The 144,179-nt window shown below is 42.6% G+C and overlaps 1 protein-coding gene across 1 annotated transcript; it reads left to right on the top strand.

The window, feature by feature from the left end:
* The first annotated feature begins 46,761 nt into the window (after positions 1 to 46,761).
* Positions 46,762 to 100,281, top strand: LOC126484122 (ras-related protein Rab-2). Its single transcript, XM_050107504.1, has 6 exons — positions 46,762 to 46,910; positions 47,487 to 47,558; positions 74,290 to 74,357; positions 74,432 to 74,607; positions 76,053 to 76,233; positions 99,222 to 100,281. The coding sequence occupies exons 1-6, from the start codon at positions 46,865 to 46,867 to the stop codon at positions 99,315 to 99,317; spliced, it is 639 nt and encodes a 212-aa protein (XP_049963461.1). The 5' UTR covers positions 46,762 to 46,864; the 3' UTR covers positions 99,318 to 100,281.
* The last annotated feature ends 43,898 nt before the right edge of the window (positions 100,282 to 144,179 follow it).

The raw sequence follows: 144,179 nt of genomic DNA on the forward strand, positions 1-144,179 counted from the left end.
AGCAAGTTCCCTTGCCGGTCTAGGAATGGTAGAACGATGGGTTCGATGACGGTTTGCATGTACCGTGCACTATTCAGTGTCCCCTCGACGATCACCAGTGGTGTACGGCCAGTGTAGGAGATCACTCCCCACACCATGATGCCGGGTGTTGGCCCTGTGTGCCTCGGTCGTATGAAGTCCTGATTGTGGCGCTCACCTGCACGGCGCCAAACACGCATACGACCATCATTGGCACCAAGGCAGAAGCGACTCTCATCGCTGAAGACGACACGTCTCCATTCGTCCCTCCATTCACGCCTGTCGCGACACCACTGGAGGCGGGCGGCACGATGTTGGGGCGTGAGCGGAAGACGGCCTAACGGTGTGCGGGACCGTAGCCCAGCTTCATGGAGACGGTTGCGAATGGTCCTCGCCGATACCCCAGGAGCAACAGTGTCCCTAATTTGGTGGGAAGTGGCGGTGCGGTCCCCTACGGCACTGCGTAGGATCCTACGGTCTTGACGTGCATCCGTGCGTCGCTGCGGTCCGGTCCCAGGTCGACGGGCACGTGCACCTTCCGCCGACCACTGGCGACAACATCGATGTACTGTGGAGACCTCACGCCCCATGTGTTGAGCAATTCGGGGGTACGTCCACCCGGCCTCCCGCATGCCCACTATACGCCCTCGCTCAAAGTCCGTCAACTGCACATACGGTTCACGTCCACGCTGTCGCGGCATGCTACCAGTGTTAAAGACTGCGATGGAGCTCCGTATGCCACGGCAAACTGTCTGACACTGACGGCGGCGGTGCACAAATGCTGCGCAGCTAGCGCCATTCGACGGCCAACACCGCCGTTCCTGGTGTGTCCGCTGTGCCGTGCGTGTGATCATTGCTTGTACAGCCCTCTCGCAGTGTCCGGAGCAAGTATGGTGGGTCTGACACACCTGTGTCAATGTGTTCTTTTTTCCATTTCCAGGAGTGTATTTACGAAATTTCAGTCATCAACTTTCTCTTCCGAATGCGAAAATATTTTGTTGAGCCCAACCTACATAGGTAGGAATGATCATCAAAATAAAATAAGAGGAATCAGAGCTCGAACAGAAAGGTTTAGGTGTTCGTTTTTCCCGCGCGCTGTTTGGGAGTGGGATGGTAGAGAGATAGTATGATTGTGGTTCGATGAACGCTCTGCCAAGCACTTAAATGTGAATTGCAGAGTAATCATGTAGATGTAGATGTACTTCGCCAAATCTCGTGTGTTCTAAAGTTTTCGAAGCTACCAGCACACCTCTGTGGTCATTTCTGTATAATGCTTCTCCTGACAAATGCATAAAACAAGCAGCATACACATCAACTCGTCATTCGACCTTGACATGTCATGTCGTACACTCTGACTCTTGTCTTTATTAAGCACAAACTACTTTCCTCCCATAGAACCAAAAAATGGGTCAAATGGCTCTGAGCACTATGGGACTTAACATCTGTGGTCATCAGTCCCCTAGAACTTAGAACTACTTAAACCTAAGTAACCTAAGGACATCACACACAACCATGCCCGAGGCAGGATTCGAACCAGCGACCGTAGCGGTCACGCGGTTCCAGACTGAAGCGCCTAGAACCGCACGGCCACATCGGCCGGCTATAGAACCAAGCATGGGCGAGTGGAATATTTCACTGATTGGTTTGGAAATCTATAACAGCATTCGAAACATCTCCGAAGTGAACAATAAACCTCACCTGGGAGGCAGCAAAATTGAAGAGGTTCCTCCTGGCTCGTGTGACAATGACAATCTAAATACAATTATAAAACGATCTGGAGAAGTCTTTGACATCTGTGCAAACGTTAATATATTTAAAATGGATATAAAAACGGCTAGAGATAAGATATACCTTAGCCAGGAAGGATCAGTAGGATCAATACTCCAATTCTCGAGGAGTCAAGTTTTGACTAATAATACTGAGAGAACTTACTTGTCGGTTAACTTGTGGATATTCCTCCTGTTAGCGCGATCCGTGTCGAGGGTAATATCGTTACCAACTCGTGCATCAACAATCGATTAATGTATACAACATACGGATTCTTTCCCACAGTGGGACCAGGATACAAACTCGTCGAGGTCTCCAGTAGTCCAATATATCTCCCAGTCACTGTTCAGACATTAAATCATCTCGAGTTGAACATTGTTGACCAGGACGGAAAACCGGTTGATTTTCGAGGAGTGGAAACCGTGATAAGTCTTCATTTGAAACAGCGCAACTATGGCATTAACGTATAAAAACACCTCGCATACCAGTCAGTAAGCCACTCTGCAGTGGAAGGACAAGGCGATAACACGTCAGAGTTATGAGTTCCTCAAGTCGACTGGACTGAAATCTCACAGTGGCGTTTCTCGAAGTAACAGCACCAGGTCGACGTGACAAGCGAATCACATGTCAGGTATACGTGTCTCACAACCCTTTTGCATCAACGGCGTTCAGTAATCGACGAGATAAGAACACTGAGTCAGCATCAAGACGAATTAACACTTCCGAGCAGCAGCTTCCTATACTTGGAAGGCACATTATGAAAAATGACCGAAGCACTTCAGCGGAGCTTCGAGACTCGCCTTTCTATTTCAAGAGGTACGATATGAACTTAATAGCGTCGAGGTCGACCGAAGAGAAAGCACTGGAATCACATCAACACTCAAAACTTACGTATCCACATCAAATTCGGACCTGAATGTATTACAAAACGTAGAACAGTTCACTGACAGATCGATAAGTACCTGCTTTAGTATACGCATCCCTCTCAAAATGCTTATGCGGTTATTTGAGGACAATAAGAGAGCCATTTTGCACGCTAAACGGGAAATAAACCTCGTTCGAAGTGTAACAGATAATAATGCATACATTTAAGAAGCGCAAGCGGCAGAAAGTAAAATTCTATTGGATAAATTAGTGAGAAAAGTATCGCACATTTCTGTGTCAAATGAGACCTGCCTGAAATTTTGACGTGTATTGAACTCGGGAGCTCAACTAGCACTAAGTTACCGTTTGTGGGAGCTGTACGAGTACTCGGCTCTACCAACGACTTCAAAACACAGCTGGTCTCTTAAGACGAAGGTACAATTGGAATCGCCACGTTTCGTTATTCTAGGACTGCAGACAGACAGGCAGGGGAACATGACTAAGCATTCGACCATATTAGACAACTGTAAACTAAGCAGTGCAAAAGTGCTCCTGAATTCGTTATAGAACCCATATGAGAGTCTACAACTTGACTAGAACAATAAGAATACCGGCGTACTGTACGATATGTGCTCGAGATTCCGATTTTCTTACTATGAGGGCGACTAGTTGGGATGTTTGCTCGACCCACAGACGTTTGAAGAATTAGCGCCTGTTGTTGTGATTGATTTCTCGAAACAAAACGAAAGCATCATGACTGGTTCCTATAGACATCCGCACTGAATTTGAATCATCAAGTATAAATGTGACATGACTTCCTTCACACCAGAGGCAGTCCACGATGGGTCCTGAAAGTGTGAGCATCGTCTTAGATCCACAGGGCTTCCACAACGAGAGTGGACAATTTGTGTTCAAAGATGTTGCTTTTCTTGCGTTTCAAAACTCTGGACTGGCATTAACAACGTTCTCAACAATCGTCGCTTCACCCAAACCATTTAAAACAGTGCAGAGTGCCAAGATTCGATGGAAAGTAGTGGCCTCCAATCACCATGGGAGGCGGTGGGATGTCGATGGTTTACAGAATGAAGAAGTGGTGAACAACGCTTCGAATCTACAATCATAAAGACAACATTGTTTATATCATAGGTCATGAAAAATTTGTGTGGTTTCGTTATATTTTCAAAAGTGCAACAATAAGGAACCTTGAAGATCTTACCTGCACAGCTCTTTGGAGGCCGAGGAAAAACTGTAGACATATAACTAATTATATTTGTGCTTCAGAAAATGTACAAGTATTTTTAAGCTGAGTAATCAGTAAATGATACAATCTTTTATGGAACATTGTTGTATTTATTCTCATCATCCTCTTGCAGCGCTCAGGCAAGTATTCATAATACGCTGTCTTTGCAGTTCACTAACTACTGGACTTTAATTCTTGAAACGTTCTCAATATTTTTCTGGAAGCGCCACCTGTCAACAGCAACCTGCACCCAGGAACGCACATGAGCCTCTCTCTCTATATAAGGCATGTGCCAGTCGTGTAACATGTCAAATCCTAGAACACCATACACTCCGCCTCGCCTATCGCATCCATCACCCCTCCCCCATGCGGATCTTGTATGATCTCATTCCGTTCCCGCACCTCCTCGTTTCCCTCGAACGGATACAGATCCTCTACACCTCCCGTAAGCTTGATCCCGCTCACCAGCTTGTCTCTCCCATCCTCTCCCACCCCCGTCCGCTGCCGCGCCTGTATTCCCACGTCCCACCTGTTCTCCATCTCCCCACTGTCCATACCCTCGCCCTAGGTGGCTTCCAGCAACTCCCCCTTCCTGATGATGCCCTCATCCCCTCCATCTACCCCTCTTACCAACTTTGATCCTCCCCTACCACACCCTGTGTTTTTTTCCCAAGAGCACCCTCTCTCCCCTCTCTCACTCCTCCCTTCCTCCCTCCCCCCTACCTTCTTTCCTCCCCCTCCCATCTCCTCTGCCACTGGCATCTACATCCTCCCCTCTCCTTCCTCCCCCTCCCCCACCTTCATGTATTTTAATTTTGTGTGTCTACTGTTGTCTATCCACCGTGTTGTTTCGTTTTTCTATGTTTCCACTTGTACTGAATGTATTATCTGCGACCGAAGAGCGGCGCAGTCTTGCCGCTGCGGCCTACCTTGTATGACGTTTCAAAATGACAATAAAGAAAAAAAATGGTCTAACATGCAAACTGAGGCGCATGCCTTTTGTGGAAAACGCACTTTCTTTTTAGACATTGTTGCATGTGAGCGCTCGGCGCCAGGAAGAGCCCACAGCGGCGAGCAGCCACCAGGGTCGTTATCACTCTCTGGTTTCAGATAGCGGACAGCACTGAATGCACAGCGGCCTGCGCACGACCTCACCGACCACCTACGGTGTAATATAACAACGCCGGCGCTAGCGGTGACATGCTGCCGCAATGCCACTGAGGGGAGGTGCTGTCTGGCCAGCGCCTACGCGCACGCAGGAAGTGACTTGAATATGCAGCGATGATAATAATAATAAGTTTATTGCAGCCAAATAGCCATACAAATTCAATGTACAGTGATAATAATAAGATAAATTAGAAATTTCACGTATTGTGATTTGCATAGTCACTTATTGTTCGTGTCCTATTGGTACAGAGCTCTATCTGGTAACGTTTGCAAATTTGGTGACACAGTTTACACTCACACATTTCGTTTGGTTTATGATATGACGTGTTGTTGCAAATAAGGTGTTGTAAACCACGGTCTGCCAATCTGGTGATCACGTGTCTCAGTTCGAAGTTTTCCTTTGTCCGTGTTCGGACAATCATGGCAACTGTGCTGTAAAATTCTGGACTTATGTCTTCCCTTTTTTTTTTCAATGTTTTAAGTAGACTTCCCAAGGCGCTGCTATTGAGTAGCATTAGGATTGTCCGAAGGTCTTCAATGAGGAAGGGTTCCGTCGCCAGCAGGTATACATGTCTCGATCGTGTTGTTTTGGACACTCCTATTGCTTTCTTTATATAGGTCGCCTTCACTCTTTCTAGTTTTGTTAGGTTGTTCACTGTAAGATGTGGTCCAATGATTTCTGTGCCGTACGTCAGTACTGGGAAGATTTTGGCTCTGAATAGTGCCGTTGCTGTCTCTAGGCTAAGAGATCTGATGTATTGTATTTCATGCACTGCCATTATTGCTTGCCATTGCTTTCTCTGTTACATGTTTTGTGAAACATTTTGTAGTTGTTTGTGTTGTGACCCCTAGGTACTTTCTTACTTCGTTCCATTGCAGTATTGCGCTTATAATTCGCGTCCAGGTGTTGTTTTTTCCCAGGGTTTCCTCTAGTTTTTTGATCATTAATTTTCTGTTTATAAAGTCAAAGGCTTTTGTAAAGTATATGAATACTACATAGAACTTTTCTCAGTCTTCAAGGCTTCCCATACGCTCTTTAGCAGGAGATCTATTGCTGTCAGAGTTGATCTTCCCTTTCTGAATCCTATTTGGCTTTCGGGGAGGTGTTCGTCGATTATTTGCTTTATTCTTTCTGTTATCATTCTTGTGAACACTTTGAAAGGGAAGTTTTCTAGGGCTATGCCTCTGTATTTGCTGGGGTCCTTGGGGTCTCCTTTCCCTTTATAAAGCACTTTTACTGTTGACTGTCTCCACTGTTCCGGAATGGAGGCTGTTTCTATACACTTACTGTAGAGTTTTGTCCACATTGGCATTAGTATTTGGGCAGTGTCTTTCAGATATTCGCTATAAAGTCTGTCAGGGCCTGCACCTTTTTTACTCTTGATGCTGTTAATGGCATCTTTGATCTCTTCCTTGGTCAATGGGATCCAATCCACAGTTGTTTGCAGCATTGTATCCTCTCTGCCCTCTGGTTTCCCTCTTAGTCCTTCCTTATTCAGTACGTTCTGGGGTGTAGCACAATATATGGGTCTTTTGAGGCTACCTCCACTAGTTTCTTTCCTTCTTTTGCCCAGAATGATCTCTTCTTTTCCTTTAGAGTTTTCTTATAGATGCTTCGTTTTTCGGCGTAAATCCTGAGGAGTATAGGGTTCTCTGCGCACTGTTTTAGTTGATGTAGGCTTCCTAGTACATCTTTTCTTAGACTGTAACTCTCTGTGTCGAACCATTTTTTCGCTGTTCATTTGTATCTGGGGTTGGCGGTTGTCTTAGGAGCTCTCCTATAGCTTCTGTTGCTTCCTCTAGTCGCGAATTGTCTATTAACATTTGTTTTATATGATAGAATTCTGCTTTTACTTTCCCGACGTCTATTGTTCTCGAGAGTGCTTCTTCCTCCTTTTCTTGCGTTTTTCGCCATGCTCCTTGGATATTTATTTCCAGAGGGATATGTTTCCGAAGTGGTGTGTGGTCTGCAGTCCAGAGAGGTAATATATATCCCCTGATTGGCCCCCTTATGAACGCAATGTCTATTGTACTTTTGCCGCTGTGGGAAATATATGTAGATATGTTGGGATTGTTTAACAGGATAAAGCCTTCTTCTTGCAACTTTTCCACTGTTACTTTTGCTTTGTAATTTTGTACATCCATTCTGCAATTTAAGTCTCCAGCAATAATTAGCGGTTTATTATGTTTACTCTGAGTGATCAGCTAGCCTATTTCATCTATTATATCAATGCATGTTTTGTTCGGTTAGACGTATGCTGATATTATTGTAATGTGTTTCGTTTCTGTCAGGAGTGTATGTAGTTGCAGTTATTGGCGTTAATTCCGGATTTATGAGCACAGTTATTCCTCCACTGGGTCTTCCTCTGTCGCCTTGTTTTGCAGGGAGATGAGTACAGTAAAATTCTGGATGTTGCCAGTCTTCGGTTAAGAATGTTTCTGTTAAGACTGCTATGTCATATCCCTGCAGAAAGTCTGTTGGAGCTGTGTTGGTTGCACTTTTTAGACCTTCTATATTCCACAGGAGGGTCTTTAAGGTTCCTACTGCAGCGATAAGCATTCCTGAAATAGACGGCGCTCGCCTAGGAATTGCTTCCGTGCAGGAGCTCATTCGAGTCTTGTCCACGACAGGCGTAAATTCCTCGCGCTAGTATGTAACGTTAGGCGCGAATTGAGACGCGTATAGCACAAGAGGCGCGGCGCGGAGCAGTGTTGCACTCATTTTTGTAATTTAACGGGTTGAAGTGCGACCGCGCAGATAGGGACGTGACGCGATGGCGACGCGACACTCGCCTGCGCCAGGTCGCGCGGCGTTGTGGTTGAGGCACAGTTCACGCGAGGGAGGGGTGAGGCGGGGAGTGGGAAAGCAGTCCTGCCTTATGCTCCCTTAGGCAACCCGCATGTGGCCGTGGCAGTGTTGGCAGTCCAAAAAATATTGCCTTATTGCTGAACCTTATACTCATTGAGTAGTGTTTCGTTTTTCGCCAGTTAAGCTCTCGATCTTTTTCATTAGTCCATCATATTCTTCAGTTATTCATATGGATATACACTCCTGGAAATTGAAATAAGAACACCGTGAATTCATTGTCCCAGGAAGGGGAAACTTTATTGACACATTCCTGGGGTCAGATGCATCACATGATCACACTGACAGAACCACAGGCACATAGACACAGGCAACAGAGCATGCACAATGTCGGCACTAGTACAGTGTATATCCCACCTTTCGCAGCAATGCAGGCTGCTATTCTCCCATGGAGACGATCGTAGAGATGCTGGATGTAGTCCTGTGGAACGGCTTGCCATGCCATTTCCACCTGGCGCCTCAGTCGGACCAGCGTTCGTGCTGGACGTGCAGACCGCGTGAGACGACGCTTCATCCAGTCCCAAACATGCTCAATGGGGGACAGATCCGGAGATCTTGCTGGCCAGGGTAGTTGACTTACACCTTCTAGAGCACGTTGGGTGGCACGGGATACATGCGGACGTGCATTGTCCTGTTGGAACAGCAAGTTCCCTTGCCGGTCTAGGAATGGTAGAACGATGGGTTCGATGACGGTTTGGATGTACCGTGCACTATTCAGTGTCCCCTCGACGATCACCAGTGGTGTACGGCCAGTGTAGAAGATCGCTCCCCACACCATGATACCGGGTGTTGGCCCTGTGTGCCTCGGTCGTATGCAGTCCTGATTGTGGCGCTCACCTGCACGGCGCCAAACACGCATACGACCATCATTGGCACCAAGGCAGAAGAGACTCTCATCGCTGAAGACGACACGTCTCCATTCGTCCCTCCATTCACGCCTGTCGCGACACCACTGGAGGCGGGCGGCACGATGTTGGGGCGTGAGCGGAAGACGGCCTAACGGTGTGCGGGACCGTAGCCCAGCTTCATGGAGACGGTTGCGAATGGTCCTCGCCGATACCCCAGGAGCAACAGTGTCCCTAATTTGCTGGGAAGTGGCGGTGCGGTCCCCTACGGCACTGCGTAGGATCCTACGGTCTTGGCGTGCATCCGTGCGTCGCTGCGGTCCGGTCCCACGTCGACGGGCACCTGCACCTTCCGACAACTGGCGACAACATCGATGTACTGTGGAGACCTCACGCCCCACGTGTTGAGCAATTCGGCGGTACGTCCACCCGGCCTCCCGCATGCCCACTATACGCCCTCGCTCAAAGTCCGTCAACTGCACATACGGTTCACGTCCACGCTGTCGCGGCATGCTACCAGTGTTAAAGACTGCGATGGAGCTCCGTATGCCACGGCAAACTGGCTGACACTGACGGCGGCGGTGCACAAATGCTGCGCAGCTAGCGCCATTCGACGGCCAACACCGCGGTTCCTGGTGTGTCCGCTGTGCCGTGCGTGTGATCATTGCTTGTACAGCCCTCTCGCAGTGTCCGGAGCAAGTATGGTGGGTCTGACACACCGGTGTCAATGTGTTCTTTTTTCCGTTTCCAGGAGTGTAGTTGTGCTGTCTTATTTCGTTATCGTTTATCTTTAGTCAAGAACAATGCGCAGTCCAGAGACTGGTGAGCCATTAGCCACTGGAATTATATCTTCTGCCTAACAATGTCTTCAAATTGCAAGAAAGGACAGACAATTCATCGCCAGAATGGTGAAATAGGAAGTAATATTATAAAATCATATCATCAAGAAGCATGGTCAGAAATTTTAAATATTATCCAGTAAAACAAGGATGTCTACGTGCTGCCTATGCTGACAGTTCTACATGTACATCATCATACATACTCCGCAATCCACCATACGGTGCGTGGCGGAGGGTACCTCATACCACAACTAGCATCTTCTCCCCCTGTTCCACTCCCAAACAGAACGAGGGAAAAATGACTGCCTATATGCCTCTGAACGAGCCCTAATCTGTCTTATCTTATCTTTGTGGTCTTTCCGCGAAATATAAGTTGGCGGCAGTAAAATTGTACTGCAGTCAGCCTCAAATGCTGGTTCTCTAAATTTCCTCAGTAGCGATTCACGAAAGGAACGCCTCCTTTCCTCTAGAGGCTCCCACCCGAGTTCCTGAAGCATTTCCGTAATACTCGCGTGATGATCAAACCCACCAGTAACAAATCTAGCAGCCCGCCTCTGAATTGCTTCTATGTCCTCCCTCAATCCGACCTGTTAGGGATCCCAAACGCTCGAGCAGTACTCAAGAATAGGTCGTATTAGTGTTTTATAAGCAGTCTCCTTTACAGACGAACCACATCTTCCCAAAATTCTACCAATGAACCGAAGACGACCATCCGCCTTCCCCACAACTGCCATTACATGCTTGTCCCACTTCATATCGCTCAGCAATGTTATGCCCAAATATTTAATCGACGTGACTGTGTCAAGCGCTACACTACTAATGGAGTATCCAAACATTACGGGATTCTTTTTCCTATTCACCTGCATTAATTTACATTTATCTATATTTAGAGTTAGCTGCCATTCTTTACACCAATCACAAATCCTGTCCAAGTCGTCTTGTATCCTCCTACAGTCACTCAACGACGACACCTTCCCGTACACCACAGCATCATCAGTAAACAGGCGCACATTGCTATTCACCACATCCAAAAGATCATTTATGTAGATAGAAAACAACAGCGGACCTACCACACTTCCCTGGGGCACTCCAGATGATACCCTCACCTCCGATGAACACTCACCATCGAGGACAACGTACTGGGTTCTATTTCTTAAGAAGTCTTCGAGCCACTCACATACTTGGGAACCAATCCCATATGATCGTACCTTAGTTAGGAGTCTGCAGTGGGGCACCGAGTCAAACGCTTTTCGGAAGTCAAGGAATATGGCATCCGTCTGATACCCTTCATCCATGGTTCGCAAGATATCATGTGAAAAAAGGGCGAGTTGCGTTTCGCAGGAGCGATGCTTTCCATAGCCGTGCTGATGCATGGACAGCAACTTCTCTGTCTCAAGGAAATTCATTGTATTCGAACAGAGAATATGTTCGAGAATCTTGCAACAAACCGATGTTGAGGATATTGGTCTGTAATTTTGAGGATCCGTCCTTCTACCCTTCTTATGTACAGTCACTCGGGACTTTACGTTGGGTAAGAGATTCGCGATAAATGCAAGCTAAGTAAGGAGCCAATGCAGTAGAGTACTCTCTGTAAAACCGAACTGGAATCCCATCAGACCCTGGCGATTTATTTGTTTTCAACCCATTCAGCTGCTTCACAACCCCAGGGATGTCTATCACTATGTCCTCCATACGGGAATCTGTAGGAGACTCAAACGGCGGTATGTGGCCTTCTTGACCGACTTTTTATCTTTCGTAACCATAGTCGTAATGACAACATCATGATCACTAATCCCTGTCGATGAGGTCTGGTCTGTTCGTGGCTACCAGATCTAAAATATTTCCATTACGCGTTGGCTGTCGATTTAGCTGCTCAAGACAGTTTTCGGATAATGTGTTCAAAAGTAATTCACACGACGGCTTGTCTGTACCACCTATAATGAATCCATAGACATCCCAGTCTATACTAGGTAGGTTGAAGTCGCCTCCGACTAATATAGAATGATCCGGGTACTTCTGCGATACAGATGTAGACTCCCTTTGAATGATTCTAGAACTGTCACGATGGAACCTGGTGGCCGGTAATAACACCCCACAATTAACTTTATTTCCCCTAGCCCTGTTAAACTTGTCCAGATAACTTCACAATCGCACTCTACTTCGAGCTCAGTAGACACAATATTTTTGTCAACTGCGATGAAGACACCACCTCCTACGGTTCTGTAATTTCTGTGTGGTTCGTTACAAAAATTCGGAAAGTGGAAATTTCCATATGTGTATCCCCTTTATGCTCTTGCTAAATAGGGTCCAAGATCTGAAGTATATGAGTTTCAGTGTGATTCCGTGGATATGAATGTAATAAGAGACTTTGTATTACATACATGAAGATATCACATTCTCACTGTAAGCTTGAAACAGTCGAGAAATCCCCCGAATGACAATGTTTTACTTGGTGAGTAGTGTAGAAATAAAGCATTTCAATGGTTGCATACACGGTATCGTCATCGAGAAAATAATTACACAACTAATTACGCTACAAGCTTCACAAATGTAGAATGCAGTCGATATTATTCCGAAAGCATGAATGTCCTGGATGAGTCTGGTGATATTATATATTTAATTTATTGCTGACAAGGCAGGCCTACATTCATGACAATGTTACTCTAACTCTTTCCCACTCAACGCACACCTGCCTAGCTTCCGTATTTCTGTCACGCGCGTTATTCTCAGCTGTTGACAGTAGATAGGCCATTGTGTTGTGTGGAAATCAATTGCTTACTTTTCTCAATTATATTCGCGAATTGTCATTTTGCCAGGTCATAGGTGAGTAACCAGTGTCTGGCTTGCGTATGTCACTCAACCTGAAGGGTTCGCTCGTCATTGTTTTAATATTGCTCAGATGAACAATAGGCATAAAACGCTTTGGCAAGTTTCCATTCCAGTTGTTCAGTATTACAGATATGACGGGTTATGTGGATTCAACCACAGTTGCAACAGAACTGACGATTTATTTTTGTGTTAATTGTTAACCTTTTCTCATTTGAAGAAGCATCACCATTTATGAGTAATGGCTACATTTCTCTTGTTGACAGGTTTAATTGTGCTTCTTTTGTCAAAATACAGTATAATTTGCACAAACTCACCTTGCAGCTGCTATTGAGACAGAATTCTGAAAGAGATTGTCTCACTAAACAAGCAATTGGCGACCAGAAAGATCAATAGCTTACAGAAAAACTGATAATGTCGGTTTGCAGTAACATAAGAGAAGAAATTTCATTTTTATTTTCATACTAGGAAATTCTCGTTTCACTTGCTATCGATGGCTCTAAAAAGATTGAGTAAAAAAAATAAAAACTGTAACTTCTGATATGTCACCACAGGTGAGAAAGTTCCATGTGTTAATAATTTGGCAAAATGCCGAACTCCTTGGTGCTATCATTCGCTGTAATCTCATTACGATGTCTCGAGTGGTTTAGGAGATATGAGGAATGTTCTGAATATTTCATTCTCATGCGCGTGCGATTTGGAGTGAACGTGCTACGTACGATCCTTTTTCTGGTGATCGGTGGCAGATAGAGATTTCCTCCCAAGTGTAAAGAAAAATTTCATACACAGCATGCGCACCAAACCCAAAATCATAGCGACCACTATTTTCCGTTGCAAACTTTTCAAATTTGGCGCACTGTCTTAAATGAGTAAATCATAATAAGTATGACCATTAGCGAGATGATGAGCACTTCACCACGACGATGACATATAACGCTACAAGTAACGCAAAAATCAAATATCTTTACTGAATAGTTTCTGTAAAATCGTTTGAGAAAGATTACAGGGTGGTTCAAATGGTTCAATTGGCTCTAAGCACTATGGGACTTAACGTCTGTGGTCATCAGTCCCCTAGACTTAGAACTACTTAAACCTAACTAACCTAAGGACATCACACACATCCATGCCGAGGCAGGATTCGAACCTGTGACGGTAGCAGTAGCGCGGTTCTGGACAGAAGCGCCTCGAACCGCTCGGTCACAACGGACGGCTATTACAGGGTGGGCACGCAACGAGTCTGTCAGCGCAGAGCGTCGCCAACCGGCGCTTGCAAAGTATGTAAACACATCTCAATATGCACAGGACCAATGCGGAACGCGCGCGTCGTTTGTGCTTAGCCTTAGACTGGCTGTAGTTTACTCTTTAGTGCTTCTGACTGGCATTCCTACCCCTCACTCTCTCCTTAGTAGCCTGCTTCCCAATATCCTTTTTCCAACTGCTGTTACCTCTATCCTTCTTCATCGCCAGACCCCTGCCAGCGCCATGAAGCACCATGTTGCCGCTGCTGACGACGACGATGGTGTGGCTAATAAGTAGCACAGAGTAATGTCTAATGATACAGGTATGTGGAATGATTTTCTGTTGGTTTCTCTCTCTCTCTCTTTCTCTCTCTCTGTGTGCGTGTGTGTGTGTGCGCGCGCGCGCGCGCTTTCGTTTATCTCTTGCAATCTGGTGACTTGGTCTGTTGTAGGCATGAGCAGCCGGTCACCTCTGTTGGTGCCAGTGAAGTTGAGAACTGGCACTCCAGAGGATGGGTTTCTTATATGTCCGGACTCTTGTGAAAGTAAATGCCAGTTACTTTCCCTGTCTCCCCCTCCCTCACCACATGTGCATGCATTTAGTTAATGTTATGCTTTTTAGTTTTGTAAAATTCATCAGGGAGCTTGAGGAGATGGGTTTGGACTAGGTACCACAACAGGATCCCTTACCGTCGGCTCGACACCGTACACCATCGTCGATGATGATGATGATGATGACCTACAGCAGATTCCTGTCTAAATGACCCCATTCTCTGGAACGAGCTCATGTGGAATGGTACCTGCTGTTGCACATGAGCAGCAGTAATTCCAATCATCTTGTAACATGCACACATTCACATGCAGTTGCGTTACTAACATTATGTGTTCTTGTCTGCTTGTAGGTGCCCTCGATAATGAGTCACAAGCGGATGTATTGATCCTTTTCTCCAGTATTAGCTCACGGGGCATGACGCCAGTCATCGACGAGTGAATAAGTGAGTAGCAGTATTCCTCCTCCTTATAGCACTCTTGCGTGCACAGATTACTGATGTGACTTTATTTGCCTGTTTCTAGATGCAGTCGATGCACAGGTCGAGCTAGATTGGCTTTGGCTGGAGTTTGCGGCCAATAAGATTGAATGACTCATTCAGAAGAGAATGATTTTGAACGTTATTAGAAAAGCTATCTAGACCTACAGTTACACTACTAGCCATTAAAACAGTTACAGCAAGAAGAAATGCAGATGATAAACGGGTATTCATAGGTCAAATATATCATACTAAAACTGACATGTGATTACATTTTCACGTAATTTAGATGCATAGATCCTGAGAAATCAGTACCCAGAACAACCAATTCTGGCCGTAATAAAGGCCTTGATGCGCCTAGGCATTGATTCAAACAGAGCTTGGATGGCGTGTACAGGTACAGCTGCCCATGCAGCTTCAACACAATACCACAGTTCATCAAGAGTAGTGACTGGCGTATTGTGACGAGCCAGTTGCTCGGCCACCATTGACCAGACGTTTTCAATTGGTGAGAGATCTGGAGAATGTGCTGGCCAGAGCAGCAGTTGAACATTTTCTGAATCCAGAAAGGCCCGTACAGGACCTGCAACATGCGGTCGTGCATTATCCTGCTGAAATGTAGGGTTTCGCAGGGATCGAATGAAGGGTAGAGCCACGGGTCGTAACACATCTGAAATGTAACGTCCACTATTCAAAGTGCCGTCAATGCGAACAATAGGTAACCGAGACGTGTAACCAATGGAACCCCATACCATCTCGCCGGGTGATACGCCAGTAAGGCGATGACGAATACACGCTTCCAATGTGCGTTCACCGCGATGTCGCCAAACACGGATGCGACCATCATGATGCTGTAAACAGAACCTGGATTCATCCGAAAAAATGACGCTTTGCCATTCGTGCACCCATGTTCGTCGTCGAGTACACCATCGCAGGCGCTCCTGTCTGTGATGCAGCTTCAAGGGTAACCGCAGCCATGGTCTCCGAGCTGATAGTCCATGCTACTGCAAACGTCGTCGAACTGGGCATGCAGATGGTTGGTTTCTTGCAAACGTCCCCATCTGTTGACTCAGGGATCGAGACGTGGCTGCACGGTCCGTTACAGCCATGCGGATAAGATGCCTGTCATCTCGACTGCTAGTGATACGAGGCCTTTGGGATCCAGCACGGCGTTCCGTATTGCCCTCCTGAACCCACTGATTCCATATTCTGCTAACGGTCGTTGGATCTCGACCAACGCGAGCAGCAATGTCACGATACGATAAACCGCAATCGCGATAGGCTACAATCCGACCGTTATCAAAGTCGGAAACGTGATGGTACGCATTTCTCCTTCTTGCACGAGGCACCACAACAACGTTTCACCAGGCAACGCCGGTCAACTGCTGTTTGTGTATGAGAAATCGGTTGGAAACTTTCCTCATGTCAGCACGTTGTAGGTGTAGCCACCGGCGCCAACCTTGTGTGAATGCTCTGAAAAGCTTATCATTTGCATATCACAGCATCTTCTTCCTGTCGGTTAAATTTCGCGTCTGTAGCACCTCATCTTCATGGTGTAGCAATTTTAATGGCCAGTAGTGTATATCCGAACTCTTGTGAAAGTAAATGCCAGTTACTTTCCCTCTCTCTGTCTCCCCCTCCCTCACCACATGTGCATGCATTTAGTTAATGTTATGCTTTTTAGTTTTGTAGAATTCATCAGGGAGCTTGAGGAGATGGGTTTGGACTAGGTACCACAACAGGATCCCTTACCGTCGGCTCGACACCGTACACCATCGTCGATGATGATGATGATGATGACCTACAGCAGATTCCTGTCTAAATGACCCCATTCTCTGGAACGAGCTCATGTGGAATGGTACCTGCTGTTGCACATGAGCAGCAGTAATTCCAATCATCTTGTAACATGCACACATTCACATGCAGTTGCGTTACTAACATTATGTGTTCTTGTCTGCTTGTAGGTGCTCTCGATAATGGGTCACAAGCGGATGTATTGATCCTTTTCTCCAGTATTAGCTCACGGGGCATGACGCCAGTCATCGACGAGTGAATAAGTGAGTAATAGTATTCCTCCTCCTTATAGCACTGTTGCATGCACATATTACTAATGTGACTTTATTTGCCTGTTTCTAGATGCAGTCGATGCGCAGGTCTAGCTTGGGTTTTGCTGGAGTCTGTGGCCAATAAGATTGAATGACTCATTCAGAAGAGAATGATTTTGAACGTTATTAGAAACGCTATCTATACCTACAGTTACGTTCTTTTATTATGCGTGGTACTTAATATTACTTCTCCTTCTGTCTGTGCAGGTGATATACAGGGTGGTCCATTGATCTTGACCGGTCCTGATATCTCACGAAATAAGCGTCAAACGAAAAATACTACAAAGAACGAAACTCGTCTAGCTTGAAGGGGGAAACTAGATGGCGCTATGGTTGGCACGCTAGATGGCGCTGCCATATGTCAAACGGATATCAACTGCGTTTTTTAAAAATATGAACCCCCATTTTTTATTACATATTCGTGTAGTACGTAAAGAAATATGAATGTTTTAGTTGGACCACTTTTCTAGCTTTGTGATAGATGGCGCTGTAATAGTCACAAACATAGGGCTTACAATTTTAGACGAACAGTTGGTAACAGGTAGGTTTTTTAAATTAAAATACAGAACGTAGGTACGTTTGAACATTTTATTTCGGTTGTTCCAATGTGATACATGTACCTTTGTGAACTTATCATTTCTGAGAACGCATGCAGTTACAGCGTGATTACCCGTAAATACCACATTAATGCAATAAATGCTCAAAATGATGTCCGGCAACCTCAATGCATTGAGCAGTACGTGTAACGACATTCCTCTCAACAGCGAGTAGTTCGCCTTCCGTAATGTTCGCAGATGCATTGACAATGCGGTGACGCATGTTGTCAGGCGTTGTCGGTGGATCACGATAGCAAATATCCTTCAACTTTCCCCACAGAAAGAAATCCGGGGACGTCAGATCCGGTGAACGTACGGGCCATAGTATGGTGCTCCGACGACCAATCCACCTGTCATGAAATATGCTATTCAGTACCGCTTCAACTGCACGCGAGCTATGTGCCGGAAGTGGAAGTACATCGCCATTCTGTCATGCAGTGAAACATCTTGTAGTAACATCGGTAGAACATTACGTAGAAAATCAGCATACATTGCACCATTTAGATTGCCATCCATAAAATGGGGGCCAATTATCCTTCATCCCATAATGCCGCACCATACATTAATCCGCCAAGATCGCTGACGTTCCACTTGTCGCAGCCATCGTGGATTTTCGGTTGCCCAATAGTGCATATTACGCCGGTTTACGTTACCGTTTTTGGTGAATGACGCTTCGTCGCTAAATAGAACGCGTGCAAAAAATCTGTCATCGTCCCGTAATTCCTCTTGTGCCCATTGGCAGAACTGTACACAATGTTCAAAGTCGTCGCCATGCAGAGATTCCCGATTCTCGCGCAATTTGTCTGCTCTTGACGTGCGGATTAGCAGCTAAAACACCTACTTGGGCATCATCATTTGTTGCAGGTTGTGGTCGAAGTTTCAGATGTGGCTGAACACTTCCCGTTTCCTTAAATAACGTAACTATCCAGCGAACGGTCCGGACACTTGGATGATGTCCAGGATACCGAGCAGCATACGTAGCACACGCTCGTTGGGCATTTTGATCACAATAGCCATACATCAACATGATTTCGACCTTTTCCGCAATTGGTAAACGGTCCATTTTAACATGGGTAATGTATCACGAAGCAAATACCGTCCGCACTGGCGGAATGTTAGGTGATACCACGTACTAATACGTTTGTGACTATTGCAGCGCCATCTACCACAAAGCGAAAAAAGTGGTCCAACTAAAACAATCATATTTCTTTACGTATTACACGAATATATAATAAAAAATGGGGGTTCCTATTTTAAAAAACGCAGTTGATATCCGTTTGACCTATGGAAACGCCATCTAGCGGGCCAACCATAGCACCATATGGTTTCCCCCTCAAGCTAGACGAGTTTGGTTCTGTGTAGTTTTTTCGCTTGATGCTTATTTCGTGAGATATTTGGCCCGGTCTCTACCAATGGACCATCCTGTAGAGGCGATGCTGGGTGGCAACCCTGTGCACCACCAGTGTTCCTGCAGCTGGCTCAGCCAACCACGTTGCAGCTCTGCTCGATATCCGCGCACCTACAGCCTGCTCCGCCGTCCACGATGATGCAGCTCAATCTGTTGACTAATTTTGAAAATAGCTAGTGAAGCTACAGATCTCTACATACATATCTATTTAATCATGCATGCAACTAAATTTTTTTTCCCGCTCCTGTCTATAAAGGTGAGGCGATTCTGAGCAGCGGACTTGCGCCTCCAGCAACAGACAAACCACCCATAATGTTTCCACTGCCGATGTACCTGCAGCAGCAGCAGCAGCCAGCTAGCCCCGCTGAAGTCTGCGCCAGTGCACCCACGGCAGCAGCAGCAGCCCACTCCATCAACATTGGCGATGCAGCACAGACTGTCGACATCCCAGGCCAGCCTGCCGCAGAGCATTACAACTCTGGCCCATTTTCTGTGGGCTGGGCAGCACTCTCCGTGCTCTGGCCCATCTCGCGAGTGCCGTGTCAGCAGCAGCAGCAGCACCACCACCACCACCCACTCTGTTAAAAATCATCATGTGAAACCTGCAACTGCGTTTGGGGACCGAATTTCACTTGCACGAGTTGATAACATGAATACAGGATACCGAGATCCTGCCACCTTTCTCAGTGCTTGTGAAGCTGTTTTAGAAAGGGGGCTGTCTGGATACGTCAGTGACCTGTGGTATCCCGCCATTAAGTGCAAGGAAGTTCTATAATGAGAACTGACACACCTCCCAAAAGAGGACGCTGGAGTGGAGTAGAGGAGCATCGTCCAAATTTGGTCGAGAACTAGTGTGATATCGCGGGGCGAGTCGATCGCTGAGTGGTTCGGAACTTTTAATGAGAGTGATATACTGGGCCATTTTTCCGAGATGCAGGAAAGGGGGTCCGGTAAGGCTCTCAACCGTGTGCTCTACCTTGACGTTTACCCTCACGTTTATGATAGACTTAATGGAGAGCCATCTACATCGCACTTGCGAAAGATATTGCCAATGTACATGCAAGCATTAATGTCCAGAACCTTTAGGATAAATATTGCTTTACATGGTCGCTTCTGGCTAGCGATACGAATTACCCCAAGAATGCAGTTGATCCAAGAACATATGAAACTGCAGGTATATAATTTCCAGGGCATCTAATTCCCAATAAAACTCCAGGATATTCCAAAAGTCGAGAGGCAAACCCCAATTATTCAATTCGTGTACACACCCAGGCAGGTGATGAGCCAGAAGATCATGCTGACGCCCGTGAGCACACAGTTCAGAAGAACAAAGAAGTCAAGCATAAAGTAGTCGGACACCTCGTCTTATCCAAGTTAGCCAGTAAACGTCCCGAACAGGTAGATGTGTTGCTAATCTCTGAGGGCGAGGTGCAACACTACCTTTGGATTAAAAACATATCCTGCCTCCTTCCCTGCCAGTTGAGTAAAAAAGAACATAAACAACAGTTTTGCTGTAGATGTCTCAGTTCTTTTGCCACGAGAGAGTACCTTGAAAGGCGCCTTATTGACTGCTCAAACCAGGAACCAGTATCCGTGGAAATAACTTCAGAGAATAAAAAATTCTTAAAATTTAAGAATGGCCACCACCAGGAGCGATATTCCTTCATCGTGTATGCACATTTCGATTGCCTCCTCGTTCCTGCAGCTCGTTGTGAATGCGACCCCAGTGCTTCCCATACCACCTTCACAGAACCACACGTACTGTAAGCAACTGCCTATCAGGTTATGTGCACATTTTATTCTAGTCAGACCAGATTTGCATCTTATGTTGAGGATGATGCTGAGAGATAGTTGCTCACTGAGCTTGAAAAACTTGCGAGGGAAGTTGACTGCATTTATCGTGGCAGCACCCGTACGACCGACTCGAAAGAGGATGATTCACTGTAAAAGCAGGCAGTAGATTGTCATACTTGTGGGCTACTGTTGGACAGAGATACGGAAACACCCTGTGGGACTATTGTCACGTAACAGGAAATTCTGTGGTGCAGCCACAACGCATGCAACTTGAACTACCAACTACCACGGCACATACCCATCCTCTTCCACAATTTGATCGGGTATGATGCCCACTTGGGGGATTTGGGGCTGAAGGATGATAAGGTCTGTGTCATTCCTGATACCATTGATAAGAACATCTCATTCTCAAAAAGAATCACGCCAAGAATAACGCTCCATTTCCTTTATTCGCTTTGCTTCGTGTATGCATCTCTTCAGAAGCTTGCTGAGACAATGCGTCTAGAGGATATGCATATCGCCACAGACACGTATCCTGACGACACAAAGCTCCAGCTTGTGATGAAGAAGGGGGGTGGGGGTGGGGAAGGGGGAGGATTTTTGTATATGAATAACTGGATTCAGTGAAGAGATCCAACGAAACCACAATGCCTGACATATCAACATTTTGCGCTAAACTAGCAGGCACTGCCACAATGAATGTGAATTATGAACACATAACAGCAACTTAGACGAATATTCCGGATTACACACCTGAACACTGACATCCACCTGCTCGTGGATGTCTTCAAGGAGTTCCAGAGTGTATGCTTGGCCACACACTTTCTGGATACTGCCTTCTATTTTACCATGTCCGGACTTTCGTGGAACACAGTGCTAAGGAAGATGTGTTGTCACCATTAAAATTTCGACCAGTGTTGACATGCTGCTCTTCTTCAAACACATCATTCATGAGTGAGTGAGGAGGAGTACAAGTCTTCCAATGATTTTTGTTACATCTTCTACTAAAACACCTCTATGCGCAAGCCATGTAACAAAGTCTATCATTTGGAGTGTTCCAATGGCTGTCCAAAAAGGAGCTCGATAGACTGAAGAAAGGTGACATCTTTAATACAGCTGAGGATGCTGGTGGGGGATATATTGTGCAGGTACAGCTGAAATATCCCACCCATTTGCATGAGAGGACAGTGACTTGCCTCTACAGAGTAATTTTTCCACCGTGCACAAACTCTAGGGATTGATTGATGAGAGGATACGGAGCGAAAAAGCTCTAATGAACTTATGTCTCGAAATGCATGGTTTTCGTGGCACAGTTGATTTATTCAGTCATACATTGTTACAGAGATTACAGCCTGATACGAGCTGTACCATGCAGCCACAGTTACAGCATGCATGGTTTCTTCTTACAAGGGAACCTCCCCATCGCACCCCCCTCAGGTTTAGTTATAAGTTGGCACAGTGGATAGGCCTTGAAAAACTGAACACAGGTCAATCGAGAAAACATTAAGAAGGTGTGTGGAACTATGAAAAAATAAGCAAAATATACAAACTGGGTCGTCCATGAGTAACATAGGCAATATTAAGGCAGTATGAGACGAGGAGCGCCGTGGTCACGTGGTTAGTGTGTACAGCTGCGGAACGAGAGGTCTTTAGTTCAAATCTTTCCCCGACGGCTAATTTTAACTTTTTATTTTCAGTTTATGTGACAAACTCTTATGTTTTCATCACTTTTTTTGAAGTGATTATTACATCCACAAGAAAACCAAAATCGGGCAAGGTAGAAGAATCTTTTTACCCATTCGCCAAGTGTACAAGTTAGGTGGGTCGACAACATATTCCTGTCATGTGACGCACATGCTGTCACCAGTGTCGTATAGAATATATCAAACGTGTTTTCCTGTGGAGGAATCGGTTGACCTATGACCTTGGGATCAAATGTTTTCGGTTCCCATTGGAGAGGCACGTCCTTTCGTCAACTAATCGCACGGTTTTGCGGTGCGGTCGCAAAACACAGACACTAAACTTATTACAGTGAACAGAGACGTCAATGAACGAACGGACAGATCATAACTTTGCGAAAATAAAGAAAGCAAAATTTTCAGTCGAGGGCAGATTTGAACTAAAGACCTCTCGGTCCGCAGCTGTTCACGCTAACCACGGGACCACGGCGCTCCTCGCCTCATATTGCCCTTAATATTGCCTATCTTACATATGGACGACCCAGTTCGCATATTTTGCTTATTGTTTCATAGTTCCACACAACTTCTTCCTGTTTTCTCGATTCATCTGTGTTCAGTTTTTCAAGGCCTATCCATTGTGCCAACTTATAACTAAATCTGAGGGGGGTGCGATGGGGATGTTCCCTTGTTAGAAGGTGGTACTGTTTCTCATATGTCATGTTCTAGCACCCTCTCCTGCCATAGTAAGTGGTAATGTTCTGTCCGATTCACTTCTATTGATGACTCACTTTGTAGTGGATGTGATACAGCATTCAACACAATGGTCCCATATTCGAACCAAGAGCTTACCGACATGGTGTTTACTTACAGAAAAGCAAAGGACAACGGGCGGCGTGCAGCAAAGTTGTATCAGGTGGCGTATCGATCAATCCCTAGAGTTTGTACGTGGTGGAAGAAAGTCACCCTGTGTATCTGGAGCGCCTAGTCCTACGAAACGGTTCCATCCCGAAGCTGCTGCCAACGCTTGGGTACGAACGTTGCTGTATTATCCACTATAGGAACCTCCAGCATTGTCTCAGGGTGAGGGTGAAACTTGTTAGTATCACCTGCAGAACCTCCTTCAAGTAGTGTCGCTTGTCGAAGGAGTGCATTGATTTGAATACGAAACAGAGGGCTCTCGCGACCTATTATTTAGAAAATGACTTTCACGACTTGTTGAATAATTCAGTTTTCGAAAAAGCGTGGAGAACGTTAGAGAATACTGCGAAGTTCATTTAGTTTATCGGTGGGATTGGTGTTATGGCGCAAGAGATTTCGTCGCCTGGCCAAATTTCAAGCGGACCACCATATTTAATGAAGGACTAGTCACTACGCAGATGAGTAAGGTTTCAGTGCAGTTCACGATACCTTTCTATACCAGTATGTGTGTTCTCGACCTCTGCAAACTCCACATGTACCGCTTTCACTGTGGCTTCACTGAGCCAAAATTCTCCAATCTCAATTTACTTTATGTGGATATAGACAGTTTCATCTACTGGGTGGAAGGCTGTGTATTCATACAAAGTAATTATCTACACTCACAAAGAATTTGACATGTCCGATTACGCAGCCGAAATACTTTTTGGATGCCATCTCAGAACAAAAAGTTTATCACCATGTTGAAAGCCGAAACAAATGGTTCGTAGATTGTGGAGTTTATGGGGCTGAGATCCAAGATGTATGCCTACCCGATAGATGCATGGGCCACCTAAAGGCAACATGCTGCCTCAAAGGCTCTCATGATCGAAGATTACAAGAGGTGTCTTCTCGAAAGTGTTGGTTCGGCTCCCCATATGATGCACCAGGTTATCTTCATTTCACAAGGTCATGCGGTCCATACTGCACAGCACACTGAAAATAGGACTCTCCCATCATGATGACAAGTGGTTCATTTATGGGGACGGGACTGGAACCCGCCCGTACTCACACTAGTCCCTGGAGTGCTTGAGTGTGTGGCTGTGCGAAAATAGTTGGTGTGTATATATGAAATAGCTTGATGAGCCGTTTGCCATAGTTTTGTATATATGAGACAAAGTATGAATGCTTCATTGCACACTGTACATGTATATATACTGTCTGCACACTGTGTGTGCTCATACAAAATCATGTATGTATTCGTGTGTGTGTGTGTGTGTGTGTGTGTGTGTGTGTGTGTGTGTGTGTGTGTGTGTGCCTGTGTGTATGGTTTTTTCTTCACCTGCTGCTGATAGTCCCCATTCCCCATATATATAGATAAGAAACCACTGATATAAATTGAGAGAATTGCATGTATTGTAAATGAAATAATCAAGAAAGTGAAAATATTGTATAAAAGAGCATATAGAAAGAAACTGGGAAATGTAGTATTTACTTTCTTGTACCTGCTAGTCATAAGTCCTCAGAAAAATATACTTTGTAACTGAACGTTCTTGCATATAAGAAAAAAAATAGCTTTGTATAAGAAAACCCCACTATATATATACTAAATAGGAAATAAATTGTTGAAAAAATGACTGTAATTTAAAAAATGCGCTGTGTGTATAACACATAGGTTTGAAAATAAAAATTTTTATAAGAAATGACTGTAAGGAAACAGTTGTAAATAAAAGATAAAATTGTTAACAAAAATTGTCAATAAACCACAAGTTACTTTTCTGTGTCATTGTTATTGTTTACAAACCCTTTCGCTACAGTTTACAACTGATCTGTATAGAGAAAATTATTGCTGTCGTTTATAACAAACATTCATCTCACCCAATGAAGTTCAGATCTCGAATGAAGAGGCCCATGCACAGCTGAGCTAGTTATAAATGGCAATAAGGGGTAGGAGGAAGAGAGAGAATCGGTGCTCCAACCACTTTTATGTCACAAGACACAATTGCCTGTGTGATTCCCCTGGGGGATCTTGATCAATTCCCAGTGGTATCCCAGGTGAGAGGGAGTGGGGGAAGAAAGGAGCCCAAGTGTGTAGCCCAACACTGGATGTGTAATATGACATTCAATCCTATAATATCGTTATTTTAGCCAAAACCGGCCCTGTATTCTTGCTATTGTATCTTCAGCGTTGCGTTATGAGGCTCAGCGACCAATATGCAATAAAAGAAACCAGCTTCCAGCAGCGTCCCGTTACCTCAGGGGTTCCAGACATTTCCTGTGATGCAAGGGCGGTGTGAGTTCTCATTTCTAATCGCGGTATAGACCAGTACACTCCACGTTATTATTTTCCGTTTTATTTGACACAGCCGAAAATTGCTAAAAGAAATTCTTTAACAAAATCTCGAGAAAACCTTTACACATGAAGTCTTCTTACAAGCTCGACTCAGTAAGTTATGTTAATGGTCATAGATGTCTGCTTTATGAATGGCAAGCTCCTTCACTATGCAAACGTCTCTGAAGAACTTCAACTTGATCATGAACTACACGAATTTGCGTTTTACTTATCACGTAGGACCCATATATCAGGGGAATAGTCACGAAATGAATAAAGGTCTTCAGTACCAAATCTGTGAAATACCAATTAGGCATCCATGTAGACGTCTGCTGACACTGACATTAGTAACTTCCTTCCACTCTGGGTAGCTTCAAAAATGGGCAACTTTGTTTGTTTAACCTCCTCAGTCTGTGGGTCCACATGCGTGGACTTCGTGTTTTTTTTTCGTAAAGCTTGTGAACACTTTCTATCGACTAAATACCTCTAGCACACGTTTGTGAAATCTTCGTAGTTTCAGTCCATGTCACTAGATTGCACCACAATCTGCTTGCAGTGCCCTCTGTGATGTTTTGAAGATACGGGTCGGCGAAATGCCTACACACGGCATACGCTTGAACGTAATTCAAAGTAATACCTTATTCTATACGCTAACTTTACTTTATTTTTTACTTTACATATATAAAATACTCACAAATGTGATTGATATTATGTTTTTTTTCCAAATTATCTCTTATTATGAATACAGTGAACATCGAAAGTCGAATTACACGTATGTGTGCTTCAGGTCTCAACCTCAAAGTTTTCATGCTTACCTTATTCGTTGTGAAGTTTTAGTTGTTATGGTATTGTGTGAATATATCCTCATAATTATCCAATTGTTGTGGCAAAATGTTATATAATGTTTACGATCTCGATTATTTAAACATCAAAAATTAATTTATGGCATTATTTTCAGTAATCAACGATGAAGATGTACTTCGGATGCTGGTAGAGAGTGACTTCAGTTCACTTTCAGACGATGCGAGTCAACAATTGTTGGATGAGGAGGCTGTCCCTCAATCTACAGTCACTTCTGAACAAGCAGACATCGAAACAGAAGACCCTACGCCTGGTTCGTCGCAGGACAGTGGACGTAAACGTACGTTAAAAGGAAAGTGCTCAAAAATGGAAAACAAGGAACCAGGTGAAGATAATTTCGAAGATACGACAGATGGTGTGTTAAGGGATCTTGCTGATTACTTTTTCGAATATTATGATAACAATTTTTGGAATGTTGTTGCAGAACAGACAAATCTATATAATGTGCAAAGTAATAGTAAGAATTTCAACACAAATATGAACGAAATTCTTTACTTTGTTGGGATTGAAATTCTAATGGGTATGCTCAAGCTAGCACAAGCCAAGATGTACTGGAGTAGGCTACTTGATCTGCCTCTCATCAGTGATACTCTGACTCGGGACAGATACTTCAAGTTACGCAATCATATACATTTTGTAAATAATTTACATGACCAAGATAGGAGTGACAAACTTTGAAAATTGAGGCCTGTGATTAATGTTTTCAGGAATAAGTGTCTCACTTTGCCACGATGTAAGCACCTATCAATTGATGAGCAGATGATTCCATTCTCTGGAAGATGTGCAATGAGAACTTATGTGCCATCGGAACCCAATCCTCTTGGGTTGAAAAACTTTATTTTGGCATCTTCAGATGGTTTAGTTCTTGACTTCATGATATATACTGGCAAAGGAACAGTGCCTGACACTGAATTAAAAGAAATAGGTTTAGGTACAAGTGTAATTAAGCTGTTGACTGTGACAGTTCCAAACAATGGGCAGCATGTGATATATAGTGACAGATTTTTTACAGGCATTAAGTCAATTGAGCTTCCCTTAAGCAACAACATATATCAAACAGGTACTGTAATGAAAATCAGAATTTCTGATGTGGCTTCAAAATTCAAAACTGATTGTGATCTAAACAGAGGTAAATGGGATGAATGTGTGAGGGAAGACAAAAAGGTGTGTGCACTTAAATGGAAAGATAACAAGGCTGTCATTTAGGTATCATCTTGTGTTGGGAGTGAGCCGCAAGTTACTTGTAAGCGATGGCCAAAGGCGCAGAACAGAAGTATTGATGTACCACAACAAGCTATTGTGAAGAGTTACAATTGTAACATGGGTGGTATTGACCTATGTGGCAGATTCTTGGCCTACTACAGGTCAAATACCAGAACAAGAAAATCGACAATCAGACTATTTATTGATTTAGCTATTATTAATTGCTGGATTATGTACAAAAGAACCTGCGCAAAAGAAGAAGTACCAAAGTGTAACAGACCATCCGTAATAAACTTCAGACTAATGCGGTCACTGTACTAATAAAGGGTTCTCATATCAGAGGGTCCTCACAACTCTCCAAAGAAATAACCTTCGATGAACAGGAGATCACTGACAGCTCAGGAGAAGATGAGAAGAAAAGTTGTTTCCAAGCCAAGGAATCCAACTCGATATGACCGGATCGATCATCTTCCCCAATATGTAGAGGCAAAGAATGCTTCTAAATGTCATTTTGAAGATTGCAAATCCCACATAAGAACCTTGTGCAAGAATTGCAATGTTTATTTATGTGTGACTAAAAACAATTGTTTTGTAAAATGTCATCAACAAAAACTTTAATCTGTTTTTCAATGTATTATTTATTTACCAGTTAAAACCTGAAGTCCACATATGTGTATGTAAAATATTTTGGACTGTACAAAAAATAAAAATACAAATACAAATAATGTAATCCTGAATGTGATTATGTGTAAGACAAATAAAAATAACACTAAAAGCAATTTTCCTCACTTATTTTATCTTCGGGACTCAAGAGGTTAAATCTAACTGAATAACTTAAACGTCACTTCTGACTAGGGGTAAGTTCTCCATAGGTTCATATCTGGACCTCAAAATAAGCAGTGTGTCTGTATCGCTATAGAGCATGCACTGCATGATATTCACATAGTTTATGGCATACATTTACTGCAAGAAATCAAACAACAACAGTAAAACTCATTATGCCACAGTTACTGACATGCGAGTTTATGGTGAATAAATTGGACGAAGAATCGCTTCTAAAATGGAAAAAAACGATCTATATATATCACTACGAATAACATTAAACGACTTTGGAAGGTAGTCAGACTGCATCATAAAATGTAAAATTAATTATGAGCCATATTCATGTGTTGCATATTAGTGTAATGTAATACTCATCATATGAAAACAGAACTCTGCCTCCATTGCTATGGAACGTGAAATGTAAAATGTAGACATTTTTATGGAGCATCACTCAACAACAGTGAAGCATTTCATACTCTCCAGAGTGATGGGCGGTAGCTGATGCTTTTGGCAAAGTACATGGCAGTGTAGCACTGCTGTGTAGCCACTGCAACAAGTGGGGTCCAAAGAGCTCTGATGCAAGTGGCGTTCAGTATTACCATTACAGTAAGGGCTTCTGCATTCAGACGAAAGGCGCTATAGAAATTTAGGAAACGACAGGGTTTCTAACACTAGAGGTTACATTCAGACGATGCATCGTTTACTGCTAGATCATAGGTGCAGATGCAGCATCATAATACCTGCAGCAGACAGACTTTCTACAGGAAATGCCACAGCCTACAGCGTTATCATATCCTGCAGACAATCAGACTTAGAGAACTACCAGCGTGGCCAATTTATTTGAGCCATGTTGCGATTGGCACGCACTTGACACTCTGTTAGGTTTGATATCAAAGAGTATACATATGTATGAGGTGGGCAGAATTATGCAAAAAGTTTAGTTGCAAGAAGCTGAACAAAGAGCGCTTGATATGTCAAGGAGCATGCTGACTGGTACCCCTAAGAATCTCCAGTGTGCCATTAGCTTGTAAATGGAAATTGACGAGACTGATATGTCAATGGGTGTGCGTGTCAGGCGCAGGGTATTCTCCACGAATGTGAATTTTTATGGATGTAGGCATACAGGATGTATGTAGAGGCAATGTCATCAGCCTGGTTGGGGTAGAGGTAACGGTAATAGGGATGGACAACGAAGAAGTAAGCTACCATTAAATGCAAGAGTGAACGCAAAGTTCACCAGAAGGCGTTTCTCTTAGACTTAGATGCAACGAGTATATAAACGGAGTTGGAATGTGAAATTGTAAGTGTTGTAAGGTGTATGAAGTCTGTTCTTTTTGGAGCCAGGCACACATGAGTCAGTAGCCAGTAGAGAACTATTGGGTTGTAGGCGATGGAGCCCACCAAGCTACATGTTGCATGATGTGGGAGACAATAATGTAAGGCCATTCGGATCAGTGGAGATACATTTTCAACTAGAGGCTGTTCTGTTTAAGCAGTGTGTAAAGATAGTGCTTCATTTAAGTGACGATTGCCATTAGATCCTGAGGTTGGGCATTCTGCATCAACATCTTCCCTCAGTTCACCTTTGGTAATGTGTAACGGAATTTAGTTTGAAGACATTCCAGCTAGGGAAAGTCGTCGCCAGTGTAGGTCTGTCCCGTCTTCCACATTGTGCAATCTGATTAAACCACGTAAAAATACATGACTGTGTACCAGGTGTTATTGGAAAGTCACTTTGGGTGCATGTGAAGCCAGACTAATCTGTCAATTTGTTGCGTATAGTAGAGCCACTGGAAGGACACTATGTTTTGGATCCAACGAGATATTTTGCTAAAAGGAGCATTGTATGCACACTGCAAAAGATGACAGGAAGGTAGAAACCATGAGTTTAGATAACTTTGGCGCTGAAGAAGTGAAGTTGACCTAGGAGATGCTAATATCGAGTTTTTACATTCTGGAAGAGGAAAATTGATGCACAGAAAGTGTAAACCCTGTGCAACAGCAGGCTGCCACAAAGACTGTCCTATAGAAAAAGGAGCAGCATCTAAAGAGAGTCGAGCAAGTGCGCCAGGAGGAGTTGTTGTAGTTAGAGTTTGAAGATGTGTTTGTTCCTTGGGATCCATTGTCAGTGATGACCATTACACAATACTTAATTCTGACAGGAAATGCATTGGTGTACCAGAAAACTTATCGGGTATCCCAATATTTACAACTGATTCTGGAAAATACTGCTTCAGTTATAAGGCTTCTTTTTATTTTGCAATGCTTGAACCAGTACTGATTTAGGGCCATGACATGCTCAGCATTAGGTGTGATAACTTTGTGCTGTGACCCCAAGTGCCTTAATGGAGAATATAAGACATGGTGTACCACCAGATCACTGGTGGTAGACTGCATCCTATACTCTTCACTGTGGTATTTGGGGTCACAACACAAGGTTATCACAACGGATGTTGGGCATAGAGTAGCCCAAAACCGGTGGTGGTTAAAGCATTGCAAAATAAAAAAATACTTTACAACTAAAATAGTATTTTCAATTCTTATTCAGTTATGAATATTCCTCTGGCAGGATTATTTGTGATTCTGCAGGAGCTCATCAACCAGCAATTCGCTGATGGGATAATAGAAGAAAGCAATAGTCCATGGGGAGCAGGAATTGTGCTTGTACCTAAGACTACAGCTGGTTCTAAGAAGTACAGGTTCTGCTGTGATTACTGCCATGTTAATAGTAAGTCAGAAACAGATGCTTACCCCATACCCAACACCACGGAGACTGTTGATAACTTCAGGCAGTGCCAGTACTTCTCTGCCACGGATTTGAGAAGTGTAAACCACAAGTTGGAAGTGGTTCTGGAGGACCAACCAAAGACAACTTTCTCATCGCCATGGAACCATTATCAGAGGATGCCATTCACGCTAAATAATGCTCCTGCAAAGTTTCACCAATTGTTGGACGGTGTACTGGGGGGGGGGGGGGGGGAGGCTGGACGATATAACTGTCTTCTTGTTCTTGAAGGACGTGGAGGAACATAGGTAATGGTTGACAAAAGTGTTTAAGAGGTTTCAAGCCACGTATCTTGTGTTAAGCAGAGAAAAATTGTAAGCAGGCTGTTTTGGTTTTTATGTTGGTAATGCCACGTACTGCTCTGTATGAAAATCACTGACTGTGCTGTGTGCAGTCTGTGGCTGGTTGGCATTGTTGGAATATTCACTATTGTAGTGTTGGGCAGTTGGATGTGAACAGTGCGTAGCGTTGTGCAGTTGGAGGTGTTCGCCAGCAGTGGTGGATGTGGCGAGAGAGATAGCAGAGTTTTGAGAGCGGACGATCTGGACGTGTCTCTGTCAAAAAAAGAAAATTTGTAAGACTGGATGTCATGAACTGATATATATATATGATCACTTTTGAACATTATTAAGGTAAATACATTATTTGTTCTCTATCAAAACCTTTCATTTGCTAACTATGCCTACCAGTAGTTAGTGCCTTCAGTAGTTATAATCTTTTATTTAGCTGGCAGTATTGGCGCTCGCTGTATTGCAGTAGTTCGAGTAACGAAGATTTTTGTGAGGTAAGTATTCATGAAAGGTATAGGTTATTGTTAGTCCAGGCCATTCTTTTGTGGGGATTATTGAAAGTCAGATTGCGTTGCGCTAAAAATTTTGTGTGTCAGTTTAGTGGTGATCAGAATAAGTAAAGAGAGAAATGTCTGAGTACGTTCAGTTTTGCTCAGCAGTTTGAATATCAAATAACGTAAGAGGTTTACTAGCACAGTCATTTATAATTTTTCTAAAGTGGATGTTTCAAAATGTCATTTTGTATTTGAGAAAGAAGGTTACTTGGGGAATGTTTTAGCTAAGATGGGGAGAACGGATCTAAAACTGGCATAGGTGGTATAACACTTAACAATTCGGAAATTATTATAGGAAACATGTGAGGAGATACATTGATATCATGTGACTATTCACACAGCTGCTGAAAAAAGGTGCGAAATTCATATGGATAGATGAATGTAAGGGGAAATTCGAAAATTAGAAAAGAATGTTAAAGTCGAGTCCAATTTTATTCCTTCTTGATTTTCTAAAGGAATTTATATTACTGTATACACATCTAACCATACTTTGGAATGTGACCTAAGTCAAGAGATCAATGGCGAGAAGCATCCTTTGGCTTTCACATCGAGGCAAAAGTGCAGAAAAAGTTATTCTACCACACAGAAAGAAATCCATAGTCTCATATATGGAGTCACATATTTTTGGTGTAACTTTTATGGGAAGAAATTTAAAGTGGTGATTGACTATTCCTCTCTGAAATGGTTGTTAGGGTTGAAAGTCCCATCCAGCAGAGAAACAAGATGGGCATTAAGACTCAGTGAGTTTGATTAGAAAGTGGTACACAAGCTAGGAAAGAAATATGGAAATGTAGATTCTTTGGGCATGAAGGTAGTGATAAAACAAGTACTGTGTCATGATCTTGCCAAATGGAAAGCATTATTGATTGCTGACAGTGACTGCAAGCTATACAAGGTGCAACAGCAGTTCAGGATTTGTGACAGTCTGTTGCATAAGATAAACTATGTTAAGGACAGAGTGATGGTGTCAGCTAAAATAAAGGAAGAAGTGCTGAGACAGGCACATGATCAGGTCAAGAAGGGTGCAGAGCAACAAACTGAAGGGTGGCTGAGAGATATTAATGGAAAGGAAGTAAGGAAGATGTGGATCAGTATATGAAAAAGTGTGTGCAGCATGTGGACTCGAATTGTGAGCATATACCATTACATAGACTACCAGAAGCGTCAAAGCCATGTGAAATTATTGGAATGGATGTGTTAGGACTATTTAATTGGACTCCAGCACGAAACCGTTTTGTGTTGACAATAACAGATCACTTTTCTTGGTATGTGGGGATGGTTGCTATGACGAACTAGCAAGCAGTTACAGTCACACAAGCAATAGTCAACAGTTGTATACTTAAGTTTGGGGCCCAGAGACGATGATTAAAGATCAAGGGACAAATTTTATGTCAGACTTCATAAAGGAATAATGTCGCTTGTTACATGTGAAGAAACTGAGAACTGGTCCAGTCCACCCATAGTCAAATTGTAGAATGGAACAGGTGTATCGTACTATCAGAAGAAGGTTGAAGGATGTCAAGCTACTATATGGCCTTTTTGTGGTGACCACTAATACAGGGTTGTCTCCATACCAGGTGGAATATGTTAGAAAAATATCGTAGCCATTTCATGATATTACGGCAAATAGAAGCAAGGGTGGAAGAGTGGGTCAGTGAATTCGTGAGAACAGTGAGAGAAATATGAAAGTGGGTGCAGAAAGCGCACACAAATGCACTGGAGAGACAGGAGGAAGCTATGAAACGCTCAAGTAGCTTACCACATTGTAGAGTAGAGCAGTGAGTGCTGTTATCCATCCTGTACACACCAAAGGGAAAGACTAAGAAATTCACCACAACGTATCAAAGAGCCTACAGAGTGACTGAAACAACGTCACCAGTCAATGTTAGGCTACAGTTGTCGATGACGTCGACAGTAGTGCTTGTCATATGCATGCAACCATTCAGAGGTGCTCCACAGTCGATCTGATGAATGGTATGAGTGGGGCTAGAGAAAGAAGCAAAAAAGGAAGCAGTGGATGGGTGGACCTGTTTGAGAGGCACTGTATGCATGAAGGTCAAGGAACTCACAAAGGTATTTTTATTGTGTTGTTGGTAATTATTTGGGTAATATATGTGAGGTATCAGGTTGTAATGTACTGAGGGTAAACGAATAAATCTTGCCTTAGAGTAAAGATTTTCTTTAGTTTCTTTGTTTCTGATGGCTGACTATTGACAATACCTTTCCGGGGGGGGGGGGGAGGGGGGGAGAAGGGAGGATCATGGTGGTTTCTGCCTGTAACGCTGTACACTAGGGGTGAGAATGGGAAGGATGCAAGAGTCACTGTGACAAGGCTATTACACTCGCTGTACGAGATGCGAGAGTGGTAATGGCGAGATTACAGGAAGCTATTCATTACGCATTCTGCAGACAGTGCAGTTCCATCCTTTTTATAGCCAAAGCATTACTTGTTGGATTGTTGGAGAGTGCCGGGGGAGCACCTTCAGAGCTGAGGCTAATAGCAGGGCGCAGTTGGTAGAGTTTACCTTTTTACTACCATAAGGCATTGAGGTGAGTGGCTGACAAGTATAGTTGTATGTAATGTTTAGGATTCCAGTAGTGGGCAACTAACTTAAATTTACTCTGTTCGCCATATCCAGTGAAATGGGGAGCTTAGCGAAGTTTGTGCAGGTGAGGACAGCCGGTGTGCTGACGATCTCTGAAAATGGGGACAAACACGTAGTGCTGACAGAGGAGGAATTGCACCATTGTTCGTGGGTGAAGATTACGGTGTGCTCCACTGCGGTGATTCAAACTGGTGCAGATGTATCTGCATTACAGCTATTTATAGGTAGAAAGGGGAACAAGATAGTTGGGGGATCTTTTGTAAGCCAGTAAGTGGGACTCCACTTGATGTATTGCGTGTGCAGCAGTGGGTAGAGGTGATGATTTGCTGCAAACAGGGGAGGCACACGGAAGAAAGACAATCACAGTTGAGAGGGAGTGAGTTGTTCATTAAAGGAACAGCATGTGACATAATAGGGCCAACCTGCCATCTGCTAGCCATGGTTACAGTAATTAGTCAAATGAATGTAATAAAGCCACAGCTGCACTGGCCAGGTAAACCAATTGGGGATACTCCAAAAGCAGAATATAAGCTTCCTGGACACTTTGTTGAGATTGGGCCTGATCCATTTCCTGAAGCAATTAATAGCTGCACGAGAGGGGCGAATTAAGGCAGCAATAATGAGAAGGGCAACGACGAGTAACCTGAGACTATGGGAACTGCAGTACCTAGCGCCTTGGTGGCTCTAGTTCTGCTGTGAATAGTTTTCATCTGTTTCAGACAGAGAGCCGCCAAACAAACTGATCTTCCAGTAGTACATGTCCCAGTAGAGCTTGTAAGTGAGCAAATATGGAATACTGTATTGTGAATGTTGAAGAGAAACGCATTTCCTAGGGCTCAAAAGATATGAGCCCATGGAATAAACTATGAACATTTGCAAAGAGAATTACTAAGGGTACATGACTGACGGTACATTGAGAAGTGTGAAGGCAAGATGCAATGTCTGTTCCACAGGAACTAACAGGCTGTTAAGTGGGGTAGTAGCAAGCAACTTAATAGCGTTAGAAGAAATCTAACTCATAAGGATTGTAAGTTACATGATGTCTTTGAATTTCATGGATTGAACCACTGGACATTCACGTAGTAGAAGCTTGTGCTAACATTTGATATGCTGTGGTAGACAAGTCTTATGTGGGACCCAAAGAGTCAGGTCTTGGGGAGGGGAGGAGCATAGAGAGAGAATATGTGGTGGAATGCTGTATCAACTGCTGGCAAGACCAGGTTTTTGTCATTTCAGGTATTCAACTAAGCTGTAGCATTATTGCAAGACAGGATCAGGCCTGCTCGGTGAAAACTGCCAGAGCAGTGGTACTGTGATTCTTGCAATCCTGGCAAGAGGATTACTCCACCAGTGGGTTTCAGTAGTATTGCCGATTATGTGACTAGAAGTGGCACATTGGCATAACACATGCACTGCTATCTTATACAAACAGCTATCAATTTTGTAGCAGATTCATTTGCAGCCCAGCAGTTCCAGGATACAGATGCAATGCCAGATAAGGACACCACATGACACCAACACCAGCAGTCCCAAGTTTTGTCTCTGCTACAGTACCAATTTCCATCACTAAGTCCACTCTCCAAACTTAGTACATCGCAGGGAGCCTCCCTGGGCCACACCAGCAGCATCGAGACTCCTGCCCTAGGTACAGCAGATTGCAGCCCATACGCACCAGCCACCTTCCATCACCATGATTGATGCACCTTCATGCTGCACATGTCAGCCGCCTGGGTGCACATATTCATTATGGAGTTGACTACCCCTGTAAGATTCCTGGTTGCCTTCATGTGCCATGGATGCCATTTGTTTCCATCTCACAAAATAGAGTCGTGTGCTACATAGCAGGCACAGGTGTTAAGAAAGCTGGGTGTGTGCCTGTTGCAGCCAGCTGGTCAGTTGGTTGCTGTCATCCTGCCAGCCACCTCCCCTCTTCCCATGGAGTGGGGCATAGTTATCTTCCCAAATCAATGTAGTGCTCCTGTAACAGTACAAAAGAAATCAGTAACTTCGATGACCACTTCTCTCTGGGCCTTCACAGGCCTGCTTCCCACCTCATACCTCCACTGTCTGTCATCCCAACATTGTAGCCACCCTCAGGTCGGCTATACAGCGAAAGACAGCCCCCAGCAGTGGTTACTGCCACTGGGAGTGGTAGCATACAGCAACAGTTTAACTGCTAAGTCACACATGGAGCAGCAGCTGCTCCACCCCAGACACAAGCAACTGCCCTCTAGGGCTGTGGCTGAAGAGAGCCCCATTGGCCCTTCACCAAGTGTGAACTTAACACCAGAAGATGGCTTGTCATTGGTGAAGCCCAAGTGTCACAGTGGCAGCTTGCAGAACCGTCACCTTGTTGCCTGGCATGGAACTCCCATGATAGCAGATGCTACCAGACTGTAAATACATCTACTGAAATTGATGGGTACTTTTACAGGTCTGGTGGCTACTTCTTCTGCTGAGGCATCACTTCTAACAACAAACATTAAAAAAGGGCAGCAGCCAATAGGTGCAGGCAATGGACAGGTCGCTGCTGCGTTGTCAGAACTACAAATGATGGCCCCAGCCCTCAACGTAGCAAATGGCTGGCGAAATTGCTGTGTCTGATACAATGGCGTTATAGTCTGCTCCACACCCAAAGTACATGGCCCAGTTCCTACAGCTGCAGTAGTGTGTGGTGTAACGTGGTGATTGTACAGAATAACATGTTCCAATTTTAACCTGATGAAAGATGTCCGTGGCAACTGAAAATGTAATTTAGGTATCTGTTAAGAGTGGAAGAGCCTAATATGCGTGCCCTGATTTGATGTATGCCTACGCCCTTGCCACAGTGGTACTATCGGTTCCCATCAGATCACTGAAGTTAAGTGCTGTTGGGCTGGGCTAATACTTGGATGGGTGAGTATCTGGTTTGCCGAGTGCTGTTGGTAAGTGTTGGTGCACTCAGCCCTTGTGAGGCAAACTGGGGAGCTACCTGATTGAGAAAATGGCGGCTCCAGTCTTGGAAACTAACGTACAGCCAGGAGAGCAGTGTGGTGACCACATGCCCCTCCATACCCGCATGCAGTGACACCTATGGGCTGAGGATGACACTGCGGCCGGTCAGTACCGTTGGGCATTCATGGCCTGTTCAGTAGGAGTTTAGTTTAGTTTTTTGACTTGATATATGTGTAGATGGATGGAAAAGGAAGTGAATCTGAATACATGTCTCCACTTACAAAACAAATAAGAATTGCTTCTTTCATCTAATTTTTTGAACAGACTGACGGTGTCACCATGAGTAGTTCATTGTCGCCCTTGGAGGCCATATAGTTTTTGGAGTACTTTGCGAAAAATGTGCTGTAATCTCCTTAAATTCCATCCACAGAAAAAATTACATTTCAGTGGAAATCGAAAAGGAATCATTTGACCATTTCTGGGTGTTGTGCTTCATCGCAAAGATGATGGCACCTTGGAACATGCAGATTGTCAGAAGCTGACTCATACAGACATATTTTTACAAGCAAATAGTTGCCATCATCCTTCCCAGACGATGTGTGTTCCTAGAACTTCAGTTCACACTCCACATAGCATTCCTGACAAGTCTACAGGATGAGCTTCAAGACTGTAAGGGAGTTTTTGAAGCAAATGGATATTCTCTACAACAGATATGTAAAGTGCTACAAATAAAACATAAGGTGGACATAAGGCAAGAGAAAGAAGACGTAGAGAATTTTCAATCCATGGGTTTCCTATCTTATGTAGGAAGCCTGTCGTTAAGACCAAGATCCTCCACAAGTGCGGCTTTTTGTACATTGGACCGATGACTTGTACAGTCAGTTAAAGATGCATGGAACACAGTAAGTACACTCGACTTTTACAGTCCATTAAATCGGCTGTGGCAGAGCACTGCATTGATACCGGTCCCTCTATGCGATATGAAAATGTCGAAATTATAGCACTGACTTCATCTTTTTGAGACTCGGTGCTGAAAGAAGCAGTGAAGAATTTAAAAAATAGAGATAGCGTTTTCTACATCTACATAGGTACTCCGCAAGCCACGTATGGTGTGTGGCGGAGGGTACACTGTATGACTAATAGTCATTTCCCCTCCTGTTCCACTCGCAAATAGAGCGAGGGGAAAACGAGTATCTATACACCTCCGTATGAGCCCTAATTTCTCGATTTCTCGTATCTTATCTTTGTGGTCCTTATGCGCAATGTATGTTGGCGGCAGTAGAATCGTTCGGCATACAGCTTCAAATGCCGGTTCTCTAAATTTTCTCGATAATGTTTTTCGAAAAGAACTTCGCCTTCCCTCCAGGGATTTCTATTTGAGTTCCCAAAGCATCTTCGTAACACTTACTTGTGGTTCGAACCCACCTGTAACAAATCCAGCAACCCGCCTCTGAGTGCTTTGTTGTCTTCCTTCAATCTGACCCTGTACAAATCCCAAATACTCGAACAGTATTCAAAAATAGGTCGCATCAGGTCCTATATGTGGTCTCCTTTACAAGCAAACAACTCTTTACTGAAATTCTCCCAATAAACCAAAGTGAACAATTCGCCTTCCCTACACCACAGTTCTCACATGCTCATTCCATCTCGTATCGCTTTGAAACGTTATGCCCAGATATTTAAAACGACTTGAATGTTTCGAGCAGGACGCTAGTAATGCTGTATCCGAACATTACAGGTTTGATCTTCCTACTCATCCGCATTAACTTACATTTTTCCACATTCAGGGCTAGCTCCCATTCATCACACCAACTGGAAATTTAGTCCAAGTCATCTTGCTTTTTCCTACAGTCACTCAACTTCAACAACTTACCGTACACCACAGCATCATCAGCAAACATCCGCAGACTGCTGCCCACCCTGTCTGCCAAATCATTTATGTATATAAAAAGCAACGGCGGTCCTATCACACTTCCCCGGGGCACTCCTGACGACACTGTTGTCTCTGAGGAACACTCGCCGTCGAGAGCAACATACTGGTTTCTTTATTTAAGAAGACTTCGAGCCACTCACATGTCTGTGAACTTATCCATATGCTCATACTTTTGTTAACAGCCTGCAGTGGGACACTATGTCAAATGTTTTTCGGAAATCTATAAATATGGAACTGCCTGTTGCCCTTCATCCATGCCACACAGTATATCACATGAGAAAAGGGCAAGCGAGTTTCGCACAAGCGATGATTTCTAAAACCATGCTGATTCGTGGACATAAGCTTCTCAGACTCAAGGAAATTTATTATAAGAGAACTGAGAATATGTGCAAGGATTCTGCAGTAAATAGAAGTTAGGAACATAGGTTTGTAATTTTGTGTGTCCATTCTTTTACCATTCTTATATACTGGAGTCACCTGTGCCTTTCCCATTCGCTTAGGACTTTGTGCTGGGCGAGAGGTTTACGATAAATGCAGGCTAGGTAAGGGATAGTTCTGTAGAGTACTCTTTGTAAAACCGAACTGGGGATCCATCTGGACCTGGTGATTTACTTACTTCCAATTTTTTCAGTTGTTACTGATTTGATCGATTTATTGTGTCCGATACTTGTACTGCGACCACACATGCATTTGATATGGGCAGACAAATTCTTTAGATAAACTATATTCCATACACCACCTTGTATCCTATAAATTGTTTAAATAAATAGTATTCCATACACTGCAGTCAATTTCCTGACAAATTCTATAACAATGTAAATAAACTAAATTCCAAAACCTCCTTGTATTTCATAAATTATTTAAATAAACAATACTCTGCACAGTGTATAAATTGTTTAAATAATATTCCATACACTGCAACAGATTTCCCACCAAATTCTGTAAATAAATAAATATATATTATATTCCACACACTGCCTTGTATCCCATAAATTGTTTGAATAAACAATATTCCACACATTGTCTAAATTGTTTAAGCAATATTACACACCCTGCAATCGATTTCTCGCTAAATGACTAATAAACTGAGTTTTTTATCCCCCAGTTTCCAGGTAGAGCACGATTTGGGTCCCCTTGGGGGTTTCTCAGGGGGAGGGATCAATTAATTTATAGATTTAATTAATTAGTTAATCAAATGGGTATCAAAAGTGTTCTTGTATTGGCGAGGGGTGTTCTCAGAGAGGTGGGATAGTAGAAGGAGGTGGAGGAGGGGGAGGTGAAGGGCTTTCTTGGGGAACCACTTAACCAAACAATAGATTATGGACCTGTCAATCAAAAGGACAGATTATCACCAGGGAGTCATAATCCTAGTAGAACAATAAGTCAAGAGCCTGTCAATCAGAAAAGAACAATAACCAAACAATAGATTATGGACCTGTCAATCAAGAGGACAGATTATCACCAGGGAGTCATAATCCTAGTAGAACAATAAGTCAAGAGCCTGTCAATCAGAAGAGAACAATAAGTTTGCCGCTGAATGTATACTTGCTCCTGATGTAGACAACCCACAATGTAGGGTGATGCTTACTTTGTTCCTCTACTTGCACCATTTTAACACAGATTTTTCCACAAATTGTGCTTTTCATAACACTAAACAATGAACATGTGTTGTTTTATCATGAGCACCATTTTGTGTTGTGTTCAACTGGTCCCTAAACATGTCTGCTACTCTCACTCACTCAAGCATAATAAAACAGTGAAGAACTAGGGACTGAGCAAAGGGGAGATGTGCAAGTATGAACTTGTGACAGCAGCCGATCAGTCGATCAAGTTCACAGATTCCAGGATTTTCTGTGATTGGCAGCTCTCCTAATCATTAACAAGGTTGATTTCCATGTCATTCTTACGAATATTTTCTGGGCCTGTCTTACTTCGCCCGTCTTATGTATGAGAACATCGAATGAATAATTCAATATGTAAAGAGAGATGACAATGTAATAATCATAGGTGACTGGAACGCTTCAGCGAGGGAAGGTATAGATGGCAGAGTTACTGGAGAATATGGGATCCATTTTAGAAGTGAGAGATGAGAAAGTCTCTTTGAATACTGCATCCTATTTCGTCTAGTAATACACTATTCCTAAATCACATGAGGAAGAGGTATACTTGGAAAAAGTAAGATACCAACTACATTACATCACAGTGAGACAGAGATTCTGGAATTCGATATTAGACTGTAAGCCATACCCAGGAGCATATATAGACTCAAATCACTATTTAGTAATGATGAAGAGTAGACTGAAGATTAAGAGAGTCATCTAGAAGAATCAGTTTGGAAAGATGTGTTCAGTTGTAGAGGAACAGCATCTCTAAAAAGGGCAATCGCAGAAGCTGGTCTCTGGGTAACAGAAGCAATATTTCAGCTGATTGATGAAAGAAGGAAGAGCAGAAATGTTCAAGAAAAGACAGAAACACAACAGTACAAGTCACTTTTACTGCAGTGACTAAACAACAGAGCATATAACGTTGTGGTGGACAACATAAATGGCGATGAGGAACAGAACCACCATCCGAGATCAGTATAGTTATTTATTTCAATCCATTGTGTGGATGATAATCTGTCTCTGGTTGGCTCCAGATCAACATACGCCAAGAATAACTATCTAAAGTAAGTCAGAATTCATCTGTGAATAGAATTAAAGAGAATTAAGAGGGAGAGTAAAGTACCTCAGTGACAAATTAAGAAATGATGACATTATTTCAAAATCATCGATAAAGTGATTACTAGGGTTGACAAAACAATAAATAAATGTGCACTGGCCAAATCAGAACCAGCCAAAGCTGTTGTATATTTCGAAGTATGCTGCTTAATCAATACAGCAGTCTCAGAAAATATCGTCGTTCATTCTTTTATATAACTGCCTCACACTGAACAACGAACTTTGTCTCTCATTTCATAGTATACACTTCGTTTGCATATGTAATTTATTTGCCGAAAATGTTCTTGTTGGGAATATGCCACTCTCAAGTAACTAGCTACCATATTCCGTGCACAAAACTACCCTGAAGATGTGCCTCCAACAAAAACTGCATTAGAATTTGAGAAGTCTGTTTTTATGCTTTTAAGCTTCCTAAATTTGTGAATCAGTTATTTCTTTAGTAGCGTGGTAGGCTTCATAGGTTGAGAAAGTGTTCGTGCATGAGGAGTTTCATTCCGTGGAGGACGTGTATGTTTCCACGTACACATGTGTAGTTATCCGCTTGACACCAGTGCGTTCAGCTAAAGGGTGGGGATAGTGAATCATCTCCTACTAACTTTTCTATGGACTATAATCTTCAGTGAAACACATTCATGTTGCACCTACATATTTTTAATACCATCTACCCACTTTCTATTAGGTCGCCATTTCAGTCTTTTCTCAACTCTTACAATCCAGGGAAGTATTTCCTGGGTCCATTAACTACCAGTTTGCTTATCTTATATGTCTCTCCATCCCCAATTCATTTTCATTGCAATTGTATTCTTGTTTTGTGCTTCTGTCTGTTCACTGATTCATTTGTTTATTTTCCTGTGTATGGAAGCAAATCCTAGCATACCAATCGCTGGGCACCCCTTACTTTCTAGATGGTTTTCGCATTTAATCCATAACTCACTGCCACAAAGCAGAACCCATAATACACACTATAGTGACATGTACATTCGAGATGCGTCAAAAATGTCGTTTATCAGCCTAGCAATATTATGAAAAGGAAAGTTGCCACTCACCATATAGTGGAGATGCTGAGTGGCAGATAGGCACAATAAAGAGAATGTCACAAATAAGCTTTCGGCCAATATGGTCTTCGTCAAAACTAGACAACACACACACACACACACACACACACACACACACACACACACATATATATCTCAAAGCAACTCATACATTCATGCCGGCAGTCTCTGGCAACAGAAGCCACAGATAACTACAGCCACAGATTACAGTTGCGTTTGTGTGAGTTCCATTTGCGTGAGTGCTTTTGTGTACATGTGACTGTCTATTTTTGATTAAGGCCATATCGGCCGAAAGCTTATTTGTGTCAGTCTTTTCATTGCGCCTATCTGTGACTCAGCATCTCCACTATATGGTGAGTGGCAACTTTCTTTTCATAATATTGTTAAATTACTTCCTGGATTTTCCATTGTTTGGTTTATCAGACTAGTTAATTTAGCGAAAGGCGCTTTGTTTGTTTCCTTTTACTACCATCCAGTCAGTGCTTCACACTCACTTGTCCTCAAAATCTACAACTTCAATGTTAATTTGTAGAATTTTATTTTACCTGTATTCATCTTGCATTATTTTAGCCTTCTTGTAATTTATTTCTATGCCAACATTCGAACATTCTCTAATTGTTACAATTTTTCTTTAAAGGAGACAAACAGTTAATGTCCAAAAGAAAGGGAAGTGCTTAAAATCTTCACAGAAAAATATTCTTATTTTCAAATGTGAAGAAAATGGAAGAAAATTTCCTTCGATTCTTGACAGTGTGTCTTCTGATTCTAAAATTTCTTGGCATACAACGTTTTCATTGCCTTTTGTATGATAACACTGAAATTTTATGCACATTATTCTTGAGGATTTGTTTTACACCAGCTAAGTTCCCATCTATATTGGCAACATATTTTTGTAACTGGTACAATATCATTGAAATTACCATTCTCAATATGTTTTGTTGACAGCTCTATATAATGCTTTTTTGTATGTTGTGGAAAATGCCAATATAATGAAACAATATGATAATTTTGACTTACAGTAAAATTGTAGCACCCGATGAGACACAGTTTTACAAGGAATATTTCATCACATTAATATGTTGTGCTTGTAAATGAACATGGAATCACTAGCTAACGTCAAACCATGAGGAGCATCACCAGCAAAAAGAGTAAGTTTACAATATTATTCTACTGAGCAACTGTTGGTTGTTCACGACCTTGCAATATGATCAGATACGTTTGGCCAGTAACTGATGTCTGGCAGAGGAAGGAACAACAATGACAGACACCATAATAATGCACCACGCTGGTAATTTCCGACAGTTTTGAGACTTTTGAGTATAAAATGCGTAAATTCTCTCTCTTCATTTATGACAGTTGTGTGTATGAATACAAATCCATCAACGTCAAAACAGTCACATCTAACAACACTCTCTGAAAGAGTCCACAACGTTCATCATTCCAGCCAAAAGCTATTTCGTTGGTTTCAATACTGCATTCGGTTTCTGGAGGAAGCAGTTGTCAGACATCGTATGACTTCCATTTCCTAAAGGAGTCTTTTTCAACATAGCTCTGCCTATGAGACTGTTATACCGCTCTTGTGGGATACTTGTATCAAAGATTTATATGAACTTCTGGGAAATTAATTATGGGTCCCATCATTGGTACATGTGTTCCACGTTTATAGCAATCTGATTTCCTCATGTAGGTGACAATCTAATTGTTGATCTGATAACTGTCAGAAATAGGTGATATAAAAATGAAAGAAACTGGCATATTTCGTTTACTGTCATACTATAATGCTATATGAGAACTTCCTGGGGCAACTCATCAAACAAAGCTAACGTTTTATAAGTGCAAATGTATGTAATGCGAATTATTTGTTGTGTGAACGCAAGAACATCATGCAGACAGCTCTTCAATGAACTAGGTACCAAATACTGCTTCTCAGTATATTTATTCCTTTATGAAATGTATAATAAATAATATATCTCTTTTTCAGACCAATAGTTCCCATCATGAAATCACTATTAGGAATGATAATAATCTACCTAATGATTAAAGCAAGTTAATTTGGTCCAGAAAAGTATCCCCTCAAGAGCACATATTTTAAATAACTTGCCAGTTGCCCTAAAACGTTTAACTACTAATAAAGTTTAACTACAAATTTTCGAGTGCCTATACCACTTATTGGTGTCTAACTCACTTTATTCTGTTGACGATCTTTTTAGTAGAACCCAATGATGTATGTATTATTAACAATGTCAAATAATGTGAGTAGTACACCTAAAATTTGCCTTAGTTCTGCATATTTTCAGTGCTGCAACGTGAACAAATGTAGGCACTGTACTGCTGTCTGTCTGATGATGCATGGCTACAATAGCCTAATGATTCTCTTCTGTACTTCAGTGTACAGGCCTATACTTTTAAATGTTTGACACAAGTTTCTTATTACCTCTTTAATGAAAATAAGCATCAAATTTATCTGCATCTATGAGATCCATTTATTATAGCATCTGTGGCAGGAACATTAAAATATCTTTTTTCTTGTAAGTATATCATGTAGGCCCTTTCTTGTTTTATGATACGCTCTACATCCTTGAGACTGTCCTTACTATGGATACATGGACCGGAAAGTTTATCTAATCTAATCTAAACTACTATAATGCCTCGCACTGTGCCTGCATCACCATGCAGATTGCCAACTTAATTGAGACTTGTGTTTGGGGTTCACACAGTCAACACGAACCGAATATCCGTTCCCGTACTGAGAACTTATTTCATTCAGAAATGCATAATTGTTCCGATTAATCTATTCGACACATTTCTTGATGCCATACGCTGCTTATCCTGGAATTTGCAGTTACAGGATCACAATCATTATTCTCTTTCAGAAGGACTTAATTTCTACATCTACGGGCCTACTCTGTAAAGCATTACGAACTTTATGACAGTCTTGATTTTTGTTTTACCTTCCTAATTTCTCGCCAATGAGGACAAGGCAGGATATCGCAGAACAGGAATCTTTATAACATAATCGCAGCAAACTAGGAGCAGAGCAAAACTGGTTGGGAATATTTATGAAAAGATTTCCAGCTCCGGCATTCGCTTGGTGACCGAGAGAAGCGTCCGGGAAACCTCGTTCGGAACTGACGATAGGACTATTTTTAAATCAATATCGTACATTGTGCGAGGGCCAAAGCGCTCTAAATAGCGGTCAAAGGATGAATAAATAAATAAAGATTACAATTAAAATGTGTGTATGTGTTTTAATTCCATAATGACAAAATTATATTCTCATCAGTCAGCATACATCACGAGAACAGAAGCATGAATAATAAGTAACTCATTTATAGTCTTCTTATTATTTGACATTATTACAAGAAGGATATGATTGAAATTATTGCTCAGTAATGATCTGTGTTACTCGTATCTCGGCCTGTATAAAATGTTGTTATTTACCGGTGTAACTGTAAATATTGAAGCAATATTTACTTTGTTGGCAGTGACAAAGACTGGGAACATCTCTGTCTTCTGCGTATTTATTTCGTGACGTAGAGGCTGTGAGGGTGTTGAGGCTTTCGTTGTGTCAGAAGTATAAAGAAGTGAAGAAAATATGTCTTACGCGTATTTGTTTAAATATATTATTATAGGAGATACAGGTAAGAATTTGTACGACGTATTACGAGAACAAAATCGTTAAATACTGAAGATTTAATACGTTTTTGACTGTTGACATGTCATTTACTTGTAGTCGTATCTTTGTGTTTCACTACATAATGGAGTTGTTTTGCTCGAGAAATAGACGGAAGTGATCGTTTACATATAGTGAGCTGATTGGAATTATTTCTGTATACAGTTACCTCCTGTTATTTTTCATTTATGTTATTGATTTTTTTCGAAAACACCATGATCAAACGTTGTATTCAAGGTTTTAGATGACAGTTATTACTTACACGCGTCATCTAAAATGCGAGCGATACAGGGCAGATTTGGTTGTTATAAATTTTAAAATGTCACATCATAATGAACGAAACGGCTCCTTTTCCGAAGAATTCGACGGTAATACAATCAACGCTTATTTGCTTCCAAACAAGTCCGATGATTTTGACGATAACATTTGATACTTTTTCATTAGTCTCGTAGTCGATAAGTATTAGCGAATTTGTTGTAAATCTCCATATAATTGGCAATGGCTGTGAACTTTATGTAACATATTTTCCTTCTTTCTGTTCCAGGCGTTGGCAAATCGTGCCTGCTTCTGCAGTTTACTGATAAACGGTTTCAGCCTGTTCATGACCTGACTATTGGTATGTCAGTGCGAAGGAGATATACTTAAAAATAAATATAATATATGTATTCTCTCTTATGTGCATGCCAAAGGAATGGCTTTTTAGTGGAAACAATTATAGACTAACATTTTTAGATATAACTTTTATGAAACAAGCTATTTGGAGGGTTCAAAATATTAATTTTTTGTGGAGTGGCAGGGTAATCTGTTGTCACAACTCTGTTGCCAGACTTGTGTGTTGATGCTATAAACCGGTGTAATTATACATTGGTAAAGGGGTAATGAGTTTACATGTTACATGTGAAGTGTGGGCCTATATTCAGTTGAGTTGTCGGAAATTTTCAGGCAAATTTTTGTTAAGTGTTAAAGTGTAATTACCATGATAAATGGTAATGAAGTTTTCAGTTAACACTTTAACCCCACTGGGTGCTGTTGGTTAATAATTGGCTTTTGTTATTGTTTCCTTGAGAGGTGGGAAAAACATGATACGAAATTTTGTGTTTGACTTAGTTTGCTGGAAATGTTCAAAAGGAGCAGAAGGTGGTAAAATAAATTAGTAGCTTATTATTGTATAAATAATTTAAAAGCCATTCATCACAGTATATTTAATTGTTTATTGTGCAGCACCTTCACGAATTTAATCTCTTCTAAACATAAATAGTTGATGTATTATGTTAATGGTAACGCATTATTAATTGGAATATTGTTTAAGTGTTGGGTGATGTTCAGACTGGCAGAAGAGTATGCAAAGTACCGCTTGTTATGAAATATAATATTGTTTAGAGTAAGAGTGTTTAAATATGTACATTTCAGATGAGTAATTGGGAGGATTGGCAGTGGGACAGCAAGAGGATTCTGGTAGAGCAAGTTGATAAAGTGTTATAGAGCATGGAAATGAAACTGAAGTGGCGAAAAATGGAAACAGGAAACTTTGACGGTGTATGAAATGGAACCACTTTTGTTTTTAGGAAGGGACCTGGGTAGTGAGAGGGAGCATTGAAGAGGTGGAAAGAGAATATTAGGTAAAGGAAGTCGAATTGATGGATGAAACAGAAATAGAAAGGATGAGAAATATGAATATGTGGCTGAGAGTGACTAGTAGGAAGAGGTCATTTGAATAAGTGACTCTAGAGTGATGTGCTCTTGAAAAGGTAGGTGTTCCTCACAGAGAACCACAGCATAATAATACTTTGTCACCAGATGGCTCTCTAGCAAAAAATGCTTCACCCATTTCCACTCTTGGCAACACTGGAACAATTTCAGCATGAGTATGCTGATTCTGGTACTCAGGCTCTCAGAATACTTTAAAACATGGAATACTACTGCCCTCTCTCGTTCAAGTAATATTTGTTGCTTAGTGAGTCCTGCAATGATAAAACGAGTGGCATCATTCATGCAGAAACTAGAAAAGGAATGCTAAATGTTTAACCTGCTTTCCCAAAGAACAGAGCAGCAGAATAGCATTATTACCTGGTGCTTCATTGGGTATACTGTCACTACAGTAAATTATCACACTGTCAGCCTTGTAATACACAAACCACTTCAGTATGTCAGTCCGGGAGGTTATACAACTGGCGTGCAGTGGAGGGAAGCTTCCTATCTGTGAAGTTCAGAGGTTCTGACATTGTGAGACCAAGTGAGGTGCATAGTCATAGAGATGCTGGATTTGTGTGCAGGATGACAGGGGTTGAAATTCTCATCCAGCCATCCATTGAAGCTAAATCCTGAGATGGCTCCTTTGAAAACCATATGGCTAATTTTCTTCCATATCCTTCACCCATCCAAACTTGGATTCCACCTCTAATGACCTCTGTCTTTGAAGCCTTAAACATGGCCTAGTGTGGTCAAAACCTCAGGCTGCACTATATATTCCAAGAAATGCCAGAGGATAAGGAACAAACTCCAAGCAATATTGAAAGTCCTAATTTAATTCTCGTACCACTGCAAAGATAAATTAAATAGGCTGATTGAGGCTTTTTAAGTGCAGAGAATACAGTATGTTATCTTAGATGGAGAGCAAACAGTTGAAGTAACTTCAGGTGTTCCCCAGGGAATTGTGTTGGAACCCTTGCTGTTCAAGTTGAATAATAATGACTTTGCAGACAATAATAGTAATCTCAGAGTTTTCAAACACTAAAGTCAGGCATATCTATAATGAACAGCTATCTGAAAAGAAAAGCTACACATATAGTCAGATCTTATGAAATTTTCAAAGTGGTGGAAAAATTGATAACTTGCTTTAAATGTTCAGGAATCTAAAAATTTGCGAATGAAATGAAATTCTTAGTACACTATGACTAGAATATCACTCAGTCACAGTTTGAATACAAATACCCGAGCGTAAAAATTTAGAGGTACGAAATGGAACAATGAAATACGCTCAGTTGTCAGTAAAAATGAAATATGCTCAGTTGTAGGTAAAGCAAGTGTCAAATTTCAGACCATTAGCAAAATATTAGGGAAATGCAATTACTTAACAAAAGCAGGTTGCTTCCAAAACACTCATGTATGTAGCAGGTCCAGTTGCTGCCAAGATTCTTTTGACTATGCTGCAGAAGTTTTGCGGGGAGGCCTTACACCTCCGTGCATTCCTGATTTCCTCCCATGTCGTTTTAAAGTTTCAGGATCCATCAAGAATGAAATTCGTAGTTATCGATTTTCTTCGGGCAAAGAGGTGAACGCTTGGGTACAATTGTGGTTTTTTAGGCACCTGCAAACATTTTTCCATGAAGACGTAGACCATCTTGTCTCACAGTGGTATATACATATTAACAGTTATAGCAAATACTTTCAAAATGATAAACAGTTTACTTTTCTTCCCATACATCTCATTTTCATTTGATTGCCGCTTATATCTGTGTTTTTAACACTTAAGAGGTAACCTCTGGTACTGTTTCCTGTGATCAGACTCCTTTGTTGGTCATGATAGGTTGCATATATAGCATCATATTCTGCAAACACTTTGGCTCATGCTAAGAAAGCAGAGTATAAGATGCCACCACTGCTGATAGGCATGTAACTGATACTAGTCCAACAATACATAAATAAAATTAATCTGTTGAATGGCTCTGTGTGTGATATGTGATGTGACTTACCAAACGAAAGCGCTGGCATGCTGATAGATACACAAACATACACACAAAATTCAAGCTTTCGCAACCAATGGTTGCTTCGTCAGGAAAGAGGGAAGGAGAGGGAAAGACGAAAGAATGTGGGTTTTAAGGGAGAGGGTAAGGAGTCATTCCAATCCCGGGAGCGGAAAGACTTACCTTAGGAGGAAAAAAGGACAGGTATACAATCTCTCTCTCTCTCTCTCTCTCTCTCTCTCTCTCTCTCTCTTTCTCTCTTCCCCCCCCCCCCCCTCACACACACACACACACACACACACACACACACACACACACACACACACACACCTGTGAGAGTGTGCGTGCATGCGCGCGCGCGTATACCTGTCCATTTTTTTCCCCTAAGGTAAGTCTTTCCGCTCCCGGGATTGGAATGACTCCTTACCCTCTCCCTTAAAACCCACATCCTTTCGTCTTTCCCTCTCCTTCCCTCTTTCCTGATGAAGCAACCGTTGGTTGCGAAAGCTTGAATTTTGTGTGTATGTTTGTGTATCTATCAGCATGCCAGCGCTTTCGTTTGGTAAGTCGCATCATCTTTGTTTTTAGATATATTTTTCTCACGTGGAATGTTTCCTTCTATTATATTCATATATATAATCTCCCAAGCCTTTCAGATACTGAACAGTTTTTGAAATGTGTGACAAAGGCGATCATGATGCAAACATCCTAGTAGTAATGACCTTTTACAGGACACCAGCAGGAAATATATTGAGCTTCAAAAAGTTGCTAGAGGCAGTTTTAATTGGGTTATGAATACTTATTGGGAGAATCAGTATTTGTGGCAACTATTAATTTTGATTTTCCATTGTATAGTAGTTATTTAGGACAACCAGAGTTATTGATGTTTGGGTTTGGATTATTTACAACAGTACAGTATCCAGTGAGGATTACAGAACACAGGGCAGCAGCCATTGACAATTCATTTTTTTACACAACAGGCTACAGTGAGCTGTGAAATGAGTAGTTAGTAAGTTATCTGACAACAAGAGCTAAATGCAGGGCATCCATAAAGTCTGGGAACACTTTCGATTATTTACTGCACAAGAACTAAACATTGTACAGATATCATCCATACGTCGTTTTGGAGAGAAACCGTGAAAGTTTTTTTTCCATACATACCGCCACACCGTCGTTCGGTAATTTGCTGATAGTCAGCACTAGTTACAAACATGGCGAGTTCAGGTGCAGAGTGAGCTGTTTCATGAAATGGCCTACCCGATCACCAGATCTAACTCTGTGTGACTTTTTTTTTCTTTGGGGACACATTAAAGTCTGGTGTATGTACTGCCTCTACCATGTGATGTAGCAGAGTTCTGGGAGAGAATACAGGAAGTGACTACCACATTCGATGATGCCGTGCTGGGGCGGGTATGGCAAGAATTCAATTACCGTATTGACGTCTGCCGGGTCACTCATGGTTCACATATCGAATGTTTGTAAAAAAAAAAAAAAAAAAAAAAAATCACGAGTTTCTCTTCAAAATGCAATATGTGTGACATCTGTACAATGTTTAGTTCTTGTGCAATAAATAATTCAGTGTTCCCAGACTTTATGTACACCCTATATTAACAAAGAATACACTAATCAGCCAGAACATTATGACCACCTGCATAATAGCCAGTATGTCCACCTTTGCCACAGATAAGTGACGATCCTTCATGGCGTGGAAGCAGTGAGGCCTCAGTATGTCACCAAAACCCTGTAAGTTCCGGGAAAGGGGGCGGGGGGTGACAAGCTGTGATATCAGGTTCAAACACATCCCAGATGTGTTCTATGGGGTTCAGATTTGGTGAGGTGGTGGGCCAGCACATCAATTGGAACTTGCCACTATGTTCCTCACCTTCACATTCATGCCTTGTGACATGGTGCATTTATCTGTTGGATAAGTGCCACTGCCGCCTGGAAACATAATTAATCATGAAGGGCTGTATGTGGTGTGCAACCAGTGTGCAGTACTCCTTGGCCATCATGGTGCCTTGCACAAGCATCCACTGGACCCATGGATGCCCCCATCAATGTTCCCCAGAGTATAATTGAGCCATTGCCAGCTTTTCTCTGTCCCATAGTACAGGCGTCAAGGAGCTGTTCCCCTGGAATACAATGGATTCACGCCCTCCCATCAGCATGATGATGTAGTTATCGGGATTCATCAGACCATGGAATGTAATGCCACTGCACCTATGTCCAGTGCCAATGGTCTTGTGCCCATTTGTCTTAGTTGCCGGCATCGTGGTATTAACATTGGTGTATGCTTGGGTTGTTGGCTGCGGAGGCCCATTGTTAGGAGTGTTTGATGCACCGTGTGTTCACACACGCTTTTTCTCTGCTCAGCAAGCTGAAGTAGTGACACATTTGAAGAAGAAGGCATCCACTTAAATTTTACACTGGAGGGACTATTGTATAGAAAACTTATTTTAGTGTCACCCGCTATAATTATATGCTCATCTCTCTATTTGAGACACGGAGCAGTTTAAAAGCGGGCAATCCCTCCTACTTTAGGTGGTAGTAGAGAACACACATCAGCCACTTTCCATTAAGGGATTTGATCTCTATGAACATATATTCAACTTGTTTATCTCCATTATTGTTGGATGTGTGTAGCAGAGTAAGTGATAAGAATCTGTGTGTACACCCCTCCTTCCACTCGTTGTGTCTTAGAAAGGTGTAGCTGTCTAGATTTACCGAACTGGTGGGAATACTTTGTTTGAGCCAGGACTCCAACCGAAGTATTACATGGATTTCTGTGTTGTGAAAGATGACAGGACTTGTCAACATGAGCTGATAGATTGCACATTTGTGTTTGCAGTATGTAGCGTAGTCTGTTCAGGCGCAAACGTCACAAGGGTATGGCTAGTGAATGGTGGCAATACAGGAGCCGTGAGGGTGGGTAAATGATGCATTCTGGAGCAACACTTTGGGGAGGCAAGGAAGCAGGGTTCCTGGAAGTGGAGAGCAGCAGGTGCCGTAGGGAGAGGGAGGAACTATGGTCAAGGCCATCCACTTGGTGAATGGCTGACTGGAGACACAGGAAGGGATTCAGTAAACAGAGTTAGAATAATCTCTGTGCAACAGTATTGAAAGCAAAATAAATGGAATAAAATAAATACGCACATAAGACAGTAGATTAATCATCTGAAATTAGTGCCCTGTGAGAATATTGAAATAATGATGAAAATAATGCGCTAAATTAGTATTGGAGGTATGAGAGTTGAGCAGAAAATTTGTAATTAGTACTAAAAGTAGACTTAACCAAACAAAAACAAATAACAACATGAAGCTGCTTTAGTGGAATATTGGCATTGAAAGCAATAGAATCGAACAGAAAATTTATGATTAGTGTTAAAAGTAAACCTAAACAAACAAATGATAATTCAAAACTGTGTCAAGGAAAGTATTACAAAAAAGTTTCTTTACAAAATAGATAAAAATAAACACACACTCTAGGCAGCAAGAGTTCACATGTTTTTTTTAGCTTCTCAAGCACAGGCATTAAAGTTCATTTGTATTGCAGCCTTCTCGTTTCCCGTTTTTGGTCTTCACTATTATCCTGCTGCTGTTTGTCCACACGTTTTGTAGCACTAACCTCAAGATTGCACAGTTCAAAATCTTTTGTCTCTCAGAAGTGAGATCCTCACGTATTGTCAGACTTGAATTTGCGAGTTTCTTCTTCACTCTGAAGTTTTCAGATCTTTTCCTGTTCAACGCAAACTTCTGAATTACCAGTGTAGGTTTTACACCCCATTCTGTGGCTTTTGTCTGTCATTCAGTGTCACCTGCGGGCCTAGGTTATCCGGGCAAGGCTGATCACTAATTCATTTGTATTCTCACTGTTGTTTTCAGGAATCCCAAACAGGCTGAGATTATTGTGTCTCTAGTATTGTTCAAGTTTGTCAAATTTTGAGATCAGCTTCTGTTTGAGTAGTCGCGCCCTATCCTCAGTTTCTTTCAAAGATGTGTTTAGAGCTCAGATCTCGCTCGCATTTATCTCCAGAGTTTATTGTTAAGTCATTTGCCACTTTACACACCATACAGATGTCTTGTTTAAATCATTTTGGTGATGTTACTATATGGTAAAAGACAGTATTATCTGTGTGTAATCAAAGAGGCCTGCCCAGATTGTCTTTTAAATCATTTATATAGATTAGGAAGAGCAGAGCGCTTATAATACTCCATGTTGTTGTTGTTGTTGTGGTCTTCAGTCCTGAGACTGGTTTGATGCAGCTCTCCATGCTACTCTATCCTGTGCAAGCTTCTTCATCTCCCAGTACCTACTGCAACCTACATCCTTCTGAATCTGCTTAGTGTATTCATCTCTTGGTCTCCCCCTACGATTTTTACCCTCCACACTGCCCTCCAATACTAAATTGGTGATCCCTTGATGCCTCAGAACATGTCCTACCAACCGATCCCTTCTACTGGTCAAGTTGTACCACAAGCTTCTCTTCTCCCCAATCCTATTCAATACTTCCTCATTAGTTATGTGATCTACCCACCTTATCTTCAGCATTCTTCTGTAGCACCATATTTCGAAAGCTTCTATTGTCTTCTTGTCCAAACTATTTACCGTCCATGTTTCACTTCCATACATGGCTACACTCCATACGAATGCTTTCAGAAATGACTTCCTGACACTTAAATCTATACTCGATGTTAACAAATTTCTCTTCTTCAGAAACGATTTCCATGCCATTGCCAGTCTACATTTTATATCCTCTCTACTTCAACCATCATCAGTTATTTTGCTCCCCAAATAGCAAAACTCCTTTACTATTTTAAGTGTCTTATTTCCTAATCTAATATTCTCAACATCACCCGACTTAATTCGACTACATTCCATTATACTCGTTTTGCTTTTGTTGATGTTCATCTTGTATCCTCCCTTCAAGACACTGTCCATTCCGTTCAACTGCTCTTCCAAGTCCTTTGCTGTCTCTGACAGAATTACAATGTCATCGGCGAACCTCAAAGTTTTTATTTCTTCTCCATGAATTTTAATACCTACTCCGAATTTTTCTTTTGTTTCTTTTACTGCTTGCTCAATATACAGATTGAATAACACTGGGGAGAGGCTACAACCCTGTCTCACTCCCTTCCCAACCACTGCTTCCCTTTCATGTCCCTCGACTCTTATAACTGCCTTCTGGTTTCTGTACAAATTGTAAATAACCTTTCGCTCCCTGTATTTTACCCCTGCCACCTTTAGAATTTGAAAGAGAGTATTCCAATCAACATTGTCAAAAGCTTTCTCTAAGTCTACAAATGCTAGAAACGTAGGTTTGCCTTTCCTTAATCTTTCTTCTAAGATAAGTCGTAAGGTCAGTATTGCCTCATGTGTTCCAGTATTTCTACGGAATCCAAACTGATCTTCCCCGAGGTCGGCTTCTACTAGTTTTTCCATTCGTCTGTAAAGAATTCGTGTTGGTATTTTGCAGCTGTGGCTTATTAAACTGATTGTTCGGTAATTTTCACATCTGTCAACACCTGCTTTCTTTGGGATTGGTATTATTATATTCTTCTTGAAGTCTGAGGGTACTTCACCTGTTTCATACATCTTGCTCACCAGCTGGTAGAGTTTTGTCAGGACTGGCTCTCCCAAGACTGTCTATAGTTCTAATGGAATGTTGTCTACTCCCGGGGCCTTGTTTCGACTCAGGTCTTTCAGTGCTCTGTCAAACTCTTCACGCCCCCCCTGCGGGTTCGGGGGTAAGAATAGGCCCGCGGTATTCCTGCCTGTCGTAAGAGGCGACTAAAAGGAGTCTCAAATGTTTTGGCCTTAATGTGATGGTCCCCCTTGGGGTTTGACCTCCATTTTTCAAAATTCTACAGAAGTACGAGCCTTTTGGGGAAGGACACCTTACATGGTGTACCACTGGTCCTAAGTGCACTAAGACCTTGGCACTCAGAATTGCACCGGCGTTGTCACCATACCCATTATTCCTCAAATTGGGCCTAAACGCCTGATGGGTTGTCCAAGTTACGCCCATAGTGCATCTCCATCTGCACCAGCGATCATGATGGACTTTCCATGGCACCAGAAATCCAGCACGGTAGCCAGCCCGTTGTGGTGGGGTCGTCATGTACCCTCTAGGTTGTAGCCCCCTGACAACACAGGGATCGTACTGCCGATACCTGAGCTGCACCCTCCCCACGTTGGCCAAGGAGTAGATGCCCGTCTCCTTGGGGCATCAGGACTCCCGGCAATGGTCATCCTGCCAGGTGGCCCTTGCTGCGGCTGGGTGGCGCCCGTGGGGAGAGCCCCTGGTCGGAGTGGGTGGTATCGGGGCGGACGTTTCGCACATGAAACGTCAACACGTATCAGGTCGCTCTGCGGCCGAGTCTTCCAAAGGAAAGGGTACCGTTTCTAGTTCTGGTTCTCCTGCCCTTTCCCCCTTGGCCACTCCATGGGAGGAGGGACAGGCCCGCCGGCTTGGGGCGAAGTACTTCCCCCGCTATTTGGTCTGTTCTCGAACAGATGGGGGGACGTTCGCCACCTCCAAGCCCATGTTCTTTGTTCAGCACATTGAGGACGTCTTCGGGGAAATCGAGGCTCTCAGCAAGATGCGATCAGGGTCCGTTCTTATCAAGACCACCTCTGCCACACAATCGGCGGCACTCCAGGCGTGCGACCGCCTAGGGGACATCCCAGTCTCCATTGTCCCACATCTGGCACTAAATAGGACGCAGGGGGTTATTTTTCATCGTGACCTCCTGCTACAATCTGATGAGGAGCTCAGGGCCAACCTGGAGTGCCGCGGCGTGCATTTCTTTCGGCGAGTCCAGCGCGGCCCCAAAGACCGTCGCATCGACACCGGGGCCTTTATCCTCGCCTTCGAGGGGGACGTTCTCCCGGAGAAGGTAAAGGTGATGTGCTACCGGTGCGACGTGCGACCTTACGTCCCGCCTCCTATGCGCTGTTTTAGGTGTTTGCGCTTTGGGCACATGTCGTCACGGTGTGAGGCTGAGCCCCTTTGTGGTGACTGTGGACGTCCTCTTCGTGAGGAACATACTTGCACCCCACCACCTCGGTGCCCTAATTGTCCTGGCGTCCACTCGCCTAGGTCCCCAGACTGCCCCGCCTATCAGAAGGAGAAAAAGATACAAGAAATCAAAACTTTGGATCGGCTCTCTTATTCTGAGGCCAGGAAGAAGTATGACCGCCTTCATCCCGTGTCACTGGCCACTTCGTTTGCCTCAGTTGTGTCCACTCCTTCCGCTGTATCCTCACCTCTATCCTGTCCCCCCTCCGCCTCCTCTGCCCATCAGGGGGCTCTGCCTCCGCCTCCCAAATCCCTCCCTTCCAACTCCTCCTCCCCCGTGGCCCCCACCCCCCCCTGCCCCAGGGGCCACCCTTCCTCCTCCTCCTCCTCCCCCCACGCCACCTGAGAAGCGATCCTCTTCTCAGGCGTCCATCGGGGAAACGTTCCAGACCCCAGCTTCCGAGGTCCGGCGTTCCAAAACGGACCCCGCGCGTGAGGACCTTCTTCGGGTCCAGCCCACCATCCCTGTGCCTCCTCGGCCTTCCAAGAAGGCCTCCAAGAAGAAGTCTCTATCCCCCTCTCCACCCCGGCGCGTTTCATCTGACGCTTCATCCGTGAGTCGCTGCTCCCGGCCGTCCTCAGTTTCGCCGGGACGCTCTGCTGCCAGGCGTTCCGCCGGCCTTTTGTCGGCAAATGATGTGGCCCCTCCTACACCATCAGGGACAGCGGCCACAGCTGGCGACGAGTCGATGGACCCGGATCCGCCTGCCGTCAGTTGTAGCGTTGTTGCCTCGCAACCTGGCCCTCCGCGGCCATCGAGGTGACCAGCTCTTCCCCGTCTCGTTCCCCCAACTTTTTGACTAGCAATGGCGTTGTTTCATTGGAACATAAGAGGTATTCGATCTAATTGGGAGGAATTAAACTGCTCCTCCGCCTGCACTGTCCGCTCATCCTTGGTCTCCAGGAAACCAAGTTGCGCCCGACTGACCGTATTGCCTTTTCCCACTATACCTCGGAGCGGTGTGACCTCGCCCCTGTGGACGGTATCCCAGCTCATGGTGGGGTCATGTTGCTCGTTCGGGACGATGTCTATTACCATCCCATCCCATTGACCACCCCACTCCGAGCAATAGCTATCCGCATTACTCTTTCTGCTTTTACTTTTTCAGTTTGTACCGTCTACACTCCACCGTCATCTGCTGTTAGTCGGGCTGACATGATGCACCTGATCGATCAGCTTCCCCCGCCGTTCTTATTGTTTGGCGACTTCAATGCCCATCATCCCCTTTGGGGCTCTCCTGCATCCTGTCAAAGAGGCTCACTCTTGGCGGATGTCTTCAACCATCTCAATCTTGTCTGCCTCAATACCGGCGCCCCGACTTTCCTCTCGGACTCTACTCATACCTACTCCCACTTGGACCTCTCGATCTGTTCTACCACTCTTGCCCGTCGGTTCGAGTGGTATGTCCTTTCTGACACCTATTCGAGCGACCACTTCCCCTGTGTCGTTCGTCTCCTGCACCACACCCCATCCCCACGTCCTTCGCGCTGGAACATACTGAAAGCTGACTGGGGACTTTACTCCTCCCTGGCGACCTTTCCGGACCACGATTTTTCCAGCTGCGACAGTCAGGTCGAATACCTCACGGCTGTTATTATCCATGCTGCCGAACGTTCCATACCTCGTACTACTTCTTCTTCACGTCGCGTTTCCGTCCCCTGGTGGAACGAGGCTTGTAGGGACGCTATCCGTGCTCGACGACGTGCTTTACGCACCTTTCACCGCCATCCTACGTTGGCGAATTGTATTGAATACAAACGACTCCGAGCGCAATGCCGTAGTGTCATCAAAGACAGCAAAAAAGCTTGCTGGGCCTCTTTCACGAGCTCCTTTACCAGTTTTACTCCCCCTTCCGTTGTTTGGGGTAGCCTGCGCCGGCTGTCGGGCATTAAGGCCCACTCCTCAGTACCTGGCCTGACCTCAGGTAATGAGGTCCTTGTTGATCCTGTGGCTGTCTCCAACGCCTTTGGCCGCTTTTTCGCGGAGGTTTCAAGCTCCGCCCATTACCATCCTGCCTTCCTTCCCAGGAAAGAGGCAGACGAGGCTCGGCGACCTTCCTTCCACTCGCTGAATCTGGAAACTTACAATGCCCCCTTTACTATGCGGGAACTCGAACGTGCGCTTGCACTGTCCCGGTCCTCTGCTCCGGGGCCAGATGCCATTCACGTTCAGATGCTGGCACACCTTTCTCCAGCGGGCAAAAGCTTCCTTCTTCGTACCTACAATCGCGTCTGGACCGAAGGTCAGGTCCCCATGCGTTGGCGTGACGCCGTTGTTGTTCCTATACCCAAACCCGGGAAGGATAGACACCTTCCTTCTAGTTACCGCCCCATTTCTCTTACAAGCTGTGTCTGTAAGGTGATGGAGCGCATGGTTAATGCTCGGTTAGTTTGGATTCTTGAATCTCGACGACTACTTACTAATGTCCAATGCGGCTTTCGTCGCCGCCGCTCCGCTGTTGACCACCTTGTGACCTTGTCGACATTCATCATGAACAACTTTTTGCGAAAGCGCCAAACGGTCGCCATGTTCTTCGATTTGGAGAAGGCTTATGATACCTGTTGGAGAGGAGGTATCCTCCGCACTATGCACAAGTGGGGCCTACGCGGTCGTCTGCCCCTTTTTATTGATTCCTTTTTAACGGATCGAAAGTTTAGGGTACGTGTGGGTTCCGTATTGTCCGACGTCTTCCTCCAGGAGAACGGAGTGCCTCAGGGCTCCGTCTTGAGCGTAGCCCTTTTTGCCATCGCGATCAATCCAATTATGGATTGCATTCCACCTAATGTCTCAGGCTCTCTCTTTGTCGATGACTTCGCGATCTACTGCAGTGCCCAGAGAACATGCCTCCTGGAGCGCTGCCTCCAGCGTTGTCTAGACAGCCTCTACTCATGGAGCGTGGCAAATGGCTTCCGGTTCTCTGAAGAGAAGACGGTTTGTATCAACTTTTGGCGATATAAAGCGTTCCTTCCGCCATCCTTACATCTCGGTCCCGTTGTTCTCCCATTCGTGGACACAACTAAGTTTCTAGGGCTCACGTTGGACCGGAAACCGTGTTGGTCTCCACATGTCTCTTATTTGGCGGCCCGTTGTACACGTTCCCTTAATGTCCTCAGAGTTCTTAGCGGTTCATCTTGGGGAGCGGATCGCACTGTCCTGCTTCGCTTGTATCGGTCCATAGTCCGATCGAAGCTGGATTATGGGAGCTTCGTCTACTCGTCCGCTCGGCCATCCCTCTTACGCCGGCTCAACTCCATCCACCATCGGGGGATACGTCTTGCGACCGGAGCCTTCTACACTAGTCCTGTCGAGAGTCTTTACGCTGAAGCTGCCGAGTTACCATTGACCTACCGGCGCGACATACTGCTGTGTCGGTATGCCTGCCGGCTGTTGTCTATGCCCGAACACCCCTCTTACAAGTCCTTCTTCGCCGATTCTCTCGACCGTCAGTACGGGTTGTATGTGTCTGCCCTGCTGCCCCCCGGAGTCCGCTTCCGTCGCCTGCTTCGACAATTGGATTTTGCCCTCCCTACCACCTTCAGAGAGGGTGAGAGCCCGACACCACCTTGGCTCCAGGCTCCGGTTCGTATTTATCTCGACCTCAGCTCACTCCCGAAGGAGGGTACTCCGGCTGCAGTGTATTGCTCACGGTTTGTCGAACTTCGTGCTCGACTTGCTGGTCACACCTTTATTTACACCGATGGCTCCAAAACTGACGATGGTGTCGGCTGTGCCTTTGTCGTCGGGACCGCCACCTTTAAATACCGGCTCCTTGACCAATGTTCCAGCTTTACGGCCGAGCTTTTTGCTCTCCATCAGGCCATTCAGTATGCCCGCCGCCACCGCCATTCATCGTATGTACTTTGCACTGACTCCCTCAGTGCTCTTCAGAGCCTTGGGGCTCCCTATCCGGTCCATCCCTTGATTCAACGAATACAGCAGTCCCTCCGTTCTTTCGCTGATAATGGCGGTTCTGTCAGCTTTCTGTGGGTCCCCGGACATGTAGGAGTGCCTGGGAATGAGGCTGCGGATGCTGCAGCCAAGGCTGCAGTCCTCCAGCCTCGGCCAGCCTCCCATTGTGTCCCGTCATCTGACGTTTGTGGGGATGTATGTAAGAGGCTTGTGTCCTTGTGGTGGGATGCTTGGTCATCCCTCCAAGGAAACAAGCTCCAGGCAGTAAAACCGCTCCCAACTGCTTGGACAACTTCCTCCCGACCATCTCGGCGCGAGGAGGTCCTTCTGACCAGGTTGCGGATTGGGCATTGCCGGTTTAGCCACCGCTACCTGCTCTCTGGTGACCCAGCCCCGCAGTGCCCTTGTGGTCAGGCATTAACGGTGCGCCATGTTTTATTGTCGTGTCCCCGTTTTAGTCAATTTCGTGTTGTCCTGTCCCTGCCATCTACCTTATCGGATGTTTTAGCTGATGTCGCTCGAGCAGCTGCTCGTCTTCTGCGTTTTATAACTTTAACTGGCTTGACCAAAGACATTTAACCTTTTTACTTATTTCATCTGCATCTTTGTCAGGTCCTTTTGATGTCCCCCCATCCCCTTGAGTTTTAGCAGGTTCCTTGTGCTCTAACACCAGTGACTGGGCGCTAATGACCTCAGCAGTTGAGCGCCCTTAAACCCTACCAAAAAAAAAAACTCTTCACGCAGTATCTTATCTCCCATTTCATCTTCATCTACATCCTCTTCCATTTCCATAATATTGTCCTCAAGTACATCGCCCTTGTATAGACGCACTATATACTCCTTCCACCTTTCTGCCTTCCCTTCTTTGCTTAGAACTGGGTTCCATCTGAGCTCTTGATGTTCATACAAGTGGTTCTCTTATCTCCAAAGGTCTCTTTAATTTTCCTGTAGGCAGTATCTATCTTACCCCTAGTGAGATAAGCCTCTACATCCTTACATTTGTCCTCTAGCCATCCCTGCTTAGCCATTTTGCACTTCCTGCCGATCTCGTTTTTGAGACGTTTGTATTCCTTTTTGCCTGCTTCATTTACTGCATTTTTATATTTTCTCCTTTCATCAATTAAATTCAATATTTCTTCTGTTACCCAAGGATTTCTACTAGCCCTCGTCTTTTTACCTACTTGATCCTCTGCTGCCTTCACTATTTCATCCCTCAAAGCTACCCATTCTTCTTCTATTGTATTTCTTTCCCCCGTTCCTGTCAATTGTTCCCTTATGCTCTCCCTGAAACTCTGTACAACCTCTGGTTCTTTCAGTTTATCCAGGTCCCATTTCCTTAAATTCCCACCTTTTTGCAGTTTCTTCAGTTTTAATCTACAGGTCATAACCAATAGATTGTGTTCAGAGTCCACATCTGCCCCTGGAAATGTCTTACAATTTAAAACCTGGTTCCTAAATCTGTCTTACCATTATATAATCTATCTGATACCTTTTAGTATCTCCAGGGTTCTTCCATGTATACAACCTTCTATCATGATTCTTAAACCAAGTGTTAGCTATGATTAAATTGTGCTCTGTGCAAAATTCTACCAGGCGGCTTCCTCTTTCATTTCTTCCCCCCAATCCATATTCACCTACTATGTTTCCTTCTCTCCCTTTTCCTACACTCGAATTCCAGTCACCCATGACTATTAAATTTTCGTCTCCCTTCACTATCTGAATAATTTCTTTTATATCATCATACATTTCTTCAATTTCTTCGTCATCTGCAGAGCTAGTTGGCGTATAAACTTGTACTACTGTAGTAGGTGTGGGCTTCGTATCTATCTTGGCCACAATAATGCGTTCACTATGCTGTTTGTAGTAGCTTACTCGCATTCCTATTTTCCTATTCATTATTAAACCTACTCCTGCATTACCCCTATTTGATTTTGTGTTTATAACCCTGTAGCCACCCGACCAGAAGTCTTGTTCCTCCTGCCACCGAACTTCACTAATTCCCACTATATCTAACTTTAACCTATCCATTTCCCTTTTTAAATTTTCTAACCTACCTGCCTGATTAAGGGATCTGTCATTCCACGCTCCAATCCGTAGAACGCCAGTTTTCTTTCTCCTGATAACGACATCCTCTTGAGTAGTCCCCGCCCGGAGATCCGAATGGGGGACTATTTTTACCACCGGAATGTTTTACCCAAGAGAACGCCATCATCATTTAATCATACAGTAGAGCTGCATGCACTCGGGAAAAATTACGGCCGTAGTTTCCCCTTGCTTTCAGCTGTTCGCAGTACCAGCACAGCAAGGCCGCTTTGGTTAGTGTTACAAGGCCAGATCAGTCAATCATCCAGACTGTTGCCCTTGCAACTACTGAAAAGGCTGCTGCCCCTCTTCAGGAACCACATGTTTGTCTGGCCTCTCAAGAGATACTCCATAGGCAAGCAATATGCCTAGAAGCAGCTTGTGAGGAACAGTGTCAAAAGCTTTCTGGAAGTACGGAATCAATTTGAGATCCCCCGTCGATAGCACTCATTCCTTTGTGTGAAGATACAAAGTTTGTAACTACTGTGGTGACTGAAGATGAATATGGTGGAAATGGCAACTGATTAAGACTGCAAGGGAAAAGCAAATATTATTTTTGTTGCCATCTTTTCTGTTTATCTGTATTAGATGTCAAATTTACATACTACCGATTTCAAACAAATACCTCCAGTTTCAAGCACTTTACAAGGATTCAGGAATAGATCAAAATCTTCAGTTCTTATATATATATATAAAACAAATATGATGTGACTTACCGAACGAAAGTGCTGGCTGGTCGATAGACACACAAACATACACACAAAATTCAAGCTTTCGCAACAAACAGTTCCTTCGTCAGGAAAGAGGGAAGGAGAGGGAAAGACGAAAGGAAGTGGGTTTTAAGGGAGAGGGTAAGGAGTCATTCCATTCGTTCAGTAAGTCACATCATCTTTGTATGAAAGCGCTGGCAGGTCGATAGAAACACAGACACATACATACACACAAAATTCAAGCTTTCGCAACAAACTGTTGCCTCATCAGGAAAGAGGGAAGGAGAGAGAAAGACGAAAGGATTAGATTACGCTCCCATATTCTATTTTCTCAGGCTTGTCTGACATTTGGCATTACCCCCAAAGGCCTCACACTTAAAGTTCCCATCTCTGGCTGCAACCCTTTTGTCCATCAGTCCCTATACCAGTTCCAAACTGAACAATCCATTGCCCTCACCCACCTAATCCTTCACCTACACATCAACTCAGCCAATGAATGCACCCGTCAACTCCTATCCTTAATAAAAGTCCTCAATCTTTCCTCTCCCACATCCACACCGGCTGTTCAGAGCATCCTCCTACAGGCCAACCATAAATTAGAACAGCATGCCACCCTCCACCTCAAAAAACTATCCAATCTCCTGGGTTCCCACCTCCGGAAAGGCAACTCACTCACCCTTCACAGCCTTTCCAGCAAACCTCAACCTCCTCTCATTGCACACAAACCCAGTCTCTCCCATCTACTCAATCTCCCACTTCCAGCTCCACTCCCTCCAAAACCTCAAAATTCCAATCAACACAATCTGGAACCACAACACCCTAATTCAGTAGTTAACCTTTCCTCCAAACCTCCCTCCCAATCCGAAACCTCTGTCCTATCCAAAGGTCTCACCTTCAGCCCCACTCCCAGACTCAACCAAACAGCCCTCGTCAAAGATTTACTGTCCTACACTCGTACTCTCTGCTGGAAATATCACTTTGCCACGAAGAAAAATGATCCTAATCCTACTCGTAATGATCCAACTCCCCAAGACACCATCCAAATTGAACCCTGCCTGGAACAGTTCCGTCCTCCGTCGCAGCGGGACCCACCTCCTCTTCCTCAAAATCACCCTCTCCAAACCTTCCAGGAATTTCTGACTTCCAGCCTTGCATCTCAATCCTTCTTAAAAAACCTTAATCCTACTCCCAACATCACCACTGCTGGAGCCCAGGCTATCCATGATCTGAAGGCTGACCGATCCATCGTCATTCTTCCGGCGGACAAGGGTTCCACAACCGTGGTACTTGATTGTCGGGAGTATGTGGCTGAGGGACTGCGTCAGCTTTCAGACAACACCACATACAAAGTTTGCCAAGGTAACCCCACTCCCGATGTCCAGGCGGAGCTTCAAGGAATCCTCAGAACCTTAGGCCCCCTGCAAAACCTTTCACCTCACTCCATCAACCTCCTGACCCCACCGACACCCCTCCACCCCTACCTTCTACCTTCTTCCTAAAATCCACAAACCCAATCATCCCGGCCGCCCCATTGTACCTGGTTACCAAGCCCCCACAGAACGTATCTCTGCCTACGTAGATCAACACCTTCAACCCATTACATGCAGTCTCCCATCCTTCATCAAAGACACCAACCACTTTCTCGAATGCCTGTAATCCTTACCCAATGTGTTACCCCCGGAAACCATCCTTGTAACTATTGATGCCACTTCCTTATACACAAATATTCCGCACGTCCAGGGCCTCGCTGCGATGGAGCATTTCCTTTCACGCCGATCATCTGCCACCCTACCTAAAACCTGTTTCCTCATCACCTTAGCCAGCTTCATCCTGACCCACAACTTCTTCACTTTTGAAGACCAGACGTACCAACAATTAAAGGGAACAGCCATGGGTACCAGGATGGCTCCCTCGTACGCCAACCTATTCATGGGTCGCTTAGAGGAAGCCTTCTTGGTTACCCAGGCCTGCCAGCCCAAAGTTTGGTACAGATTTATTGATGACATCTTCATGATCTGGACTCACAGTGAAGAAGAACTCCAGAATTTCCTCTCCAACCCCAACTCCTTTGGTTCCATCAGATTCACCTGGTCCTACTCCAAATCCCATGCCACTTTCCTTGACGTTGACCTCCACCTGTCCAATGGCCAGCTTCACACGTCCGTCCACATCAGACCCACCAACAAGCAACAGTACCTCCATTATGACAGCTGCCACCCATTCCACATCAAACGGTCCCTTCCCCACAGCCTAGGTCTTCGTGGCAAACGAATCTGCTCCAGTTTGGAATCCCTGAACCATTACACCAACAACCTGACAACAGCTTTCGCATCCCGCAACTACCCTCCCGACTTGGTACAGAAGCAAATAACCAGAGCCACTTCCTCATCCCCTCAAACCCAGAATCCCCCACAGAAGAACCACAAAAGTGCCCCACTTGTGACAGGATACTTTCCGGGACTGGACCAGACTCTGAATGTGGCTCTCCAGCAGGGATACGACTTCCTCAAATCCTGCCCTGAAATGAGATCCATCCTTCATGAAATCCTCCCCACTCCACCAAGAGTGTCTTTCCGCCGTCCACCTAACCTTCGTAACCTCTTAGTTCATCCCTATGAAATCCCCAAACCACCTTCCCTACCCTCTGGCTCCTATCCTTGTAACCGCCCCCGCTGTAAAACCTGTCCCATGCACCCTCCCACCACCACCTACTCCAGTCCTGTAACCCGGAAGGTGTACACGATCAAAAGCAGAGCCACGTGTGAAAGTACCCACGTGATTTACCAACTGACCTGCCTACACTGTGATGCATTCTATGTGGGAATGGCCAGCAACAAACTGTCCATTCGCATGAATGGACACAGGCAGACAGTGTTTGTTGGTAATGAGGATCACCCTGTGGCTAAACATGCCTTGGTGCACGGCCAGCACATCTTGACACAGTGTTACACCGTCCGGGTTATCTGGATACATCCCACCAACACCAACCTATCCGAACTCCGGAGATGGGAACTTGCTCTTCAATATATCCTCTCTTCCCGTTACCCACCAGGCCTCAATCTCCGCTAATTTCAAGTTGCCGCCACTCATACCTCACCTGTCATTCAACATCATCTTTGCCTCTGCACTTCCGCCTCGACTGACATCTCCGCCAAACTCTTTGTGTTTAAATATGTCTGCTTGTGTGTGTGTGTGTGTGTGTGTGTGTGTGTGTGTGTGTATACCCGTCCTTTTTTCCCCCCTAAGGTAAGTCTTTCCGCTCCCGGGATTGGAATGACTCCTTACCCTCTCCCTTAAAACCCACTTCCTTTCGTCTTTCACTCTCCTTCCCTCTTTCCTGATGAGGCAACAGTTTGTTGCGAAAGCTTGAATTTTGTGTGTATGTATGTGTCTGTGTTTCTATCGACCTGCCAGCACTTTCGTATGGTAAGTCACATCATCTTTGAGAGAGAAGGGGACGGACAGACATCTACATTTATACTCTGCAAGCCACCCAACAGTGTGTGGCGGAGGGCACTTTACATGCCACTGTCATTACCTCCCTTTTCTGTTCCAGTCGCATATGGTTCGCGGGAAGAACGACTGCCGGAAAGCCTCCGTGCACGCTCAAATCTCTCTAATTTTACGTTTGTGATCTCATCGGGAGGTATAAGTAGGGGGTAAGCAATATATTTGATACCTCATCCAGAAACGCGCCCTCTTGAAACCTGGACAGCAAGCTACACCGCGATGCAGAGCACCTCTCTTGCAGAGTCTGCCACTTGAGTGTGCTAAACATCTCCGTAACGCTATCACGCTTACCAAATAACCCTGTGACGAAACGCGCCACTCTTCTTTGGATCTTCTCTATCTCCTCCGTCAACCCAACCTGGTACGGATCCCACACTGATGAGCAATATTCAACTATAGGTCGAACGAGTGTTTTGTAAGCCACCTCCTTTGTTGGTGGACTACATTTTCTAAGGACACTCCCAATGAATCTCAACCTGGCACCTGCCTTATCAACAATTAATTTTATATGATCATTCCCCTTCAAATCGTTCCGTACGCATACTCCGATATTTTACAGCAGTAATTGCTGCTAGTGTTTCTTCTGCTATCATATAATCGTACAATAAAGGATCCTTCTTTCTATGTACTCTCAACACATTACATTTGTCTATGTTAAGGGTCAGTTGCCACTCCCTGCACCAAGTGCCTATCTGCTGCAGCTCTTCCTGCATTTCGCTGCAATTTTCTAATGCTGCAACTTCTCTGTGTACTACAGCATCATCCGCAAAAAGCCGCATGTAACTTCTGACACTATCTACTAGGTCATTTATATATATTGTGAAAAGCAATGGTCCTATAATGCTCCCCTCTGGCACGCCAGTGGTTACTTTAACATCTGTAGACGTCTCTCCATTGAGAACAACATGCTGTGTTCTGTTGGCTAAAAACTCTTCAAACCAGCCACACAGCTGGTCTGATATTCTGTAGGCTCTTAATGTGTTTATCGGGTGACAGTGCGGAACTGTATCAAACGCCTTCCGGAAGTCAAGGAAAATGGCATCTACCTGGGAGCGTGTATCTAATATTTTCTGGGTCTCGTGGACAAATAAAGCGAGTTGGTCTCACACAATTGCTGTTTCCAGAATCCATGTTGATTCCTACAGAGTAGATTCTGGGTTTCCAGAAATGACATGATACGCAAGCAAAAAATGTGTTCTAAAATTCTACAAAAGATCGATGTCAGAGATACAGGCCTATAATTTTGCGCCTCTGCTCGATGACCTTCTTGAAAACTGGAACTACCTGTGCCCTTTTCCAATCATTTGGAACCTTCCGTTCCTCTAGAGACTTGCGGTACATGGCTGTTAGAAGGTTGGCAAGTTCTTTTGCGTACTCTGTGTAGAATCGAATTTGTATCCCGTCAGGTCCGGTGGACTTTCTCTGTTGAGTGATTTCATTAGCTTTTCTATTCCTTGGACACTTATTTCGATGTCAGCCATGTTTTCGTTCGTGCAAGGATTTAGAAAAGGAACTGCAGTGCGGTCTTCCTCTGTGAAACAGCTTTGGAAAAAGGTGTTTAGTATTTCAGCTTTACGCGTGTCATCCTCTGTTTCAATGCCATTATCATCCCAGAGTGTCTGGATATGCTGTTTCGATCCACTTACTGATTTAACATAAGACCGGAACTTCCTAGGATTTTCTGTCAAGTCAGTACATAGAATTTTACCTTCGAATTAACTGAACGCTTCACACATAGCCCTCCTTACACTAACTTTGACATCGTTTAGCTTCTATTTGTCAGAGAGGTTTCGGCTGCGTTTAAACTTGCAGTGAAGCTCTCTTTGCTTTCGCAGTAGTTTCCTAGCTTTGTTGTTGAACCATGGTGGGTTTTTCCCGTCCCTCACAGTTTTACTCGGCATGTACCTGTCTAAAACGCATTCTTCAATTGCCTTGAGCTTTTTCCATAAACACTCACCATTGTCAGTGTAGGAACAGAAATTTTCGTTTTGATCTCTTAGGTAGTCTGAAATCTGCCTTCTATTACTCTTGCTAAACAGATAAACCTTCCTACATTTTTTTATATTCCTATTTACTTCCATATTCAGGGATGCTGCAGTGGCCTTACGATCACCGATTCCCTGTTCTGCACTTAAAGGGTCGAAAAGTTCGAGATCTGTTTGTTATCAGTAGATTCAAGATGTTATCTCCACGTGTCAGTTTTCTGTTTAATTGCTCGAGGTATTTTTCGGATAGTGCACTCAGTATAATGTCACTCGATGCTCTGCCCCTGCCACCCGTCCTAAACATCTGAGTGTCCCAGTCTATATCTGGTAAATTGAGATCTCCACCTAAGACTATAACATGCTGAGGAAATTTATGTGAAATGTATTCCAGATTTTCTCTCAGTTGTTCTGCCACTAATGATGCTGAGTCGCGGGGTCGGTAAAAGGAGCCAATAATTAACCTAGCTCGGTTGTTGAGTATAACCTCCATCCATAATAATTCACAAGAACTATCCACTTCTGTTTCACTACAGGATAAACTACTACTAACAGCGACAAACATGCCACCACCAGTTGCTTGCAATCTATCCTTTCTAAACACCGTCTGTGCCTTTTTAAAAATTTCAGCAGAATGTATCTCTGGCTTCAGCCAGCTTTCTGTACATATATCAATTTCAGCTTCGGTGCTTTCTATCAGCGCTTGAAGTTCTGGTACTTTACCAATGCAGCTTTGACAGTTTACAATTACAATACTGATTGCTGCTTGGTCCCCGCATATCCTGACTTTGCCTCGCATCCTATGAGGCTGTTACCCTTTCTGTACTTGCCAGAGGCCATCTAACCTAAAAAACCGCCCAGTCCACGCCACACAACCCCTGTTACCCGTGTAGCCACCTGCTGTGTGTAGTGGACTCCTGACCTATGCAGCAGAACCCGAAACCCCACCACCCTATGGCACAAGTCGAGGAATCTGCAGCCCACACAGTCGCAGAACCATCTCAGCCTCTGATTCAGATCCTCCACTCGGCTTTGTACCAAAGGTCCGCAGTCAGTCCTGTCGACGATGCTGCAGATGGTGAGCTCTGCTTTCATCCCGCTAGCGAGACTGGCAGTCTTCACCAAATCGGATACCTGCCGGAAGCCAGAGAGGATTTCCTCCAATCCATAGTGACTCACATCATTGGTGCTGACATGAGCGACCACCTGCAGATGGGTGCATCCTGTACCCTTCATGGCATCTGGAAGGACCCTTTCCACATCTGGAATGACTCCCCCCCCTCCACCCGGTATGCACACGGAGTGCACATTGGTTTTCTTCCCCTCCCTTGCAGCCATATCCCTAAGGGTCTCCATTACGCGCCTGACATTGGAGCTCACAACTACCAGTAAGCCCACCCTCTGCGACCGCCCGGATCTTACAGACTGAGGGGCAACCTCTGGAACAGGACAAGCAGCCATGTCTGGGCGAAGATCAGTATCAGCTGGAGACAGCCTGAAACCGGTTCGTCAGAAAAACTGGAGAGGCCTTCCGTTCAGCCCTCCTGAATGTCTTTCGCCCCCTGCCACACCTCGAGACGACCTCCCACTCTACCACGGGTGAGGGGTCAGCTTCAATGTGGGCAGTATCCTGGGCAGCCATAGCCGTAGTCTGATCGGGGGATGCATGGGACAAGCTGGCTGTCCCCCGACAAACCCCCGTCTGGACCCCCACAGTGAGGCCCATTGGCAACAGCCTCAAGCTGTGTGACCAAAGCCGACACTGCCTGAAGCTGGTAGCGAAGGGATGCCAACTCAGCCCGCATCCGAACACAGCAGTCGCAGTCCCTATCCATGCTAAATACTGTTGTGCAAAGAACATCTGAACTAATCTACAGAGAGCACTAACAATTCAACACAAAATTTAAATGGGTATTAAAATACAAGATCACCTAGTAAATGCAGTAATGCTGCTACTTGCACACTGCTGGCACACTGCTCGGCGGCAGCAGGCTAACTGTACTGTCAGTAATGTACAAAGACTATTTGAAAGAAATACATAAATGACAGACAACTACATGACTTTACACATCACAGATATTAAAATGCAAATCTGCCCCTGCTAAATACGAAACTACACAATGATTTGGCGGATTTAACTAAACAAGTACACTAAGAACACTCAAACATATTTTCAACTTGACTATTACACTTATATGAATGCTAAATAAGCCGCTTGCTGCTACTTGCGCACTGCAGAAGACTAACTGTGCTGGGAGGGGAGGAACAAAACTATTTCTCATCTAGTAATACAAACTGACACACGTTCCATACACTGACCAATATAATGGAGCTTTGGTTGTGTTGGTTGATGAAATACCTATTACCATGTAAACTGTGGTTTTCACAATGAACAGAAAACCTCACTTACTCATAATTTGCAGCAGTGGACTGGCTGTTAAAAATTGTCAGTTAATGTTTATTATGTTACATATTTTGCCATGTTTTGTGTGTGTCTAAATTTATAGTGTTCATTATTGTGTAATGCTGAATGTCTAATTACTAAAATTCTACATTTGAATTTGTACCATTACAATATGTTATATTCAATATAGTGTAATTGTATAGTTAAAAAATCGACTCACCAAGTGGCGGCAGGACACACACACACACACACACACACACACACACACACACACACACACACACACACACACACACAAAAAAGAAGGTCTTACTTACAGAATCTTTAGGAGTCAGTGGCTCCTTCTTCTGGCAGAGATCTGAAGGCCAAGAAAGAGAGATGAAGGAAAAAAACTGGAGAGGATTAGGAAAAGGGATAGTTACGTTTTGACAGTTGCTATCCTTTCCAATGCAAATGTTCCCTTCCCATACAGCCTTTCAGAGGCAGATTTCGTGGGCCATCACACCCAATCCTGATACTGCTGATCACTCCAGAAAACAACTTCAGAGCATATCAGTTATCACTCAGTCTTACATTTTTACAGTTTCCTTGTCTGACATTCTGTCCCATACAACCTTGACATTCGAGGTAAACATACTTGTTCAAATGCAGTCTCATTAAAGCAATACACCACCATTCCCACCTCAGCCTTCACTTCACGTAATTACCCCACCAACCCAGTTCAAAAGCAAATTTCCCAGGCCATCACATCCAATCAGGGTACTGCTGATCCCTCCAAAAAAAAAAAAAACAACTTTCGAACGCATGACTTGTCACTTAGTCTAAAACTACCCCTTTTCCTACACCTTTCGAGGCCTTTTCCTTCATTCCTTCTTTCTCCTTCAATCCTTCTACCAGGAGGAGGAGCCACTGGCTCTGAAAGCTTGTGCAGGTAAAACCTTTTTTGTGTGTGTATTCTGCTGCTGCTTGGTGAGTAGAATTTTTTTGTCTATCCATCTATGTTATATTGTCAAAAATTATTTTTGTTTTAGTATATCATTAATCTTTTCAATTGACCCCACACAATATTTGAAGGCAACAATTGGAATTTCTTTGCCTATTTGTGAATTATTTAAAAGGGCAAAAATTGTGCTAAATTTTGTCTCTCAAATATCAAAACAAATGTGTACTTTTCAAATGTTTTAGGATTGACTGCTACAAAAGAACTATTGCAGTGATAGTCTCACAAAAGAGAAGTGTTTTGCTGATTCGTGTGGCCCTTAGTCATAGGTTCCACTTGATATTGCCAAACTTTCACCACCCTAACTATAATATTCATTTTAAATATAGCATTGTGGAACCTACCTCTTGCAAAATACCACAGTGGTACTTTCCTTGGTATAAGGTCTGCAAACATGGCCACTGCAAGAGCAGCAAAGCCAAGTTATGAAAACGATCTTTATTTAACAAATACAGAAGAAGGGGAAAGAATTAAAATTGTTCAGCCTTTCACAGCCACCTTTTGTAGAATTCACTGGATGTGTGATTCTCATTATAGCTGTGTGAGAAAGGAGATGCTTCAGATTTTTCGACAAGATGGCTAACCACTTCTAATTTGCACTATGTTTCTGTTTCTGGGAACACACTTTCATGTACTGTTACTAGTCATAACTGTAATTTTGTGTCTCTTATTTCTTTTAGTTATAGAATGTTATCTTAATTTATGTCATTGCAGATAGAAAAACTTAATGGTGTCCTGTTTATCTTTGTTAACAAGATGAGTGAAATAATTGTGCAGCTTTATCTTTAAGCAAAACCATCATAACTGGAAACTCGAAGGGAGGAAAAAAGTCATAGATTGTTGAATTACTAGCATAGATCCATTTGAGGGTGCAATGTGTAGTGATATTTTCTGATCTGTGTAACTGAATTAATAGGATAGTAATACAGAGTACATTGTTTGAATGGTAGTGAAATAACGTTATAAAACTTGGTTCGTATTTTACAGGGGTTGAATTTGGTGCACGTATGATTACAATAGATGGAAAACAAATCAAGCTTCAGATATGGGATACGGTAAGTGACCAGCATTTGGTTCACATTAATAGGAGCCATTATTTTTTCATTGTATTCATTGACTAAGCTTTCAGGCAGGGCAAGAGGCTTTCCGCTCCATCACGAGATCGTACTACCGTGGTGCTGCCGGTGCCCTGCTGGTGTATGACATTACCAGAAGAGAAACCTTCAACCATCTTACCACATGGCTGGAAGATGCTAGACAGCATTCAAACTCGAACATGGTTATCATGCTCATAGGAAACAAGAGGTAGGCACTCAGTAAATATCATCATTAGTACAACTTTGTTGCATTTGTAATGCATGTAGTGATAAAACCACTTAATGTGTAATAAATAACGTAATAAAGTAATTCGCACATAAGTGGGAATGCAGTTATTTTATATTCAGGTGCAAAAGTAAACAATTTTTTAGCTGTTGATTTTTTATGTTATTACATCAGTTGTGATTTAATGTAGATTTATTGCTACATAATGCTCAACAGGAAGTTACTGATTTGTTATTTTTCAGTCTAGTAAGATGGTAGAATTTCAGCTCCAAAAGTTAAAGTGGTTACTGATTTGAAAACTGTCAGTAACACGAGTTTTTAAACTCGTGTAACATTTCCAAGACTGTTAGTTATGAGCTACCATTGAGCCCTGTTTTGTAAAATATGACACCTTTGTTAGTCTGTGCGGCAGTTATAAACAGTAAAATGTTGGCATACTAAAATGATACTGTTTTTACATATTCTTTATGAATAGATGATTCTTAGACCTACCATCTGTTCTGGCAACAGTATCTTTCATTGGTAGTGTCTCGTGAGCATAATATGTGCATTCTATTTCACTAACAGAGCAAGTGCTTTGTAGATTTCACCATTTTGCCCATCATATATTGTCCAGTTCTTATTTCATGTATGTAAACTCGATCTTGACAACAAAGTTGGAAAACCAACATTTTCTTTCCAATATTCTGCTTGGTAATAATATTTCAGCTGTTGCATTTTAGCCTATGTGGGCTTCAGTTCCTCCCTGAAAAAAAAACTGTGTATAAGAGTTCTGTATAGTGCATGGCCTTACCTTGATCATTATTCTTCTGAAGTTGAGAGGTACAATGTTTGAAGAATAATTGACTGCTGGATTGAAGGTTCAATGACTATACTCAGGCCCTTATTGTGTTGTGCATCAATCTTGTGTGGTGTGTTCTATTTTCCTTCAACAAAGATCAAAATATTGATGAAAGTGAAAGTGTAAAATTATGATGGTAACAGAAAACATTGAAACTATATTTGACGTATCAGCAATTTAGAGATTGAATGCAATATGGGACAATACTGATCTGTGGTATGAACTGTTGTTTGGAGATTGCCATCTACTCACTTCTTATTCAAGGCTACTGTAACAAACACTAATTAACAGCTTGGAAAGCTCCAGAAGCTCAAGATTATACATCTTTTCTGTCAGTTGTGTTTGTCAGCTTACTTCCATTTTTAATTTTAGCAGTTAGTGAGAACACTGTTGCCCTCTGTTGTGGTGCTGAAACACAAATAACCCTTAACCACATGCAGTAAAATGGCTTATGAAGTACAGATGTAGAACATAGCTTTTATATCGGCTTTTTTACTTTACAATTTGAATCAGGAATGAGATGTCAGTGTGGTATGAGACATTAAATATAACTGCTTATCATTTTTATAACTGCTTATCATTTCAGCGATTTAGATTCTCGCCGGGAAGTCGTCAAAGAAGAAGGAGAAGCATTTGCAAGGGAACATGGACTGATATTCATGGAGACTTCCGCCAAAACTGCAGCAAATGTTGAAGAAGCATTTATCAACACTGCCAAAGAAATTTATGAGAAGATCCAAGAGGGAGTGTTTGACATTAATAATGAAGTGAGTATAGTACACACAAACTTAGCAAGCTCATTGCTTTCAGGTTCATCCACAGGATACATTATTAAGATAGATGTCAGAAAATTGTCAACTTCATACAAGCACATAGTTTACCACAACTAGATGACCTCATTTTCTAAGGGCTAAATGGGCTAATGACCTCAGTTTCTAAGGGCTGTTGGAAATGAAACAGTCTTAGAATCCACCTTCGTCAGCAACTTTGAATAAAGTTGCTACCTTGTGATTGAAAAATGTTCTTCAAAACAATTCTTATCTATTTTTTCAGTCTCAGTTGCACATTTTTAATTACATGACATGTTTGATCAATCTGGTTCAGGTCTAAAACAAAGTAAAACTAAATATGTACCCCCTATTATTTTACAATAAGTAGGAAAGAATTGTACATAAGTGTAGAATTTACCAAAGTAATTGCCCCAGCAGCCTGTCTTGTCTGTCCAGAACCTCATATTAAGAGTTCTGTGTTATGCAGCTACAGTCCTGTTTTAAATAGGTGTCTGGAGGTGGTGGAGGGAGAAAGACGGGGGGAGTGGGTTGAGGGTGATGTGAAAAGAGGAAAGGAAGCAAGGACGGGGTCGTAGAGGGTCTTGCAAAAAATTATAATTATGTTTGGGTAAACATTCTTGTTAAAATATTAAATAGTGTGGAACTGTGGGTGTCTAAACTGGGTCATTCCACACCAAGTGGTCTAAAACTGAAAAAAGTTCCCACCATCATGGTCTCCAATTTTCGTCAAATTTTAACTGTAGCTTTAGTCAAGTGTTGAAGTAAGTTTCCCAAGATTTCAGGCCTCTAGCTGCAATAGCTGCTGATCTAGACCCCCTTGTCTGAAGTGTACTTAGTCCGTGTGCATGCAACATAAAAAAAATGTCATATTTGGAGTCTAATAAAATCGAAACTAATTCATAAGAATGGTTAGTAAGATGCGACCCTGTACAGTTTTTTTTGCTGATTCCAACGAAATTATGTATAACATTACTCATGCAAACCCCGGTCAAATAACTCGACTCAAAGTATACTTCAAAATTTGTCGTGACACAACGCGACAAATTTTGACCAATATTAAGACTGCAATGATTTCCTTGCAGTTGAAGATATGGACTTGAACTTTTGGCCAAGCTTCATGCTTGTGCTAGACATAATGCAGCCGGATTTGCAATGATCCAGGCCATATGGTCGCCCTGCAGTATCTCTTCAAATTAGGCAGTGTCAGCACAAACGGTAAAATTTACCAAAGTTTCAAGCCAATTACTAAAAAATAGTTGGCCTGAATCTGCTTGTGAATAGTATCACCTAAAAGAGAAACTCTTGCTCTACAAGACTGACATTTGTTTTTTTTGCAACGCGACCATTAAGTACTCATTAACTCACATCAAAGTTGTTATATTTTGTATGCGCGATGCACTAATTTTTCTTCATTTCTAGGAATTTGAATCTTAATAGTCGCTTAGAATTACTGATATAATTGGATATTTCATTCGTGTTTTATTCAGTGATTGGCCAGTGAGAGATGTCAGAAGTTAATGAAGAAGAAGAATCGTTGGCCCCCTGTTCAATTGGAAAAGATGCTGCTGCATCGAAGTGCCATGTTATCTTCTATGCTAAGAAGACTGGATTCAAAGCGTTTAGTGATTTCACAGAATGTGACCAGAAATTGCTTGTTTCGCGTTCAGAAGCCAAACTTGACGAAAATTCCATCATTTGCTTCCACCATGAAGCCCTCTTCCTACATGAATATCAAGCGATGCAAAAGAAATGTTGCAATCCATTCAAGAAGAGGAATCACAATGTAAAAGCTGGACTTAGACTGCTTGATAATGAAACAGCTGCCAAACTTTGCCTGTTAAAGAAAAAAGAAGTGATTGATATAAAACCTGGTCAGAAGCTTTGCCCTCGCTGCATGTCGGCACTGAACCAAAAGCTAGAAGATTCATCATCACTATCAACCCAATCTGAACAAGATTTCACAACGGATGAAACTGAACCAGCCATCAACAAAAGTTTATCATTTATTGGTGCTTCACCATTGAAAAGAAGACAACTAAGTAAAAGAGATAAGCAAAGCTATGCAAAAAGAAAGATCTTGGATGCACAAAGTTTAATTGGGAATCAAATTGCTGCTGCTGTAGGAATCAATTACGATGAACAGCCAAGTTCAAGTAAAAGTCGCCCATGCAATAATTGTGCAGATCTTGATAATCTTATAGAAGAGTTGAAAGAAAAATGTAAAGTGTCAAATCGTAGGACAAAAGTTCAAATATTGACCTTGGTTCCAAGAAGCTGGACAATTAAAGATACGACAACAGCATTTAATGTATCAGAAAGAATGGTAAAGCAAGCGAGAAAACTGAAGAATGAGCAAGGTGTTCTAGCTTTTCCAGCAAATCGGCAAGGAAGGAAGCTTTCAGATGAAGTTGTTCAGAAAGTACATGACTTTTTTCAAGATGACGAATTCAGCAGACTTTGTCCAGGGAAGAAAGACTGTGTGCCTGTGAGAATTTCAGGAACAAAGGTGTACAAGCAAAAGCGGTTGTTGCTTTGCAATTTGAAGGAAATGTACGTGTCTTATCAGAAGCAAAATGGACCAGAAATTGGCTTCTCAAAGTTTTGCGAGCTTAGACCAAAATGGTGTGTTACAGTTGGCTCTGCTGGAATGCACTCAGTTTGTGTCTGTACAATACACCAAAATGTCAAGCTTATGCTCACTGGTGCATCAATCAATGAAGACTACAAGGAAATTCTTAGCAAAGCTGTTTGCAGCTTGGAAAACAAGGATTGTATGCTTCATCGTTGTGAAAACTGCCCTGGTCCAGAAGGTGTAGAAGCAGTTATTGCAACATATTTTGAAGATAATGACCCTGAAGAACTGATTGAGTACAAACAATGGATTCATACCGACAGGGATACTTTAGAAACAAAGCAGCTTTCAACAGAAGAGTATGTTGAAGATATTGCAGCAAAAATTTGGAACCTGTCTTGTCATCACTACATTGCCAAGCATCAAAGCCAGCACCTGAAAGCTCTCAAAACTGATTTGAAAGAAGGCGAATTCATAATACTAATGGATTTTGCTGAAAACTATTCATTTATTGTTCAAGATGCAGTGCAAGGCTTTCACTGGGAAAACAGTCAAGCAACAGTTCATCCATTTGTAGTCTACTACTGTGAAAACGAAGAGGTGCAATGTGTGAATCTTTGTGTTATTAGTGACTGCCTTCGACACGATACGATTACTGTCCATGTTTACATTGGAAAAGTAATCAATTACCTGAAGATGCAATTTTCCAAAATAAGCCACATCCACTACTTCAGTGATGGTTCAGCTGCACAATATAAGAATTTCAAGAATTTTCTCAACTTATGCTATCACAAAGAAGATTTTGAAATAACAGCAGAATGGAATTTCTTTGGAACAAGCCATGGAAAGTCGCCTTGTGATGGCATTGGAGGCACAACAAAACGGTTGGCAGCAAGAGCAAGTTTGCAACGTCCATATGAAAACCAGATTCTAACACCCAAAGATCTTTTCAACTTCTGCAATGATAATATCAATGGAATCAAATTCTTTTTCATCAGCAAAGAGGAAGTTGAAGAAGAAAAAGCTTCTCAAGAAGAAAGATTCCTGCAAGGGCACACTCTAGCTGGCACAAGAGAAAACCACCATTTTTTGCCCATTGATATGACGACAATTAAGGTCAGTAGAGTTTCTAATGATGCGACATCTTTTTTGGCCAAAATTAGTGCTGCTGAAGTAGTAGTTCAAGTCATGGATCTTCAGCCTGGGCAGTATGTTGCTTGCATTTATGAAAAGAAATGGTGGATTGGAAACATCGTTGAAATCTCAGTCGAACAGAAAGATGCTTTCATAAGCTTTATGCATCCTCATGGTCCTGCAAGTTCATTTTATTGGCCCTTAAGACGTGATACTTGCTGGATTCCAGAACAACTTATCATTGGTGTTATTCCAGCTCCATCAGTGACATCATCTGGTCGGCAATACAGTTTTCCTGAAAGCATTCTCTTGCAAATCAACGATGCTTCCAGAATGATGAAGTAACTGAGGAAGACAGGCTTGGGAACCTGCATAAAGAAACCCACCATCAGGCTTGGGATCCTGTGGTAAAGACACCCTGTAATCAGGCTTGGGAACCTGCAGTAAAGATACCCACCCGTGGCTGTTACTGCATGGCTATCGGGCGTGGCCCCTATGGCGATGGGGATGCTGGTTTTATTGTGATAACCAGTAATGGCTCAGCCATCATGGACCAACGCAGGGCACTGCGCACACAAAATATAAGATACTTTGACCTGAGTAAATAAGCACTTAATGGAAGCGTTGCAAAAGAAAAATATATCCATCTCGTAGAGCAAGAGTTTCTCTTTCAGATGATACTATTCACAATTAAATCCAGGCTGACTATTTTGTAGTACTGGGCTTTGAACTTTGGTAAATAAAGCCATTTGCGCTGACCCTGCCAAATTTGAAGAGATTTTGCAAGGCGACTATAAAGCCTGGGTAGTTGGAAATCCAGCTGTATTATGTCCAGCACAAAGATAAGACTTGGTAAAAAGTTCAAGTCCATATCTTTATCTGCAAGGAAATTATTGCAGTCTGAATATTGGTCAAAATTTGTCGCATTAAGTCACGACAGAATTAGGGGTACACTTTGAGTCGACTTGTTTGACCGGATTTTGCATCAGTAATCTTATAATTAATTTCGTTTGAATCAGCACAAAAAACTGTACAGGGTCTCATCTTACTAACCATTCTTATGAATTGGTTTCAATTTTATGAGACCCCAAAAATGGCATTTTGTCTGATGTCGCGCGCATGCGAACTTACTACCCTTCAGACAAGGGGGTGTAGATCAGCAAGTATTGCAGCTAGAGGCTTGAAATCTTGAGAAACTTAATTTAGCACTTGACTAGTGCTACAGATAAAATTTGAAGAAAATTGGAGACATGATGGTGGGAAGGTTTAGACCACTTGGCATGGAATGACCCAACTGTAAACAGCATGAAATAGTAAAATTATAAAATGGGCTGAAGGTAATTGAGAGTAAAGAAAGGAAGGGGGGGGGGGGGGGGGGGGGAGACTAGTGTAGGGATTTTATTGGCTTAACACGAGAGGGTCTTATACTGAAATTGCAAAAAATCAATTACCTAAAAAAAACTTTAATTGAAAGGTTAAAAGTGTAGATCAGTGGTTGTGTAAAACTGTAAAAAGGATAAAATAGTAGACTGCAAAGTAAAAATAAAGTAACAAAACTGAATTAGTGTCTTAAAATAAAAATGTAGAATGAATGAAAATATAAAAATCGTAAGCTATTTCTCAGATAGTATTAAAGAAACCTTGTTAAAGTATTAAAAGGATAGAAAAATGGACGTATAAATGACAAAAGGCATAAATATTATAAAGTTGCAGAAATGGAATTATGTACGGTACATAGAACTGAATTAAGCATAATTCCTGAAGCCCACATTTATAACTCGTTGGCATGTACATGAGTTTTTGTGTTACTGTTCACCTGTTAACAAACTACCATTGACATTTGTATAACATTTTTTCTACTTATTGTAAAAGTACATATTTAGTTTTACCTTGTTTTAGATCTGAAGATGATCAAAACATGTCACACAATTAAAAATGTGCAGCTGAAACTGAAGAATAAGTAAGAATGGTTTTAAATATCAATGACACTGTTGATTCTCTCAGGACAAACATGTCGGCTATATTGAAACATGTTTATTGTACTAATTGATACATAACAGTACTTCAGTTTAGACAAAGAAAATTATTTTGCTTATAGTTGATAATAATGTAATAATGTTTGTTTTTGTGTAAAATGGACATTGTAAACCTAGCTGTTAAACATTATTTTATTTAGTTTCCCTCTTATTGGGTAGTACTTTCCTACAGACAGAAAACAATAGTAAATATTTAGAAACAAGTCTTTAGGTGAACAGCTCCGATGTAGAAATAAACCTGTGGACTTGGAAACAGTAGGAAGCTCAGAAGTATGTGAAGTGCTATGCACTCAAAATGTAGCTAACAAATGTATCCCTGGCTTGATATCAGTTAGGTATGTAACAGTTTGTAAGAGCCTGTCACTGAAGTCACAAGGCATTTAAACACCATATCCAACCCAGATGAAAGTTGTTGTGCTCAAGAAACAAAAACCAAGGAAATGATACAGTTGTCTACACTATATCTGATAAACCTCACACTGAAAGCATTTACGCATATTACATGCACACGCAAAATATTAAATATCTGGGAAGCTTATAATCTATAATCTGACACTGTTGAGCACACACGAGGATGGGGGAATCTGATTGGTTTGGAGAGGGGAACGAACAATAAATTCAAAATTAGAATGCCAGAGCCACACGTTGATAAACTTACTGTTCTTTTGTAGCCAGGAAGTTCAGCTTCTAGTACACTGTAACTACAGCTCTGTCATGACAAAGCAGAGCTTTGGTTTGTATGTCAGAGTTGCATTCTGAAGAAGTGTGAATTGCAATGCCTGTCTGACCATTCTGATTTAGGTTTTTGTCTTTTCTTTAAATTGATTAAGTTTAAAACTGTATGGCGCCTTTGAAAATGACACTGTCGATTTACTTCCCCTTCCTTGTGCTATCTAGTTTAATGGGACATTAAATGCATACCTCCCTTTTTTATTTTCTTTGTAGACAGTGCTATAAAAATACCTTTAGCAATGTAAGAAGTAGCAATATAATAAAAAGGATAGTTGCTACCCGCCATAAAGCGAAGATGCTGAGTCATGTCTTTCTGCGACTTAGCATCTCTGGTTTATGGTGACTAGCAACTATCCTTTTCTTTATATTGTTACATTCCATCCTGGATTTTCCATTGAATATATTGCAAAAGTATTATCCGTGGCACAACTGTTTGGTCATCCATAAAAAGTGTGCAGAGAACATAAGGAAACAACAAGAAAATTCGTGTGTGGCAGTCAAAATTGTACTTGATTGCTTTAATCCTCTGTTTAGGTCAGAATAATTTCATCCAGTGAGTAGGCTGCATTACTTAGTCTTCAAAACAAAATAGTGAGCCTCTCCTTGGAGTCAGTGTCAAATTTCTTTTTATGTTGATATAGGTGGAAAGCCACTGTACTCGATCCCGTGCATAGGGTGGTTGTTTGAACAATTTCTTCTTAAAATCCCTCAGTTTTCATATTTACGTTTTGTCTTGCAAAATAAATATTGAACAAACTTGTCCATGAGCTGCCTTGTCCCCCCTCACCCCCCAATTAATTATATCCTATTCCCAACACAGATTTCTCATTAATCACTGACAAGCAGTAAATCACGTGGGATAAGTGTCCTTAAAGGCTCATCTCTCTACAGCCAGTTGTGTTGTAATAAGATTTTTTATCATTATCCAGACCTCATCTTTCCTCTTGAGCCACGCTTTTCATCTCGGACTAGCACTTTTATCCAGTGTCATCCATTTTTTATTATTGGATGTATCGCAACCTCTTGTTTTCCCCTGAAGTTTTTATTCTCCACAGCTCGCTATAGTATGATTGATGCCTTAACATGTCTTATTTGCATTATTCACCAGTTATTGTTTAACTTTTTATAAGGTGATGAATAATTTCTTTTGCTGCCAGCAGTTATGGTCTATCTGGTAGGTCAAATGGCTTTCACAGATTACAGTGGGTGGCCATCAGCTTCCACTCAGTGCTTCTAATATTTGACTGTTGTCTCATTTCTTATGTGAAGTGACAGGTTCATGTCTCAGCCAAAGTAGCAGATTGCTGCATAGAATTGATTGGATGGTTTTTAGAACCGTCCAAACTTCGCTCAAAGATTAAATTTTGCATGTGCATTGGTCAGCAGTCAATAAATACAAATTGCCTATCTTCAAAAAGGCACAGATGTAAAATGTATCGTGTACTAATATAATCAAAATAATATTCAATCTATGCAGTGGTGCATACATATGGAGTGTGCGTGCCACCGCCCCCCCTCCCCCCCTGCCCCCTTGCGGGGACGCCGCACTGCCCACGCCAGTCAGCCTGCACACTATTCGTTTGTTTCTTTAGTCAGTTGACTCAATTGAATTCAGTTATTGAGTAGTTGTACTTTCCTGTGTAGCACGAGCATCCGCGTCATCGTATTTTATACGTTTCTGTCTGGCACGCAGATAGCTAACACACACCTCCGAGAAAAGTCATGGGCATTCTAGTGATCTCAATATATTATTCTGCCTGGCATTTGTTCGAGAAAAGTCGCGAGTATTTTACTGTTTCCTTGTACAGAGAACTTTCGATATGTAGTGCTATAAATATGGATTATTTGCCAAATAGGAAGGTAGTTTACATTTAGAAGCAGAAATATTAAGACTGAAGAATGAAAAAGTAAAAAATCCTAACTGTAGCAAGTGCAAGTGTGAAGATTAATTAAGAGTGAGAGTGATCAGTTTATTGTGAAGTATTAACAACAGTATTTCATAGCAATTTCTCAGTAAAATATTGTTATGAGACTCGAAACAATATTTTTACTAATAACGTAACAGTAGTTTCCCATACCTAAGTTGTAATATGAGTCAGGTATGAGAAACTATTGATGCGTATATCTCTGGTAATAGTGACTTTTGAGAAGATTCTTAAAAACGCGTTGTTACTATATAGGTCCTCTAACGAATGCACTAGTAAGGAACGGAATCAACAATAAAAGTTCCACACACATAAATTGCCAGATGACATCATCATTGGAAACTCGCCCTTATATCATAAGGTACATATTGGCTTGTCACATTCACAGTAGGTGTTTGTTCACACTCCATAAAAGTTTGGAAGAGAACATTCTGGCAGTGAATGTTCTCGGCACAGCTGAGCCACATATATAAGGAAAGCAGAGTCGCTGCCAGGTAATCAGTTTGAAAGCAACAATCACTGCAATAACTTGGAAGTGTAAAAAAGTGAACAGCTGTGATTATTGGCAATTACCATGGACTTCATAAGTGTTGTGCTTAGTGATATTAGAAATATGTGGAGTGTGACCATTTGTGTTTCAGTGCTAAGTGTACTAGCTTTGCATTTTTCAGTGCGAATAAAGTGTTTATTTGAGAATAATTGGCATCTAATTTACCTACGTCATAACAATATAATAAAGTGGATCGTTATGTAAGAAGAAGAAGAAGAAAAAGAAAAGTAGAAACATCTGAAGATTCCGGTCACCATTCAGCCACAAAAACACCACCAGATGTACAGGCAGAGCCCAGCACTTCGTTGAAACTTCCATAATGAAGTTCATTGACTGATTCCTTTAATCCCATGGATATTGGCAATTATTTTGATATATTAGCGTCAAGGAATATTAGTGACGATATAAAGCACAAGTTTCTCACAGCTCCAAGGAAATCTGAAAAAGGTGATATCTTTCCTACTTCAGAGTACAACAAGAGGGGATGGTTTGAATGCAGACAAATGCATGATAATCACTTTAAACAGTATCCATGGCTGGTGTTCTCACAAGTTAAAAAGGGATTTCTTTGCTTTAACTGTTTGTGAATAATAAAATGGTTGGTGGAAAGAAATCCATTATCGCCAAGAAACGTGTGACTGAACCCCTAACAAAGTTTGCTAAACTTATTGGTAAAGATGGTGACCTTGAGGCCCACTCTCAGCTCAAGTACCACATTGAAGCATCAACAGATGCAAAATTATTTTTGGTTACATGAGACAACTGCAAACTTGAGGTCATAAATCAATTGCCAAGACAGAGAATGGAAAGCATTAGGGGAAACAGAGACAGTCTTGTACCCACAATAAAAACAATCATATTTCATGGAAAGCAAAATATTCCTCTGCGGGGCATAGAGACACTGGGAGTCTATTAGAAAGTGAAAATGATCGTGAAAGCATAGTGAGTAACAAGGGAAATTTGAGAGCTCTTCTAAGATTTAGAATTGACGCTGGAGACTTGCAACTAAAACATCACCTTGAGACCACTAAAGCGAACATGTGTAACAACGTGTAACAAACTTATTTCGTGCTGTGAAACAGTGATGTTATCGAGAATACTGGAGGAAATCAATGATTCTCGTTATTACAGTATAATCTTCCTTGAGGCTACCGACATAACATACATCGCCCAACTGAGTTTAGCTGCAAGATATGTTGATGGTGATGGCAAATTACATGAAAGATTTTTGGGTTTTGTTGACTTCCGTAAAGACAGTGATTGTAGTGGAAACATTGATGATAAACCTCAAGAGAGTCAAGATGAAGAGCGTAGCGTTACTGGTGAAGTATTAGGGAATGTAGGGCTGCAGAAAAAAGAGAGCCATGTTCACCTTTCACCTTGCTATTTAGTCTGTGGCAGAATGGCCGGGGACTCCTTTCTACTTATGAAGCCTCAGTTTTTTGTTGAACATATTGAGGATAAGTTTGGGGAAGTGACAGTGCTGTCCCAGATGAGAAGTGGTGCAGTCTTGATTCAGACAGCATCCCCAGCCCAATCCCGGGCATTACTCGCTTGTGACTGGCTGGGTGATATTCCTATTTCCGTCACTCCCCAAAAAGCCTCAACATGGTCCAGGGGATTATTTTCCATTGCGACCTCTCTTGCAGTCTGACAACGAGCTCCATGCCAATCCAGAACGGCGGGGTGTTCATTTCATCCGGCACATTTACAGGGGACCCAAAGACAACAGGGTTGTTACCGGTGCCTTCTTGGTCTTTGAGGGTGATTCATTGCCTGAAAAGGTCAAGGTGATGGTTTACTGCTCTGATATTAAACTGTGTGTCCCTCCCCCTATGCAGTGCTTTAAGTGCTGGAAATTCAGACACGTCTTCCCACTTAACTTCCAGCGCCACATATCAAGACTGCGGATGTCCATGCATCCAGATACTCCCTGTGCTCCTCCTCCCACTTGTATCAACTGCTCGTCAGACTGCACAGTACTCCAAAAGGAGCGGAAAATCATGGAGTAAAAGACCCTGGACCAATTGACTTACCAAGAGGCTAAACGTAAATTTGAACGATTACACCCCGTTCAATTGGTGTCCGCATATGCTGCAGCTACATTACCATCGCCATCACAAGTACGAGTTGTACCACAACCTGTGCCACGAACAGTGGGCCCTCCAGGCCTCCAGAATACGTCTGCCTGCTTGGTGGTAGGGGGAAAATCTCCTTCCATTGCTCCCAAAGCAACAGCCTCCTCTGGCTCCTCTCGTACGGAAGGGGTCCCTTGGGACCCTCTCTCTCAAGGTCTCCACTAATGCCACAGCGAACACTCACCAGTGGCTAAAGGAGCCAAAAACTGCTGGACAAAGAGCTTCATGGTCTTCCCCAGCACCTGAAGCTACTTCGGAGAAGTCCTTCCAGCAAGCCCCTAAAGAGAAGTGAGAGGGGAAGCAAACAAAGAAGTCTGCTAAGAAAAAGGACCCTCCAGTGGCCCCAACACCCCCCCCCCCCCCCCCACTCCCTACCAGTTCTGCACCTGCAGACGAGGTGGAGATCTCGGCGTCCCCTGAGGACCTGGATCTCACTGATGCCTCGTCAACAATACGAATGGATACAAATATTCAGTTGCTGGCAGCAGGAGACCCTGAGACGTAACCTGCCTCCTTATATGCTTCATGCATTCCCAGCCTCATGATAGTCATTCTCCAGTGAAATTGCTGCAGTTTTTTCCACCACCTGACTGAGCTAAGGCAACGTTTAAGCATTACACCTGCTTTATGCATTGCCGTCTGCGTCTATAGGGGATATTACAAGAACTGTAGAGACTATAATAAAGTGTCAGGTGGCATTTGTGTCTATGTCCTGAACTCGATATGCATTGAACCTGTGCCCCTTCAAATCCCTCTTGACGCTGTGGCTGTCAAGATAAGGACAACACAGGAAATAACTGTCTGCAGTGTATATCTTCCTCCAGATGGTGCAGTACCCCTGAATGGTGCACTGATTGATCAACTCCCTAAACATTTCCTACTTTTGGGAGATTTTAACGCCCATAACCCCTTGTGGGGTGGTACCGTGCTTACTGGCCAAGGTAGAGATGTCAAAACATCCCTGTATCAAATCGACCTCTGCCTCTTGAACACTGGGGCCGCCACACATTTCAGTGTGGCTCATTGCACTTACTCAACCATTGATTTATCCCTCTGCAGCCCAGGACTTCTCCCATCTGTCCACTGGAGAGTCCACGATGACTTGTGTGGTAGTGACCACTTCCCATCTTCCTGTCACTCCCCCTGCACCATTCTTCCGGATGTTTACCAAGATGGGCTTTAAACAATGCAGACTGGGAAGCTTTCACCTCTGCTGTCACTGTTGAATCTCCTGGTAGTTGAGGAGGTCACTAGAACGATCGTTTCTGCTGCGGAAAACATGATGCCTTGTTCTTTAGGGTGCCCCCGGTGAAAGTCAATACCTTGGTGGTTGCCAGAAATTGCTGAGGCCATTAAAGAATATCGGCGAGCTCTCCAGTGACACAGGCGGCACCCTTCACTACAGCACCTAATAGCTTTTAAACGGCTCCGTGCCTGCGTTCACCAGCTTATAAAAAGACGGAAACAGGAGTGTTGGAGAGGTTCATCTCGACCATTGGGTGCCATACATCACCTTCCCAAGTCTGGACACCCCCCTGCGGGCCCGGGATTAGAATAGGCCAGAGGTATTCTGGCCTCTTGTAAGAGGCGACTAAAAGGAGTCACACCTTTCGGCCTTTGTGATGGTCCCCTGTAGCATTTGACCTCCGTTTTTCAAAATTTTCCCAAAGAGCGAGCCAATTGGGGAAGGGCGCCTTACATGGTGCATCGTGTCCATCGTGCATTGAGATCTTTAGCCCACTTTCTCGTCGTCGCATTACAGTCCCGCTCATCCTCCATCTCTTGAGTGAGGGATGGCAGATTTTGTTTTGGGTTTTATTCATGCAGAGGGTTTTTATTGCTTGATCTAAATGTTTGTCCTTTTTTTGTGTGTTGAGTCTGGCCTTTGGCCTACGATTTTAGACTGGGGTTTTTAGTGCATTTCTTGGTGGTGGATATCAGTCCCCACTTCCGAGCAAGAGAAGCATAAGTTTTCTTCAGCTCCTCTTGCTAGAAAGGGGTCCCTTGGGTCACTCCCTTCCCAAGTTTCTGCTAATGGGAAAGATGACACCCACCAGTGGCTGAAGAGCCCAAAAGCAACTGGTCGGAGGGCTTCACGCTCATCCTCAGTCCTGGAGAGTGAATCAGTGAAGTCCTCCCAGCCAGGGAAACCAAAGGCACAGTGAGAGAAATCCAAAAAGAAGGTTCCCAAGACCAAGGGAATTGCGGTGGCACCCACACCACCGCTCCCTTAAAGCTCTGCGTCAGCGGATGAGGTGGAGATTCTGGCATCCGCTGAGAACCTAGATCTCACCGGACCCTCAGAAAGAATGGATATAGACTGCTCAGGCAAAAAATCGATGGCAGCAGGTGACCCTGAGGCGTAAACTGCCTCATTGAATGTTCCATGCCTTCCCAGTTTCACAATGATGTCATCCTCCAGTGGTATTGCGGCAGTTTTTTCCACCACCTGGCTGAGCTACAGCAGCTGTTAAGCTTTACACCTGCTTTCTGCATTGTCCTCCAGGAAACCTGGTTCTCAGCAATGCAGACCCTGCTCTCTGTGGCTATAAGGTATACTACGGGAACTGTAGTGACTACAATAAAGTGTCAGGTGGAGTTTGCGTTTATGTCCTAAACTCAGTCTGTAGTGAAACTGTGCCCCTTCAAACCCCTCTTGAAGCTGTGGCTGTCAGAATAAGGATAACACAGGAAATAACTGTCTGCAATCTATATCTTCCTTCAGATGGTGCAGCTTCCCTGAATGTATTAACTGCACTGATAGATCAACTCACTAAACCTTTCCTACTTTTGAGAGATTTTAATGCCCATAACCCCTTGTGAGGTGGCACCGTGCTTGCTGGCTGAGGCAGAGATATCGAAACTTTACTGTCTCAGTTCGACCTCTGCCTCTTAAATACTGGGGCCGCCACACATTTCAGTGTGGCTTGTGGTAGCTTGTCGGCCATTGATTTATCAATTTGCAGTGAAGGACTTCTCACATCTATCCACTGGAGAGCAGATGACGACCTGTATGGCAGTGACCACTTCCCCGTCTTCCTGTCACTGCCCCGGTGTCAGGCCCATGGGCGCCTGCCCAGGTGGGCTTTAAACAAGGCGGACTGGGAAACTTTCACCTCTGCTGTCACAGTTGAATCTCCCCCACACAGTAACATTGATGTGATGGTTGAGCAGGTGACTACAACAATAGTTTCTGCTCTTTAGGGTGCCCCCGGCGAAAGGCAGTCAGGTGGTTGCCGGAAGTCGTTGAAGCAATTAAGGAGTGTCGGCGAGCTCTACAGTGGCATAAGCGACACCCTCTCCTGGAGCACCTCATAGCCTTTAAATGGCTCCATGCCCGTGTTCGCCAACTTATCAAACAATGGAAGCAGGAGTGTTGTGAGAGATATGTCTCGACCATTGGGTGCCATATGTCACCTTCCCAAGTCTGGGCAAAGATCAAAAGTGTTTTCGGGTAAATTGCAGTTTGTGTCCAATCCCTTCTTTCTGAACTGGAGTCCTTGCCTTTACCACCTATACTTGGGGTCCATTCACGTACAACTCCAAGGTGTACACCTAGGCTGCAGCTTCACCTGGACCTTTCACATGGCCCTAAGGACTCATTTAACCCCACAGCTCTCCGCTGCTACTGCCTCTCGATTCTTGACAAGTACTGAGGCCACAAAGTCGTTTACACCTACAGCTCAATGAGTGATACGTCGGCTTCACATATACCCATGGAGGACATATTGAACATCACACCTTGCCCGATGGCTGAAGTGTTTTCACTGCCGATCTGGTGGCTATATCTCGTGCTCTTGAGCACATCCGTTCATGCTCTGGGAAGTCGTTTCTTGAGCAGCCTACAAGCTATTGCCCTGTGCTACCCCCCGCCATCCTTTGGTAGAGACCATCCAGGAGTCCATCTATGCCCTGGAATGGTCCAGTCGTTGCGTGGTGTTTGTGTGGACCCAGGCCACGTCGGAATCCCCGGAAATGAACTTGCCGACAGGCCGGTGAAACAGGCTACAGGGAAACTGCTTTTGGAGATCGGCATCCCTGTAACTGACCTGCAGTCCTTATTCCACCACAAGGTTTTTCAGCTTTGGGAGATGGAATGGCATAATCTCAGTACACACAACAAACTGCATGCCATTAAGGAGACTATGAATGTGTGGAAGATCTCCTTGCGGGCCCTTCGCAGGGACTCTGTGGTTCTCTGCCGGCTCCGCATTGGCCATACACAGCTAACACGTGGCTATCTCCTCTGTCACGAGGACCCACCTCGGTGTCACTGTGGCTCACATATGACTGTCGTTGACATCTTGCTGGACTGCCCAGTTTTAGCCGCTCTGCGGTGGACTTTCAACCTTAACCTTTCCGGCGCCCTACCTTCAATGTTGGGTGACAATGCCTCTACAGCAGATGTAGTTTTGTTTTATTCGTGAGGGGAGGTTTTATTTGTACCGTCTAAGGGTGGGCATTTAGCCTTCTCTGAGGTCGCCACCCTCCCTCCATTTTAACTCTGTCGCACTTTCTTTGCATTTGTCTGTCTTGGTGGTTGTCTTTTCCCTACCTTTTCTTTTTGGGATGGACATTTTAATGTGTTGCAGAGTGGCTGGCTCATCCTCTTTTATTATTGTGATCAGCCGGCCCAGACCATCTTCTCTATGGTTTTAATACCTTCTTCTACTTTTCCTTGTGGTGTATGTTTTCTCCAGTTTTTGTTCGTTCCATTCCTTTTAATTTTAGGTGTGGTGTTGGGTGCTTTCGTACTTTGAGCCTTGCATGCATCAGGAAAAAGGGACTGATGACCCTATAGTTTGGTCCCTTTATACCGTGAACCAACCAACCAAACCCCCAGGGTGCTCGCCTCTCTTTGGCAGGTTCATTCTTGGCCATCATGGGGCTGCAGTCTTTGCAACATCTTTTCCCTTCTATGCTGCTGCCAGGCACTTTATTGTGAATAGCAGAGTAATCACATATATGTAGAGGTATCCTCTTGCTGTTCTTTTTCCCTTTCCTTGGGGAACAGATGGGCTGTTTTTGGAAATTTATTCTGCATTTTCGATATCTATATTAGAGTACTGTCCACTGTTTTTTTGTTCCTTTTTTTTTTCTTTCTTCATTCACCTTCTCCCATCCTTCCTCCACTTCAGCATTTGAGGTTCCTCTTTTTCTTTTTCCTCCCTGTCTGCTCCTGAAGCCTGTCCCAAACGTCTTATGCATAACAGGTGACTGGGTAACACGTGATTCCCAGCTGCGGGTCAATGAATAGGGTTCGCACATACACCCTGGTACAGGCCAGGCCCAGGGAGGGGTGATTGCCTGAGCTGCTACCTTCCCAAATAACTGATAGGTCCCCTGTCTGGTTTTTGAGAGGTGTGACCTGAGGTGTGAATAGTCACCTAAGGTGAATGTGCCCCTTTCTGAAGGCCCCCCCCCCCCCCCCTCCCAGTTGGAAGGAGCACGAAATCAGAGACGCTGGCAATCGTGGGGGATTTTCTCATAGTGGGCCACTCATCTTCATAGTCAATGGCTACAGAGTGAGGCTAATGATTCAAAGACCCTCCCAGCTGCACCACAGTTCCTCATGGCTTCATGTACTGAAGACGGTGAGTCCTTCACTTTGGTAAATCCATTTATTATTCGAATAGGTGTTGATGCCATTGCTGGCTCTACGAAATCCTGCTCGCATTTACTCAGTGGAACTTTGCTTTTGGAGACTACGTCTGATTCTCAAGCACAACTGCTGCTTGCAGCTTCGCTTGTCCATAGCAAACTTGTTAGTGTCGAAGATCATCTGATTCTCAAGCACAAAAACTGCTTACAGCTTTGCTCCTCCGTGGCTATCCTGTTCGTGTTGAGGATCATTGAACACTGAATTATTCCCTTGGTGTTATTTACACTAGGCTGCTTGATGGTCTTACCGAGGCAGAAATCCAAACATACCTCTCTGATCAGGGGTGTCATTGCTGTCCATTAGGTGATGAAGAAAGTAGATACCTCCTTAGTGCCTATGCGCACTGTCTTTCTCGCTTTTGATAGAGTGGTTCTTCTGTCAAAGATCAATGCAGGCTGTGAAGTTACCAAAGTACGACTGTGCATTCTGAAACCAATGCGCTGCCACCACTTGTCGTTTCAGCGACAATTGAGACTCCTGTCGACACCCAGACAAATGTGTAACCTGTGGTAGGGATGCTCATGAGGGTGTTCATCCACCTCCTCCTCCCCACTGCTTCAACTGCAGTGGTAACCATGTCGCCTCCTACTGTGATTGTCCTGTGCATCTTGATGAGTGGGCTGTCCAGGAGATCCAGGTGTAAAAAAAAAAAAGTGCCTTACCCTGTCTCTTGCAAGTTGTTAGTTAGTCACAAACCCTGCATTCTACCATACAGTACTGTTCTTCCTACATCTCGCTGCTTGAAGGACATGGCCATGCAGACATGCGACTTCAATTTTAGCACCGCCCTAGCGTTACGGTAGTGTCCCCGTCTCCTCCTCCAGCTGTGCAACATGCCACCAAACTTTTGCCTCACAGGACAAAGTCACCAGCTACACAACTGACAGCCTGGATAGGACAGAAGGAATACTCTCGTGAAGACTTCCTACATCCCTCCAGCCAACCAACATCTGAGTCTTCCTCTGCCAACTAGAAAGGCTCCAAGGAGTTAAACAAAGGCAAACAGTCTTCTCCTTCACTGATGTGAAGATCCTCTTTGACAATGTCGTCTTGTGATACTGTCACCTGGCTGACCTCCGTGTCGCCGGTGGGCGCCACCAACCGTTTTTCAGTGCTGGACTCCACAGGCCGACAGAAGGAGAATATTGACACTTCGGTAGACCTCATGGAGCAGGATAGTCCTGCCTCTGTGCCCTGTAGCAGCAAGTCTTCGAAGGCTGATCTCGGCAGCCGCCGAGGTGACACCCCTTCATTTTTTTCCTCGTTATGACTTTCCTCCATTGGAATGATTGCGGTCGTTGATCCAACAACGAGGATTTGCGGCAGCTCTTAGAATTGAAGCGTACACTTATTTCTCTACCTTCAGGAAATGAAATTGCATCCTCAGGACCACTTTGAGTTCTCGTAACTCTTCCCAGTCCATTTTTACTTTCTCCCCTAGTACAGCATTCCATCTCATGGGAGAGATGCTGCTCATACGGGATGACATTCATAGTCAACCCATCTCCCTGACTACCCGTCATCATTTGATGTCAACAGGGCAGATTTCCTCCAGCTTATTCGGCAGCTACCTCACCCATTTCCGCTGCTCGGTGCCTTTAATGCGCACCATTCCTCTTGGGGTTTTCCCAGAACTCGTCAAAGAGGTGCCCTCTTGGCTGACCTCAACCAATTTAACCTCTTCTGTCTTAACATAGGAGCACTCAGGTTCCTTTCAGACTCCACGCACACCTGTTCCCATTTGAACATATCCTTCTGTACTGCCAAGCTTGCCCATCGTTTAGAGTGGTCCGTTCAGACGCGTACTCAAATGACCATTTCCTGTGTGCTGTCCATTTGCTGACTCCTACCCACCTATGCGCATACCAAAATGGCAGCTTACTAAAGCTGACGGGAGGTTTTACACCTCCCTGGTGACCTTCAATGAACAACATTTCCCCAGTTCCAATGACCAGGTAGAACATCTTCCAAACATTATCCTTGCTGCCGCAGAGCGTTCCATTCCTCAAACTTCGTCTTTACCACACCGTGTCCTGGTCCCTTGGTGGACTGAGGTATGCTGTGATGCAATTCATGTGCGTAGACATCCTCTCCACGTTTTTGACCGTCGTCCTATGATGGCAAACTGCATGCATTATAAACAGTTGCGTGCACAGTGTTGTCGCATTTTTTGGGATGGCAAAACAGCTAGCTGGATTTTATTCACTAGTTCTTTCAATAGTTCCACACCCGCTTCCATCATGTGGGCCAACCTTCGACAGCTCTCTGGGACCAAGATCCATTTCCCAATTTCCAGCCTGACAGTAGCAGACAATGTCATAATGGACCCTATTGCTACCTCCAACACCTTGGGCCACCATTTTGCAGAGATTTCGAGCTCGTCCTGGTATCACCCTGTTTTCCCGCATGGGAAACAAGATGAGGCAGCTCGGGCAATGTCTTATTGGAATCGTGAGTGCTACAATGCCGCCTTTACTACGAGGGAGCTAGATCATGCTCTCAATTCATCTCAATCCTTTGCCCCAGGGCCAGACGATGTTCGCATTCAGATGTTGCAGCACCTTTCTCTTGCGGGCAAGCACTTTCTGCTTCGTATGTACAATTGCTTCTGGACAGAGGTCACAATTCCCAGATGCTCACATAAAGCTACTGTCATACCCATATCTAAGTCGGTAAAGACAAACACCTTCCTTCTATCCACTGCCCCATTTCTCTCACCATCTGTGTTCACAAGGTGATTCATGCCCAGCTGGTATGATGACTAGTCTCGCAATTTACTAACCACTGCACAGTGTGGATTTTGAGTGCGTCATTCTGTAGTTGACCATCCCATCACTTTGTGCACCCATGTCATGAATGGTTTTCTGTGGAAATCCCGGACTGTGGCTGTCTTTATCAATTTAGAGAAAGCGTACGACACCTGCTGGAGGACTGATATCCTCTGAACACTCTACATGTGGGGCTTCAGAGACTGTTGGACACCTGTATCCAGGAAAATGGTGTGCCTCAGGGTTCCATCCTGAGCATCATCCTCTTTGGTATCGCCATTAACCATATGATGGCCTGTCTCCCACCGGGCATCTCAGGCTCCCTTTTCGTTGACTATTTTGTCATCTATTGAAGTTATACAAGGACCTGTCTCATTGGATGGTGTAAAACAGTTTATCTGGATTCTGGTGGCACAATTGGTTTCTTCCACCATCTTTCCTTCTTGGGCCCATTGCTCTTTTTATTGAAACTGTGTAATTCCTGGGGCTCGTGCTCGACAGGAAACTTTCTTGGTCCTCCGTGTCTTACTTGACAGCCCGCTGTACGCGGTCACTCAGTGTCCTGTGTGTCCTCAGTGGTATTGCTTGGGGAGCAGATCAAACCACCCTCCTCCATTTGTACCGGTCTCATGTCCTTTCAAAACTAGACTATCGGTGTTTAGTTTATGGATCTGCACGTCTGTCCCGCTTACGCTGTCTCAGTACTATCCACCATCGTGTCATCCGTTTAGCCAATCACCTTTTACACTAGCCCAGTTGAGTCTGTATGCAGAAGCTGCCGAACTACCGCTTTCCTACCATCATGACTTTCTCCTTAGCAGATATGGATGCAGTTTGTCTGCCACGTGTGGCCACCCATCCTGTGCCTCCTCCTTCAGTGACTCCTTTGATCGCTAGTATGGGTTGCGTCCCTCTTCTCTGTTACCTCCTGGCATTTGCTTTCGGCTCTTGCTCCGTCAGCTTAACTGCATGCACCAGCAACTTTCCGAATGGATGTAAACCCTTCACCACCTTCATGCGGTGGCCCATGTTCACCTTGGCCTTCATTCACTCCCGAAGGTCACTACTCCAGCTGTGCTCTATTGCCTTCAGTTTCCCAACCTTTGCACAGAACTTCGTGATAGTACTTTTGTGTACACTGATGGCTCTCGGACTGACTGTGGTGTCCGGTGTGCCTTCATCATTGGCACCAACATTTTTTGGTATGGCTTTCGGAACACTGCTCAGTATTTACAGCAGAGTTATTCGTCCTGCATCAGGCCACATAGTACATTCGGCGACACAGGCTTTTCAATTGTGTCATCTGCTCTGACTCTGTCAGTGCTCTTCAAAGGCTCTGGTGCTGTACACCATCCATCCCTTAGTGCAGCGGGTCCAGGACAGCTGTCACTTGCTCACCCTTAATGGAGTCACTGTGATGTTTATGTGGGTTCCTGGCCACATTGGTCTGACAGGAAATGAGGCTGCTGACACGGCTACCAAGGCTGCAATCCTCGTATGTCAGCTCACTAGCTATTAAATTCCCTCCAATGCTCTCCATGTTGCTTTCTGTCATCAGGTGGTCACTTTGGCATCACCACTAGTTCTTGCTTAATGGGAACAGGCCCCGCGTTATTAAATCTCTCCCAGCGGCTTGGACGACCTCCTCTCGGCCATCTCGCTGTGAGATCATTTTAGCTAAGTTGTACATTGGGCACTGTCTTTTTAGCCATCACTATTTAAGTGGTGCTCTCCCACCACTCTGCACTCTTCATGGTCAAAATTTGACTATCTGCCATGTCCTGACAGAATGCCCTTTTTTTTACCACTTACATTCTCATTTGTACTTGCCATCCGAGTTATCGGCCGTTTTAGTGAATGACGTGTGTGCTATTAAGTGCGTTTTACGTTTTATCTGTCATAGCAATAGGGCAAAAGCCATTTAATTATTAGTTCATGACCCCTGTTTCTCTATGGCATATTTTATAGACCTTTCGGCTCTTTGTCCTTGTGTTCTGCAGTTATTATGTGGGCACATACGGCCCTAGTTGTTTTTGCGCCCAAAAGCAAAATACACGAACAGATGTATGTGATGAACAGGATTTTAGTACTTTAAGGTGTTACCAATTCTAGAATTTGGTTTTGAGGAAGTTTATTACTTTCTTAATTTCTTTGGCAAGCAAGAAGTAATTGTGATTTACTTGACTGTTATTTGCTATTTGGTTGTTTTCCTCAATAACAAAGTCTATGCATTCCTCAATCCATTTCCCAGTTTCTTTTGCCATGTTTGATGTACCAGTATAAATTTAATTTTATTATCTGAGTTATTTATTCTTAATCAGTTCCCACAAGATAGCGGTATTTTTTGTAATGTGAAATCGGTCCTACGTCCATTCGTTGGAAGCATCATTAATGCCTTCATAGTGCCATATTTTTCTTTCTTGGGAGAGCTGCTGTTAAAGATTGATAGAAATCTATCAAAAAATACATTAAATTTGGAACTTAGGTCTGCAACATTATACACATTCTTCTAGTCAGATGTCTGTGAGACAGCCTTGAAACTTTGTTGTTTGTTCATTAATTATTCTGTTTTCGATTATATCACCTCATTGTGATCAGATGAGTTATTTATATGCATATTCAGTATGATTAATTGTATGTTGTGGTCAGAGAGTGCATTCACCTTGGGTAAACATTTATTTTATTCATAAGTGTTCATTTACAAAAAAATTTCCCTTAATGTACTGCTTTACCATCTACTTTTTGTGGGAAAAATTAATAACAAAACTCAGTTTATAAGTAACATTTTCAAATTGCTTCATTCACATGTATCTTTTGGGAAATTGATATTAAAATGTGTAAAAGCAGTTATTTGCTTTCTTTAGTGGCATAGTAATGATTCAAAGTTTTCTTAAAATCAGAATGAGATTTTCACTCTGCAGCGGAGTGTGTGCTGATATGAAACTTCCTGGCAGATTAAAACTGTGTGCCGGACTGAGACTCGAACTCGGGACCTTTGCCTTTCGCGGGCAAGTGCTCTACCAACTGAGCTACCCGAGCACAACCCATGCCCCATCCTCCCAGCTCTACTTCTCCCAGTACCTCGTCTCCTACCTTCCAAACTTTACAGAAGCTCTCCTAGTTCTGCAAGGTTCGCAGGAGAGCTTCTTTAAATTTTGGAAGGTAGGAGACGAGGTACTGGCAGAAGTAGAGCTGTGAGGACGGGGTGTGTGTCGTGCTTGGGTAGCTCAGTTGGTAGAGCACTTGCCCGTGAAAGTCAAAGGTCCCGAGTTAGAGTCTCGGTCCGGCACACAGTTTTAATCTGCCAGAAAGTTTTCTAATAATATTTGAAAATTTCCCTGTGGGGTTCAATGCATTGTAGTAATTAAAAACAGAGCACTCTCTGCTGCAAAATGAAATAGTCATTGTGGATTCTGGAAATAATTAACGTTGTTGCTTTCTTTGCAGGCTAATGGTATCAAGATTGGACCCCAGCACTCTCCAAGTTCACCAAGCCTTCCAGCAGGCGGTCAAGGGGGCATGCAGGGCGGTGGGTGTTGTTAGGAGTTAGCCTGCCTCGCTGTCTGCTCCTCTTGCTCAGGGCTGTAAGTGCCCTCCTGGCCACAGTCAAAGCAGCAGTACATTGAGCCTAATGGCCGATGCCAGGCGCGTGCCTCTCCACTCTTTTTTTTTTTTTCCCCCCCCCCCTCCCCTCCACACTCAATCTAGCATCAGTCATGATGGTTTCCTTGAAACATGCTACTTATGGTTCTCATTGACTGTCTGATCACTGTAACAAAACTGTAATCTCAAGAGTTTGAGGCAGAAGGCTATATATACATATATATATTCATATATACATATATAAAAACCAGCACTTGTGTAAATTTGTGAGTAATCTCTCTTTATATTACCCACATGAATGATGTGATCCTGGATGTAGACAGGAATCTGAATCCGTAACATTAATTTGAAACACTGTGTATATTAGCATTGTAATTATTTATGTTGTAGATTTTTATTCCACAAATTGACATCAGAAATATCTACTTTTTGTCTAACTGAACAAATAAAGTGTGGTAGAGAATTGCTGTATTGTCTTATTGTATTTGAACTGTGGAAATAATATTTTTTGTTAGTTAATTTCTTGAAATAATTGGGAACATAATTCCTAGTCAAGGAGAAACTGCTAGTCCTTAAAATTGTGTAATTTTCAAATGGTTTTGTAAGTCTGATATCTTTGCTGGTGTGATGCATAGCTTGGTGACAGCTCTGTTTGACACCCATGTTTTGTATACTTTTTAAACATTTCCCAGAGCAAAACTTATGGAATAACTTACTTTGAAGTTGATACATGTAGTTTCAAACATTTGTGGGTTGTAACTGATGTGTGTGTACTACCTAAGATGATCTCATTGTTTTTCTTTTTACTACCAGTGAAAGTGTACCTCTTGCTTATACAATTGCATACTTGCTGTATGTTTATTAACAAGCTTGTGCACAATTATAATTTTCAATGCTGTTTATAGATCATGTATTTATTAGTGCAGTGAAATTAATCTGAATACAGAACAATAACAGAGTTGCACACCAGCAAGAATTTGTCTTTTTAATTAGGCAGTAATTTTTTAAAACTTTCTTTCAGTCTTCAATTTCTACTGTTCTGGATACTGTTGAAGTGAATAAAGAAATATTCACTTACTTTTTTAATGAGGAGAACAGTTTCCTCAGAATTGATTGTTGTTTTTGAACAATACAGTTAGTCCATTCAGAATATTTTATGTGCATGTTTTTACAAACTTTTAATAATTGTAATTAATGTTTTCTCATAAATGCAGCCTTTTCTATATCAAAACATGTAAACATTCGTGTTTCATGTTTATCAATATGTATGGACTTTTTATTGTTGCACCAAATAAAACCCCCACATGGTGTGCACGAGGAATGCTTGCAGTTACTGCTGGACAGAAATCATTTCTGTAATGTTTCATAATTTGTGCTGGGCTAGTCACATGTTAAAACTATTGCTTTCCACTAAAACTAACTCATTTGATTGCCAGACTAGGGTAGCATGAGGAAATTTTGTTTAGTCTGAAAAGATAATTTATCATGTGGTAGATATCATTTTTATCAGGGACCTGTGCTGATGTGTTTGATTATTCAAATACATACACTCAGCTTGGATGTAATAGTTTTTAGATAACTAATACACGTATATACTCTGTGAGAGCTGGAAAGGGAATTGATGGTTAGAGCTAATAGTTAAAACAGCGTACTGGAAGGGTAGGGATTCCTCCATAGTAGAATGTAGGTTCAGCTGTGACTAAGGAAGCAGGTGGCTCTAATTTCAGCTATATTTTCAGTCTTGGGGTATGTGCCTGTCTACTACTGAACACCTATAGTTAGTGGTTACACCTTTGCTCCCTGCGTTATTTGTATTCCATCCAAAACTTCAAAGTAGTAGATTAGATATAGCTACATGTAACACATGGTCAGTTCCACAAGAAAATGTATGCCATTGCCTGTTTGAAAGAAAAGACACCATATAAATGGTTTCATGAAAACACATGTTATTACTAATTGCACAATTATATAATAGTTAATCCAGTTGCCGCCAATATCAATTGTAGCTTGGCACCTTTTTGGCATGCTTTTCATTACTTTCTGTGTATTCTCTCCATGGTTTTATATGACAGCTGCTTCAGAGTATGTATTGGCTTTCCTTTAAGCTTCACCTTAATATACGACCAAACATTTTTGATCAGATTTGCATTGAGAGACATTGCAGGCCAGTTCATCGTGGACACCCCACCGTCTTGTTTCCACACTGGAGAGACACGGCTATGATGTTTCGGATCATTATCCTGCTGAAGCACCCAGTTTGCCTCGTTTGAACCAAATAGCTTCTTAACGGCTCTCAGAAGACTTTGTGATAAATATTGCACATTTTTTCAGCATTTAAATTGGCTTTAAATAAATGCAAATAACCAAAACCGCATTTACGGAAACATCCCCAAACATGCAGTTTTACTGGGTGTTGACAGTCTGTTGAAACAACCTCCCACACTTTGTACACCACACTTTTGAAAGAGGTGACCAGTCCCAAAAAAAAAAAGATGATTTACAAGGAACACTGCCTCATGACACTTCAGGTATTTTGCACTTATTTTAAAATGTGGGACTTATGACCACAGCAGTTGAGTCCCATAGTGCTCAGAGCCATTTTAAAATGTAACCGACAAAACAAATCATTCGACTCACTCTGTTTATACACCGTGCAAAAGCAACATCGGTTACATATTCGAGACAACTACCAGAGATGTCGCTGTGGACATTATATTTACAATTATGGTGTACACTTTGTGGAACTATGTGCCATTTTACATAAGTGTCTAAACTACTTAGATACATTTTTTTTTCCAATTACAACATAATTTTTAACATGCCACTGGTTTGATGGGATACATTGAGCTCTCTTTTCCTGCACTAGTGAGTGTAGCAGTTGTCACCCCCTTATGTTACATCTGAGTCATTATTGTGCACTGCTCAAGATGTTGGTTTATCTCTGACTGTGGTTTGAGAAGCTCAGTACTCATCTGTACACTAGTCACGTATCTTGTCATACAGAAGAGGGTTTGAACTTAACTCAATTTGATGACAGTCTGTTGTTACTAGAGTCAATAATTGAGAGACATGATCTGTTGTTTACAAAGTTGTGCAGAGTTATTGATGCTGCAAATTTATTTTTGTGAAGGTTCCAATACATCTCTGAAATGCTTGAATCACTTAAAAAGGTCGTATTTGCCTTAAACTAAGGCACATTTTATCATTAGGTGTGTATTCCATGTGGACCATGTACTCCTACAAAGACAACTATTTCAAGTTTTCCAGACAATGCAGTGAAGTGTACTTACTTACGCAGATGCCTTGACAGACTGCCATTAGAAACTTAACTGCTTTTGGTCATATATTATGGATGTAATTTTTTTTAATATAATGAGTGCTGATAACCTTGGAAACAAGACATTGCTCCCTTTGGCTTTCGTTTCCTAGCTTTTTATTTATTTTTATTATTATTATTTTTTTTTTTATACCACTAGTTATAATCATGTAAATTACTCTGGCATGTGTGTTTCAAACAGCAGAGCAGTGCGATAGTTCATGTTAGACCTACAAAGGATTCAATATTCACAACAAATCGGACAACATTTTTCTTAGTTAACTTACTCAGAAGCTTCCTGCTGCTTAAGTGTATTGCAGATCAGTTTCATGTAAGAGACTAAAATATAAATTACTCGTAAACGTGAACCATTCTGAGGTTGCACAATAAAGCCTGAGTGTGCTGTAGGTATTTTTTTGAAAAACCTCCAATTTAATTTTCATTGCCAATGTAACCAAGAAAAAGTGCACATCCTTCACATTGAAGTAATATAAAGCTATGAAAACATTGCTGCCTTCCTGGGTTGTCAACGAGATTTTTGCACAAACATGGTATCAACAATTCCTCAGTCCTTAAATATGAAGAACTGTAACACGATACATGTTCTATAACGGCTTTTGGCACAACAGTTAAATTAGAATCTATGATAGATTGCACAATTTTTGTGTTGGTACACTTCTCTATTATGTCATACTTTTTGTGTACTTTGCTTTTTCCCATCAATTGCTTTCTGTTTTAGCATAATGTCTCTTCATGAAGATCTTTCTGATATGTCTTGGAATACCTACTGCTGGAAGCAGTCCCTTTATATTTCTATAGCCATACATCTACTACATAATCATCACGATTTCCTTCCAGTGAGCCAGGTAGGAACTTGGTGAACGATATGCCTCATTTGGTTCCTGTCCTGATATAGCTTTTCCCTCTCCACTACATCCCATGTTACTTGTCTCCTGGGGAGATCTTCCTTAACCTGGTCTGTCCATCTCTTTCTAGGCCACCCAGTTGGTCTTCTTCGTGGTACCTCTATCTCCAAATTCTGGCATGGACTTTGAGTCAGGTGTATTCACTTCACATGACCAAACCACTTCAGTCTCGGAGCACTCATCCTCTCCTCTCTGTAGTCAATGTCACCTGCAGGTCTCTCCTACAGCCAGACAGTGCCACTTTAATATTTGCTGTACAGGTAATGAAATTCAAAAGTAGCCTGCCAGTTACATGAAGAAACAAATTATGCATTCAGAAGGCCTTTTATCCACATGAATAACATTGGTGATGGTTTCAAGACTACTATCTGGGTATATTTGGTACTTCTATCATTGTCTTCACAAACCCTGTGGAAATCGCATCATCCTGCCTTATTAACTCCAAGCACTCATATTTCCATTTCCTACTGGTGCAGTTGCAATAATTATGGGGGCCATTCAAACCTTATTATGCAAATTAGGTAATATAAAAAAGAATATATAGGCCTATTGGAAAAAGTTTTTGTAGCCAAAATCGCATTCATAACTACTTTTTGTCTGGTTTCAACTGATATCTTCAGATCTTTAAAAACTTTTTGATTGTAAATGATGTTCCATTGTGTGTGCATTGTTTATGACCTGTTAACATTTTAGTGGAGAGTACATTGCACTTTCTTCGCACATTTTTCAAAAATAAAATTAAAAACGGGTTTGTCAAACATAAAAATATACAAAGCTAAAATGCACCTTGCGGAACTTGGCATGTCTACATATGTAGCATTCCTTTGATGCTCGTCAGTTGTTACGATGCACAATATATAGTAAAAGGTCACATTTATGCCAAAGTTTTACTGTATATTGTGGATTTTAGCAACTGACAAGCATCAAAGGATTGATACATATTTAGACGTGCCAAGTTCCACAAGCCATGTATATTTTTACTTGTGACAAAGCTATTTGTAATTTTATTTCTGACAAACCTGTGTGGAATGTGCAGTATACTCTCCACTAAAATCCTGACATGGCATGAATAATGAATGCACAATGGGACCGTACTTAAAACTAAATAAGCTTTTAAAGATCTGAAGGTGGTGGTATTAACCTGTCGAGGGTGTGAATCCAATCTTGGCTATAAAAAATTTCCTTTAAGCACATGCAGATTGCTTCTTCTCATTATGAGAAACTTCAATCAGGAAAATTACAGAAACATTGTGTATCATGTCTCCATGACATATAACACATGCATTCCACTGCTTGAAGAAATGTGTGGATACTGTGTGATAGGAATTCTTTTGGTTGTGATTGCAGCCACTCTTGCGCCATGGCTTTCAGCACTTCTTTGAGTTGACCCGACACTTGAAAGTCATTTGGGGGTGAGGTGTGGTGATTAAGTTGGATGTTTGAGCCATTCAGATTTCATGTACTTTGTTGGTGCTGCTGTTGATCGGACAGTATGTGGATGTGTTGCAACACAACACCTACAGTCAGTAACCCTTGTCACTTAGTCCTGATTGCAGGGTGAATGTGATTTTGTAACAGAATTGAATGTGAATTATTGGCCACGGAATAAGTCTTCCGCGTAATGCTTTAAATTTACCTCTTTGTGCATCCCAAAAGAGTGCCCAGGACTCTTCTTGCCAATGGTTGAGTGCAGCAAGTTTTTGATTTTGACGAAGTATGATGCCCCTTCTTGCTCAATCTTTTCATTTCAGACTGGTGATACTACACTCAGGTTTCATCTCCTATGACAGATCTGACCATAAATCCATTACCTCCAATATAGCAGTTATGCAACAGATCAAAGATTGATGTGATGCTCTCTCTATTCAGCAGTCGACTGACAGTGCAGCTATCTTCCAGACACTTTATTGAATTGCGGCAAATCATGAACAAGCTCTTGTGTTGAACGAACAGTAATATCCAAAATTATGGTTATATTTGTTTATAGTAAAATATTTGTTTTCCTTCACAAGGTCTTCCAATGAAAGAATGTTTTTTTTTCATCACTATATGGTGCACCTGGCCTGGGAACAGAGCTCCTTCCTCAGAAGTTACGCCTCTTTTAAACTTTGTACACTACTCATACACATAAATGAATCACCATAAAGTGTTTTCAGCCTATGATGCATTTCCACAAATTTAACAGCTTCAGTACTCAAAAAGACACAGCATAGATCGCTGCTCCAATGTGTTGCAAGTCAACAATGGGGCAGCCATCTTTTCACTGACACAGCTTCCTTTTGTTATGCAACAACAGGCCACCAGCTGTTGGACAGCTCTCAAAACACTAGAATAACTCCTGGTTATTGCCAAATTGATAGAACTACTTTTAAGAATTACTTTTGAGGTTTTCATTTGAAATGTAAGGATATCAGCAGTTGCACAGATGTGGCCCCCAGGGCAAGCTGTGGATGGTTCAGTGTGGTTGAGTAACTGATTGGCTCCAAACTCCAGGAGCACATTCCCTGCAAAAAAAAAAAAAAAATAAATAATCTGGTAGGTCTTTCCTCATTGTAAGAGGTGCTGTGACGATAAACAAAGCACCAAATACTGATCTTCAACACATTTAAAGCAACATTTATAGTGACCCTGATGTTTCACCACCAGTCCACGGTATCGTGTGAGGCTCTGCTGTGGCTGCTGGTGGGCATATGGTGTCAGTCATAGTGCTCTCTGCTTTGGGTGTCAGGAGCCTCGTCGTAGTCCATATGCACAGCGTGGGAAAGTAACAGCTAATATTTTTATGTTTGGTTTTTCAAATTGTCTCTGCAGCCTGAGAAGGAAGTGCCAGAGAGAACACTGAGGGCACTATTTCAGCAGTGTTGTGTAAAGGTTGGCATCAACTATGACTGCAAAACAGCGCTGAGACTGCTGCCACAGGGAAAAACAGTATAATGTTAGCAGTCTCACAACCAACCAAACCCAAGTTACATAGTGCTTTCCAAACCCACTGTATTTCTCATTCCATTCAGCAATGCTAAAAGGTTTAGTAACCAAAGAAAGGATAACGGTCTATGAGTTAGGGTGTGGAATGTCAAAAGCTTAAACGTGGTAGGGAAGCTAGAAAATCTGAAAAGGGAAGTGCAAAGGCACAGTCTAGATATAGAAGTCAGTGAAGTGAAATGGAAAGAAGACAAGAATTTCTGGCTAGATATAGGGAAATGCAAAGGCTCAAAGTAGATATAGAAGGGGTCAGTGAAGTGAAATGGAAAGAAGACAAGGATTTCTGGCTAGATGAGTATAGGGTAATACCAACAGCAGCAGAAAATGGTATAATGGGACTAGAGTTCATTATGAATAGTAAGATAGGGCAGAGTTACTGTGAACAGTTCAGTGATAGGCTTGTTCTTATCAGAATTGTCAGAAAACCGACAATGATAGTTTGGATATACATGCCAATGTTGAAAGCTGAAGATGAAAAGAGAGAGAAAGTATGGTGACGATATTGAAAGGATAATACAGTATGTAAAGGGAGATGAAACTCTAATGCTCACTGTGACCTGGGATGTAGTTGTAGGGGAAGGAGTAGAAGAACACGTTACAGGAGAATATGGGCTTGGGACAAGGAATGACAGAGGAGAAAGACTAATTGAGTTCTGGGAAGTTCCAGTTAAATTACATCATGGTCAGGCAGAGATTCCGAAATCAGTTGCTGGATTGTAAGGTGTGCTCAGGAGCAGATACAAACACAGATCACAATGTAGTAGTGATGAGCAGCAAGCTGAAATTCAAGAGACTAGTCAGGAAGAATCGACAAGCAAAGAAGTGGGATACAGAAGTACCAAGGAATGACGAGATGTGCTTGAAGTTCTCTGAGGCTATAGATATGGCAATAAGGAATAGCTCAGTAGGCACTACAGGTGTAGAGTAATGGACATCTCTAAAAATGGCAATCACAGAAATTGGAAAGAAAAACATAGGTACAAAGAAGGTAACTGTGAAGAAATACTACAATTGATTGGTGAAAGAAGGAAGTACAAAAATGTTCAGAAAAATTCAGGAATACTAGTCACTAAGGAATGTAATAAATAGGAAGTGCAGGGAAGCTAAGACGAAATGGCTGCATGAAAAATGTGAAGAAATTGGAAAAGAAATGATTGTCAGAAGGACTAACTCAGCATACAGGAAAGTCAAAACAACCTTAGTGAAATTAAAAGAAAGGTTGGTCACATTAAGAGTGCAATGGGAACTGCACTGTTACGTGCAGAGGACGGATCAGACAGGTGGAAAGAGTACATTGAATGCCTCTATGAGGAGGAAGATTTGTCTGATGCGATAGAAGAAGAAACAGGAGTCGTTTGAGAAGACGTAGAGGATCCAGTATTAGAATCAGAATTTAAAAAAGTTTGGAGGACTTAGATCAAATAAGATGGGAGAGATAGATTACATTCTATCAGAATTTCTAAAATCATTGGGGGAAGTGGCAGCAAAACGACTATTCACATTGGTGTGTAGAATTTATGAGTCTGGTGACATACTACTTTCGGAAAAGCATCACCCACACAATTCTGAAGACTGCAAGAGCTGACAAGTGCGAGAATTATCGTACAATCAGCTTTACAGCTCATCCATCCAAGTTGCTGAGAAGAGTAATATACATAAGAATGGAAAAGAAAATTGAAGATGGGTCAGATGGCGATCAGTATGGATCAGTATGGCATTAGGTAAAGGCACCAGAGAGGCAATTATGATGTTGCAGTTTTATGGATGCAAGAATAAAGAAAAATCAAGACGTGTTCATAGGACTTATCGACCTGGAAAAAGCATTTGACAATGTGAAATAGTGCAAGATGTTCGAAATCCTGAGAAAAATGGGGTAATCTGTAGTGAGAGACAGGTACTATCCAATATGTACAAGAGCAGAGAAGGAACAATAAGAGTGGATGATCAAGAACGAAGTGTTGGGATTAAAAAGGGTGTAAGACAGGGGTGTAGTCTTTCACATGATGGAAATAAAATTCAGGAGTGGGATTAAAATTCAAGGTGAAAGGATATCAATGATACGATTAGCTGATAGCATTGCTATCCTGAATTGAAGAAGAATTACATGGTCTGCCGAATGGAATGAACAGTGTAAATGACTACAATATATGGATTGAGAGTAAATTGAAGAAAGATGAAGGTATGGAGCAGTAGCAGAAATGGGAACACTGAGACACTTAACATTAGGATTGATGGTCATGAAGAAGATGAAGTTAAGGAATTCTGCTATGTAGGCAGTAAAATCACGAATGATGGACGGAGCAAGGAAGACATCAAAAGGAGACCAGCAATGGCAAAAAGGGCATTTCTGGCCAAGAGAAGTCTACTAGTATCAAACATAGACCTTAATTTGTGGAAGAAATTTCTGAGGGTTATGTTTGGAGCACAGCATTGTATGGTGATGAAATATGATAGACTGTGGGAAAACCAGAACAGAAGAGAATTGAAGCATTTAAGATCTGATACTACAGACGAATGCTGAAAATTAGGTAGACTGATTAGGTAAGGAATAAGGTGGTTCTGTGCAGAATCAGAGAGGAAAGGAATATGTGGGTAACACTGACAAGGAAGACAGGATGATATGACATCCGTTAAGCCACCAGGGAATGACTTCCATGGTTCTAGAGGGAGCTGTAGAGGGTGAAAACTGTGGAGGAAGGCGGAGATTGGAATACATCCAGCAAGTAATTGAGGAAGTAGGTTGCAAGTGCTACGCTGAGATGAAGAGGTTGGCACAGGAGAGTAATTTGTGGCGGGTCACATCAAACCAGTCGGAGGACTGATGACTCAAAAAAAGTAAAAAAGAAAGAAAAGTTTAGTAGAATCACAATCATTTCTACAAATGCATGATAATTCTGCAGTGAACAAAGTCTGTACCTCAGATTCCACAAGTGAACAACACCACACCCTCTTCTTATTGGATGTGTATGCAAGCACTGCAAATTATGAAAGTCATATTAGGTACAAGATAAATAGTAAAGTAAGTTATCGCTGTAAGCATTCACAGAAAACGTATTCTTCAATTTCTCCCAGCATATTTGTTGACTGAACAGTCCATTGATGTACTGTCAATTCATAGTGGTCAATGGACACAATATTTTGGTGATCAGATATGTCGCCATCCTCAGGGGCGCACGGGCTGCCTTATAGTACCCCCTCCAAGAGCCGTTCTGTACGCAGTCTGCACCTGAGGTGATTGCGTCAGTGCCTGTGGATCTATGATGCTTGGTGGGATGCCCCATCTGCTGTAGCCTGGATATAGTTACTCTCTCCACCCTAGCCACCAGAATGGTTGATGGGACTCTACTCCATCCATATTTCAGTGACCTCTGTAATGTCCCTGTCCCAGTATTTCAATCCTTCTGCTAAAATCCTGGTCCATTTCTATTCCACCATATGAGTCTCGAACAAACAGTGCTCTGCAACTGCTGACTGCATTAGTCAAGTGTGCTGCTGGTTTTTGTGGCATCACTATTTGACAGTGAGCACTCTTTGTCCAATATATGTATGTCTTGCCACATTGTTACAGAATCTGAAATATCCTGACCTTCTGTAAACTGATGTCATCTTTGACCCTATCAAATAATTCCAGTGTTATATTGGTTGGGAAATAACAGTTTGTAATTGATGCTTTTTCAGTGAGCACCCAGTTTTTTGTGATAGCACACCAGTGTCCTGTAAAAAGGCAGTAGCTGCCTCTTTTCTGCGTCTTCAGTCTCCATAGGCTGTGCTGTAGTGGTGTGGTGCAGAGCACACATAATCTGTCATTCGAAATAACTGATTATTAAAAAAAAAGCGAGTGTGTGTTTTCTTCCAAAAATCTCCATGGTCCAGGGTGCCATCAGCTCTTCTCTTGACCATGATGTCAAGGAATGGTAATCTTCCTTTTGCCTCAGTCTCCATAGTGAATTTGATGCTGGGATGAACAGAGTTCAGTTGTGCAGTTGAACAGGTCATGGCAGGACTGAGCAAGGTGGCACAGTGGTTACCACACTGGACTTGCATTCGGGAGGGCAACGGTTCAATCTCGCATCCAGCCATCTGGATTTAGGTTTTCTGTGATTTCCCTAAATCGCTTTGGACAAATGCCGGGATGGTTCCTTTGAAAGGGCACGGCTGACTTCCTACCCTAATCCGATGAGACAGATCACCTCGCAGTTTTTTCTCCTCCCCCCCCCCCCCCCCCCAAATCATCAAACCTGAAGCAGGTGAAGAAGTGCATCGTGAAACCTGTCATGCTCTGACAAGAATATGCCTACCAAGTCAGGCATTACCAGCAGAGAGACAGGGCGGCCATTCAGGACCTGAGATTGTCATATTACCTCCTGACAAAGGCCACTATTGTTGTTCACTCCTACAAGGACTACACTGAGAAGCTGCAGAGCTTGCTAGATGATAACTCCTACAGGAAAATCAAAGCTGACCCCATCAAGAAGGTGGAACACAAGATCAGGGCATTTCTCAAGGACTCAGTTTTACCAGAGAGGGTCATCAAGAATTTGTTACTACAAGGACCTGTGCTGCCAAGACTGTATGGACACTCAAATGTCCACAAGGATTCAGTTAATTGTGCCCAGTTGTCAGCAATATCAGAGTGCCTACATATTTGCTGGTAAACTACTTGAAAACAACCTGGCAGATTAAAACTGTGTGCCGGACCAAGACTCGAACTCGGGACCTTTGCCTTTCGCGGGCAAGTGCTCTACCGACTGAGCTACCCAAGCACGACTCACGCCCCGTCCTCACAGCTTTAATTCCACCAGTATCTCGTCTCCTACCTTCCAAACTTCACAGCTCTCCTGCTAACCTTGCAGAACTAGCACTCCAGGAAGAAAGGATATTGTGGAGACATGGCTATGCCACAGCCTGTGGGATGTTTCTAGAATGAAATTTTCACACTACAGTGGAGTGTGTACTCATATGAAACTTCCTGGCAGATTAAAACTGTGTGCTGGACCGAGACTCGAACTCGGTAGAGCACTTGCCCACGAAAGGCAAACGTGCCCAATTCGAGTCTTGGTCCGGCACACAGTTTTAATCTGCCAGGAAGTTTCATATCAGCGCACACTTCGCTGTAGAGCGAAAATTTCATTCGACCTGAAAACACACTAAACCCTTATGTGGGTAAATGCCTGCAATTCAGTAGATTTTGTGAAAAGCCTCAACAGCTACAGGCAGAAGGAATCCAATATAGTGGTGAGCTTTGGTGGTGTTTCAGTTTTCACCAGGGTGCCTGTACAAGAGTCACTTCAACTCAGTAACCAGAAATATGATAGAAAGATCACTGACCTTTTGAGGCACATCCTGACTTCCATGTATTTCCTGTTTAATGAAGAATGCTTTCAACAAACGGAGGACGTCACAATGCGCTGCTATTTTCACCTCTAATTGTGAATTTGTATGTGGAGCATGTGTCCTCAAATCATCCAATTGAAAACCCACTTGCTGTAATGTGGACAGCATGTTAGTCATCTGGCCCCGTGTAAGGGACAAACTTCATGACTTCCTTGCATATCTGAACTCCGTTTGTCCCAGCACCAAATTCACTATGGAGACCAAGGCAGAAGGAAGATTACCATTCCTTGATGTCATGGTCGAGAGAAAAGCTGATCGCATCCTGGGGCATGGAGAGTACTTGAAGAAAATGCACACTGACCTATACTTGCAAGATATCTGCCACCATCCTGGAAAGAGGAATGGAATACTAAAAACAATAGTAAACGCAGTACATACAATCTGAGGTGTAGATCATCTTCACCAGGAATTGGAATTGCTCAGAACAATGTTCCAAAACAGTGGTTTCTTGGAATGGCAGATTAGGTGCTCTCTGCATACAGAAAATAACCGAGTAAGAACAGTCTTTCGTGTATCCAGTAAAACATGAGTGTTATTTGGGATTGTCAAAGATAACAGTTCATGGAAAGCCAAGGTATAGCAAAATCAAATGATAATTAAATCGATGTATATCAATGCTTGTTTACAGCTAGGATGTCAATTTAATTATCATTTCATTCTAGAGAAGCTGCACGGTCATTAATGGTATCTCTCCTTTCAGGAACAGATACTACCTTCATAACACACACATACATGTATTGGACAAATGAAGATCGATGCCGAGAACATCAGCGGCACACTCAACAAGACAGAGGTTGCAGAGCACTTGTTTGTCAGACATACGTGCAATGGAATATGAACGTATCATGATCTTAGCACAAGCTCAAAACACTCGGCAAGCATAAAAATTTGGCAACTAGGGCAGACTGACAAGGAACCCCTTGAGTCTGAGTTTGACCTTTAATAATGTTCATTTGAAACTGTTGTGCTAACAATTATGACGGCAAATGTTAGCTGCTAATAACTCACCATGTGCATCAGCAGGGAGATGAGAAATGAGGAGATGCAGAGATCAGCCATCCATGGGGTGGATGTATTACACTTCACAAAGTAGACATCATTGAAGAGTGAAAGCGAACTCCTAGGAAGTTACAAATCATGCAGGACATTCAGCTAGGTATCCACTCTTAAAGAATGCATATAGAATTATATATGGGATGATGAGAAATGATAGAATGTGTCAACATGCAACCTAATGCAAAACGGTCTTTTGTGTAGCTTATCGTGAAACTGGTTGTCCTTTAAGGTGTATATGCATGGAAACAACAAACATCCAGAGGCTGAATTTGTCCATTGCTTCTAGCTGGTATGACTTGCAATGTCACACACTTTTCAGTAGGGATAGTTTGTTCTAAAGGAGAATGATTTTTATACGAAGACCAGGAATCAAGCAAAAGCAAATTATTTTGATCAGCTGTTGGCCAAAAGCAGAGCTCATACAAAGTTGTAGTTCTCTCATGCCCATTTTCCCACTCTAGCTCATTGTGATATAAATATTCCCTACTGCCCTTGCAAGATAACACACGCGACAAAGAATCATAGAGGGCAGAGCACCTCCAACTTTTTGCAGCACAATAAATAATTTCCCAGCCAATTTACCATCCAGATTAACAATCAGTATAATTACATGTGAACGCATTTAGGCATTGGTGTTAGTTGATCTTGATACAACTTTCTTGATACCTCTTATTTCAGGGGTTCCTTTCATATACTTTTCCTCTTCAAATCCCTATTGATCAGAGTTGAAAACAAATTCCTTACTGAATGATGGGATACGTTTGTTTATCTCATCTACAAATTTTCTGGCCATTTCACAGTTTGCTGTGCATTGTCAAGTTGACATTTTGTTTGAAATTTCATCATCCTGTGTCTTCCCACTCTATAGCATTGTTTGAAGTTATGCAACCATCCACTACTTCTCTTGAAATCGCAGTAAACAATGTCATGCCCAATTTGATGTGCATAATATACTAAGCCACTAGCATGCATAAACACAAGTTTTTGTAACAAGTGCACCCCTTGAATATCTATAGTTTTTCTTATGCTCTGCAAGGTCAAATTGCTGTGGACGTATTAGAAATCTGGTCATAACTGGTTTTTCACTTTGCTGCAGATGATCTTCCATGCACGTAATTATATGTAATACCCACTCCTTGGACAATGATTGTCCTTTACTATGCTTCACTGTAGATGGGATTTGTGGCTCCCTGTCTGACAAGGATCTACATCTACATATATACTCCGCTAGCCTCCAAGCGGTATGTGGCGAAGGGCACGGTTTGCGCCTAAGTTATATTTCCCCCCCTCTGTTCCACTTGCGGTTCACACGAGGGAAAAACGACTGTCTGAATGCCTCAGTAAGATATCTAATTTCCCTTATCTTTGAATGGTGATCATTTCGCAATTTGAATGTTGGTGGTAATAATATATGCTCTACATCCTCGGCAAAGATCGGATCTCAGAATTTAGTGAGCAGCCCCTTCCGTTTAGCGTGTCGTCCATCTGCAAGTGTATCCCACTTCAATCTTTCTATGAGATTTGTAACGCTCTCATGATGGCTAAATGTACCAGTCACGAATCTTGCTGCTCTTCTTTGGACCTTTTCAATCTCTTCAATGAGACCGAACTGTGAAGGGTTCCATACAGACAAACAATACTCTAAGACTGGATGAACTAACGTATTGCAAGCAATTTTGTTTGTTGAAGGACTGCATTGCTTCAGGATTCTACCAATAAACTGCAATCTAGAGTTCACCTTGTCCATTACTTGTGTAATCTGATCATTCCATTTGAGATCATTTCGAATAGTCAAACCCACATACTTGATGGATGTTACCGCTTCCAAAGACTGGGAATTTATTTTGTACTCATAAATTAATGGGGATTTTTGCCTTGTTATATGCAGTAGGTTACACTTACTAATATTGAGGGATAACGGCCAGCCATTACACCACGCACTTATTTTCTGCAAATCCTCATTGATTTGTTCACAACTTTCATTGATACTTCTTTCCTGTAGACTACAGCATCATCGGCAAATAGTCTAATGCCACTGTCAATACCATCAACCAGATCATTTAAATAAATTGTAAAAAGCAGCGGGCCTATTATGCTGTCCTGGGGCACACCTGAAGTTGTGCTTGTTTCTGTTGAAGTCACCCCATTCAGGATGACATACTGCTCTGTGACTGTTAGAAAACTTTCTATCCAACCGCATATGTCATCCAATAGACCATAAGCGCACACTTTTTGGAACAAGCAACAGTGAGGAACTGAGTCGAATGCCTTTTGAAAGTCGAGAAATATGGCATCAACCTGAGAGCCAGTATCTAGAGCCTGTTGTATAACACGCACAAAGAGGCCAGCTGTGTCTCGCATGGCTGCTGTTTCCTAAAACCATGCTGGTTTCTGCAGATGAGTTTCTCAGAGTCTAGAAAGGTCATTGTGATGTACAGATGGTGGCAGAGCCAGGATGGGGAAGGTGTAGGCACAATTATTGGCCCAAGCCTTGTTGACACAAATTTATTATTTAACAATAATTGGTTATACATCCAAGTTAATACAATTAACAGTTTTAAAGGAAATTTTAGCAATAAATTTAAAAAAAAATTCTCTAGAAGAACATGCAGCCCCACTCTGAAACATTACATAAAGGTACTGTTAGTAAAGGGTATATTATATCGTACAATAGTGCAACATGTACAAATATTAACAGTTACACCAGAAAAAAATTGAACTTGTGATTTGTACTACATGTAAATCAAACCTTAAAAATTCCAGTTTGGCGAGAGTGCAACAAATTCCCTACTGCCTGCTTAAAAAAAATGTGGCAATGATAATCAGTTTTTTTACCTCCTGATTTCACTTAAGCTTCCGTAAACCCTACACAAATGTCACTTATTTTTCTCTCATGTGACATCAGTTCACCTTTTGTGACAAATACACAAAATTTCTAAATTATTTTATATCAGTTAAGTAAGCTACAAGACAGAAATAACATTAATGACTGGTGACATGAGTAAACACTGTCAAGCTTTCAATTCCACGACGGTTGTGTTATCTAGCAAATTTTCATTTAAATACTCGCCCCACGTGTTCCAAAATCAATTCAGTCAGTCTCGAGAAGAAACACAACTTAATACACAAATATGGCAATATCAAGAAATAGATGGGTTTATCCCAAGCAATATTAGTAGAATTAAGAAATTTGCAATTTAAATGCACCAATTTTAACAAAGTCTAATGTAATAATAATTTGGGCAGAACTTTCATAAAATGATTGATGATAGTGGATACCATGCCATACGCTATGAAACAAATTAAGAATTATTCACAGTAGACACCTGGCACATTATGATATTCTCTGAAGTATTTCAAATCAAAAAATGTTAGCTACAAGTGCCAACCACATAATAAAGTAATGATCATTAAATATAATAAAAGTATATGAAAATTTCAGCCTTAGCCAGGTGACGAGAACCACACCAATGCAGTTTCCTGTAACACTCGAGTGCTAGGCCCAACAAACAACAGCTGGTCATGGAGAACCACGCTGAGCAAGCGAGCATCCCATCCTCCCCACATGCTTGCAAACAGCCATACTCATTGCAGTTCTTAATTGGCAGGCACCCGCCAATTCCGTCCTGTCGCCCTATCCCAACCAAGCTGTCGTCCAAAACTGTTGCTTCGCGCACCAGCGCCAACAGCGCTCAGCGATCACACCCCCTATCGCTGCGGCAAAAACAAGTGAAATAATCTTGCGGGTAAAGCAAATGAGCTGAGCCGTGACACGGCTCAGTCATTATGTCTGAACACAGAATATGTTCCATGATTCTACAACAAACTGATGTCAGTGAAATTGGCCAGTAATTATGTGCATCCCATTTCCTACCCTTTGTATAGATTGCTATGACCTGGGCCTTCTTCCAGTCCCGTAGAACTTTCCGCTGTTCCAATGATCTCTGACAGATGATGGATAAGAGTGGTGTTATATTTGTAGCATAGTCAACATATAATCCTACAGGGATACCGTCTGGGCCAGATGCCTTCCTGGCATCTAAGGATTGTGAATTACATGGCTTGACATCTGTTTCAGTATCACTTTCAGTTGTTAAGCATGTACCGAAGTCATTGTACTCATCGTGCACTTCGTCCACACAGTTGAGCATGTATGGCACCATGTGTTCCACTGACTCATCTTGCAGAAATGTTAATATTTTATATGCTACTTCTTTCACACTCTGCAAAATTCCTTGGGTTCCTTTGTGATGAAATGTCAACTTCAGCAACTATTGTTGTAGACATAATACAATGTTTGTTTTATTTATCATTGCCATTGTTCTGCTTTGTATCAATACCACTAGCACTGTTGTGAGTTACTTGTCAACTCAGCAGTTCAACTAGACTCTGTAGCCTCATGCTGTTCTCTCCATTGGATTCCTCTAGTCCCACCCCCTGTGGCCATTAGCAGCCAATATTGTGGTTTCATGGTAGATAATTTGTGGGGTGTTGACTGCCGTGCACATCATTGGCGATTTGTGACCTCGCACTCAAGGAGTTCCTTGCAATTAACTACACCCATGCTACAGCAACCAGAGGCCCCTGCCAGGTGTCGCTGGCCACAGACACCAATGGAGTTGCTTCTGCGACCATGCTGACTTGCACCCTTGGGTGTCGACTGCATAGAGGATGTCTCTTGGGAGGAGGAGGTAGAAGTCATCATGCATTCCCAGGGGGCCAGTGTGTGAGATGATGGCGACTTGTCTGATCACCGAAACACTGTGCCTGTTGGACTCTATGAACCAGCAGTACATATCTGGATTGTTTGATACTAAATATGCTGACACAAGCGATTTTGTCAAAGGATAGATTCTTGAGTCCCTTCAGTTGGGAATGATGATCAGAGAAATGGAGAAGCTGTTTGTGTGCTACTGGCGGGATCATCTGCGGAACATCATAGAACATGGAGGTTGATGTCTTGCATGCTGTGTAAAGCAGGATAGGTAGCAGATGTAATGACAGATTATAGTGCTGGTGCAGGTGCAAGTGTTACAGACTGCACTGTTCAGTGTAAAATGTTGAACATGGTGCTCCACAGCAGGCAACCCCTAGTATTTCCATAGTGACCAAATGGCATCATCAGTTCTGGTTATGGTATAGATAGTATCAATGGAAATGAGTCTCCTTGTTGGACGAATCACATTCTTGACAGTTGCATCTGGGTACTCCATCACGCTGGTTAAGGTCTGCTCAAAACATGCGCCACTACGTGGACACCAGCTAGGAGTCAGTATGTTGCTATGGGGGTCACCCACCTGGGCTTATATGGGATCTGTGGATGTACATGAACATTAGTGCAGATAACCTACATCCTATCTACATCTATACTCTGAAAACCACTTTGAAGTGCATGGCAGAGGATGTGTCCCATTGTGCCAGTTGTTAAGATTCTTCCCATTCCATTCACATAGGGAGCATGGGAAAAATGATTGACTGAAATGCCTCTGTACATGCAGTAAATATTCTAATCTTATCCTCATGATGCCTTTGTGAGCATTACGTAGAGGGTTGTAGTATATTCCTAAAGTTACCTTTTAAAGCCAGTTCTTGTAGCTTCGTTAGTAGAGTTTCTCGGGATAGTTTACAGGGTCTATCTTCAAGAGTCTGTCTGTTCAGTTTCTTCATTATCTGTGTGACACTCTCCCACAGATCAAACAAACCTCTGCCAATTATGCTGCCCTTTCCTGTATGTATTCAAGATCTCCTGTTAGTCATATTTGGTATGGGTCCCACACACTTGAGCAATATTCTAGAACTAGCCGCGAGAGTAATTTGTCAGCAGTCTCCTCTGTATACTGATTGCACTTCCCCAGCATTTTACCAATAAAACAATCTACCACCAGCTTTACCCATGGCTGAGCCTGTGTGATTATTCCATTTCATGTCCCTATAAAATGTTACACACAGGTGTTTATATTTGACTGATTCCAACAGTGTCTCATTGATATTATAGTCATAGGATACTACTTTGTTTTGTAGGGAGTTTTTACGTGTTTGAACATTTAAATCAAGTTGCCCATCTTTGCACCACTTTGAAATGTTATCAACATCTGGCTGAACATTTATGCAGCTTCTTTTAGACAATTCTTCATTATAGGTAACTGCACCATCTGCAAAAAGTCCTTCCAAAATTGTCTGAATTATTTGGCACAGCCTGTTGCAATTTGTTTGTTAAGTATGATTCAAACCAGCTGTGCATAAAGCCATCAATTCCATAAAACTTTAGTTTTTCTTGGAGAGTAATGCGATCTACACAATGAAATGCTTTGAAAAGACCACAAATATACCAACTGGCAATATATTATTATTTAAGGCTTGTACTATTTGATGAGTGAATGTATAAATAGCATTATCAGTTGAGCTACCCCTCTGGAATCCATACTATGGTATACTAAGTAAATTGTTTCCACTATATGTGTTACTTGTTTTTGAATCCATTATTTTTTGAATATTTTGGGAAAGAATGTCAGTAAGGAAATTGGATGATAGTTGCTTAAGTCTGTCTTGGCACCTTCCTTACGAAGTGATTTAAAACTGCATATTTTAACCTACTTGGAAAATATTCCTGTGCCAATGATGCATTTGCATATGTCACTAAGAACATTACTTATTAAGTTGGAACAACTTCTCAGAATTCTGTTTGAAATTACATCAAACCCCCCCTCCCCTTGACCTTGTGTTGTTTAGAGTTTTTCTAATTGTGTTCATTTCAGTAAAGGATGTTGGTGCTACTTCTAGTTGCTTAAATTTTATGGAATGACATTTTTAATATACTCTCTTTCTTCTTCAACTGAACTATTTAATCCTGTATTTGCTGCTACTTTTAGAAAGTAATTGTTAAAAATTCTTGCAACTTGTGAAATATCAGTCACAACATTATCATTTAGTTTAATTGTTATGGACTCCTCTACACTGGCTGGTTGTCCTGTCTTGTTTGTGACAATCCCCCATATAGCTTTAATCTTGTTACCTGAATTATTTATTTTTGTCACATCATGCATACTTCTGGACATTTCAATGACTTTCCTTAAAATACTACAGTATTTTTGTAATAAGTAAGTAATGTCAGATCTTGATTTACTCGGGCCTTTAGATAAATTTTCCTCTTCCCTTTACATGAAATTTTAATTCCATTAGTTATCTAGAACTTAATTTTTTTTTAACAGATCTTCTGAATAATTTTTTTTGGAAAGCAACTTTCAGATATTGATGCCAGTTACCTATGGAATAAATTGAATTTGACATTAGCATCTCTTTCTATGCATATCTCATCCCGCACCACCTCTTTTAGCTTACTCTGAAAACGCTGTATCATGTCCTCATTAATAAACCACATTGCTTCACATGAGTCTGCCTCAGGGTTATAAGGCTGATATTCTAGTCAGGTACAGGTGCACATTCTGAGTTGACAGTGCCTGCTTTTGACATATTTTACGAGTCCGCAGGTAGAACCGGCAGAGCACAAGTTAAGTGGGGCGAGACAGGAAAGAAAAGAACCCCCTCTTAAGAAAAAAATGGTAATGAGAAAGTGACTCCCCAAATGTAGACAGAAATGTCTGAAAGAAAAACATTCTCTTCATTTACATGCTTGTGTAATCTGCAGACCTATGTTCATGATCATAATCCTAAGTGAAATATTGACTTCTCAGTTTTCAAATAAATGCTTTTCAAATGCTTTCCTTGTTGCATTTGTTTGGAAGTTATCTTAAAATGATATACTAAGCACTAATTAAACTAATTGTTATTATATTAAAATATGTTGTATATTTTACCCTGCAGCCAGAGACAGCGGTCATGTGTGTGTGAGCTGCGTTTGCATGAAAGTGTGTATGTTGTCTATTTTGGATGAAGGGCTTCTGACCAAAAGTTTACGTGTTTAGTAGTCTTTTTGTTGTGCCTGTCTGTTACTCAGCATCTCTGCTATATGGTGAGTAGCATTCTATCCTTTTCATAATACAGTCATTATTCCATTCTAAATTTTCCTTTGTAATATATAATTAATAAGAAATAATATGTGGTCAGTGATAAATATGTAATATGTCAGGGTAAGACACCATACTTTTTGCTTCTACATGAAATTATGACAGAAATTTTGAGATTTTCGAAACAAAATTAATCACACATGTGGAAAGTTGTTTTCAAACTGAAAACCAATGTATATGATAAAATCATGACATTCATGTCCTGCAGGTTCCCCCCAACCCACCCCCTGTGGGCTACTAGGCATCTCGCCCTGAACATTGTGTTAAGATGGCAAAATAAATTTGATACCATTATCCATTTTATTTACACCAGTTCCTGTGAGATCACCAAAGTTAAGCGCTGTCGGGTGTGGCCGGCGCTTGGATGGGTGACCATTCAGCCGCCATGCGCTGTTGCCATTTTTTGGGGTGCACGCAGCCTCATGATGCCAATTGAGGAGCTACTCGCTGACTAGTAGCGGCTCCGGTCATAGAAAACCATCATAACGACCGGGAGAGCGGTGTGCTGACCACACGCCCCTCCTCAACTGAGGATGACACGGCGGTCGGATGGTCCCGATGGGCCACTTGTGTCCTGAAGACGGAGTGCTTTTTTATCCATTTTATTATATATTTTATTGTCAAGTAAAACAAATAAAAATTTATATTGCAATTACTGACAATTCTACAGTTGGTATTTAATTTACTGCTTTATGGTACTGTTATTATACGTGTCTGCTTCACCTGTGCCTGTTTTATGGAACCCCTTCTTAACAGTGAAAGCACTGAATCCAGCCACTTACAGTCCATTTTTCTCATGGTAGTTACTTTTTCATTGTCTTCAGCAGTATAATTCTCCCTCATTTGGTGGTCGGAGAATTTTTTTTTGTGTCAGTCTTTTTCTATTGCATTGCTTTCAGACTTTATACAGTTTCCTAGTCTGTCAACACAGATGTAGTTTTCTTTCACCTTTTCTCCAGTGTTTTGCAAACTGGTATCAATGCAACCTTTTCAAATGAGGTAGAGGTCTCTACTTTAGCTGCAACACTTGAGTTAGTTGCAGTTTCTGCACTTACAGATTTATTTGGAGTGTTTGGTTCGGAGTTGCCACTTCTGCCAAAAATGTTGGTTCCATTAGGATGCTTCTCCATAATTTCTAATTACTGTCTGCAAATAAATAAGTGTACCAACAAGGTATTATGAAAGTCAGTCTTACCCTGAATAAACTATGGTGTCTTTCCCAGGTATCAGAGTGAGGTGTAAGCTGAAATAAATGGCAGCAAATGGGACATAACTGGACACAGACATAGTTCAAGACACAGAGTACATGATAACAAACAATTAGAATTGGTAAAAATGTATAGAAATCACTATTATTTTTTAATACATCTGTGATTATTTTACAACATAAATCTTAATGCTTACCACAGTTTTTTGGCTCCCAAAGATGAAAAATAGCTGATACAATTGCACCTACCATGTACCCCTCATTTCTTGGATTCAAAGAAGCAGTGGATGCTGCACTCTTTCGACACAGTGAACTAACACAAGCAATTAAGCATCATACCCAATTATCATCTTCTCCCAATACACTCTATACAGGAAAATTTTATTAATTACTGCAGCATTAGAACTTTTAACAATATGCTGCACAGGGTTAAACTGAACAAAGACCTAAACAAAAATGTAGCTCAAAAATTCTAGTCATTTTTCTATGATTACAAATACTTCTATGATTACTGCTATGATAATGCATTCCCCTTAAAAAGTTAAAATCATTTGCAACCTAAAATTAGACTCATGGTTAACTCCAGATATAAATAAATCAGCAGGCACACTTAGAAATCTGTGGAAGTATGCAAAGCATAATACAGCTACATCTTAGATGTTACAAAAAAGACTATAGGAAAGTGATATGTGTGGCAAAAAACTTGAACAATGACTTGTTTATTGGAAGATACAGTGACCAAACAAAATCAGTTTGGAACAAACTTGGGTAAATGTAAAATGGAAAACAGTATGCTTATCATAAAAAGAAGGAAAAGTTATTGAAGACACCAAATACATGTAAATTGCTAACAACATTGTTAGGAAAAGGATAGATTTCTACTCACTGTATAGATAATCCGTTCAGTTGCAGATAGGCACGACGAAAAGACTGTTATGCATTATATCTTTACGCTAAAGCCTTCTTCAGCAGAGAAAACACACACATACACACAAGCAAGAATGCCCAGGCATGCACGGCAGCTACTACAACCAGTTCCAACTGGAATGCAACTCTCAGATGAATAGCACCAGATTGCTATTCACGTGACAGTCACATTTCAGTTGGAACTCTGGTGATAGCAGCCGTGTGTGTGTGAGGTGTGCTTGCTTGTGTGAAGGTGTGTGTATTTTCTTTGCTGAAGAAGGCTTTGGCTCTGAAAGTTATGTGTAACAGTCTTTTTGTTGTGCCTTCTGCAACTTAATGGGTCATCTTTATGGTGAGTAGCAATCTATCCTTTTCCTAATATTGTTGATATTCCAACCTGCAGTTTCCATTGCTTGGTTTTAAATATATTGCTAATATATTTAATAATAACTATACAAATTCAGCACAAAAAAAAGATAAAGATCTTAAGAAACACAGACAATGAAAACATAAAGATTCCCATAAAAGGAAAGATATGTTTTGTACCCCGTAACATATTCAGAGGCAGTAAATGCTAAAAAAATTGGCTAAAAATAGAAGGATTATCAATTTGATGGCATTCCTGATTAGGGAATTAAACATAGTTCAGAGAATGTAAATACCCAACTAACTGATATACGAGGACTATCCACAAAGTACATTGCGTTTTCGTTTGTGTCCGTTAGGGGCGGGGCTAGCGCAGCCATCTTGGTGTCATGGCATTCTGCCGCTCAGTCGGCATCCTGCCGTGCTGGTGAGAGGTTTGTGCTGTACTCTGTTGAGTTACTGTGACAGTTTGAAATGTCAGCGTTAATTGAAAATGCCGCAAAGTGTAAAGTGCGTGCTGTAATAAGGTTTCTGACTGCAAAAAACTGTACACCGATAGAAATCTATCGGAAGCTTTGTGAAGTGTATGGGGACAACATAATCACTGAAGGTGGAGTGCATCAATGGGTCATAAAATTTAAAAATGGCCGAACTAACGTTCACGACGAAGAGCGAAGTGGAAGACCCAGCATAGTGACTGCCAAACTTGACGAAAAAGTCGATGCCGCGGTCCGTGAAAACTGTAATTTCACAATAACGGAACTCTCTATGAGTTTTCCACAAATTTCACGAAGTTTGTTGCACGAAATCATTACCGAAAAGCTTGGTTACCACAAGTTTTGTGCAAGATGGATACAAAAAATCTTGACAGAGATTCACAAAAATCGGCAAATGGCTGCAGCGTTAACGTTTTTGGACACTTACGAGAAAGATGGCAACTCATTACTCGACCGCATCATTACTGGTGACTGTCCTTTGGGACAGAAAAGGTGTGATTTTTGTGGATTTCCTGGAAAGAGGCACTACAATAAACTCTTAAAGGTATTGCCAAACTCTGCACAACCTAAGAAGAGCAATACAAAACAAGCGCAGGGGAAAGTTGGGCTCAAAGATCTTGCTGATTCACGACAATGCCCGGGCCCACACGGCAATTGCCACTCGTGAAGATCTCGAATCTTTTATGTGGGAGTTGTTTCCTCATCCGCCGTACAGTCCCGACTTGGCACCGAGCAACTTCCACTTATTCCCAGCAATGAAGAAGTGGTTGGCTATGCAGTGTTTTGATGACGATGCACAGCTTCAAGAAGAGGTAAACACATGGTTGAAGGTGCAGGCGGCCGAATTTTACGACGAAGGAATTTCCAAGCTCGTCCATCGCTACGATAAGTGCCTTAATATAAATGGAAACTATGTAGAAAAGTAGTTTTTAAGTGTGGCTTTCATCTGTATATAATAAAAAAAATTCCAATACTTTATTTATTTTTAATTCCAAAACATAATGTACTTTGTGGATAGCCCTCGTAACAAATATTTCCTTTAAGACTGATATATTCCCATATACACATAGACAATAAACAATAAAACCACTTTATAAAAATGACTATACAATTAACACACAAAATTACAGACAAATAACACAGCTTTCAGGTTTTTCTAAAGCAATTGAAAGAATAATTTATGAGAGACTTTTAAAATTTCTGAATAAATACAAATACCCACCAGTGTGTAGAATGGTATCAGAATGCATGAGTCAACTGAAACAGCTGCATGTCATTCTTGAATCAGATTCTAACTGCAGTGGATAAGTAGGAATTTTCAAATCTGTCGAAGGCATTTGATCTTACTAGCCATGACCTGTTACTAGAGTAACTGCCTTTTTATGGTGCCTGTGAAGTGGCCATAATGAGTATCTATATGACAGACATTGTTATGACACAGAGCAGAAAATGGGAAGAAATTAAAATTTTCCTTAAGTTCTCATACAAACAACAGGAAACAGCAGACAGACGTGGTGGTGATATAGCCATGGAGCTGAAAGAAATAGTCAACATTCTAAGTTGGTCATGGACATGAGCACACATTGCTAAATCGTCACCAATCGCCAGGCACAAGTTATACATTTAGCAATATGCCCATTGACAGAGTTAGACAGAGATATATTTCTTAGCTCTTGTTACATGGAGCAACAAGATATACCTTGGATGTAATAACAACTATCAGATGCTTGACAGTGCAGTTAAGAGCCTGTAACAAGTTGTTAAGCAAATGTAGCAGCAAGGACTGCTGATAACCAGTAAAGAAGCGGGGCACATTTGGTCATAATGAACACAGCCTCATGTCATTATCTCTTGATCTCCATAAATAATGCAGTTCTTCAGTTCTGGGGGCAGTTGAACATTAGGAACGATGGTGTTTGTACCGAAGCACTTGATGCAAAGATTACTCCTTTGTAGTGACATCCATGTGTTAGACATTCCAGCACTTCTCATAAATTTGCTGCTTGCCATTCCTGAGATAGGAATACCAAAGAACCACAACCTGCTATTCATGGGAAGTAGCACGGGCCAACCATCACATCATTGATAGGGATACTGAGGGTTTTCCAACACCAGTACATATCGCGATGCTAACATCATCAGTATTGCTGAGACAGAGGGCCTTTTGGTGCCTCTGTTCCTGCAGGCACGTCTGGGTGCGTGGGCCCACCTCTCCTGTGGGGCCAGGATCAATCAACTTTTGACAGCACAGTACATCCCAATGGTCTCCATGGCTCATCGTCATCTTTTGGAGTGGGACATAGGACACTCTGATGCACTGTGAGGTCATAATCTCACAGAGTGGCTTCACCTGCAGGCTGCAGATATCAGCCAGCAAGACTTCAGTGGAATTGCTGGGCCAACAGCCTTGCCATTCATGCTGACAACAGGAGTCAGCAAATTTCACCATGGCACTGGCATGATTCATTATCCGAGGCTGGCGAGAAGGTACAGAGCTGTAAATCTAAATGAATAAATATTAACTTGCTAATCATGTTTTATTAACAACAAAAGATGCTGTACACATTACACACACCATCCTGACAACATAGTGGTGTCTCCACTCGGCACCCTTACAATTTGGTGCCAGAAGTGGTTCTTCGGTGACATCAATTCAACACTGATTTTGTGGAGTGATCGACATGCCGGGAGAAGACGTCACAGCATCAGCAAAAACTTTCTGACATCTCAAACAGTGTCCAAATGTCTCAGCTATGACCACAATGCAGGGAGTCCTAGGAATATTTTCTACTGGCCTTTTTGTTCCTTTTGATTTGTTATGGCTGGGATTGGATGTAGATATTGGCATACAATGTGGAAAGTGACTCTCGTCAAACCTGAAAAACCTGTAGATCTGTCACAATTAGGAGGAAATGCAAGGAATGTTATTTGGTACCTGTGAAGTGTACAAGCTGTAATTTAACTGGACATAGTTAAGATGAAGCAGTGACTTGCACCAGTTGTAGTCGTCATGCCCGTGCAGTACATGATAGTTGCAAGTGCCAATGGACAATGATAAGACTTAAAGATTAGTTAAGATTATTTGTATAAGTTTTGGGTTCAATTATGTCTGTAGCATTTTGCTATTGCTTTTGAAAGAGGAAGTGTTTCATTTGCCTTAGTCTTGTATGAGTAAATGTAGTAATAAACTGCATGAAGATGCCGGAAACACTATTGAGTAATATGAATGATGCTGTATCCACACTAATGGAACATAATTGTTAGAGGACAATGCTGAACAAAAGTTGTATAATGATGAGTTAAGTAAGCAACTAGTAGCTCTGCAAGCTGTGAAACAGTTACAGCCAGGTTCAGATGAAGTTAAGGCAGTAGTGAGTGTTCCCTCCTCCTCTGTAGGTCCCTCAGCAGCTAACCTAAAACACCCTTCTCCAGTAAAACAACCGGGGCCTGACAGTATTCACAAATGATGTTTTAGCCACAGCTGAAATGAGTAATTGGTCAGATGAAAAGCATCTGCAGATGGCCAATCTACATTTGATAGGTGAGGCAAAAACATATGTGATGTATCATGAGATGCTTAGAAAACCTTGCACATCCAAACAATTAGCAGAGTGTTTATGGCAGAGATACTGTAAACAGAACAGTGCTAGATTTTTAGAGAGAAGTTGAGTGGATTAGTGCAGGAGGTCGCTGAAACATTGAAGCCTTTTTTGACAGAATTTGAAAAATGAAAGCACAGATATATGAGTTGACAAAAATCCAGAAGCGGATCAAGTCTTGCTGAGAGAAGCAAAAAATAGGGCACTAGACGTACACTGAAGCACCAAAGAAACTGGTATACACATGCATATTCGAATACAGAGATATGTAAACAGGCAGAATACAGCGTTGTGGTCGTCAATGCCTACATGAGATAAAATGTGTCTGGCGCAGTTTTTACATCAGTTACTGCTGATATAATGGCAGCTTATCAATATTTAAGTGAGTCTGAACATTTGAACATGATGTTATAGTCAGCACATGAACAATGGGGCACAGCATCTCTGAGGTAGTGATGAAGTGGGGATTTTCCCATATGACCACTTCACAAGTGTACCATGAATATCAGGAATTCGGTAAAACATCAAATCTCTAACATCGCTGCGGCCAGAAAAAGATCCTGCAAGAATGGGACCAATGATGACTGAAGAGAATCATTCAACCTGACAGTAGTGCAACCCTTCCACAAATTTCTGCAGATTTCAATGCTGGGCCATCAACAAGTGTCAGTGTCCAAACCGTCATCAATACGGGCTTTTGGAGCTGAAGGCCCCCTCATGTACCCCTGATGACTGCACAACACAGCTTTATGCCTTGCCTGGATCTGTCAACCCTGACATTGGACTGTTTATGACTGGAAACATGGTGCCTGGTCAGACGAGTCTCATTTCATACTGTATTGAGCAGATGGATGTGTACAGGTGTGGATACAACTTTATGAATCTTTGAATTTTCGGTTTCCCTCTTTATTAGAGTTGTCCTTGATAAAATATTTTTATCTTTAAAGTTTGATTGTGGTGGTTATTGGTCGCGCCAGACTGCTCGTTAAATTTTTTTTTTTTAATGAATTAAAAGAAGTTAAGATTTTGTTCATTTTTAGGTTAAGATGTTATAACCTCAATAGAATAAGAGCCTCAAAGTCTATTTGTTTTAGTTCTTTGAATTTTCGGTTTCGCTCTTTATTAGAGTTGTCCTTGATAAAATATTTTTATCTTTAAAGTTTGATTGTGGTGGTTATTGGTCGCGCCAGACTGCTCGTTAAATTTTTTTTTTTTAATGAATTAAAAGAAGTTAAGATTTTGTTCATTTTTAGCTTAAGATGTTATAACCTCAATAGAATAAAAGCCTCAAAGTCCTGCTCAGACACACAGCCGAAGGCCATCCTAGAGAATGGCCTCACAGTAAGTGAGGTCTCCTTGTTAGGGTGATTAAAGTAGGCAATTAAATAATATACTTACTGTTTGGGTGGTCTACTGAGTTTACGAGTGGGGACGGTGGGTGGTTTTATGTTTGTTACATACTTTATTCGTTGCTGTACGCGTCTTAATGCGCGTGACTTTCATTGGGACTTAGTGTCTGGTGCAGCTGCGCGTCTCACTGCACGTGACCTTGATTCGGACTTAGAAATTTTCAGCGTGCCTTATGTTTACTTGACCCCTGTTGCAGAAGAATTCACTTCCGGTCTATGCTATTCTTATGGAGATTTAGCGCTCTTATCATTTAATTCTAACAAAATGCACTTCCGGTTTTTAATGAGCGCTGATAAGGACTTCCGCCGCGCTGCTCGCGGCTTGGAGTTACTCTGCCAGCAGCAGCTGATGGTGCAACACAACACGGGTCCTAGTATTACGAGACCCGTGTTGCAGAATAATTCATTTTCGGTCGTTTATTGCATTCTGTCCTGTGGGTTGCAGGGGTTACGTCCCCTGGGGAGGTGGGCGGGTTGTCTATTTGTTTTACTTTCTGATTTTTTGGTTTCCCTCTGTATTAGAGTTGTCCTTGATAAAATATTCTTATCTTTAAAGTTTTATTGTGGTGGTTATTTGTTTTACTTTCTGATTTTTTGGTTTCCCTCTGTATTAGAGTTGTCCTTGATAAAATATTCTTATCTTTAAAGTTTTATTGTGGTGGTTATTGGTCGCGCCAGACTGCTCGTGAATTTTTTTTTTTTTTTTAAATTAGTTAAAAGAACTTAATATCTAATACAGAAGGAAACCAAAAAATCAGAAAGTAAAACAAATAGACAACCCGCCCACCTCCCCAGGGGACGTAACCCCTGCAATCCACAGGACAGAATGCAATAAACGACCAAAAATGAATTATTCTACAACACGGGTCTTGTAATACTAGGACCCATGCTGTGTTGCACCGTCAGCTGCTGCTGGCAGAGTAACTCCAAGCCGCGAGCAGCGCGGCAGAAGTCCTTATCAGTGCTCATTAAAAACCGGAAGTGCATTTTGACAGAATTAAATGATAAGAGCGCTAAATCTCCATAAGAATAACATAGACCGGAAGTGAATTCTTCTGCAACACGGGTCAAGTAAATATAAGGCACGCTGAAAATTTCTAAGTCCGAATCAAGGTCACGCCCATGTTGCCGTGGCAGACTCACTCTGCGGCTAAGTCCCACTCAAGGTCACCCGCCTTACACAGCGGCATACGCTGAACACAGGCTCGCAAGAGAAAGATGCTTCAGTAGCTGAATTAGTATTTTTAATTTAAAAAAAAAAATCTCACAGGATAGATAAGGATGGTTCTCTTTATTAAGAATGATAATACAAAGTAATATCTCCTTGTACAACAATATATTTAGTTAACACACCAGACATTTTGCACCAAACATTCAACTTATCATCTGCATTAATCCTCCTGCGATTCCTTGTGTAGAGTGAAAATGGCTTGTCTGTTGTAACCACACATGTTCCATAATCCCTGTTGGGTACAACTCCAACTGCAAATGTGCGATATGAAATAATGTCTCTTTCATTGTAGGCCTCCAATCCTTGAAGAGGTTTATCAGTGCCTCTTAATATAGCAATTGTTAACCATGAATTGCCACTAACTACTTTTGTTGTAGTACAAGAAACATGTCAGCAGGAGACTGTTCAAGCTGGTGGAGGCTCTGGAATGGTGAGGGCATGTGCAGTTGGAGTGATATGGGACCCCTGATATGTCTAGACACCACACTGACTGGTGAGATGTACATAAGCATCCTGTCTGGTCACCTGCATCCATTCATATCCATTGTGCATTCCAACAGACTTGGGCAATTCCAGCCAGACAATGTGACACCTCACATGTCCAGAATTGCTACATAGTGGCTCCAGGAACATTCTTCAGTCACCAAACTTCCCAGGCATGAACATTATTGAGCAAGTCTGGGATGCCTTGCAATGTACTGTTCAGAAGAGATCTCCACTCCTCATACTCTTATGGATTTATGGACAGCCCTGCAGGATTCATGGTGTCAGTTCCCTCCAGCACTACTTCAGATATTAGTTGAGTCCATGCCATGTTGTGTTTCAACACTCCTGTGTGTGCTCACAGGGGCCTTACAATATATTAGGCGGGTGTATCAGTTTCTTTAACTCTTCAGTATATTTCTATGGGGAATTCCTGCAGAATTTTCACATAGAGTCTATATGGAAAATCTGAATAATTTAGCTGCAGCATTTCCTATTGCCATGCACTTGCAGAAAATCAACGTTGGTATGAAAGTACACAACAATCGATGAAACTTTGCTTCTGAAAAGAAGGAAAGGACATTTGAAGGCACAATATTGCCAGCCACTGTGCTAGAGTTGTGAAAATTTTAGCCATGAGGCAAATAAATGTAGAAATAAGAAGCAGGTTAAACAAACAAACAGAAGTAGGTGTTAAACGCAGCAGGAAATGTTTCATCCATCAGGAAGCATTCCCAGTAAACCATAATACTGTAAACATGTATACATAGGCAGACTGCTGCTTTAGCGGCTTAATACAGGGCATGTAACATAAATTTCTGGTAGACACGGGTGCACTTGTGTCTGACATTATGCTAGACCTAGTGGGCAGAAGACTATACGATACAGGTTACAGATTATGTGGAGTAGGAAATAATGATGTGGCGTCATTGGTGACAACACAGCTTAGCTTTAAGATAGAAATTAAAGGGTTTCATGACCTGGAAGTGTTGCCAACTGTAGGACAGGGATAGACATCATACACAAAACTGATCTTTGACGTGTATGGTTGAACTTAATGGGAATTCATTTCTGATGGGTGCAATACTGCAAATGTGTCTATGTTGCAAGGTACACCAAATGCTAAGGTGTCATTAATGGAACAGCAAACACTTCCATTAAGGATAATTTCGCATGACAGAGTACCAGCAAGTACAGGGAAGTTGATTTGGGTAACCATGGATATTAATGTACCACAACGAGTGCTGTGTATGGTTGAGCCACTGCAGAACAATGAAGCATTAGATGAAAGGCAGTGTTTTATATGCAGAAGTGTGGTGAGCATGAGTAATGTAAATGTTGAATTAATGGGTCCCGTAATCCCTGATAATTTTTGCATGGATGATGTGAGTCTCCTGAAGGGACTAATTGTAGCAGACTTAGAGATACTCAATGAGGGTGATATGGATAGATTAACATATGATCACAGCCTTAAGCAAACCCCCAATGCATGTGCACTACATGCCCAGATTTCTCACTTAAAAGACAGTGAATGGGAAGCCATGGAAATATTGTTGATAAAATACTCAGACTTGAAACTTCCTGGCAGACTAAAACTGTGTGCAGACCGAGACTTGAACACAGGACCTGTACCTTTTGCAGGCAAGTGCCCTATGAACTGCACTACCCAAGCACAACTCATGATCCATCCTCAGAGCCTTACTTCCACCAGTACCTCGTATCCTACCTTCCAAACTTCACAGAAATTCTTCTGCAAAACTTGTGGGACAAACACTCCTGGTGGAAAGGATATTATGAAGCCAGAGCCCTCGAGATATTTCCAGAATTAGATTTTCACAATGCACCAGAGTATGCGCTGATATGAAACTTCCTGACAGATTAAAACTGTGTTCCACACTGAGACTTGAACCTGGGATCTTTGCCTTTTATGGGCAAGTTCTCTACCAACTGAGCTACACAAGAACAACTCATGACCCATTCTCATAGCCTTACATCCACCAGTACCACAGTTGGTAGAGCACTATCTCATGAAAAGCAGAGGTCCCGAATTCAAGTCTTGGTGCGGCACACAGTTTTAATCTTCCAGGAAGTTTCATATCAGTACACACTCGACTGCAGGGTGAAAATCTCATTCTTTACTCAGGCTTGTTTGATTTATGTGTCCCATTGCCACCAACACCCACAACACAACACCACATTCAAAGAGGCGATATTACACCAGTCTACAAGAAACCGTATAGAACAGAAAATTACCTGCAACTGCTGGTAGATGAATTTATAGATTAACAGCTCACTAAAGGTATTATCAAACATACTGGTAGCCTCTGATTAGGTGATATTGTCATTGTACCAAAAAAGTCATCTGTTGGAATAAAGGTTTTGTGACGGCTCCCAAACCCAAGGTCCTCGGCAGTACTTTTGGGGCAGCCACCACAAATTGTATAAAGTGTGGGTAGTGACCAGGATGTAGCTATGTCTGTTGGCCAAAAAATAATTAATGACAAGAATTGCGCCAGGTAGAATGAAGAGATTACTTATCTTTATTTCTGACAAAACTTGCACCAGAAATACAAGTCCAAGTAATATCCAAGAGTAATTCATGTACTGAGCCTAGTCAAATACAATAGCAAATATCACACTTCAATGGCTCCACTATGAACTCCACGAAAGGCTAGCAATAGACAATCAACAATAGACTGTCCATCTTGGGGCCAGCACTCCTCCTTATATACAAAAGGCAGAGGGCGCTGCGGACCCGAGCTCAGCCATGGCGCGACCTCTTCCGTCAGCGGTAACGCCCTGAGACACTGATGGCTGCGACAGGAACTGTGGCCAGTGATGTCACGGTCAGGGTGCGTGTGGGTGAGTTGGTTGGTTGGTTGGTTGGGTCCGTGGATACAACACAAGGAATACAGATCCTGTTGGAAATACTGTTTTCTAAATTCAGAGATGTGTATCCAACCCAAAGATCAGGAAAACATTACACAACTTTGGAAAATGTAAATATTTTTCAACAATGCATATTAGAAATCGTTTTCACCAAGTTGAAGTATATCCAGAAGACAGGCCTAAAACAGCATTCACAGCACTAAAAATATGTATGGTGTATTTTGACAATACAATAGCTTATTCAAGAAAATTTAGAAGAGCATGTTAAACGCTTAAATGAAGTGTTCAGCAGACTGAGAACAGCACACCTTACTCTCAGCTTAGACAAGTGATATTTTGACCAAACAAAAGTTAATAACCTCAGACATATAAGTCAAGAGGGAGTAAGGACAGATCCTTGTCTCACATCAGCCATGCATGATTTTGCAACACCACAGACAACAAAACAGTTCAAATCATTTCTTATATAACTATTCATAAATTTACAAAGGGATTTGCTGAAATAGCAGAACCATTAACTAGGTTACTTTGCAAGGAAGTTAAGTTTCAGTGATCATCAGAGTATTGGGAAGCCATTCTGAAACTGAAGGAAATACTGATATCAGACCCTGTGTTTGTATTCTCTGATTTCAAGCACGAATTCTCATTTTCCTGTGATGCTAGTAACAGTGCATTAGGCTGTATTCTAAGTTAGAATTAAAATGGAAAGTAACATCCTGTGGCATACACCGCTGGACAGTTGAACAAGGCTGAACAAAATTATTCAGCAACTGAAAAAGAGATGTTGGCATTGATATATGGAATTGGCTCCAGCTACCAGAGACTGTGGTCATGTGTGTGAGTCATGTTTGTGTGAGTGTGTAGCATGTGTGTACCCTGTCTTTTTTGACGAAGGCCTTGTGGGTCAAAAGGTAACTTTCCAACAGTTTTTTTTGTTGTGCTCTCTGTGACTCAGCATCTCCACCGTATGGTGAGTAGCAACTATCCTTTTCATTATACTGTTACATTCCATCCTGAATTTTCCATTGTTTGAATTTATTATTTTCATTGTTATTTGTATGGTCAGAAACCTAAACTGATAACAGATCACACATTCTTGAAGTGCCTGTTAGGCCTAAAAGCCACTTCAAGTCAGTTAACAAGATAGGCTTTCAGATTAAGGACATTTGATTATGAAGCAGTTCACAAGTGAGGAGTAAAGCATATGAACGCAGATACTCTAAGTGGAGAGGTTGCAATGTTACAAGCATTGGTCAACAGTCAAGCAGAATGAAAAGACACAGGAGGTTGACACAGAATTTCTACATCTACATGGTTACTCTACAATTCACTATTAAGTGCCTGGCAGAGGATTCATGAATAATCTTCAAGTGATTCCTCTACCATTCCACTCTCAAACAGTGTGCAGGAAAAATGAACACTTGAATCTTCCTGTGTGAGCTCTGACACCAATTGTTTAAAGTGTAACCTCAGTTTGCAACATAAAAGGGTTTACTGTGCAGGTCCAGTGCTGAGTATTGTGGTTCCCACAGTGCTCAGAACTGAAACCAGGCACATGAGCATGTATTATCGGGTCATGACTGTAAGAGGGCAACTGATAAATGAGTTGCCATTCCACTCTCAAACAGCATGCAGGAAAAATGAACACTTAAATCTTCCTGTGTGAGGTCTGATGTCAACTGTTTAAAATGTAATCTCAGTCTGTAACTTAAAAGGGTTTACTGTGCAGGTCCAGTTCTGAGCATTGTGGTTCCCACAATTCTCAGGACTGGAATCTTACAACAGGCACTTGAGCGTGTATTATCAGGTCATGGGGGTAAGAAGACAACTGATAAACAAGTTGCAGAAAGATGGCGGAAAACAAGGGTACTGATGTAGAGCAGTATATGAAAAACTGCATCTTGTGTGCACAAAGAGCAGATTTAAGTAATCAGAGAAGCAGTTACATAGGTTACCAGATGCTGAAGAACTGTTTAAAATGGTAGGACCCAATGTGTTAGGACTTTTCAACAGAACTCCAGCTGGTAACAAATTCGTACTCATTATGACAGATCATTTTTCGAGATATTAACTAGTAATGGTAGCTATTCCATATCAGAAAGCTAGTACTGTTGTAGTGGCAATGGTAAACTACTGGTTACTAAAATTTGGCATGCCAGAAAGTATAGTCACAGATCAAGGACTAATTTTGTGCCTGATCTCTTGAAATACTTACGCCACTTGTTGTGAATTGAGATGTTATATACGAGCCCATTCCACCAGCAGGTGAATGGGCAAACAGAAGTAGTTCACTGCACAGTATCAAAAAATGCTAAGTTATTATATGAATAGCCAAAATGTAGACTGGGATACCTATTTACATTTTGTAGTTGGTGCATATATTCAAAAAAAAAAGTTCACACAGGAACAGGTTTTTGACCATACATCATAATGTATGGGCGGAATGCCATCACCTTTTGACGTGATTCAACCAAATTTAGGGACACAAGGTGAACTGGTAAAACAATTTACAAAATGGTTGAGAAAAGTTTGGCAGAGTGTAAAACATGCCAATACTAAGGCTTTGAAAAATCAGGAACATATTGGACAACATGCAGGTAAACTACTGCAATACAGGATAGGGCGGTGAGTATTGTTAGCAAATTCTTATACCCAAAGGACAAAAAAAAAAGTTCTTAAAAAAGTATGAAGGACTATACCAGGTTGTCAAAATGACTTTGCCAGTAAATGTAAATCTACAACAACCAACTAATACATCTGTATCCCATCTCAGTAAAGTGATGACATTTAAAGGAGTGATTGAGGTATTACAGCAGGTTCCTCCACCATTACCAGAAAAAGAGAGGTTACCTAAGAAAACAGAAGCCACAAATAATGTACCATATGAAGTTAGATCCAAGGGAAATTAGGATGAGTCTACACAGTTTGTACTTTAGGTGTGCATGGATTATGTTGGGGTATATGTTAGGGTACTTAGGTTAATATTTTTTTGCATTTGCTTGTATTCATTCTGTACATATACACTGGTCTGAAAGAGGGAGGAGATTGATGATAATACCTTTTCTCTTAGGTGGTATACAAATTATGAAGCCCAGTAGGGTTACCTCGAGTGTAGTACTACTACACTTTTGTAGAAGCGAGTATCAAAGGGAGTGTTACCAGTAATCCAGCCAGGGCAATTCTCACTGACAGACAGGCATGTGAAGTCCAACTATTTCTTGGGAAAATGGAAGCAGCAGAGTGTAAAAGGGAAGTACTGGCCCCACAGCCATATTTCCAGAAAATTGGAGACCTCTGGGTTTAGACCCATTTCACCAGAAACAGAGATTGTCAACTGTTACAGAAATGGAGAATCAACATGGATGACAAAATTAGAATTATAAAATAATGGATTACTAATCAATGAAACAATATGTGACATAGCCATGACATGGTTTCCTCGTCCAGCTATTACCACAGCAACAACAATGATTAACTTTTCTCGACCAGTGTTGTATTAGTCAGGGCATCAATTATGCATATTACCTGTACATAACCTAACCTTCCTTAACAAAACCTCAGATTCCAGTCTATTACACCCTTTACATAAACAGATAATCTGATAAAAGAGAAGAATTTCAGTTGACCAGGTATTACAAATAGGTATCACGAGAAACACAAGCAAAGCATAATAATTGTTAGTGTGTCAACAACAAGAGTTATCCTGATTCTAGTACAAATACAAATGTTTTATTCCACCATTGAGCATATTTACATGTAATTGGCATCATCAGTGTTAACACAATAATAATATAAACTTTGACATGACAATGTTGTTGTTGTTGTTGTTGTTGTGGTCTTCAGTCCAGAGACTGGTTTGATACAGCTCTCCATGCTACTCTATCCTGTGCAAGCTTCTTCATCTCCCAGTACCTACTGCAACCAATATTCTTCTGAATCTGCTTAGTGTATTGATCTCTTGGTCTCCCTCTACGATTTTTACCCTCCACGCTGCCCTCCAATACCAAATTGGTGATCCCTTGATCCCTCAGAACATGTCCCACCAACTGATCCCTTCTTCTAGTCAAGTTGCGCCAAAAATTTCCTTTCTTCCCATTTCTATTCAATATCTCCTCATTAGTTATGTGATCTACCCATCTAATCTTCAGCATTCTTCTGTAGCACCACATTTCGAAAGCTTCTATTCTCTTCTTGTCTAAACTATTTATTGACCACGTTTCACTTCCACACATGGCTACACTCCATACAAATACTTTCAGAAACGACTTCCTGAGACTTAAATCCATACTCGATGTTAACAAATTTCTCTTCTTCAGAAACACTTTGCTTTTCATTGCCAGTCTACATTTTATATCCTCTTTACTTCAACCAACATCAGTTATTTTGCTCCCCAAATAGCAAAACTCATTTACTACTTTAAGTGTCTCATTTCCTAATCTAATTCCCTCAGCATCACCCGATTTAATTCAACTACATTCCATTATCCTTGTTTTGTTGATGTTCATCTTATATCCTCCTTTCAAGACACTGTCCATTCTGTTCAACTGCTCTTCCAGGTATTTTGCTGTCTCTGAAAGAATTACAATGTCTTCGGTGAATCTCAAAGTTTTATTTCTTCTCCATGGATTTTAATTCCTACTCCGAAACACAAGCAAAACGTAATAATTGTTAGTGTGTCAACAACAAGAGTTATCCTGATTCTAGTACAAATACAAATAATACAAATACAAATGTTTTATTCCACCATTGAGCATATTTACATGCAATTGGTGTCATCAGTGTTAACACAATAATAGTATACACTTTGACATGAAAATGTTATTAACTACAATATAATAATCCAAAATACATATTTGTGCAAATGTCAGTAACACCAAGAAGTTCCCTAACAGATCAATTACAAGACAAATGAACTACATAGTTCAGTGAATGACAAATAAATAATCAAACAGATAATTAACCCTAAGTACACGAAACAGTAATAAAATAGTTGCACAGTGTGGCATTTGGATAGTTTGCAGTTAATTTACAGTTCATTCTCAAAAGGAAAGTGGGTCATTTGTCACATACTCAAGGAACTCTTGAGCAGAGTAAATTACTTTACTTTTCATCCACCTTTAAATTTATTTACCGGCACTGTGTAGGTGTCTTCAGGTTGAGGGAATATGATATAGTTGTAGGTAAACAACTAGAATTCTCTCATATACAGATTTATTCACACTTAGTGTCTACACAGATACAAGTCCGGAGGCTAACTGCTGTTGGCGTCCAACATGCTCTCCAAAGCCCCCTCCTCAAAGATAGCACACTTACGCACAGAACAAATATCGATTTTTATGGCGCTCTACGCCACATAGCCCCCCCCCCCTCCCCCCCCCCCCCCCCCCCCCCCCCACGCAGTATGGAGTACGTCCCTGTGGATGGGGGGGTGAGAAGTTAGGAAGGTAACGCACAGTTCTTCTGCATCTGGCGGAAGCGGTCGACTGGTAGGAGACCGGCGGATGAAACCCGGTACGTCGACGGTGAAGTCAGCAAGCGACGCCGGCGGCTGAAGACAACGTCACGTCCTGGATTGGAGGTGTAGCACTTCGTCAGCTGGCAGACGGAGAATCATCTTGCCAGAAGGGCTAACAAAGGCACGCAAATTGCCACCGCAGCACTTCTGCTCAATTTAAAGCGGCGCACCACACGAGATTCTGCACTTCCTCCCCCAGTATTGTCACACGCGAGTGCCACACACACCGTATCGCCATCTACGACAACAGATAATTTATGTATATCATCAGGGTGCCCATGTGTTGTGAATTCTTGGATGGCACCTGTACGAGCAATGGTAGGGAGGCAGGGAGGTGTGGGAATGCCATGGCAGGGGGAAGCATCTGCTAGGAGGGGGGTGGCAGGTGCACTGGACTGCGCAGGAGACAGCCTCGGGCGATCAGCTCACAGACGAGGGAGCGTGACCGAAGGCAATGAGGAGCCAGCGTGGATTGAATGGTGTGACAGAGAGCTGTCACACGAAGATGGTAACACAATGGTAGAATCCGAGTGGTTGGCAGTTCGACTGCGAGGGCCGTGAGGAGTGAAGCCCCGAAAAGATTGGCCACTCGAATTAGATGAACGCGGAGAAGGAGCAGTGCTCGGCAGAGAAGCACGCTGTGGAGAATCAATACCCAAATGCATGGTGTGGGAAGATGGATGGCCGCTCGAAGCAGGAGTGGGAGAAATAGGGGCAGAATCAGGTAGGTTCACCTGAGGCTCAATGAAAGCTGGTTTCACTCGGTTGAGTGAGACCGTGGTTACAGAGTCTCTTAGGAGGAGATCCATGTTATTCTCAGAGCGTTTGATGACCTTGTAAGGACCTGTGTAGGGCGACTGAAGCGGGGCTTTGACTGAGTCATCTCTGAGAAACACGTACTCACAAGAGTCTAGCGTGCGCGGTACGTACGCACGCGGAGGTGGCGGCTGAATTTTGCTGCAGTGCAAGCGCACCCGCTCGAGAAGTGAAGGGAATTCAGAGGGCCGTGGAAGTGGGGTCGGAGTGACTAATTCTCCAGGCAAAACCAGAGGTTGGCCATACACAAACTCGGCTACGGAACCCTTGAGGTCTTCCTTGAAAGTTGCACGAAGGCCAAGAAGCACGAAGGGCAGTGCCTCTGTCCGTAGTGAGTCATGGCAACGCAGGGCAGACTTTAAGGTGCGATGCCATCGCTCGACAAGCCCATTGCTTTGGGGGTGGTATGCAGAAGTATGAATTTTGACAATACCACACATTTTACATAAGTCAGAGAAAACTGAAGACTCGAATTGTCGCCCCTGGTCAGTGGTGAGGTAAACAGGTGAGCCAAATCTAGAGATCCACGAATCTTAGAATGCTCTACTTACTGTCTCAGAGGTAATGTTTGGAATAGGCACAGCCTCAGCCCACCGAGTCATCCTGTCAATAGCTGTAAACAAGTAACGGAAACCCTCGGAGGGGGACAAAGGACCTACGAGGTCGACATGAACATGGTGAAACCGGCCTGGCGGTTGGGCAAAACAGCCAAGGGGTGGAGAAATGTGCCTGGAAACTTTGTTCTGTTGACACACCATGCATGCCCTTGCCCAAGACTGACAATCATGGCGCATGTCTCTCCAGACAAACCGTTCAGTTACCAGACGGGTGGAAGCTTTGACACCGGGGTGTGCTAATGAATGTAGTTTGTCAAAGACCTGGTGTTGAAGGGGCTTAGGAATGAATGGCCGCAACGTACCAGTCGATTCATCACACAACACTAAGTCAGATATGCCAGGGAAAGTCGAGCGTACCGGTTGGAGAGAGGAGCTGTGGTCTGAAATTAACTGCATGGTATCGGGGTCTGCCGATTGCAACCGAGGTAGGTCCGTTAAGTCAATTAGGTTTGTGACAGCACCAACACGCGAGAGAAAATCAGCGACCACATTGTCTGCTCCTCGGATGTAGCGAATGTCATTAGTAAATTGCAAGATGTAATCGATGTGACGAAAGCGTCGTGGGGGCGGATCAGCCGCAGTATTTTTTATGGCTGGAACCAACGGCTTGTGGTCAGTGAGCACATAGAAATCTCGTCCCTCAACATCAGTTCTGAAGTGTCTTATGGCCTCGTAAACTGCAAGTAATTCTCTGTCGAATGCTGAGTATTTCTTCTGCGCATTGTTTAGATTTCTTGAGAAAAACTGCAGGGGGCTCCTAACATCGTTGTATGTCTGACTCAGTACTGCGCCGATAGCATTGTCACTAGCATCAGTAGTGATAAACATTGTGGCGTCCACCCGTGGGTGAGCAATAGTGACAGCGGAGGCCAACAGCTGTTTGAGTTCATTAAATGCCTTGTCCATGTCTGGTGTCCATGGTACCTGGCGGGTGCCAGAAGTTTGTGGGCCAGCGAGAGCATCTGTGAGAGGAGCCTGCACCGCAGAAGTGGCTGGCAAATGTTTCCGGTAATAATTAACTGTTCCGATGAACCTGCATAATTCCCTATAGGTCTGAGGGCGTAGCATCTCGAGAACAGGCTTGATCTTGTCCTGTGGTGGTGTCAGACCATCTGATGACACAACATAACTTAGGAATGTGACGGATGACTGGTGCAATTGAGTCTTTCTATTGTTCAGTTCAATACCAGCGGCTGCTAAAATATCTGTCACGAATTGAACACGCTCCTCACTCTGTTCTAAAGTAGAAGCAAAAACCAATATGTCGTCCATGTATACGAAACAAAAGTCTAGATGGGATAAAGTTTGATTGATGAAACGCTGCCACGTTTGGGGGGCATTTTTCAACCCAAACGGCATAAATTTGTATTGGAACAGCCCGAAGGGAGTGGTTATGGCAGTCTTTTCAATGTCCTCCGGAGCCATAGGAATCTGATGAAATGCGTGCTTACAGTCCAAAACAGAGAAGTACTTTGCACCTGCGAGCGCATGATTGAAGTCTGCGATGTGTGGGACCGGATATTTATCAATGATGGTGCGGGCATTTAAACGCCTGTAGCCTCCGACCATACGGCAAGTACCGTCTTTCTTTTGGTCAAACAGGATAGGACTAGCCCAGCAACCGGAAGAAAGTTCAATTACTCCCTTTTGTAACAGATCGTCCAATTGTTCTTTTGCAATTTCATAAATTCTGGCTTGAGGCGGCGTGGACGTTGCGATATGGGTGGCCCATTGGTTAGACGTAACCGATGAACTGTGCCGTTAGTGACTACTGCAATATGTGGCGCGGCACGATAGTCAGATGTACGTGAAGCGGAGCAGGCAGTGGCGGACGGGCCAAGCTGTGGCGCTGAGGGCACGGAAGTACAGGTGTGCCACCCGCTCGTAGGCTGCGTAAAGGCCGCACACGTGTTAACATGGGCGAGGTTGGTACACTGGTTCTTGGTAGCGGGCCGTGCCGCTACGAGCGCTGTAGGCACGAGTGGGCATGGCCGGACAGCAGATGGCCGTAGTTCATTGCCATGAGCTTGGCAAGTTAATTGTCCATTCGGAACGCAAGGAGCATGAGCACTCGGGCATACCCTATCATTGCAAAAGCGGGTGCTGGCACAGTTTACAGAGTTCACAACATTGTCATTAACGTGCGCGGGCACGGGATCACCAGATTGGCACAGACTGACCTTGTCTGTAGCCGACAAGTTGTCTGCTTGTAGTGCCGCGAGGCGTTGTTGTGTGGAGGCCAACTCGTGGTGTATGTCGCGGAGATGCAGCAGCATTTCCATACGTTCCATCCGCAACTTAGAAGACTTGGTGCACTCCACTAGCCACTTGTTTGTCCAAGATTGCAGCTCCAAGGATAGGTTTACACACTTCTTAGCACAGCACACATGTTTGGTGTTAGCCGTACTGTCACTCGGCGAAGCGAAAGGAATATGTTTGTTAAGGGAGGGGTAAAACACAGTATTTTGCACAAAATCTAGTGACAACTGGTAGTGCTTGAGGAAATCAATTCCGAGAATAGGTTCTTCAATTGTTGACACTAGAAACGTCCACTCCAGCATGCGCTCGGGCGAAAGTTTCACTGTATACAAAGTGGAACCCGAACACTGTAGGGTAGACAAGTTCACTGCACGAAGTACTGTTTTGTGTGGTTGCACTTTATTGGTTGCTAGGCGAATCGGCAGCAAAGAGACGTCTGCGCCGGTGTCTACCAGAAAACATACATCTGATCGTAAATCGCGAACATAGACTCGACTACACTTACTGTTATTGTCCGAAACGGAGTGCAACGTGGGATGGTGCCCGTTGTTTACATCACAGGAGGTGGCACCGTAGCCTACCTGCGGTTGGAGTTTGGGTAAGAACACGGTGACTGGCATATGCGAGCTTGCTCTCCGAATCTCACGTGGAAGAAACAGTAAGGTTGGGCGGGCCTGTGCTCCTGTGGGTAGTTGCTAGGTGACGGAGTATGTGCCACCGAGGCCGATGCACTGTCGTAGTGAGGAGTTGAAGGTGCAGGCAGGGCAGCTAGTTTAAAAAACTTATTATCAGCAACACCAGACAAGGGCGTGGCGTCAGAAAGTGTCTTAGTGCGGTCACGTCCAGAATGGAGTGCACAGAGCTCGCGTTGCCTGGCGGAGTATGCTCTGTCGGCGGCGCATAAACGTTCATTTACTGGCCAATCTTCATATGCAGAGATTGCAGTCTGGACAGGCAAAGGCAGCTTTTCAGTCCAGATTTCTGCGAGCGTGTCATCAGGCATAACTTGCTCATCGATGATAAGACAGATGCACCGCCACAGCTGGGACGGAGACCTGTCGCCGAGACGCTCTTCGTAGATGAGCTGTTGCACATTTTCTCTCCTGGTTTTAGAGACGCGCTCCAGTATCGTTTGTTTCGCCACAGCATACTTCCCTGCTAGGGGGGGTGCTTTGACCAGATCATAAATTAAATCGACGCTGTCGTGAAGATGGTTCATGAGGCAGGCGAAGCGTGCGTCGTCGTCCAAAGCACAGACATTGAATGTTTGCTCAACCAGGTTAAACCAGAACTCTGGGTGAGCGGGTTTG

The sequence above is a fragment of the Schistocerca serialis genome, chromosome 6 (assembly GCF_023864345.2).
Source record: "Schistocerca serialis cubense isolate TAMUIC-IGC-003099 chromosome 6, iqSchSeri2.2, whole genome shotgun sequence".
In the NCBI taxonomy this organism is placed as follows: Eukaryota; Metazoa; Arthropoda; class Insecta; order Orthoptera; family Acrididae; genus Schistocerca; species Schistocerca serialis.

Bases quoted from the DNA above. Each gene is read 5' to 3' on its own strand.
- LOC126484122 (XM_050107504.1), top strand. From the start codon at position 46,865: ATGTCTTACGCGTATTTGTTTAAATATATTATTATAGGAGATACAG. The intron at 47,559-74,289 runs GTATGTCAGTGC...CGTATTTTACAG, and splicing joins TGTTCATGACCTGACTATTG to GGGTTGAATTTGGTGCACGT. The intron at 74,358-74,431 runs GTAAGTGACCAG...CTAAGCTTTCAG, and splicing joins AGCTTCAGATATGGGATACG to GCAGGGCAAGAGGCTTTCCG.